General features: G+C 43.7%; 1 protein-coding gene across 1 annotated transcript; it reads left to right on the plus strand.

The window, feature by feature from the left end:
- Positions 1-17,680: 17,680 nt before the first annotated feature.
- On the plus strand, positions 17,681-79,936 carry LOC311241904 (chemokine-like protein TAFA-2; the record flags this gene model as incomplete). The annotated part of the gene is made up of 4 exons (XM_084330849.1): positions 17,681-17,783; positions 67,491-67,643; positions 73,693-73,817; positions 79,907-79,936. The coding sequence occupies 4 exons, from the start codon at positions 17,681-17,683 to the stop codon at positions 79,934-79,936; spliced, it is 411 nt and encodes a 136-aa protein (XP_084186975.1).
- Between the last annotated feature and the right edge of the window lie 64,243 nt (positions 79,937-144,179).

Here is a 144,179-nt window from a genome sequence, read left to right on the forward strand (position 1 = left end):
TCATTCCAAACTAATTTCAAACTCGCACACTGGTAGGTAATCTGACCAAGCCAAAGTCAAGGTTTAGCTACAGTAGCTGATCAAATCTTCTTTCGCTCACTGTGCGAAATACATACTGTACTAGTATACAAATTACTGTATTCCTGATACGGAAGTACACACTAATATACAGATGACCGTATTCCTGATACTGAAGTACACACTAGTATACAAATGACTGTTTTCCTGATACTGAAGTACACACTAGTATACAAATGACCGTATTCCTTATACTGAAGTACACACTAGTATACAAATGACCGTATTCCTGATACGGAAGTACACACTAATATACAAATTACCGTATTCCTGATACGAAAGTACACACTAGTATACAAATGACCGTATTCCTGATACGAAAGTACACACTAGTATACAAATGACCGTATTCCTGATACGAAAGTACACACTAGTATACAAATGACCGTATTCCTGATACGAAAGTACACACTAGTATACAAATGACCGTATTCCTGATACGAAAGTACACACTAGGATACAAATGACCGTATTCCTGATACGAAAGTACACACTAATATACAAATGACTGTATTCCTGATACTGAAGTACACACTAATATACAAATGACCGTTTTCCTGATACTGAAGTACACACTGAAGTACACACTAATATATAAATGACCGTTTTCCTGATACTGAAGTACACACTGAAGTACACACTAATTTACAAATGACCGTATTCCTGATACTGAAGTACACACTAATATACAAATGACCGTTTTCCTGATACTGAAGTACACACTGAAGTACACACTAATTTACAAATGACCGTATTCCTGATACTGAAGTACACACTAATATACAAATGACCGTTTTCCTGATACTGAAGTACACACTGAAGTACACACTAATATATAAATGACCGTTTTCCTGATACTGAAGTACACACTGAAGTACACACTAATATATAAATGACCGTTTTCCTGATACTGAAGTACACACTGAAGTACACACTAATATATAAATGACCGTTTTCCTGATACTGAAGTACACACTGAAGTACACACTAATATATAAATGACCGTTTTCCTGATACTGAAGTACACACTGAAGTACACACTAATATATAAATGACCGTATTCCTGATACTGAAGTACACACTGAAGTACACACTAATATACAAATTACCGTATTCCTGATACTGAAGTACACACTGAAGTACACACTAATATACAAATGACCGTATTCCTGATACTGAAGTACACACTGAAGTACACACTAATATACAAATGACCGTATTCCTGATACTGAAGTACACACTGAAGTACACACTAATTTACAAATGACCGTATTCCTGATACTGAACAAAATGTTATCGGGAGAATGGCCCCAAAGACGACATTCAACAAATTGGATATGCTTTACCACCAGTGACCCTTTCCATTATTACGTCCATCATTTGTACTTAAAGGGGCATTTCACAAAAAAACTATACTGATTTATTTTGCACATAATCTCACACTAGTCCAAAAACTCAAAACACACGTTAATTTAGTTTGACAGTTGTTTAGAGTGAATTACTTTGAATACATTTACATTACATTGTCATTTAGCTGACGCTTTTATCCAAAGCGACTTGTACACGTTTTGTACAACAAGTCAGCATGAAGGGTACAACTCTTTCAGCTGAGTAACATTGTTCATCAAACAGTGCTGAAACTTGGGTGCTGCAGTGTTGAGTGCATAGTAGTGAAGACATATTAGTAGTAATATAGGCAAGGACGATTATTTGGTGGAAAAGTGCACGATACAGCCACCAGTGATTTTTTTTTTACATTTAATTGTGTTGTGTTTAATTAAAGCACCATGAAATGATGTAGATGAAAAATAGCAATACCTGGTCTTATATAGGGACTGCTACCTTATCATTTCCTTGAGCTGTAATTAACACAACGCAAGGATTCAATGTCCCAGATGACATCGCCGGTGGCCATATTCAAACTCATTTACGCTCAATAACTATCAATTAATGTGTGCAAAACGGTTTAGAGTTTTTGGATATGTGTGCGATTATGTGCAATAAATCAGTATTATTGGTTAAGTGCCCCTTTAAGCATGCGTCAACTACCTATCTGTAAACAAGGGGCATCAAATCCATTGTCTGGCACCAGTGGCGGCTGGTGAAAAGGTGGGGCGCTGCCATATTCAATCAGTTTCAGTAACTACAGTATATAACCAGACCTGCAAACTGATAAGAGGTGAAAAGGTGACATGTTTACAAACCTGTAGGGTTTGGTCTCTAACTACACACCCTCAAGACCCCTCCGCTCTGCATCCTCTGGCTGCCTCAGACCTACTCCTATCCGAGCTCCGGGAGGGTCATCAAAGAGAAGTCGCCTATTCTCAGTCCTCATCCCACAATGGTGGAACGAACGTCCCACCCCAGTTAGGACAGCCGAAACCCGTCCAATCTTTCGCTGTCGACTAAAGACGCACTTCTTCAATCATTATCTGAAATGAAAGACTCTAACCCTAACTAACCCTACTGTCATGCACTTGTCCTAATAAACTAACCTACACTGTAACTGAGGGGTACAATTCCCTGACTGTATTGATAAGTATGGTATCATTAAACCACTACCGCTTGATGTACTTTAACTTCTGGCCATCCAGTACACGATATCTAAGTATGATGAACACTTTCCCACATATGAAACCAGGTCCACACAAATATAACAGTCGAAGGTTTAATATAGCAAAAGGTATATACAACATTCACTTAATTACATTTATGATTTGAATGCACTTGTAAGGCAAATGAGTATTCGTAGGCAAATCAACACTGAATGTCCAATCTCTGGTTACGCAGGAAGCAAGTATACAACCTGGTTCTTTAGGGAAACTATAGCGATGGTACATAAGGATTATAGCGGGATACTAAAGGGGTCCTGCTGGTTGTAAGTCAGTAAGGGGGGGGGGGGTTTGGAGAGCCGTCAGCTGCATCCCATCTGGCCAACGATTCCTGGGGAGAATTCAGGTACAGAAAACAGTGCCCGCAGGATCTTGATCCACAGATGAATACACTTGGGCCCTCTTGTAGACGGTAGCTGTAGGTCCACAACGAAGGAGAAGCGAGGCGGCCTCGGTCTGGGTTGAGCGCCGTCTCACCTGGGCTCCTCTCGGGGGTAATTCCAACACTCACTGGCGTTGGCTGTTATCCGCTCCACAAATCAAAGCACCCAAAGCAAATAGATATTCCATGCCGTATAGGCTCAGCAGTCGTCCGGGTAGGTAATCCAATGTGCAGGTCCACTCGTCCTCGCCCAGAACTCCTCGGATGAAAGCACCACGCGTGGTCTGCCCAGCCTGGTTAAGACTCTAGATAACGCGAGGAACGATGGGGGTGCTGCTCACTTTAGAACTTTAACCGAACGATGCACCATACATAATAGACTATTATTACTTAATAGAAATACGTCCCACTCGACGGTACAGTGCCAAACTATGACAATTCAGCTATGAATTTACACGAGGTCTCAATGCCTATTCTGGGGCCAAAAATAGGCCATACTGCACCACACGTGGGTCGTGGGTGAGGCTTCACGTCTGTTACTAGGTTGGAGGGTAAAGGACTAATGGACTAAAAGAAAGTTCTACTTTACTTGCGCCCTATTTATATGCACGGTGAACAAATAGTACCATTCGTATTTCGGTAGCCGTATTCCTACGCGGAACCGGGGCTAGTTGGGACATGTTCGTCGGCACTATTGAACTTGACTCAAGGGGCCTGTCTGCTGGCGCCAGGTTCTTGTCCAATGAGAGAATGAACTATTATGGGCTGTAGTAGACTAAAGGGATATTCAGTGTATATGTACAAAGAATATACAAGGGATATCAAACGATATACAAATACTATTAAATATATATCCATAAATAAATATATATATTCGGTTTAATCTGATCCTTCACAACAGCCGCCCCCTAATTAGTCCCACCTAATTAGCTAAGCAGAGACAGATTAACCGCACTGTCTACCACTCAAGGTCCGCTGTAAGGGTCAGTCAACTCACAAAGTCATGGGGTCATGGTCGTCATCGATAGTGTCTGGGAGTCTTGGCAGTTCTATTAGCCTCGCCACGGGTTGTGTGTAAGTTCGCCCTTGGACGAGCACTTCAGCTGCTCGGACCTTGCCATCGGCACCGGTGATCACTTTGCTTACGCGGCCAGCCGGCCACATAGCTCTGGGTAGTGACTGGTCGATAATCATGATGACTGTTCCTTCTGTCAAATTGTCTCTCTCTTTTACCCACTTCTGGCGGGTCTGTAGAGACGGTAGATAGTGGAGTAGGAAGCTATTCCAAAACTTGTCAGCCAGTACTTGACTGTACCTCCACATTCTTCGGCCGTTCGCTTCTTCAGGCCTGTACATTGTCTGGGGTAGCGCGGGGTCCAGCCGCCCCATCAAGAGTGTGTTGGGGGTGACTGGGTCGACATCTGCTACATCACTTGAGACGTAACCGAGGGGCTTGGAGTTCAATACTCCCTCGATCTCTGTGAGGACTGTCATTAGGACTTCTTCCGCCACAGTCTGGGCCCCAAGCACGGCGTACAGGGCTGTCTTTATAGAACGTACTTCTCGTTCCCAGGTTCCACCGAAGTGGGGTGCGTTCGGGGGATTAAACTGGAAGTCAATCTGGGATGGAGCGAGGTGGGTCTTAAGTTCTGGGCCCATAGCTTGGAAGCTCTCTCTCAGCTCTCTTTCTCCGCCTTTGAAGTTTGTCCCGTGATCAGACAACAATGTAGACGGTTTTCCTTTCCGCGATGTGAATCTTCGGAAGGCCATAAGGAATGAGTCTGTGCTCATGGTTGGAAGGAGTTCGATATGTATCGCTCTGGTGGTCATGCATTTGAATACAATACCCCACCGCTTCTCGGTTCCTCTTCCTTTCTTTATATACAACGGGCCAAAACAGTCCATGCCTGTGGAGTGAAAAGGCTTGTCGCCGAGTCGGAGGCGACAGGGAGGTAGGTCAGCCATCCGGGGTATGCTGGGCTGCGCGCGCCACTTTCGGCAGTCTAGACAGGTTCGCTGGAAGCGTCGCACTGCTTCTCTCCCTTGAAGTATCCAATAGCGACGTCTGATCTCCGCGAAGACTCTCTCTGCTCCTGCGTGGTGCACATCCTCGTCGTATTTCTTTATGATCAGCTCTGTGACCTTGTGTCGGCTGTTCAAGACTATCGGGTACTTAACGTCATCCGATAGGTCGGGGGCTCTCCGCAGACGACCACCCACTCTGATGAGATTATGGGCGTCACTCTCGGGTGCCAGGTGGAGCAGTCTGCTGTCTGATGGGACGGGCTTTCCTCCCTGTAGACAGTCTAGCTCATCGGGGAACGAGTCTCTCTGGGCTCGTTGTAGTAGAAGAAGTTCTGCTTCTTCGTAGTCAGCTGCTGAAATGTCAGTGGTGGGCTGAATCTCTGGGTGGTGCCACAGGAATGTCTTTAGCTGCGCACTCTGTAGGGTGAGGCAATCATCTATGTTGGGGTCTGTGGAGGCGACTGTGCTCAATCCACAGAACATAGGTTTCTTGTTTTCAGCCTCCTCTTTACTCGCTTCCCGTGGGGTGGGCGTAGGCCACTCTTCTTCCGGGAGCTTGAGGAACTCTGGTCCGTCACTGTAGATGTTGTGACGGGTGAGGTCATCTAGGGACATTCCCCGGGTGATGACGTCAGCTGGGTTGTGTTTGGTGTCCACATACCGCCAGCTTGCTGCTTCTGTTAACTCTTGAATCTCTGTGACTCTGACTCCCACGAAGACCTTGTATCTGCATGAATCAGACTTGATCCATGTGAGTACTGTCGTAGAGTCTGACCACAAGATTGTTCTTTGCACCGGGATGGTGAGTTCACGTTGGATTAACGTGGCTAGATGCGCTCCTGCTAGGGCTGCGCAGAGCTCTAGACGCGGGATAGATTGTTGCTTTCGTGGGGCTATTCTTGAGCGAGCTAGGATGAAAGCGGTGTGTATCTCTCCTCCCTTCTCTTGGGCACGCAAGTAGGCCACAGATCCATAGGCTACTTCGGAGGCGTCGCTGGAGAGGTGTAGATCCATCTTGCATGTCTCTGGCCTCACTGTGGGTGGGAAGTAGCTGCGGCGTATGTTGACGCCTGGGAGTGAGCGGAGTTCCGTCTCCCACTCCCTCCATGTGGAGGCAAGGTGTGCGGGTATTGGGTCGTCCCAGCCCTGGTCCTTGTCCCATAGTGCTCGTACAATCATCTTTGCCCTGGTGGTGTAAGGTAGAATACATCCCAACGGGTCATATTGTCTGGCGAGTGTTCTGTACACACTCCGTCTGGTGGTCGGTATCGCCGTCGACCTTCCCTGCTCCGTGGTCAGGGGTTTGTGTCTATAGTGGAGCGAGTCTGTTTTGAAGCGCCAGACTAGTCCTAGTGTCATTTCTTGGGCTTCTCCTGGGATGGTCGCCATCCAGGTCTCGCTACTGGCTGCCTTGTCCGCGGGGGAGAGGCTGCGCAATACTTGCGGGTCGCTGCTGGCCCACTGCCTGAGATCAAAGCCGCCTTTGATCAGGGAGGCGCGTAGCTTGAGTAGGAGAGCCTCGGCTTCTTCTTGGGTCAAAACGCTTTGTAAACAGTTGTCCACGTAGAAACTGTTCTTCACACTGTGTCGGACCTCTTCATCTGCTGCTGGGTCCTCTGCGACGTGTTTCTGCAGTGCAAATGTAGCACAGCACGGGCTGCATGTGGTTCCGAAGGGGAGGACTTCCCATTGGTAGATGGCTGGGTGCTCATCTCCGATCCTCTCTCTCCATAGGAACCGCAGTAGGGGCTTATCCTCCTCCACTAGTCTCACCTGCAGGAACATCCCTTTGATATCCCCGCTGATAGCCACCTTGTCCTGGCGGAAGCGTAGTAGCACGCCTAGTAGAGAGGGGCCGAGTGTGGGGCCGGGCAAGAGCTCTTTATTCAGATTCTGGGATCCGATCTGGTAGCTGCAGTTAAACACAATGCGATCCTTGCCGTTGTGGTGGACCTTGTGGTGCGGCACGTACCATGATTCGGTCGTCTGATCGGCCTCTTTAATGTCAATCTTCATTACGTGTCTCGCTGTGATTAGCTTCTCAATCTCAGCGCGGTACACACTCTCTTGAGCGGGGTCTTTGGCTAGGCGCCGCTCTGTGTTCAATAGATACCGCTCCGTAGCTTCTTTCGTGGCGTGAAAGGTGGGCATTCCCTCTCGCCTCAGGAGTGGAGTTGCGTATCTCATCACTCCGCCGACTGTGACTCTCTTTGTCCCTTGCTCGAGGAGGTTTATGGCGTAAATGTCTTCTTTAGAACGAATGTCTTTCTTTTCGTTCCTAAAGGGCATTGTCTCTAGTGTCCATAGCCTCTCGACATGCTGCAGGAGAGTGGTGTCTTCTTCTGTCACTCTGGAGTGGAGGCAGCTAGTGGCTGCTGTTCGGTTGAGAGATTTAGCGAGGGGGCCTTGTAGTGTCCATCCTAGGCGGGTCTCGACTGCTGCAGGACAGCCTCTGGGTCCTGTATGGACCCGGTCTATCGGGACTATGAGGTCTGCATGGTCGGAGCCTATCAGCAGGGTCGGGGTGGCGCCGTCTATGAGCGGGATAGGTAGTTGGCGCAGGTGCACATATTTATCCATCAGCTTGGCGATGGGGTAGGTGTACTGTGATAGTCCTATTTCTTGGCTGGTGAAAGCATTTGTAATCCTATACCGTCTCTCTGGCTGCCCGCTTGCTGCGATAGTGAAGGAGACATTCTCGCCTTTTATCGTCTTTAAATCTCTTCTTATTGTCCGAATCGTCATCTGGTTCTCGCTCCCCCGCAGTTCCAGCTGGGCCGCAGCGGATGCGAGGAGAAGGGTCTTCTCTGACCCGTCATCAAGGACGGCGTAAGTGTCCATGACTTTATCTTGGTGGCTCAATGTTACACGGACTACCTTTAAGAGCACCTGGGCGCCGCTGCTGCTGGCGGGGTCAATGTACATGACACTTGCCTTTGTGCTGCTCGATGGTGCAGGTGCAGGCTTTCTTCTGTTACTGTCGTGTAGGACATCTAGGTGGGCTCCGTCACACCGACTGCACCTCTTCTTTAGGCGGCACTCGGCTGCCATGTGACTGCGCGCACATCGGTAACAGCGCCTGTTGGACTTTATCCATTGACTCACTTCTTCTGCATTCATCTTCTTGAATAGGTCACATTGTGACAGCCAGTGTTCCTTCTCGCAGTACGGGCACACCATCTTCCACTTCTCTTTTCTCGAGGGGGTACTGTGGTTCTTACTGCTCGGTACTGATTCTGATTGGTGCATGACAGTCACTGATCTTCTTCCATTGTTTACTCTCCTAGGTCCCTCTCTGGAGCTTGGTGTGCTCCGCACGAATGTATCCAAGCGTAGGCTGCTGACTTCTCTCGTCAGGAAGTCGGCTAAATCGAGGAGGGATGGTTCGGGACCGTTAGGATCACGGTGGTCTCTTTGCCGCCTAAAGCGCTCTTGTCTGGCGGGCGGCAGCTTCTCTAAAATCCTCTCGACGTTAGAGTTGGCGTATAGCTCGTGCATACCCTTTTCTCGTTGCGCTCCCAGCATCCCTACCAGGGACTGCACTTTTATAGACAGGTCGTCTAGTGAGCGATTGTCTGTTGCTGGGGGTAGGCGGTCAATATGCCTTATCTCTTGGATTACGTAATCCCATATACGTCCATATCTCTGGTCCAGCGCTGCTAGAGCCGCGGTGTATGGGGTCGTAGAGGTGGCATAGGCTAGCGCTATATTGTGCGCTCGGGGTACTTTCAGGTGCTTCAGTAATATTGCATACTTGTGGCGTTCGTCAACGACATCCACCATCATTGTCTCTAAGCACATCCGGAGCTCCGTGTACTGTGCTCGATTCTCATGGGTGAAGTCTGGAAACGTCGGTGTGCCAATGTATGACGCCGTGGATGGCTGGCACATCGGTGAGCGTTGGGAGAGAGGCCTCCTAGGCGAGTCTCCTCTTGCGCCTCTCTGTGGGCTGGTACCGGCAGGGTACCATGGCCCGCTGGTCCAGGTGCTGTTCCTCGGGGCTGGTCGTGCGTCATGCTCACCCGTGAATAGAGTCGGGGGTCTGTAGCGCAGCGCCGCGGGGGTATAGCCTGGGCTGTACTGGACCTCCTGGTCCGGTGGAGTACTGTGCTGTCGTCGGGCTTGGTTCTCCTCCTCTCCCTCTTCTTCTTCTGTCAGGTCCTCTAGATCCTGTAGTCGTTTATTTAGCCTCTCCGCAGTGTATGCTGCTCCTTCCTTGTAGCTGGGTCTCGCTTGGACCGGTCGGGGAAGGGGGTCTGCGGGGGGTATAGGCTCTCTCTGGTGGTCAAGTTCAGGGTCGCTTGGTCGGTTAGGGGATGCTGCCCTTGACTGTTGTCTCGACGAGGCCCTTGAACCCCTGGCGGAGGGAGAGGGTGTTGCCCTGGTGATCAGCTGCTCCATTAGCTGCGCTTGTAGTCTGTTGCGCTCGGCTTGTAGTCTGTCGCGCTCGGCTTCGCGCTGGATGAGAGCGATGTCGCGCTCTGCTTCTCTTTGGGCACCGTCAGCGGCGCGCTGTCGGACCGGTCTCTTGCCATATTCTCTTCCGTCTGAAGGCGTCTCATCTCCAGGCGTATGTGCTCTTCTTCGCTCCGTTGCTGTGTTTGGAGTCGATCGCGTTCACCCTGAAGTCGATCGCGTTCACCCTGGAGTCGATCGCGTTCGGTAGAGGCTGTCAGGCTGACGAGGAACGCCTGTGACAGCATCCTCTCCGCCTCGCTGGGGGAAGACGCTTGTAGAGGTGAGCCGCTCCTGGCTGTCCTCGTTGGGGAGTCCTGGAGCTCTATCTCCTCGGCGCTCTCCTCATCTTGTTCCGTGCAGGGTTCCACCTCTGGAGGGTTGTCTTCCTCCCGGAGCTGGTCGGGGACTACTTCTTCGGTATTGGCGGGGGGTAAAGGCATGTCTGTTCCCTCCTGGTCCCCACCGTGAGCTTGGTCAGTTACATTAGAACCCACTAGGGCCTCTGTGGTCGGGGTAACCTGGTCGTTAAGGTCAGACATAATTTTACTTTCTACTTTTACCGCGTTTACCGTCTGTAGAAGGCTAGGTAGTTGACTGACAGCGTAATCCTCTAAGTACTGAGGTGTCTGTCGTCTGCGCCGCGGGCGTTCTACGTTAGGAGGACCGTTTCGTGGAGTGTTCATCATAGGCCATTTCAATATTAATAACACTATATTAATATTACACTAGTTACCCTCCGGCTCGAAGGACCAATTGTAACTGAGGGGTACAATTCCCTGACTGTATTGATAAGTATGGTATCATTAAACCACTACCGCTTGATGTACTTTAACTTCTGGCCATCCAGTACACGATATCTAAGTATGATGAACACTTTCCCACATATGAAACCAGGTCCACACAAATATAACAGTCGAAGGTTTAATATAGCAAAAGGTATATACAACATTCACTTAATTACATTTATGATTTGAATGCACTTGTAAGGCAAATGAGTATTCGTAGGCAAATCAACACTGAATGTCCAATCTCTGGTTACGCAGGAAGCAAGTATACAACCTGGTTCTTTAGGGAAACTATAGCGATGGTACTTAAGGATTATAGCGGGATACTAAAGGGGTCCTGCTGGTTGTAAGTCAGTAAGGGGGGGGGGGGTTTGGAGAGCCGTCAGCTGCTGCATCCCATCTGGCCAACGATTCCTGGGGAGAATTCAGGTACAGAAAACAGTGCCCGCAGGATCTTGATCCACAGATGAATACACTTGGGCCCTCTTGTAGACGGTAGCTGTAGGTCCACAACGAAGGAGAAGCGAGGCGGCCTCGGTCTGGGTTGAGCGCCGTCTCACCTGGGCTCCTCTCGGGGGTAATTCCAACACTCACTGGCGTTGGCTGTTATCCGCTCCACAAATCAAAGCACCCAAAGCAAATAGATATTCCATGCCGTATAGGCTCAGCAGTCGTCCGGGTAGGTAATCCAATGTGCAGGTCCACTCGTCCTCGCCCAGAACTCCTCGGATGAAAGCACCACGCGTGGTCTGCCCAGCCTGGTTAAGACTCTAGATAACGCGAGGAACGATGGGGGTGCTGCTCACTTTAGAACTTTAACCGAACGATGCACCATACATAATAGACTATTATTACTTAATAGAAATACGTCCCACTCGACGGTACAGTGCCAAACTATGACAATTCAGCTATGAATTTACACGAGGTCTCAATGCCTATTCTGGGGCCAAAAATAGGCCATACTGCACCACACGTGGGTCGTGGGTGAGGCTTCACGTCTGTTACTAGGTTGGAGGGTAAAGGACTAATGGACTAAAAGAAAGTTCTACTTTACTTGCGCCCTATTTATATGCACGGTGAACAAATAGTACCATTCGTATTTCGGTAGCCGTATTCCTACGCGGAACCGGGGCTAGTTGGGACATGTTCGTCGGCACTATTGAACTTGACTCAAGGGGCCTGTCTGCTGGCGCCAGGTTCTTGTCCAATGAGAGAATGAACTATTATGGGCTGTAGTAGACTAAAGGGATATTCAGTGTATATGTACAAAGAATATACAAGGGATATCAAACGATATACAAATACTATTAAATATATATCCATAAATAAATATATATATTCGGTTTAATCTGATCCTTCACAACATACACTGTAGCACTCAACACTTTGATGAACATTGTTACTCAGCTGATAGAGTTGTGCCCTTCCTGATGGCTTGTTGTACAAAACGTGTAAGTCGCTTTGGATAAAAGCGTCAGCTAAATGACAAAATGTAAATGTAAAATGTCCCCCAGAAGAAAATCGTTGTGATTTTAACATGTAAAACGAAGCACTCAGAGAAGAAAATAAATGGAAAAGACAACCCGTACCCGTACAATTACACAATTACATTTTCATATCATAATATCATAACCCAGAAGCTGAGACTCGCTTTTTTTGTGTGCTGCCGGTAGAACTGGAAGAGCCGTCGCGCGTCGCGCCGCTAACCCTTCGAGAAGCTTTGTGGTCCGGGCTGGAACTTTTTTTTTTTTTTAACTACTTTTTTCTCCATTTTCTATTTTTCTCCCATCCCAATTTCGTATTGTCCAATTCTACCCTCCCCTGTCTCGAACGCTGTTAGGCCATGCCTCCCACAAGCCGGCTGCAATGTGGACGAAGCCTTGCATCATGTGTCCCCTCCGGTACTCGAGGAGGCAGCCGTTGCATCTTTTCACCTGCACAGCGCGATCTCTCAGCGGCGGGGGTCTGCGTGGGAGGGACACGCCGCCCCCGTCGCTTCCTGATTCTGCTGCGCAGGCGCACCAACCGACCTGTAGGAGTCGCTGTCCACAACGTCCGATCCCCACCCATCAGCTTTCCCACCCCTAACACTGCCAATTGTGTTAGTATGAACGACCAGCCAAGCTGGTAGCAATGCGGAGAGCTGGGCTCGAACCCAGCGTCTCCTGCATTGGTGGCGAGCGCCTTGCCCACTACACCACCTAGCCGCCCACACAATTACATTTTCATATCATAATATCATAACCCAGAAGCTGAGACTCGCTTTTTTCCCGCTGCCGGTAGAACTGGAAGAGCCGTCACGCGTCGCGTTAACCCTTCGAGATGCTTTGTGGTCCGGGCTGGAACTTTCTATAAATGTGTCCATTTTGTTAGATCCAACACTGTTTGAATGTATCTTGTGATTATTATCAATTTCCGATGACAACAACTATTAGCGTTAGTTATATTTACTGGTTGACGTGATTGGGGACGTGATGTCTGCGCCGAGCTCTTTTATCTTTGTATTTTCTCTACCAAATTTCTCCTCTCAAATGGCTTTTGGAGAAGAGATATTATTGAATTTGGGGGGAAGCTGAAATCCTGCCTCTCAAGTCCCTGCGTTCATCATTGTCGTCATCACATCAACTAACACACCAATGACTCTGCTTGGGGCGCTAAATGAATCGCCCTTTAGGCATAATATTTGAAGACGCTGATTGGCAACATTTTGTTGCTAGGTGCATTTATGTTGCCCTGTGCATTTTTCAATTGGCTGCGTTGCGCACTGATGCCCAGTCCCAGGGTGATGTTTCTAGCGCCCCAGAAGAGAGGGGATGAACAGGAAGCACAAACAATGATTTATATTTTATATATTACACGTTATTGTGCATTTTAAACACAAACATACTTAAAATGAGTAATTATTATTTATAAATCTTTTTTTAAATGTATTATATTTTTTGCTGTTGAAATCTACTATATAGGCCATAAGGTGAAGTGTTGAAGTCAGAGGTTCTAGGTAGGATTGTTATTAACTGTCTAACTGCATATATAACTGTTTCCACTAAAGGGCGCTCTAGGCGGAGCCACTCAAGACACCACCAGGTGGCGAGTATAAATAGGAATGTCTCCTCCTACTCGATCTTTCCCCCCCAGCCTCTCAGTGAGAGGAGAACTCTAGAACTGCTGCTCATACCATGTGAATAAATAAACCACGCCAGTTAAAGGCTAAAGATAGAAACCATGCCTCTTGACCACATTATTGTCGCCCTATAGCCGGATTCTGTCAACATGAAGCCTGAAAAGTGTCTAGAAAATGATTTTCGTTCCCACGTCTGGGGATTACATTCTGAATGCATTTTTCCATAGACAATACCATCATGGACATTGGGTTAAAAGTTCTCTGCAAGATATCCTGTAACACACTATCAGGGGCCGGATTTGTAGTCATCCAGATCACTGTTAACTCCCCATCCTCGAAATGCCACCCATTGCCAATGGGTGATGGGGCACACATTACAGCTTTCAATGAATGCCTCATTATATAGCTGCTTGGTCATTTGCCATTTTGCAGTGTTGGTACAAGGTGTCACTTGTCAGGGGCATAGAGAGTTATATTCCCCTGAGGACAAGGGTGACCGCACTAACCAGCTAAGTGAAATGGTCAGACGCATTAGCAGGTGCTGGTTTACTGCGACAGACTCATCAGTCGTTTTATTTGTTTGCTGCAACTGCATAAGTGGGGGCAGTTCTTCTAAGGTCCCAGTATCTGCATGGTGTACTCTCTGTAACAGACTTCCAAGGCCACAGTATTTTTCTTGGATATGCAAAATAATGCTGGTGTCTTGCTTCATCTGGGCAGCTTTCAGCAACCGGCCTTTAAATAAAATTGGAAAATGACATGATGTGTGTGTTGTGACTGAGAATTTATTTGATTGTATTTGATCATTAACTCAACAAGCAGGCCTGTGGCCTCACTCACCCCCCACCATACACACACACACACACACACACACACACACACACACACACACACACACACACACACACACACACACACACACACACACACACACACTAGGACAATAGAGCTACAGCATGCACCGTAACAATAAAACTAGATGGCATACAGTATCTGAAGAAAACTAGAATGCTAGTTATGTAAACTATAAAAACACAGCTAAACTGTCTCTCAGCACAGCATCAAATAGTGTATTTTTCATATTAGTGTTGCTAGGCTTATTTTCCATACATGAAGACAAGTTTGCTGCCATGGTCCCTCTTGCGTTTGCCTTTCACAGTCACTTACTTGTCCATTTGCTTGCAAATTATGCACAGAAATGGAAGTACAGGGCCGGCAAAAGCTGGTAGGCCTGTTTTTTCAGAGGACTTTCACTTCTCGCCTGGCATGTTAAGCCACCGTTCGACGCAGTTTCTATATGTATCCCACGTGTCTGTGTAACATCTTGTACACTTGTACAGGGACGTGAGATGCATATTACATTGTTTAGAAACCTTTTTGTGAACTTTAGAAGGTGTCTTTTGTAGATTTTCGTCCTCTTCTGTACTCGTCGAGATGTAACGTTACTCCGTGGATGTCATGCTAGCCTGTGTTTACACAATTTGTTGTCATCCGACGTCCGTATCCTGGCAAAAGAAGGCTGCTATTGGTCGAGCGCAAGACACGTGACAGAACTCGCACCACTTACATGAAATATAACTACACGATGACCCAAGTATCCGTTCGTGAGGAAAGATCTAGTCCCGACTTTAAAATGATAATTGTGCAAAACCGGCAGGATTGTAAATGGAGAACTTTTTATTCCTAAATCTACACCAATAGATCTTTCACCCAGATTGAAAATTGCGTAGTCCCCTGAGGTGCGAACGGGATGAAACGATAACAGGCTTCACCTTATGGCCTAATAATAATGAAATCCAATCTGCTAGGGGGGGCACCCTAGTGCCCTCTATGGACCAGCCGCCACTTCCCTCTACGCTGGTCATGGCAAGAAGGTATCCATATTGTATAGAATGTGCACCTTAAAAGTTTATTTATTTATTTATTAACCATAACCTTAACTGGAGGTGTCACGCCCCACCTTAACCTAAACTAGAGAGAGTTGTATATTGTTTCTGTGATCCAAATGATCACGCATGTCAATAAAATAGGGACGCCTTCTCTAGCTCTGTTCCGAGCAGCTTGTCTCTCCATGATGGGCATCGACATGCTGGAGGACATCGTACTCATCAATAATACACGTTTCTCTGATATCTTCTTAATTAACTAACATATCTGTATAGTAAGTAAAGATGAGAATTTGCCACGTGTTTGTCAACTGCTAAGGAGCTGATTACTGTGTGGTGGTGGGTTTGTTTGAGGCTGACAACTGTGTTGTGCTTCGGGGGAGGCTGACCTTTGTGTTTGTGCTGTCACAGTCTGCAGTGTCATGGTGACAGACATTCCCTTGTACTGTACGGCTGGTTAGATTAAAGATGTTTTGAACACGTCTCCCTGATTTCAAGTGTTCTGCCGCCTCGCCGTGACGAGGTAAAGGTCAGGTGCGGCGGTTTTGACAAAAATAAACCTAACTAATACATGAATAATCTGAGAGCCCCCCGTGAGGTTTATCCAATATATATGTCAATGAGCCAAAGCGGAGATGCAGCTTGAGGTGGCGGCCGGAGAAAGGCGTAAACGAGGCCTGTAACAGAGTATGCTCGTGGCATATGATACCTCACCTCTTCCAGTAATTACCTCTTGTGTGTCTCATTCGAAATTTGATCATTTCCTGTCAAGGATAACAAGCCGTGCCAGATGGTTTATGTAGTGCGTTCGCCGCCCCAGCTTCACTGCACTTCATTAGGGAGAGATAGAGAGAGAGAGCAAGGCCACAGACGTGTTAAATCTGGATAGAAGAGCCACTCATGCACGCTCCCCCCTCTCTCCGCTGCGAAGGCCTGCGGGCCTGTCAGGACCTGTGCCCCCGTGAGGCGCACGCGTCTGGTCAGAGTGGCAGAGGACTCGCCTCCCGCTCGTGGAACTCCTGCAGTGAGGGGCCTCCACTCGGAGAGGGAGAAGGAGAAGAAAGACGTTGCATTTATAAAAATAGGAATAGGAGAATAATAGGAGAGCGAGAGGGAATATATTTTTTTAAAGTATCCTTCAAGTTCAAGTTTCAAGTTTCTTTAATAGTTGTCATACAGAAGTACAGAATACTTTTGTACAAAATGCTTCTTACTGTTGCGCTCCAGAGACTGTGCATGACAAGATAAGTATGAAATAAAAACATCGTAAAAATTAGAAGTAAAAAAAGAGGTCACAGTGTTCAGTTTAGACATATGTACAATGTTCGTAGACGTAGTTACCATACAATATACAATACTGTGCAGTGTACTAATATACAATACTATATAGTGCAAGGCATAAATGGACGAGGTGCAGTTTAGGTACATACTTGTGATACTTGCTGAATGTTAAAGTTAGAGGTTCTATGTAGGATTGCAAGTAACTGTCTAACTGCATATATAACTGTTTCCACTAGAGGGCGCTCTAGGCGGAGCCACTCATGATACCACCAGGTGGCGAGTATATAAAGAGATGTCTCCTCCCCCTCTTTTCCACCTGCCTCTCAGAGAGAGGAGAACTCATGTGCTGCTGTTTAACATGTGAATAATAATAAACCACGCCGTTTAAAGGCTAAAGATAGAAACCATGCCAGATTCTGTCAACACTGAATGTTGGAATAGTTGTTAAAGGTGCTATAGATAACAATTGTATGTAGAGTAATCGCCAGATGATCAAAAAAATAAAAATAAAAGATTTCCAAAAAATAAATATATATATATATATATATATATTTTTTTTTTATGCAGTCATGTCATCACAAACACTGACATTTAAAGGGTACAAATAAAAACAATCCTGCACCAGAATGCAGGAAATTAAGTCTTTGTAACACAAAATCTCCTGGTGGGGGACCCCCCGCTTAAAAAGTGGCCTGACTGGGGCTATATTTCGCACTACATTTCCTGGCCTGAATGATTTCCCCAGTCCGGCCCTGGTTAAAAGCCTCCAATGCTTATTAGTGTGTGTGCGTTTGAACGTTTGCATGTTTCAACCATACATTTCCATTTATAAAAAAATATCTATATATTATAATAAAAAAAAAAAAATGTATACCTCCTATAATAGTGGGGGTCGCGGCTCTCTGACACTGTTACTTTGGGAACCCCTGCTATAGCACCTTTAACGTTTAAATACTTAATTCGAATGAGGTACCGATGCCCCTGTAATGAAATAAAAGCACTGCAAAGTAACACAAGTTCTCTGTAACACTCTTCTTTCTTTGTGTGTCAGGATGAGCGAGCGATACACGCAGAACGGAAGCAAAGGGGCTCTACTTTTAATGGTCTGTATGATCACTCTGTGGGAGATATCGGTTCCAGCAGAAGGTGCCAGAGGTGAGTACAAACAAAACCCACATTTCTCTCAAGTTCCTTTCTCCATAACAGTCTGACCCCATCATTTGTTCCCGTCCCCCAATTTAGTCGTATGCCAATTCCCTTCCTGGTCGTTGCGCCACCCTACTGTCGGTCTGGGGAGGTTGTTGACGACCACATGCCTCCTCCGATACATTTGGAGTCACCAGCTGCTTCTTTTCACCCGACAGCTAGGAGTTGCACTGGGAGAGCATAGCATGCACAGAGGTTCATGCTATCTCCCTCAGATCCCCTCCCTGCTGAAAAAGCGCCCAGACCGACCAGTAGGAGTCGCTGTTGCAACAACCACGACTCATATACCCCCACTGGTTTCCCACCCGCGAACACTGCCAATTGTGTTCATAGGGATGACTGACCAAGCCGGAGGTACTGCTCCATGTAGGCAGAAGTCCCTCAGGACTCATACCCCCGCTGCCTTCCCACCCGCGAACACTGCCAATTGTGTTCGTAGAGACGAACTCGGTCTCGGGTCTGCGGTGGTAAGGCGGGTGCTTAGACCTCTACACTACTGGTTTTTTTTAAGATTAGTGTGCTGTTGCATTTCCTCTGTGCTCCTCCACTTTTTATATAGACATGTGAGGTGTGCGGTGGAATAACATAATGCTCCACCATAAGGGATCACAAAGAGGTTGCGTGATTGGTTTGAAATGGCTATTTTGAGGTGCAATTCAAACTCCTTTCCCCCTGTCTCATTAAGAGTGTTGTCAGGCCATCACTAGTCGACCCGGGGAGATCAATTATGGCAACTCAGCAACATTACAGGTGGGGGGGAGGGACGGGCAACCCACATGTTTTCGACACGGCGAGCCCCTGCTGACGATACACTGACTCAGGTAATTGGCGCTGCGGTTCCACGGACGTCCGGCCATTGGCGGACATGATAGAAAACACGGAGGTCTCCTCGTTCACGTCAGCCAATTAGAGGGGAAGTCGGGGCGCTTTGTGCCTGTGGCCTTTGATTGGCAGCGCTTCTCGCTCAAGGCGCTCATCATTTCACTGGGAATTGGATCAGAATAATCTCACGCACGTTCCCATTTCCATCTGATCGGCTGCGGCAGCGCTTGATTTCCCCCGGGTGTTATTTCTGTTGCTGTAAACCCATTATTGTTCGGGGGGGGGGGGGGGGGGGGGGGTGAAAATAAACCCAATGGACACGTCCAAGAACAGAGAGAATACAATTCTTACTAGAGAGAAGACATGAAAAGGTAAAATGATACCTTTTGAAGGAGTGGTGGTAAATCTGGCTAGTTTTCAGCATGGGAAAGAAATATATTTTCAGATTCACATTCTCTTTATTCATTCTCAGCTAAATCAGCATCATTTTCTGTACCATCACACATTCTTTTCTGCTTTTGACAGTCGTGATGTCTTTTTGAATTTGTTTGAGAATGAACTAGAGGAGGCATTTGGACTTTGCTCTCTTGTCAGTCAGCGGCTCAGCGAGCATATAGGCAGAAGTCCCTCTCCCATAGTACTGTCCTTCAGTGTAATTGGATGTTTACTCCAGAAAGTTTAGAAAGTGCAATTTCTTTGTGCTATCGTTTTCTTTATGGAGTTGCTGGAGAGGTTGAGAGGGACACACAGTAGTAGGGAGGAGACAGGAGAATTGGTTCTGGTAGGATCCTATAGGCCAGCAGGGGGTCCGGGCAGTCAACTAAAGGCCGAATTAGACTTCTGCGTGGGCCTGTCGCGGCTCCTCTCTCCGACCATCATACCTATACGCGTTGTCGCCGTTGCCCGACATGCAGTTACATCTAGCGCCATTGTGCTCTGCCAAGTATTGCTGTCAATTTGAAGCTTGTGTATTACTGTACATTTAGCTTAAGAGTAAGGTGGTGTGCAGGAAGTATACATTTTGATGACCTTTAACTCTTGTTGGTGTACAATAAAGACGTGGGTATAATCATGCCATTGGCCAACTATTTCGATCGCAATTATTGGTTTTGATTGGTTTAAAGAAATACAAACAAGCCAGAGAATCCCCCCCCCCTTATAGCAGAATGATAATAGGTTCAGCCAGTCTCTCTCCGGCGCTGGCCCAACACTAACATAGTGTTCCAAGAGAACACTCCAAAGGGTTAAAAAAAAAGAAGAAAAGATCATATTATTTCCGTGGACACTCTCTTCCTGTTACATAAACCTATGAGAAACTATATTAGATCTACAGATCCATTACGGATCTTTTAGTCTGAATTACAGTGTTTGCCATTTGGGAACTCAGTCTGCTATAGAATCAGACCACATGGATTACCGATAAAGGAAACATTGTTTACATCCTCTCCAGAACCATCAGGGACTCTCTGACCGCCCATCTTAAACAGTCAATACTCATAGGAATTTAGAACTAATTGCATAGTTTAAGGTCTAATTGGTGTGTTGTGGCTCTACTCTGCTCCGGCCACAGCCACCACTCAAATAAAGTAGGGATGTCCGATATTATCGGCCGTTATCGGCAGTAAAATGTGATATCGGAAAATATCGGTATCGGTTTAAAAACAAAAAAAAACAATATTTGTTATATATATATATCCAGTGAAATTATTAGTTACCTGAAATTATTCAGTTTTTTGGACGGGGAAACCCTGCATATATCGGTATCGGTTGATATCGGTTGATATCGGTATCGGAAATTAAGAGTTGGACAATATCGGAATATCGGTATCGGTAAAAAAGCCAATATCGAGCATCCCTAAAATAAAGAATTCATAATATCATACCACACAGTTAGTTCAGACCTTGCATTGTGATTGGCTGAGCGACGTTTCAAAAGCCAAAATAAAATATCTCCTAGTAATGATTAGATTAGATTAAAATGTATTGTCATTATACAGCACAAGTACTGTACAACGAAAAGAGGTTTGGCATCCAACCAGAGTGCAAATGTCACAGTAAGGTGAAATAGCAATATACAATGCACAGGTGTAAACTGGATATCAAATGTATAAATGAGTAATAGTGCTATCAGTTGTATGCACAGTGTTATAGTATTATTATGTACAGTGGTACAGCTATAAAGACTATGGTATAAGTCATAATGGCCAGCGTTATAACCAGTAAGAGCAGGTAAGGGATATGTACAGATATAGATATAGTATTATATACAGATATGTAAAAAGGATTATATGCAGGTAGGTATATACAGACAGAAAAAAAATGATATATAGTTATATGGGTTATATGCAGGTGGGTATATGGAAAGGAGTATATACAGGTATATTCAGTCTAAATATTAATATATATATATACAGTATATACAGCATTGTTGTACATGCTATCATACAGAGTTAGTAGTTATGATTATTTATACAGTTATACAGTGTAAGGCAGTTGTAGACAGTCAAACAAGAATGCACTTGTAACCTAGCAATGCCTTCTGTTCACTGCTACACTTCCATCCTACAATAGCAAAACAGTAAACATAAGATTGTTATTAATATAATTGTTGATAAAACAGTGGTATAATAGCAGTAATACACTCACGGTTGTGCTATACAGTGATTTTGCCACTGCTGTCAACACACCTGAGAGATTATTGTTTCCTTTAGAAATCATATGAACAGAAATGAGCCCCCTGGTTCAAAATGCCTTACATTTATTAGGTGTGTCTCAGGGAATACTGTTGACCTTACAGTCATTTCTTCATATAATATACCTTAAAACTGCTTCGGCCGAAACAGAGAACTGTCCTGTAATTTAAGGGTGAAATTATGAAAATACAAGTTTAAAGGTGCTATAGATAAAATGTGTATATATAAGGTTTATTATACTTTATACTTATAGCACATGCATGAGAAAATATTCTGATCTTTCTTCCACAACAAAGAAGAATCACTCTTGAGTGCTAATGAAATAGAGTTACAGAGGTTTGAACACCTTTTACAAAAGTTAAAGTTTTGTGTACTCACATTTCTGTTTACTTGTTACCAGAATTTTATTGGCTACAAAGGTGCTCAATAATTTTCGCCATCAGCGGTGACTGTTTTGTTCAGGACCCGGCCAAACCGGACGTGGTCACTTGTCCGAGCGGCTTGTCAAATGACGCTCGTCGGATGTTTCGTCTTGTAACTCGAGACTGAAAGCATGCAATAGGTTAAGTAGGATGACGATTGAAAGGCGGCAAATTAAACTTTCCAACAACGTATTGGTTGATCAGCAAAAACGCAGCCTGGAGCCGGCAGACGACGGCAAAGTTCTACGATGTGCGCACGTGCGCGTGGTGGCTCGCCGTCGGGCCATCCGATGCTTAACCCCATAAGCCATATAGGGTTAGGGCCGAGATTTATTTCACATCATAAATAGATCAATACAGTCTGTATTAATTAATATTGTGTTTTTTTTCTCCAAATGTAGCCAAGAGTAAAGAACCTAACCCTATTAAAACAGCAGTCAAAGTGTATATTTTCAGCACTACGTTTGTTTACCAATGAATTTAAGTGTTATTAGCTAAATATGAGTTCATAAATATCTCGGTGCATCCCGGCGGAAACGGGATGCATTAGACGCGAGAAAATAACGCATCATGAAAGCGCTGTAGTCCTAAGACAGGGCTTTCATAAAACTACACTACCCAGCTCACACCAGCCTCTGTGAAAGCTGTGAAAAATATTCTTTGCGAATAATTCAGACGTTATTTTTGTGATTATATCTCACAGGTCGAACAAACTTGAACGTCATTGTCATAAAATAGAACGTATTATTTATTTATTTTTACCGTTCTGTGAACGTCTAGAAAAGAAATGCGTCTCAATATGATGAAAAATGGCAGAGCTTATATTATGAAAAAGTAACTGTACTTGAAGTAGATTTCATTCACGGTCTTTGCTGCCCTGTTATGGGCGCCTGGTGGTACTAAATCCAGATTGAACTCTGCCATTGGAATGAGGCGATTTGTCCCGAAACATAGATGTACTGTATGACTTGGCCATAATAACGTCATTTATAGGCCTGATATTCTATATTCTATATTCATATTTCAAATTGCATGTGTCCGGCTGGCAAAATTCAGTACTGTATCTACAAAAAAAACTGTAAATCACCCTTTATTAATTTGCTTCGATTTCTTTGTACACTCAGTGGCTAAATGTTATTCACCGTCAAAGATGATTTTTGTTTTTGGTTCATTACATTTTACTCAAGCATAGTAACAGACACAATATTTCTGACACTGTGAATATATTCCCTGAGGTCCCTATATACCAAGAACATACAAATGGACCTTGTAGAAGTGGAGCAATCTTCCATTTACTTGGGTATGTACTTTTAGGCAAATTTTCTGAAAATTAAGAGGCCTAGGGCTCTAGGGCTTAAGAGGTTAAGTGGTTCAATCAATTTATCATTTAAAATAATTTTGTAAAACAGACCTACAATGAATTCCAATGTGGTTAACAGGCGGACGTTGAGGTACATTTGCCCTCGTCTGTCGCCGTCACGCTGTGTTATTCTTTATCAACTAACACATCGGTTGAAAGCAGCCGTTTTGATTGAGACCCTACTTGGCCTAGTATTACGTGCCTCCAATTTCGGGTTACAAATGACAAAACAGCCAACGAGCGTCAGTAGTTACCACCTCCGGTTTCGCCTCCCGGTGACCGGACCAGTCACCTCTGACGGTGAAAATGATTGACTGTTTTTGTAGCCAATGAAATTCTGGAAATTACCATATATGACGTGAGGGATATTTCCGCAGATATACGTTAACCTCGTTCCCAGCTTTATCTCGTGAGATAAAGCCTGGTAAAGCACTACGGCCGAAAGTGTGAATCGGGTAGAATGTCCCGCCCCTGGAAGCTGCCTCCGAACGGACCAATCACGACACGGTGTTCATGAAAATGCATTCCCCCCAGAAACAAGCTCGTCATCGCCGCCTCACGATACATCTCCTAAATGGGAGATTTAAGCGACTGTCCATTTAGACACTCGTTGAAAGTGAACGTTAATTAACTTGAATAATTATTTCATTTTCATTTATTAATCCTGTAAGACTCAGATTGTTAGAAGTCAATGTTATAAAAGTAAGTGTACTAGAAATTCTTTGCAATTTCTGGATTAATAAATACTTTCTGACAGACAGACTGACAGACTATTTGGTTTGACCCTAGTTTTGCTAACCCTCGGATTTGCTAATTGTGGCCAAGATAATGATGACTTATGAATAGTTTTAAATATTAATCATTTTTGGAGATTAACTGGTTGAAGGAACATATTTCCAATTGTATCTCCCAGCTTTTTTTCTTTAGGGGTAAACTAGAAAGTGCAAAATAGCTCTAGAAAATACTAAATAAAGGTCTAAATCAAACAGTGCTTTTAGAATGTTTGTAATGTTTTAGTTTAAATCAAGCATTCTATTAAAGCAATATGGAGATTGATGATTTAGGAATAGTTTACCCACTCCATCAACAGCAAATTCCTCCAAAACTTTGCACATCCTATTATTTTCTTTTCCCAAGCAAAACTACTACCGTAGTAAAGGTACATTCTGTCGTAACTATAGTTCAATGGCAAAACCCTTAACTGGCCACGTAACTATAGTCTCATGTGACCTGTTGTTTTTTTCGGAGTAATGGATGCAAGGATTCGCTAATGTGGCTGTGCCTCTCTGCCATGCCCCTAAAAAAATACAAATCCCAAAGAGCTAAGGTTTCACTCTAGTCATTTATTGGCTACAATGACCCAAATTAGTCTTTTATTAACTCAAAGGTACTCACAAACAGAATAGAACACATCCATGGTCTCCTCTCCACAAACTGAAAGAAAACAAAAAACCTACGGTATATACTTAAATAGTCCCGAGCCAATAGAGCAGTGATTCCCAAAGTGGGTGACCTGGTGTGCTGTGATAACTGTCCAGGGGTGCCGTCACAACCTGCTCATTTCACATTCTAATTCTACATAAAATATCTACTACACACAGCTTATATAAACTTGATTTAATTACATGTGAAAAATTTTCATAAGCTGATTAAACACATATAGCCTACTGTTCATATTTTAATATGGCATATCAAACCGGCATATTTAAATTTAATAAGCTATACTTGCTACTGCATGCAAGTATTTACATTGCAATGATATGTTTCTTAACTTTTGTCAAGCACAAACGGGGAATAGTGTTTCCCCCTCGATTCTCATTTGTTAACAAATATTTCTATGAATGAAGACTACAATTAGCTCCGGGATCCAGCTCTCACTTTCTATACAGCATCAGCTGCTATTTTTTTTAATTTTTTTTATTATCTTTTCCCCCCCCTCCTTTTTCCGATTTTTCTCCCATCCCACTGTTTAGTCGTTATGCCAATTCCCAACCCCCTTCCTGGTTGTTGCGCACTCCCCCCTACTGTTGGTCCGGGAGGCTGGAGACTGTCACATGTTTTCCTCCGACGCATGTGCAGCCAGCCGGCAGCCAGCCTGGCAGCGCAGATTCTCACCAGGAGAGTGTAACGTGTGGAGGTCACACTACCTCCCTTCAGATCCTACCCTTGCTGTGCAGGCACCCCGACCGAACTGTAGGGGTCGCTGTCCACAACGCCCAGGACCCACCCATCAGCTTTCCCACCCCTAACACTGCCAATTGTGTTAGTATGAACGACCAGCCAAGCTGATAGCAACGCCGAGAGCTGGATTCGAACCCAGCGTCTCCAGCGTTGATGGCGAGCGCCTTGCCCACTACACCACCTAGTCGCCCATCAGCTGCTAGTTAATCTTGACCAAGATTAACTCGTAGAATGATCTACCAACGGATCACACTAGTTTGGCCAGCGCACACATGATGAACTGAGCATGGACGTCTTCTGTAGACGAATGTCCCTCCCGCTGAAAGAGTGGCGTCTCTCTCTCTGCTCTCGGAAGCAGAAGTTATCATTTTTTGTGTTTTTGTGTTTTTAAATGATGAATATTCTTAATATTTTACCTACTGTATTCATTATTTTCATTGAAATGATTATTTGGAGGACCAGCAGTTATATCAATTAGTTGAATCGTATTTTATTCTGCAATTGGTGTGACTCATTAACAGTGTTAAACACACTACAAGCAGAATGTTGGAGTATTGTTAATATTAAGCTCTGACATGTTGCAAAACATGCATTTTTTATTATCTTAAAAAAATAAGTTGGGGTGCTGTGGGAGTGCCTTGGTCAAAAAATAATTATCCTCCAATAGAGTGACAGAGTGACCAAGTAGCCAACTGCCAGTTGACAAGACAAGTGGTTCTCAATTGGCTCTTCCACAGTCAGTATTGTCATGACTACCCCCCCCCCCCCCCCCAACCCCCTCCAATGTACAGTTTCTTCCCCTTTGGATGTATATCTTATTTTTTTATGATATCTTTTTCTTACACAGTACCGTATATTTGTATGTCTTGTATGTCATAAATGTCTTGATGAATTGAAAAGGGAGGACCCTTATGTAAACATCATCTTTCTTAGCAGTTGTTAGTATTGAGCTGTACTGTAGTGTACTCATTCTGCAATCTGTTAATAAAGTTTTCAATCAATCAATCAAACTAAGATATTTTCCAAAACAAATATTATTTACTATTATGTATTTATTATATATTTCTTCAACTCATCCCTGGCTGGTGTGCTGTGGAACATCTGGTACCTGGGGGATGTTTGGCTGGATCAAGCAAACTGGATAGCACACAATATAATTGTATTTATTCATAGTTGTAAGCAGCAAGAATAGATAGATCAACACCAAGAATATTTCAAGCTGATTACAGGGTGCAGTTCACCCCCAAAAAAGAAACCCATAAAACATATTTTCCCCTTTACCATGTTCTCTATCCATCCAGATCGTTTCAGGGTGATTTGCCTAGTTTTGGACATTAATTACTTTGGTGGGTGTACAGGTAGTTTGGTAGAAAATAGTTCCTACATGAAAATGCTCACAACAAGGTCTATGAGTAACCGGGTCATGATTTCTCGAAAGAGACATTGATTTTGCGTTTTTCAAATTAAAAATGTTTGTGCTTTGAGTGCCACAAACTGAGTGCCATTCAGTGAGGGCCAGGGGTGTAAAAAGTACCCAGAAATTATACTTAAGTGAAAGTATGGGTACCGTCTCAAAATCTGACTCAAGTAAAAGTCAAAGTATCAAAACACACTTGAGTAAAAGTCAAAAAGTCCTCCTTTTAAATGTACTTAAGTACTAAAAAGTTAAAGTAATTTTTTTTTAAAGGGATAGACCATGGGCCCTCATGCATCAACGTGTTCTACGCACACATCTGTGCGTAACCCGTGCGTACGATCATTTCTAAGCAAAGAGTGGGATTCATCAATTTCGATTTGAACTTGACTTCGTGCGTACATCTACGCACATTTCAGACCTGGCGTACCTAGCTCCCAGTGGTAGAATATATTATTACAACAAGGAAATGAGCTTCTGTGCATAATAACACTGGATGTTCTGTATGAACCGTAGTTCATTATAGTTCATTGTAAGATAGCAACAGTAGTGTAATTATGGTCAAAACCCTATAAATAGCATTTGGAATAATAGATCTTTCTCTCAGAATGAATGCAGCATGTCATATATGTTACGATGAATTGAAAATGGGGGACCCTGATGTAAACAAGACGAAAGTCTTTCTCTGGTCTGCATCCCCTTAACAATTGTATGTATTGAGCTGTACTGTACTGTACCCATTCTGCAATCTGTTAATAAAGTTTTCATTCATTCATTCATTCATGGTTTATATAGCGTTATCGGAATATACGGGGTGTAGGCTACTGACTGACTGCGCTCCGCGTAGCTTGATTGATTGATTGATTGATTGAAAAGTTTATTAACAGATTGCAGAATGGGTACAGTACAGTACAGCTCAGTACATACAATTGTTAATTGGGGATGCAGACCAACTTTCGTCTTGTTTACATCAGGGTCCCCCATTTTCAATTCATCGTAACATATATGACATCATAAAGCTCAACTCGTTATTATTTTGCGCACAGACCGCCGAAACACGGGAACGTTTTGATTATATTTAAAAGGCTTTACGTTAAACGAAACAAGTGGAATTTCGAAGCTGTAAGCAGAATAAGTCATATGAATATAGTGTTCTTCCCCCTTTTTACTGTACAAGAAAGAATAGAAAACGCATTGCAATGACACCATGCAGATAGTGGACAGACTATATGATGGGATTCAAGTTCATGTATTGAAAGGCAGGATACATCATACGTGCAGTGAGATTCATTGTTCTATGCTCTCGTATTATATTGTTTATATAGGCTACCCAATACTGACATCAAAATAGATTGTAGTATGCCTCTAGAAATCATATGCAGCAGGTAGAAAATTGACGGGAGATCCATCGCGATTTGGAATAGAATTGAGGAGAACTTTAATCCGTGGGTATTAATCAAACAACACGGGAAAAGGCAGTCATATTCCAGCGCGGTCTTTATTAGCCGACAACAAAATAGATGCCTCTAAAAATCATATAGCCAATCGAACACAACTAATAAAGGCATTCATACAGCACGGTTATAATGACACACAACCAGCGCCAAACAGTGGTCAACGAACGGTCTTTATTAGTATTTTGAGCTGTCCAGGCAGAATTGCAGCAATGGTTTTAGGGGGCCGTTGATATCTGACATCACCGTTTACAAGTCCGCCTTTTATTTATCCCATAAATCATAATACGCGATAGTGTCTTCTTGGTTCGACAGCAGTGAATTCTCCGTGGAGTTTCTCGGAGTCCCGCTCGGGTCGGTCCATTATTTCACATCCCATGGGGGGTGTTTCCTCATTTTCATGACCATATATGGATAATCATGCACGAGCATTGACGGTAGAACAAAGTGGTATTCATCAACACGGAGGACCATAGAGCCTGCGTACGCACGTGTGATGAATGCCGACTTCCCTGTGCGTACGCTAGTTCTACATTCCGTGCTTACGTGTGGAAGTAGGTCAAGTTCAAAGTCCACGTTGATGCATGAGGGCCCTCAGTATTGGGTAGCCTATATAAACAATATAATACGAGAGCATAGAACAATGAATCTCACTGCACGTATGATGTATCCTGCCTTTCAATACATGAACTTGAATCCCATCATATAGTCTGTCCACTATCTGCATGGTGTCATTGCAATGCGTTTTCTATTCTTTCTTGTACAGTAAAAAGGGGGAAGAACACTATATTCATATGACTTATTCTGCTTACAGCTTCGAAATTCCACTTGTTTCGTTTAACGTAAAGCCTTTTAAATATAATCAAAACGTTCCCGTGTTTCGGCGGTCTGTGCGCAAAATAATAACGAGTTGAGCTTTATGATTTATGATGAATTGAAAATGGGGGACCCTGATGTAAACAAGACGAAAGTTGGTCTGCATCCCCAATTAACAATTGTATGTACTGAGCTGTACTGTACTGTACCCATTCTGCAATCTGTTAATAAACTTTTCAATCAATCAATCAATCAAGCTACGCGGAGCGCAGTCAGTCAGTAGCCTACACCCCGTATATTCCGATAACGCTATATAAACCATGAATGAATGAATGAATGAAAACTTTATTAACAGATTGCAGAATGGGTACAGTACAGTACAGCTCAATACATACAATTGTTAAGGGGACCAGAGAAAGACTTTCGTCTTGTTTACATCAGGGTCCCCCATTTTCAATTCATCGTAACATATATGACATGCTGCATTCATTCTGAGAGAAAGATCTATTATTCCAAATGCTATTTATAGGGTTTTGACCATAATTACACTACTGTTGCTATCTTACAATGAACTATAATGAACTACGGTTCATACAGAACATCCAGTGTTATTATGCACAGAAGCTCATTTCCTTGTTGTAATAATATATTCTACCACTGGGAGCTAGGTACGCCAGGTCTGAAATGTGCGTAGATGTACGCACGAAGTCAAGTTCAAATCGAAATTGATGAATCCCACTCTTTGCTTAGAAATGATCGTACGCACGGGTTACGCACAGATGTGTGCGTAGAACACGTTGATGCATGAGGGCCCAGGGGTCTCAAACTCATTCCATCGTGGGGCAAGTTTTCATTTTAACTATACATTGCACCAGGTGAGTTACTGTAGTTGAAGAGGTGAGCCAATTAGTGAAATCATCAGCTGGTGTTTAGGCAAGGCTGGAATGAAACCAAGCATACACTCTGCCCACAATGGAATGTGTTCTGCGATAGACCATGCTGAAATGAAAGAACAGAGGACACTTTTTTTGCATTAAAATTATTTAATGCACTTCTCCATTGAAGGTAAACTAACATGGACGGCAGTCACATCACAGCATGAATAATATCACAATATTAAAAACAGAATGGTGTATCCTGAATAATATCACAATATTCTCTACGGCAGATATCTCCAAAACTAGACAAATCACACCAAAACGATCTGGATGGATAGATATTACTCTGTGAACTACCCCTTTAATGTTTTATATTGCAAAATACCATACAGTGTTCTTGGTGAATTATGGGAGCTTTTGAACCGAGGGGCAGGGACCAATGGAATGTTACTTTTGCTGCCTAATAGACCGTTTATTTGTCAATGTCATCGTGTACAAAACTCTGCCTCTGCTTCTGCGTACAACATGCACCCACATCTTTCTCGCGAAATAGGCAATTTAAGGTTGTCTCCGCGCCTCTCATTGTCTGTTGCAGTGAGCATTAGAGCTGGGTCGGGTTAACTGCTGTTTAAAGCCCTCGCATATGACTGTTATTGCAGTCATCTGTCTTTCTGGTGGGAAAAAAAACCTCCAGGGCCATTCTAGAAGCAAGCATTCGACGAGTCAAAAGTAATCGAACACATCAGGTCAGGCCATCGCACGTCACGCGCGTTCATCCAGACGGTCCCTGGAGACGTCATCGTTGTGTTTACAAACAGTAAAAGTCTATAGAGTAGTCTTTAATTTTTTTTGTACCTGAGCCACTAGTGTGTGGGGGTGTCCTCGGCACCTTTACTTCCTGTGGCTATGGTTTCATTGTTGGCATAGCGACGAAGAGAGCTACACAACGACGACAATTGATGTGGCCAACAGGAAGCGCAGAGAATCAAAATCGGCCCGGGAATTGAGCCGAGCGGCATGACACACGTAATGAAATGCGAGAGTGTGCGCGGCGTGTATTAGCTGTTTGCATCTTATTTCCACATATTACCTTTAAATACGAGATGACAACACTGTGACAAAAAGCAAGCTCAGTGAGTGGTCCTGCCTGGCTGAGAGACCTGATATGCATTGGCATCTGAAGGAGCATAATCATTAATGTTTCTATAGTATTCTATTAATAGGAAGGGAGAACAAGTCCAGGGCAGTCCCAGAAATGTCCCAATCCACTGCTTCAATCTATCATTAAAGGTGCCGCGATCAATGTGTCAAACACACCACACTTAAGTAGCACCCGTACCGAGCACTCGCTGGCATCGGCATTCATCATCAGGAGATCATTAGCACCCCTGGGAACTGAGCTACACACCAAAACCTGGCTGACATTTTCTCAAATGACTTGTTTCTTTCCACAAACCTCCGGTAGTTGCTTTGCTTCAACCTTCTCCAGACGTCGAAGGGCAACATAGAAATAAGCGCCTATAGTTACTAAGAGGACTGATGTCTTTTTCTTTTTTTCTTTTTGAGAAGCTGAACAGCTTAAAATAGTCAAGGACACACAACCAACGGACATAAAGCTTTTGACAATGGAAAGCCAGCAGTCTTATTTATTAATTATGAAGGGAAATGTACTCACCACTATTCACACCAGTTTGTCTGTTTCTACATGAGATAATGACATCCAGCCTGCTGTAAAGCAGCACGACTTATCTGTAAAGGACTGTTCTGAATGGATGACCATCCATAAATCTCTACTGAGTCTCTGAGACATAAAAAGTAAATGCCATTCAATTAACAATCATTTACATCCAGACTGTATGTGTCCAGAAAGCTTCTCAAACAGATACATTTCTAGGGCTACACATGGGAGACTCATGTCACTGTACAGCTTAAAGGTCCGATCCGTGATCCAAACATAAACAAACGGGTAGACCCGAAATCAAAAGTGAAAAACAGGAATTTCATTCTCAAATTGGCATGATCAGCTGAATAGTTGTAAGGCCTATATTGTGGCTGTAAAAAAGTTTGTTTACATTGGCAATGTTTGTGTACACCGGAGAACAACGGAACTGTATTCTGCTTTACAAGTGAAAGTTCCAACAAGCTTATCTTCCATCTAAAACTCACAGATAATGTATGTGAAGATACCTGGCTGCAATTCGACTTTTTTTTTCTCTTGAAGATGAATTTTCTTTCCTATCTCTGACATTCAGGATAGGATAGGACAGCCACTTAGGACAACCACTTGGGACAACCACTTAGCACAACCACTTAGGACAACCACTTAGGATATCCACTTTCACTAACCATGTTACGTCTTCAAGAGAAATTATAACACTCGAGGCACAGATTACTGGTCTTACAAAAGTCTTAAAGGAACACACCAACATTATGGAAAACACACTTACCATCTTCTCCAGAGTCAGACAAGAAGATAGATATCAATTTATTCTCTGTGCGTTCAGTAGGAAGCTATCCTCAAGTTTTAGCCTAGCAGCCAGGTAGCTTTCTACTGAACACACTGAGAGGAAATGTATCTTCTTGTCTGACTCTGGAGAAGACGGTAAGTGTGTTTCCCATAATGTTGGCGTGTTCCTTTAACCTCTTAATAGTCGGGCACATTTTGCATAATAAAACGGCTGTTGATTGCATACCCAAAGTAATTTGCGTATTATTATACTTTATACTAGGGATGCTCGATATTGTTTTTTTTTTTACCGATACCGATATACCGATATTGTCCAACTCTTAATTTCCGATACCGATATCAGGCGATTTCAACCGATACCGATATATGCAGGGTTTCCCCCCCAATTTTTTTTTATAATTTCAGGTAATTAACATTACATTATCTCTTGTTGTGGAATTAACACAACATTATGCATACTTTTGACAATAAATAAAATCAGAATTTGTTCTTACTTGCTTGCCTGGGTAAATAAAGGTTATAGAAATGTTAAAAAAAATATATATTAAAAATAATATATATTTTTTTGAAAACCGATACCGATATTTTCCGATATCACATTTTAATGCCGATATCGGCCAATAATATCGGTAGGCCGATAATATCGGACATCCCTACTTTATACTTATAGTTCAAGTTTCAAGTTTCAAGTTTGTTTATTAATTGTCACAATAAAATACACTTACTTTACAGTGAAATGCTTAAAAAAGTAGGTCAAAAAGTAAGTAAAGAGGAATATACATATACTATATAATATAATATATGTATAATAATATACAATACAATATACAATCTAAAGTACAACCTAGGTACAATCTTGTGCAGTGAGTAAATATTTTTAAACAGGTACAATGCAGAAAATGAGGTACATAACTTTAAGGTAAGGTGCAAATGCAAATGAGGTATGAATGTAGTGCAAATCTCTTTAATAATAGATAAAGTGTGTTAAAGTGTCTAAAGTGAGTGTTTGTTTAAAAGTGAGTGTGTGCATGTGGATGTGTGTGCAATGAGTGTAGATGATGGGTTGTTACATAGAGTAATTGAGCATCCTGATGGCCTGGGGATAGAAGCTCCTTCTGAGTCTTTCTGTACTGGCCATGAGACTCCGGTAGCGCTTGCCTGACCGCAGCAGTTTAAAGAGGCAGTTGTTTGGGTAACTACAGTCTTTGGTTATTCTCTTAGCCTTGGCCCTGCAACGCTTGTTATAAATGTCCTGGAGAGCAATAGCACATGCATGAGTCTGGTCTCTTTTGAAAGGTAACATTCTGAAGTTTCAAATAAATCACTTTGAGTGCTAAGGAACACGCCAACATTTTGGGAAATTCGCTCACTGTCTTCTCCAGAGAGAGCCAAGAAGATAGATACCAGTTTCCTCTCTGTGCGTTCAGTAGAAAGCTATCTGGCTGCACGTTAGCCTAGCTTAGCACAATGAATGGAAGCGGACAGTGCCGGTTAGCCTTCGGGACAGGTGTTAGTTGGACAATGCCTAGGCTAACCGGCACTGTCCGCTTCCATTCAACATGCAGCCAGATAGCTTTCTACTGAATGCACAGAGAGCAAACTGGTATCTATCTTCTTGTCTCTCTCTGGAGAAGACGGTGAACAAATTTCCCAAAATGTTGGCGTGTTCCTTTAACTCAATCAGCGCCAGACCCGAGGATAGTTGGGTTATCTTGCCAACCGTTCAGCGCCAGACCTGAGTATAGTCGGGTTTTCATCGTTATTTCTTTTATTCGATATTTTTATTCATTTCAGGCACACGGACCTCTGGGTTACCATAGGGAATCATCCTGAGATCGCCAAAGTGCAATACCGGCCGCATCCTGCTAGGTGGCAGTATCGAGCACCCTTTGAAACCTTATATCTTGCCCTGTGTTAGTTTAGTTAGTTAGTTTTAGTTAGTTAGTTTCTTTATTAGTTGTCATACAAAAATACAGAATACTTTTATATGAAATGCTTCTTTCTGTTTTGCTCCATGTCAAGTCCTCGGATATGTGGACTCCGAGGTACTTAAAACTGTTCACTCTCTCAACCGGTGCCCCGTCGATGCTGAGGGGGCTGTAGTCCCTGACCCCCAACCTCCTAAAGTCCACAATCATCTCTTTTGTTTTGCTGACGTTCAGGGAGAGTTAGTTCTCCTGACACCACCGCGACAGATTCTCTACCTCTTCCAGGTAGGCCCTCTCATCGTTTGCAGAGATCAGGCCCACCACTACTGTGTCATCAGTCAAATTTGATGATTGTGTTGTTGTTCCTCTGTGCCACACAGTCGTGTGTGTACAGTGAGTAGAGGAGGGGACTCAGAACACAGCCCTGGGGGGCCCCTATGTTGAGGGTGATGGATGAGGAGGTGCAGTTGCCTGCTCTCACCACCTGGGGTCTACCCGTCAGGAAGGTCCCTGAGCTTGGCTATGAGTTTAGCGGGGACTATGGTATTGAATGCTGAGCTGTAGTCGATGAACAGCATTCTCACATAGTTCCCCTGCCTCTTGTCCAGGTGTGATGCTGCTGTGTGCAGCACATGGGCTATGGTGTCCTCCGTGGACCTGTTGGGGCGATATGCAAATTGCAGGGGGTCCAGGTTGATGGGGAGGGAGGAACAGATATAGCCCTTCACAAGCTTCTCAAAGCACTTCATGGCTATGGAGGTGAGAGCTACGTTACCTGTTGCGCTTTAATCCCTCCGGGCGCAGTTTTTTGGGTCAGGCGAGTCTATCACATCGCCCGACCACATTGAAAAGCGTCCAATGCCCCCGATGCATGTGTTGTGGTGGATTATGCTGGCGACACGATGGACACCAATACTGGAGATCGGGATCAGACAATTAGAATATTCTTTTTGGGGTACCTCCTAGTGAAGGTAAGGACTATATGACGTCAATCCTGCTTTGATCCAACCATGATTTCAACACGATCGCAACGACCATGTGTAACATACTCCACAACGTATGCCGTTGGTGATGATCAAAGCATCAAAAAACGCCCCCCCCCCCCCCCCCCCCCCCCTTTCATGCATTCATGATGAAACATAATACCTATTATATACATTTGATTTGGAAATAGTAGCGTGTCCAGGCGAGCAAAGCCAATGCTTATAGTAGAATTCATGTAGCGCCCTATAACTCAGCCTTTCGGGAATTATCCCAGATCACTCTGAAATTATACTTATATTCACCATGGGATAGCGCGCGAACGTATGCATGAAAAAAATATCTCTTTTTTGCATCTTGGACGGAAGAAAGTCACTGTCAAATGACCATAGTATTGTCCCCATAGATATAATATAGAATATAGATATAGCTATCCAAACATAGTGACGTACAGTGAAAATATGTAATGGAAACCTGGCACGTTAGCTACAAGGCCAAGGCTAATACAGTAGCTGGCACTGAATGAGAAGACTTTTGTCCATAACATTGGCTTGTTCCTTTAAGACTTTTGTCCATAATGTTGGCGTGTTCCTTTAAGACTTTTGTACATACCGTTGGCGTGTTCCTTTAAGACTTTTGTCCATACATTTTGTCCATAACGTTGACGTGTTCCTTTAAGACTTTTGTCCATACATTTTGTCCATAACGTTGACGTGTTCCTTTAAGACTTTTGTCCATAACGTTGGCGTGTTCCTTTAAGACTTTTGTCCATAACGTTGGCGTGTTCCTTTAAGACTTTTGTCCATAACGTTGACGTGTTCCTTTAACTCATTCGGGGCCAACCACGTAATATTACGTGTTTACTCGCCAGCGGTTGAGTGCCAGGCCACGTAATATTAAGTCTACAGCGGGCCCCGTCTAATGGCTGGCACTGATTGAGTTAAGACTTTTGTCCATAACGTTGGTGTGTTCCTGGCATGTTAAGTGTTGAGGCTTAAATGCAGAGTATTGTTGGAAATGAATAATCAATTTAGATGTACTGATACAACATATTAATAGAAATGTACTATATCGGGTAACGATAACCTTATATTTGATCTACATGAAAAATAAGAAGGTCCATGAAATATGCTGTTCTGTGTGTAGAGAGTACCATGATGTTCTCCATAAGTGACATCCTGTTTGAAGCCTGTCAGCGTATTTTGCACTTCAATGATGTGTTCTCCCCCACCTACTGCTGTGGGTAAAAACATCTCCCTATATGGAAAGCAAGCGAGTATGTTAACCCCTAAAAACCACAAGCCACCATATCCATGACCGGTTCAGTTCAAGGGTGCAGGAAATATGCACACACACACACACGCACGCACACACACACACACACACACACACACACACACACACACACACACACACACACACACACACACACACACACACACACACACACACACACACACACACACACACACACACACACACACACACACACACACACACACACACACTATTCACACATAGACCCCTTTCCCACATGCCACTGGACTCCTGACCTTAAAGGCTGACCTTAGATCAAATTCAACCACCAGTCACACTAGTGCACCAGCACGCCATTTATCCAATCAGGTGCATTCTATGTGGGGAAATGGGAAGTAGGGAGGGGATACATACATGCAACATGTAAACAACAACATTCATTCACGAATGTACGTGAAATTCACGAATCGATACTTATTTTTGGGGAAAATAAATACTTTTATTCCATACCTTTCTAAAAGCTCTGTGGATGTATTTGTTTAAAAAATACTCTACATAATTTTTTTTTATCTATCGCACCTTTAACTGTACATTATTTGAAGGAGCTGTATGTGTGAATGCAAATGATTCTGCATGGAGTTTACCCTCCCAGCACCCGAGTCCTAATTCTGCGTGATCATAAACAGCCTGTATCGGAAGACAAGCAGGTCATCCTCGCGCGGAGTCACACAGCGAGCGCGACTGCAGCAAAGTCCTATATTTATGTGAAACGTGTGCTTCGCACAGTGTTATATTCTGTATGAAACGATTATTAATAAGTGGTCATAATTTGTTAAACGGGTCAGCGTTTTGCTCAATTATGCTTTGAAACAGGAGATTTTTTAAATGTCAAGTCAAGATGATATGCTGGCCAGTTTGTTTCGCTGTCTGACTGAGGATGAGATGTGAAACACTTGTTTGCTTGCCAACCAGAAATTTACATAAATGAACAGTTTATGAATAATCCAAATCTTTGGGATTTGCTGTAAACAATTTATACACAGTTTCACGGCATTAAAATCCTGTTTTCGCACTGTATGGAGCACTGTTGGTCCCTTATTTCACAAGCAAGTCTTTATCATAAAAAGTTCCAAAGATATTTAATGTTTGTGTTACGGGGGCTGCGGTAGCTGAACCCAATAGCAGAGACACAGCGAGGGAGAGAGAGAGTGGAGCGTTTTAGGATATTTATTCCAATAGGTACCATGCGGCAAAGTACAACAATGGAAGGCGCAGAATGTGGTATCAGGAGCGCTCGTCGTTCTCCTCAGGAACGTCCGGGCGGGCGGCGTCTCGGTAGACAGCGTAGGCCGGCAGCGGATTGTCCATGGGCACAGGGAGAACAAAGGTTAGCAATTGGCAATATTGGGAGAGAGCAGCAAGGTAGGATACGTCCTCGTACCATAGGTTGGCTATAGTTAACACTAGGACGATGAGCGACAGGATCCGTGGAGTGTATATCGGAACGGGTTGATGAGCGGATCACTCTCAGCTGCGTCAATTGCTGCCAGTTGACAGCGTGTGAACACACTGCGGCAGGAAGCTGCCCATGTGACAGGTAGGCCCGGGCTGTGATTGTGACAGTTTGTTGCAAAACATGTCTAGTGTTGCGTTGGCTTTAGACGGTTAATTAGAAAACGGTAAGACCCAGACATAGAAACACACCCACACACATTCCACAGGTCATTCAGCATCAGCACAAGACCATCACGTACACAGAAAAAAGATCCCTATGGTTTTTGACACTTCTGACAGGTATATATATCGAGGGATGGCAAGACCGTTTAGTTAGTTGCTTCCTTGGATCAGCTCAGTTTAATTAGCTTGTGCGGATATACAAGAAATCTATTTTTCATTTCATACCAGTCTACATAACCTTTTCTTTATGAACTCACACAAAAGTATTCGTTTTCATTAGTGGACCACAGCATTCACATACTGTACCAGTACATTATTTCTAAAAAGGCAGGCAAAAGCGGTTTCAGGTGCAATACAGTTTTAATGAAATAAGCACAGTACAAATGAATAACCAAACAGAGTGGGTATTACAGTTAAGTGGAATTCTGAGTTATTGAAGGTGCTACAGATAACATTCAGCCACTAGATGTCGAACTAGAGCACCAGCATGTGATTTTATCCAATCAGGTACATTTCACGTGGGGAAATGGGAAGTAGGGAGGGGATACATGCATGCAACATGTAAACAACAACATCGATTTTGGACCCGCCAAAATTATAAAAATGATCAATCATCTTTTTTGGGGAAAGTAATACTTTTATTCCGCACCCTGCATTATTTAAATGATTACTGTACATTAGGGGGGAATTTACGGTACGGCCGTCACAGTGCGGTACGCGCAGCCATACGACGAATACGCCCCACAGCGCACACACACAAGTCCCACATGCAGGCACTCACGAGGTCCGTGCGAGAACAGCGTGCGGCACACCGAGTCCCAGACTTCAGTTCAGAGTGGGCAAAAGTGCACGGAGAAAGGCACATTTACATTGGAACAGCTGCAGGGTCATTACATTTTTACAGTTTTCTTTCGTTTTCTTGTTCGCCCAATAACGTTAACCAAATGAAACCAATGGGAAACACACATGCGTCGCCGACACACACGCCAACAAACACATCAACATTCTCCCCCGCCGGACTCACAGGCACAATCAGCAGGCAGCAGTGACCAATTTGCTGCTCAAATGCTGCTCCAATTTAGTTTAATCACGATATATCACAACCTTAATTTCCTGCGCGATGTCCAGGATGGCCTTTGACCTCGATTGTTCATCTGAGTGGTAGGCAACGAGTCTCTCCAGAATGGCCTTTGAGCTCGATTGTTCGTCAGAGTGGTAGACCGCAATGCTCTCCAGCATGGGAACGTAGCTGGCTCTCCAAGTACCACCATATGACCGACGTTAAAATACAGTCTATTCAGCTATGCACAGTTCATGCAGGAGGCAAATGTATTCCTAATAGCATTATTTATTGTTAACTTTTGTCAGGCACAGCCACAATGTACAAAGGGGTAGCACTAGAACTAGCAAACTCTTCCACACAACTCATACAATGCAAGGGGCATTGAGAACATAATAACTAACATTCTCACATAGCAAGTGAGAAAATTAAGAACATGTACTTAATTCTCTCTCTCTCTCGCTCTCACACAGCAAGCAATTGTCCTTCATTCTCTCTCACACTCACACACACACACACACGCATGCACGCACGCACGCACGCACGCACGCACGCACACACACACACACACACACACACACACACACACACACACACACACACACACACGCACACACACACACACACACTATTCACACATAGACCCCTTTCCCACATGCCACTGGACTCCTGACCTTAAAGGCTGACCTTAGATCAAATTCAACCACCAGTCACACTAGTGCACCAGCACGCCATTTATCCAATCAGGTGCATTCTATGTGGGGAAATGGGAAGTAGGGAGGGGATACATACATGCAACATGTAAACAACAACATTCATTCACGAATGTACGTGAAATTCACGAATCGATACTTATTTTTGGGGAAAATAAATACTTTTATTCCATACCTTTCTAAAAGCTCTGTGGATGTATTTGTTTAAAAAATACTCTACATAATTTTTTTTTATCTATCGCACCTTTAACTGTACATTATTTGAAGGAGCTGTATGTGTGAATGCAAATGATTCTGCGTGGAGTTTACCCTCCCAGCACCCGAGTCCTAATTCTGCGTGATCATAAACAGCCTGTATCGGAAGACAAGCAGGTCATCCTCGCGCGGAGTCACACAGCGAGCGCGACTGCAGCAAAGTCCTATATTTATGTGAAACGTGTGCTTCGCACAGTGTTATATTCTGTATGAAACGATTATTAATAAGTGGTCATAATTTGTTAAACGGGTCAGCGTTTTGCTCAATTATGCTTTGAAACAGGAGATTTTTTAAATGTCAAGTCAAGATGATATGCTGGCCAGTTTGTTTCGCTGTCTGACTGAGGATGAGATGTGAAACACTTGTTTGCTTGCCAACCAGAAATTTACATAAATGAACAGTTTATGAATAATCCAAATCTTTGGGATTTGCTGTAAACAATTTATACACAGTTTCACGGCATTAAAATCCTGTTTTCGCACTGTATGGAGCACTGTTGGTCCCTTATTTCACAAGCAAGTCTTTATCATAAAAAGTTCCAAAGATATTTAATGTTTGTGTTACGGGGGCTGCGGTAGCTGAACCCAATAGCAGAGACACAGCGAGGGAGAGAGAGAGTGGAGCGTTTTAGGATATTTATTCCAATAGGTACCATGCGGCAAAGTACAACAATGGAAGGCGCAGAATGTGGTATCAGGAGCGCTCGTCGTTCTCCTCAGGAACGTCCGGGCGGGCGGCGTCTCGGTAGACAGCGTAGGCCGGCAGCGGATTGTCCATGGGCACAGGGAGAACAAAGGTTAGCAATTGGCAATATTGGGAGAGAGCAGCAAGGTAGGATACGTCCTCGTACCATAGGTTGGCTATAGTTAACACTAGGACGATGAGCGACAGGATCCGTGGAGTGTATATCGGAACGGGTTGATGAGCGGATCACTCTCAGCTGCGTCAATTGCTGCCAGTTGACAGCGTGTGAACACACTGCGGCAGGAAGCTGCCCATGTGACAGGTAGGCCCGGGCTGTGATTGTGACAGTTTGTTGCAAAACATGTCTAGTGTTGCGTTGGCTTTAGACGGTTAATTAGAAAACGGTAAGACCCAGACATAGAAACACACCCACACACATTCCACAGGTCATTCAGCATCAGCACAAGACCATCACGTACACAGAAAAAAGATCCCTATGGTTTTTGACACTTCTGACAGGTATATATATCGAGGGATGGCAAGACCGTTTAGTTAGTTGCTTCCTTGGATCAGCTCAGTTTAATTAGCTTGTGCGGATATACAAGAAATCTATTTTTCATTTCATACCAGTCTACATAACCTTTTCTTTATGAACTCACACAAAAGTATTCGTTTTCATTAGTGGACCACAGCATTCACATACTGTACCAGTACATTATTTCTAAAAAGGCAGGCAAAAGCGGTTTCAGGTGCAATACAGTTTTAATGAAATAAGCACAGTACAAATGAATAACCAAACAGAGTGGGTATTACAGTTAAGTGGAATTCTGAGTTATTGAAGGTGCTACAGATAACATTCAGCCACTAGATGTCGAACTAGAGCACCAGCATGTGATTTTATCCAATCAGGTACATTTCACGTGGGGAAATGGGAAGTAGGGAGGGGATACATGCATGCAACATGTAAACAACAACATCGATTTTGGACCCGCCAAAATTATAAAAATGATCAATCATCTTTTTTGGGGAAAGTAATACTTTTATTCCGCACCCTGCATTATTTAAATGATTACTGTACATTAGGGGGGAATTTACGGTACGGCCGTCACGGTGCGGTACGCGCAGCCATACGACGAATACGCCCCACAGCGCACACACACAAGTCCCACATGCAGGCACTCACGAGGTCCGTGCGAGAACAGCGTGCGGCACACCGAGTCCCAGACTTCAGTTCAGAGTGGGCAAAAGTGCACGGAGAAAGGCACATTTACATTGGAACAGCTGCAGGGTCATTACATTTTTACAGTTTTCTTTCGTTTTCTTGTTCGCCCAATAACGTTAACCAAATGAAACCAATGGGAAACACACATGCGTCGCCGACACACACGCCAACAAACACATCAACATTCTCCCCCGCCGGACTCACAGGCACAATCAGCAGGCAGCAGTGACCAATTTGCTGCTCAAATGCTGCTCCAATTTAGTTTAATCACGATATATCACAACCTTAATTTCCTGCGCGATGTCCAGGATGGCCTTTGACCTCGATTGTTCATCTGAGTGGTAGGCAACGAGTCTCTCCAGAATGGCCTTTGAGCTCGATTGTTCGTCAGAGTGGTAGACCGCAATGCTCTCCAGCATGGGAACGTAGCTGGCTCTCCAAGTACCACCATATGACCGACGTTAAAATACAGTCTATTCAGCTATGCACAGTTCATGCAGGAGGCAAATGTATTCCTAATAGCATTATTTATTGTTAACTTTTGTCAGGCACAGCCACAATGTACAAAGGGGTAGCACTAGAACTAGCAAACTCTTCCACACAACTCATACAATGCAAGGGGCATTGAGAACATAATAACTAACATTCTCACATAGCAAGTGAGAAAATTAAGAACATGTACTTAATTCTCTCTCTCTCTCGCTCTCACACAGCAAGCAATTGTCCTTCATTCTCTCTCACACTCACACACACACACACACGCATGCACGCACGCACACTCACACGCACGCACGCACGCACGCACGCACGCACGCACGCACGCACGCACGCACGCACGCACACACACACACACACACACACACACACACACACACACACACACACACACACACACACAGCATGTTGTTGTCCATTGACAACTCACATTAAGCAGGGCCGGACTGGGGAAATAATTCAGGCTGGGAAATATAGTGTGAAATATAGCCCCAGTCAGGCCACTTTCTAAGTGGGGGTCCCCCACCAGGAATTATTTTGTTACAAAAACTTAATTTCCTGCATTCTGGTGCAGGATTTTTTTTAAATGTACCCTTTAAATGCCAGTGTTTGTGATGGGCATCACAAATTATATATATATATATAAAAACACACATATTCAATACATCTTTTAATTGTAACCCTTTAAATGCCAGTTTGTGTGATGTCATTACAAATTATTGTTAAAAAAACACACAAAAAGTAAAATATTTTCAATATATCTTAATGCAAAGTAAATTTTTCTGGGGGGGGGGGTTATTACAGGCTAGGCATGTGTCAATGATTAGCAACAACACATATTTTGATGGATTTTTTTGTTTTCTGTAATGTCAGATTTAACAACAACTCTTTTCAGAATTTAATTTTTGTATCTGACATTACAAAAGAATCTAAAAATAAAAATGGTTATGATCAGGGCTGAAGTTGAATAAAAGATGTATGACTGTTTAGACTGCAATACTCTCTGTCACAGTGATCTCCTGGTTGTTCCCCACTTAGGTTATCTAACTATCGCGCCGCCGCAACTAGAAACACTGGCCTGGCCTGCTTCTAAGTTCAGTGGCCTGACTGCACAAAAAAAAATTCTTTTTAATTTTTATTTTTTTTATAAATCTTTTCAAGTACCACCAGCAGTACCACCAAGTACCACTAGTGGTACGCGTACCACAGGTTGAGAACCACTGATCTAGTCGATTCATAGTATCACTCACCCTCTGCGCTGTGCTGCCGTCAGTTCAACATAATGCGCATCCTTACATCTCCACGGCTTCAATATCAGCATCCAAATAATCCGCCAGAGTTATAGCTGTTCTATTTCACGGTCAGGTTCCAACAAACTGTCTTCTTTAACGCCCAGTACATCCAATAAAGTGCTCAAGTGATCAACATTCGGAGTTTCCATGTCCATGTATCTGATTCAAAACTTGCGTAGTAACACCTCCGATTGCGCCCCGCTTTCGTCTCATTCTTTCAATTTCAGTCCGACGTTCGTCTTCACCCATTCTAGAGCTATCCAAAACACTCATATCTCCCGGGTTTCGGCAGTCGATCTCATCATGATTTAAATTAATAGGCTTGTTTGAGATTGGCGAGGCCCGCTCAGGCGCACTGCCTCGCGCTGGGTTGTGAATGACAAGTTAACTCATTCCTGCCTGCTTGCCTGAACTTATATAGAGAGCACATCTCCGCGCAAATATAAACATGTATACTAATAATAATAATAATAATAATAATAATAATGGATTGGATTTATATAGCGCTCTTCATGACACCCCAGTGACCCCAGAGCGCTTACAGAGTCCATTATTCGTTCATACACAGTCATACTGAGGCAGACTCACTGACCTGGCTTGCTTCGGACTTCAGTGGCCTGACTGCGGGCACAAACAAATACAAATTTAAAAATAAAAAAAAGCATTTGCCAGTCTGCCAGGGCAGCCAGGCCATGCCAGTCTGCCAGGCCACGGGAAAACTCCCGCTGCTCCCTATGGCCAGTCCGCTAGTGTGTACTGTATAGCACCTTTAATTTGTACTTACTTCATTAAAACCGTATTGCATTAGACAACAATTGGCCCAATCACCAAGCTCCACCCTCTCTCTTAACTTGACTGAGGAAAGCAAAGCAACGGTTGTGATTGGAGGGTCAAGAAAAGAGGACGGAGCTTGGGATTGGCTAATTGACACTGGATTTGTTTCGTTTTTGTAAACTCCTTGACCCAGTCTGAACCTGCTTTTGCCTGCTTTCTTTTTTTTACTTTTTGAAAGAATGTATCTGAGTGAATACCCAGCATTTAAGAAAGAAAAAATATCTGAATAATATATTAGCATATTGGTTAGGGGTGGCCTAGAGGTAGAGAGGCAGACCATTGTTGGAATGGTCACAGGTTTGATTTCCCAGCACAGGAGCTTGTATTCACCCTTCACTCACCCTTCACTCACCCTTCACTCACCCTTCACTCACCCTTCACTCACCCTCCACTCACCATTCACTCACCCTTCACTCACCCTTCACTCACCCTTCACTCACCCTCCACTCACCATTCACTCACCCTTCACTCACCCTTCACTCACCCTTCACTCACCCTTCACTCACCCTTCACTCACCCTTCACTCACCCTGCACTCACCCTTCACTCACTCTTCACTCACCCTTCACTCACCCTTCACTCACCCTTCACTCACTCTTCACTCACCCTTCACTCACTCTTCACTCACCCTTCACTCACCCTTCACTCACCCTTCACTCACCCTTCACTCACCCTTCACTCACCCTTCACTCACCCTTCACTCACCCTTCACTCACTCTTCACTCACCCTTCACTCACCCTTCACTCACCCTTCACTCACCCTTCACTCACCCTTCACTCACCCTTCACTCACCCCCTTCACTCACCCTTCACTCACCCTTCACTCACCCTTCACTCACCCTTCACTCACCCTTCACTCACCCTTCACTCACCCTTCACTCACCCTTCACTCACTCTTCACTCACCCTTCACTCACCCTTCACTCACCCTTCACTCACCCTTCACTCACCCTTCACTCACCCTTCACTCTCCCTTCACTCACCCTTCACTCACCCTTCACTCACCCTGCACTCACCCTTCACTCACCCTTCACTCACCCTTCACTCACCCCCTTCACTCACCCTTCACTCACCCTTCACTCACCCTTCACTCACCCTTCACTCACCCTTCACTCACCCTTCACTCACCCTTCACTCACCCCCTTCACTCACCCTTCACTCACCCTTCACTCACCCTTCACTCACCCCTCACTCACCCCCTTCACTCACCCTTCACTCACCCTTCACTCACCCTTCACTCACCCTTCACTCACCCTTCACTTACCCTTCACTCACCCTTCACTCACCCTTCACTCACCCTTCACTCACCCTGCACTCACCCTTCACTCACCCTTCACTCACCCTTCACTCGTCCTTCACTCGTCCTTCACTCACCCTTCACTCACCCTTCACTCACCCTGCACTCACCCTTCACTCACCCTTCACTCACCCTTCACTCACCCTGCACTCACCCTTCACTCACCCTTCACTCACCCTTCACTCACCCTTCACTCACCCTTCACTCACCCTGCACTCACCCTGCACTCACCCTTCACTCACCCTTCACTCACCCTTCACTCACCCTTCACTCACCCTTCACTCACCCTTCACTCACCCCTCACTCACCCTTCACTCACCCTTCACTCACCCTTCACTCACCCTTCACTCACCCCTCACTCACCCTTCACTCACCCTGCACTCACCCTTCACTCACCCTCCACTCACCCTTCACTCACCCTGCACTCACCCTTCACTCACCCTTCACTCACCCTTCACTCACCCTGCACTCACCCTTCACTCACCCTTCACTCACCCTTCACTCACCCTTCACTCACCCTTCACTCACCCTTCACTCACCCTTCACTCACCCCTTCACTCACCCTTCACTCACCCTTCACTCACCCTCCACTCACCCTTCACTCACCCTTCACTCACCCTGCACTCACCCTTCACTCACCCTTCACTCACCCTTCACTCACCCTTCACTCACCCTTCACTCACCCTTCACTCACCCTTCACTCACCCCCTGCACTCACCCTTCACTCACCCTTCACTCACCCTCCACTCACCCTTCACTCACCCTTCACTCACCCTTCACTCACCCCCTGCACTCACCCTTCACTCACCCTTCACTCACCCTCCACTCACCCTTCACTCACCCTCCACTCACCCTTCACTCACCCTTCACTCACCCTTCACTCACCCTTCACTCACCCTTCACTCACCCTGCACTCACCCTTCACTCACCCTTCACTCACCCTTCACTCACCCCCTTCACTCACCCTTCACTCACCCTTCACTCACCCTTCACTCACCCTTCACTCACCCTTCACTCACCCCCTTCACTCACCCTTCACTCACCCTTCACTCACCCTTCACTCACCCTTCACTCACCCTCCACTCACCCTTCACTCACCCTTCACTCACCCTTCACTCACCCTTCACTCACCCTTCACTCACCCTTCACTCACCCTTCACTCACCCTTCACTCACCCTTCACTCACCCTTCACTCGTCCTTCACTCATCCTTCACTCACCCTTCACTCACCCTTCACTCGTCCTTCACTCACCCTTCACTCACCCTTCACTCACCCTTCACTCACCCCTCACTCACCCCTCACTCACCCTTCACTCACCCTCTTCACTCACCCTTCACTCACCCTTCACTCACCCTTCACTCACCCTTCACTCACCCTACACTCACCCTTCACTCACCCTTCACTCACCCTTCACTCACCCTGCACTCACCCTTCACTCACCCTTCACTCACCCTTCACTCACCCTTCACTCACCCTTCACTCACCCTTCACTCACCCTTCACTCACCCTGCACTCACCCTTCACTCACCCTTCACTCACCCTTCACTCACCCTTCACTCACCCTTCACTCACCCTTCACTCACCCTTCACTCACCCTGCACTCACCCTTCACTCACCCTTCACTCACCCTTCACTCACCCTTCACTCACCCTTCACTCACCCTTCACTCACCCTGCACTCACCCTTCACTCACCCTTCACTCACCCTTCACTCACCCTACACTCACCCTTCACTCACCCTTCACTCACCCTGCACTGCGCGTCTGGCACAGGTGCGCTGCATTGGCGCTGACACGCTCTGCTCTGCCGGGAGTCTTCTCGGATTCCCAAATATGGCCCAAATATGGGCATATGCCACAGTACCTTGGCCGATACATAGCGGCCTTCCATTACCACACCAGCTGGTCTGCCACAACAGGTACACAGAGCAATGAAATGCTTACTTGAAGATGAGGAACAACAATGAAACAATAAATAATAATAATAATAATAATAATACATTATACAATTAAATAAATTAACCGTGAAGTACATCAATTCAGCATTATGATCGATGGGGATAGAAGCTGAAGGGTATCGGAGTTGTGAAACTACAAAGTAATTAAACAGGATTAATTTTAATCATGCCTGCAGCCCAATGCCAATAAATAACTCAAGAAAGGAAGGAGAAGGAGCGCCAGGGATGAAATAATTTTACTCAAGCAATTATGCCTTCTAAGGAGAGGTGCATCTTTGTCAGCAGCCTGCTTCGACTGGCGGCACGGTGGTGTAGTGGTTAACACTGTCCCCTCACAGCTAGAAGGTCCTGGGTTCGATTCCCGCTTGGGGACCAGGTTGCCGTGTTGCCAGGTATACCCAGGTGGGGTATCTCCCGGGCCTTTCTGTGTGGAGTTTGCATGTTCTCCCCTCTGTGCTCGCAAGGATTTCCCCTCCCGATAAGATAAACCCAATGGAAAAACATGCACAACAGATTGCTAACGCTGTCGCGTCCCTGACGAAGACGGACAGGAGCACTTGGACTGGTCCCCGGGCGCGGCGCTCGCCGCAGCCCTTGTCTGCTCCCGGCTGCCCTTGGGGGGGAAGGACGACGGGATGGGAAGTGCAGAGAACATTTCATTCGGCGACTCAGTGCACATGTGTGTGTTCCTGTGGGTTGCCCATCGCAGGTGTGTGTGTTAAAATCTGCCTGACAAATAAAGACTTCTTCTTCTAAGATACAAAACCAGTGCATTTTTGTGAAGCGTTGGTGTTCAGGCTTTTAAGCTTGCCTGCTGTTGGGGTGACCTATTCATCTTAATTAAAGATATTTAAGTGGTGTGCTCCTGGTGCTGGGGTGCCGACTTCTCCATAAGTTATTGATTGCTTTAAGCAACTCATGTGGTTTGTTGTCTCCAACTATGTCATGCTATTGACCATTATGTAGACATTGAGGGCTCACTACTGCAAGACAAGTTACAAAGGAGAGAGAGAGAGAGAGAGAGAGAGAGAGAGAGAGAGAGAGAGAGAGAGAGAGAGAGAGAGAGAGAGAGAGAGAGAGAGACTGATGAAGAGGTAAAGTGCCAGACAGCACAGACGAAGCAAACCACCATTGATTGTTTCTTTTTGGTTGAGCACATACACTCCAAAATGTTTGTGCACATCCCTGTGCTCGGGCTGAACAATAGAAAAATGTGACATTGGTGACCTCTATGCACCAACAAGAGTCTATTTCATTCAAAATGTGTTAACCCTTTAAGCCTGATCGGTCCGGTACCGGTACGATATTAATCTCACGTCATAAATAGATCAATACAGTCCGTATTTCTCAAATGTAGCCATCAGGAATGTGAGTGAAGGGTGAGTGAAGGGTGAGTGAAGGGTGAGTGGAGGGTGAGTGAAGGGTGAGTGGATGGTGAGTGCAGGGTGAGTGCAGGGTGAGTGAAGGGTGAGTGGAGGGTGAGTGAAGGGTGAGTGGAGGGTGAGTGCAGGGTGAGTGCAGGGTGAACGAAAAAAACGAACGTAAAAAAATTTACGAACTAAAACAAAAAAGAAAATAAAAGAAAAAAACGCAAAAAAAAGAACGAACTAAAACGAAAACGAACAAAAAAACGAACGAAAAAAAAATTACGCAAAAAAATGAACTAACTAAAACGAAAACGCAAAAAAACGAACGCAAAAAAACGAACGAACTAAAACAAAAAGGCAAAAAAATGAACGAACTAAAACGAAAGAAAAAAAAAGAAAAAACCATTGAAACCATTGTAGTCCTAATAAAGGGCTTTCGATGGACATCGAAATGTCATAAAACTACACTACCCAGCTCATACAGTACCAGCCTCTGTCTAAGGTGGAGGGGCTGACGTGAACTTTTTTTTTAACGTTATTTTCATGATTATATCTCACGGGTTGAACAAACCTGAACGTTATTGCCATACAATACAATGTATATTGTTTCTTTACCTTTCTGTGAACGTCTAGAATTTTTTTTAACTGTACTACTTACAGTAGATTTCATTCACTGTCTTTGCTGCCCTGTAACAGATTTAACTCTGCCATTGGAAAGAGGAGATTTGTCCCAATCCATAGATGTATGAGTTGGCCTTTCATTCAGCACACACACACACACATTTATTTAATTAAATTGCAAATGGCAGCCTTTTTTGCGGTTATGTAATGGCACAGGTTAAAAAGCTCACAGCATGATGTCACACAAATGGCCCAACCACACCGGCGCAGCACCCTGCGAGGTGCCGCATTCCCTCATTAGAAGTGAACGAGCCCTTTACTCCCATCTCTGACGCACACACACAGACACGCAAAGATTCCTTGCTTTATAGTTAGATGCAACTATTACAGTTGAACCACCTTAAAGGCCCACTTGCATGTTGTATTTTTGTTCAATAAACAATGTGACTAGGCCAACGGTGACTTTCATGAATAGGGGAAAAGAAATTATCGAAATTGACCCAGTTTTAGCATTTTTATCAAACATTTTGTCGACCCAACCACAACCACCACGCACGTGGATATTTTAATCCATGGTTCATAACGTGCGTGTGTCATCTTAATGATGACGTCACAGCAGGTGCAGGGCAGCAGGGGCTCTGAGAGTCACAGGCAGGTAGTGGCAGAAGCAGAGCCTTCTTGTTACTACTACGCTAGCCGAGGAGCTAGTATCTGTTTCACCTAACACTATTTGTAAAAGCCACAACCACGTTACCATATTTGTAATAATGTAAATCATTGTGTCGTTGTACATATTGTGTATATAACGTTAGTAGCTAAGTTAGCTTGCTAGCTAGCCAGCATTCTCGAAACTCCTAACATGCCCCGATTTAAAATGGTTCTCTCCTCTTTGTATACCTTTGTCCTCACAAACAAAGTATTCTGCCAGGGAACTTATGGATACGACAGCAGTTATAAGGTGTTTGGGCTTGTAACGTTAACGTTAGTTAGCTATTGTGGTAGCCTGTTTCGTGACCGAGTGCATCAGTCATGAAAGGGGCTACTATCGTATCAACATGCCGTGATGTGTAGCTTGCTAGCCGGCATGATGCGTGTGCAGTGCTTTGCCTCACAGGTCTGAGACGAGGACCTGCACATTTTACTCGTTTCCGAAACTCTTTTACATGCCCCGATTTAAAATGGTTCACGACAGTAGACATAATGCTAACGTTAGCGGGGTAACGTTAACGTTAGCCAGAGCCATATAGCTATCTTGGTACTATGACCCGGGACAGCCCACAGACCAGTAGCGCTGCTGTACTGAACAACAGTACATGTAGTTCTTTTTTTACGACATTAAAAACCTTATAACTACTACTATAAAGTTTTGGAGCAACAGAATTAGGATTAATCTGAGTAAAGCTAAACGGAGATTTTTTTTTACATTTAATACCCCTTAACACTTTCTGCGCCAGCCGTTTTATCCATCTCTGCCGCTAGATGGCCAGCTTAAGATAGTCGTTTCCGCGGTGTTTCACTATGTTTGCGAAGCTGTGTGTGTGTTCTGTATTATAGCTGTGGAGACAATGGTGTGGCTTATTTGACAGACACTACTTGTAGTGCAACATGGATATTTTTCTTTGTTTCTACACACTGTAGTTTGTAGTTTATTACACGCTAAACATCGCGCATTTCCAAGATAATCCAGTCTTTTTTCATAGATCACGAGATAAAACGCGTTATGTGCAATAAGCCCGAATCGTTCTGATTGATTCCCTGAACCCCCAAATACTCCCAAATCAAAGGTATATAACATGTACATATGTACCTTCACAAAATCATCAAGGGGGGGGCGGGGGGGGGGGGTCGTTTTAACTCAAAACTGTGATCGTGTTTGCCGAGCATGTTTTACGTCCGGTGAAACACATAACTGTGATCGTTAGAAAAACACGTTTCAGGTTTGGTAAAATAGACATAGAATATACCTTACCTTAGCCAGAAGGTATTCCAAAAACAATAATTCCAAGTGATCGCATCACTATGTCTATACACGTTTCGATGGTAAAATACGCTTAGGCAACGGAATTGCGAGGCGATCAATGTGTTCAAGCAGGAGGAGGAGCCCCTACCAAAAACAATGCAATTCCAGTTCAGACACAGACGATACTGCCACCTGGTGATATTCGATCGGCATTGCAATTCCAATTTATACAAACGACCCAGGGACGGCTAGAATGACCGGGGATCAGAGGAAAAATATCAAAGGATCTAGAAATGTAATATTACGTGTTTGGCGCTCAACCGCTGGCGAGCAAACACATAATATTACGTGATTGGTGCAGAAAGTGTTAAGCCTGAGCGGTCTGGTACCATCAATACAGAACGTATTAATTAATGTAGCCATTAATGTATTTTTTCTAAAATGTAGCCAAGAATAAAGACCCTAACCCTGTCAAAACAGCAGTCAATGTGTATATTTTCAGCACTGTTTGTTTATCAATGATTTTTTTTTTTTTTTTTTTAATCTTTTTCCCTCCTCCTTTTTTTCGATTTTTTCTCCCATCCCACTGTTAGTCGTTATGCCAATTCCCAACCCCCTTCCTGGTTGTTGCGCACCCCCCCTACGGAGACTATCACATGCTTTCCTCCGACACATGTGCAGCCAGCCGGCAGCCAGCCTGGCAGCGCAGACTCTCACTGGGAGAGTGTAACGTGTGGAAGGTCACACTACCTCCCTCCAGATCCTTCCCTCGCTGTGCAGGCGCCCCGACCGAACTGTAGGAGTCGCTGTTTACAACGACCAGGACCCACCCACCAGCTTTCCCACCCCTAACACTGCCAATTGTGTTAGTATGAGCGACCAGCCAAGCTGGTAGCAACGCCGAGAGCTTGGCTCGAACCCAGCGTCTCCTGCGTTGGTGGCGAGTGCCTTGCCCACTACACCACCTAGCCGCCCATGATTTGAAGTGTTAATAGCGAAATATGAGTTTAGAAATATCTCAGCGCATCCCGACGGAAACCGGATGATTTAGATGGAAATAAAGGAAGCTGTCATAAGTGTGTGTAGTCGTATGAACGAGGAGACCCAGGGCTTTCGATGGAAGCTATTTACATTACAAAAAAGGAACTGTACTTACAGTAGATTTCATTCACGGTTTTTGCTGCCCTGTCAGAGTTAATCCTTGTTGTTCAGTTTGCATCTGAAATAACATAACAGTGACTTAGAAGAAAGAGGAAGTCTTCTCTACTGTCTATGATCATTAGATTGTGAATTATCAATATTTCTTCAAGATAAGCACTGTATGCTTTGTGCAGCTGTTGTTGTGTTTGAAGATTACCGTGGATTGTCTTTCTCCACAAAACAAGAATTAGCATTATTGTAGGCTATCGGAAAGGTGCAAGTGATACCAATATAGAAAATATATAAACGTGAAAAACGTCCATATCTGTGCCCAAAATAACAACTGTGTTGGAAATATGGTGTGGATAATCCTAAACATGAAATCCTATTGTGGAGGAAATTAGCCAGAGCAAGGATATACTTAGTTATCATTTTACATTTACATTTTGTCATTTAGCTGACACTTTTATCCAAAGCGACTTACAAGTTTTGTACAACAAGGCAGCAGGATTTATTAACTCAAACCAGAGTATCAAAATTCAAGTTAGTCAAGAGTTATGCTGGATGACTCCACGAAGATACAGGCCTCGTATCCCCAATAGATCTCCTGATAACCAGTGTTGAACACATTTTATACACATGGTAGAAGGGGCGGGGTCCGGTGCTGTAGGTATACACTGTGAGGTGTGAGACATCTGGCTTCATGAGGGGGAAAGGTTGGGGTCTAGGTGTTCACATGGGGGCCGGAAGGGGGGATAGACATTGGGGAAGCCAGACGGCCTTCTATCTAATCAGGAAGCTGTTGAAATTTGAAAACAGATCACTTTCAAGTCTCTGTAATCAGTATACATTATCCAGTAAGTGATTGTTTTCCATAAACGGTATTGATTACATCTTATGCCTAACACTGATATTGGTTCACTAATTAATGCCTGAAGACAACTGTGGCAGCTTTTTATTATTATTATTATTATTATTATTATTATTATTATTATTATTATTATTATTATTATTATTATTATTATTATTATTATTATTATTATTATTATTATTATTATTATTATTATTATTATTATTATTATTATTATTATTATTATTATTATTATTATTATTATTATTATTATTATTATTATTATTATTATTATTATTATTATTATTATTATTATTATTATTATTATTATTATTATTATTATTATTATTATTATTATTATTATTTATTTTTAATAACTCCCTCTTCCTTCCTATTGAGCTGTGCTATTGAGCCGATACATGAAATATGAAAACTGCACAACCTTATTTATTTCTAGACATTTAAAATGTTCTTTATTGACACAGTTTGAGAACCACTGCACTAGTATATCATCCGCGCAATATCCTTAGTGAATGGCTTGCAAAGACGGAGCAAATACTGGGTGCCGCAGTTAACTCATTCACGGCCAACCACGACTATAGTCGGGTTATCTCGCCAACCGTTGAGCGCCAAAACCCGAGTATAGTCGGGTTTTCCATCGTTTTCATTGCTTTTTCTTTTATTCGATTTTTTTATTCTATACAGTCTCACGGACCTCGGTGTTACCATTGGAACTCATTCTGAGATCCCAAGAGTGCAATACCGGCCAAACCTGCTAGGTGGCAGTACCCTCGCCTACCCTTTGAAACCTTATTTCACACTGTGTGTTACATTGTATATGATCCGGGCGGAGAATTTAGACCAAGCCAAGTGAATCGCTTCATCCGAGCACTTTGAAACGTGTTTAGCGCACTTGAGGCATATCTTGTGCCACTTCATGTCAGGGACCCGATGGACATCAATACTGGAAATCGCGATCAGACAATTGGAATATTCTTTTTGGGATACCTTCTAGTAAAGGTAAGGACTATATGACATCAATCCTACTTTGATCCAACAATGATTTCACATCGATTGCAACGATCATGTCACATACTCCAAAACGTATGCTGTTGCTGACGATCAGATCATCAAAAAATGACCCCCCCCCCCTTTGATGCATTCATGATGAAACATAATACCTATTATATACCTTTGATTTGGAAATAGTAACGTGTCCAGGTGAGCAACGCGAACGCCTTTAGCTAAATTCACATATCGCTCCATAACGCAGCTTCCAGGAATTAGCCAGGATCACTCTTAAACTATACAATATTAACCACGGGATAACACGCGAACGTATACATGAAAACATTGTTGGAAGCAATGTTGGACAAGAGATAGTAACTGTCAAATGAGCCATAGTATTGTCTCCATAGCTATAATATAGAATATAGATATAGCCCTGCAAACATCGTGATGCACAGTGAAAATCCCTATCTTTTAAAGCGTGGCCCAATGACTACAAGGATGGATAAAATGGCTGGCGCTGAAAGTGTTACGGGTGCTATTAGCGCTGCACAATCCATTCTTTGTGAATTCTAGTGTATGAGAAGGTTCAGGCAGGATTCGATCCTAGGCCAGCATGGATACATGTGGTTCTAGAGGCGAGTGTCATACTGCAAATCATGTCACTGTTTGTATGGGTCTTTGTTTGTATGGGTACAATTTTGACACATGCTGCCAATCAGTTTATTGCCTCGATATCTTGTGACATCTTGATTTTATCCAGCTAGTGTATTGCCTAGGGTTATGATTAGCATACTCTCTTTCTCTCACTGTGTGTGTGCGTGTGTGCGTGCACATGCATGCATGTGTATTAGCTTGTTTGCCTGTTATTTCCGCATAATTATTACCTGAACAAGAGATGACAAAAGACAAGCTGAGTGAGAAAACAAGCACTCTGCTCTCAGATCTATCACCGGTGATAGTTAAGGTGCTCATCACAGTATCTATCACCGGTGGTAGTTTATTCCGCCCGTACGGTCTATCGGCGGACCGCAAACACATCATGTCATAAATCAATCTCTCCAGACTTGTTGACAAAAGTAACGTTTTTTTCCCCAAACGTATTCAAGTATAAACATCATAACCATGTCACAACAGAATTTATAATGTATATTATCATCAATACGTTAGTTTAGGAATAGGTTAAAGTGTTATTAGATAGATTTTACTTTTCGATTGGGTCAAGTCTATTTTGCGAGAGGCGACCATTTTGGATATTTTGAACCATGGGAATTGTAGTTTCTTTGCTGCCATTTTGTAGAGGCCAGCGCTAGCTGTGGATCAGCGTTGACATTTTTCAGAACTACACTTCTTGAAAGCCTCTATGGGGTTTCAAGCTTCATAATTCTGTATGCATTTTTTAATAACTCTTATTATTCGGGATAATAAACCACAAAATGTAATGTTATTGACAAATATTGAAGCACAGTTAGTTTCTATTCCCAATGTTTAGCATGCAGCAACAATTAGATTTGAAATTAGTTTCAAAACGTTTGCACCCTGATCAAAATAAAAAAGTACATTCGATTACAGTAGATTTCATTATCTGTTCTCATGCACGCCTGGTGATACTAAATCCAAATTGAACTCGGCCATTTGAAAGATAATATATGTATATATATAAATGTGCGAATTGGCTATAATAAGGTAATTTATAAGCCTGCTATTCTATATTCTATAATAATATTTAAAATTGCATTGGTCCGGATTGGGAGAATTCAGTACTGTATCTACAGAACCTTCTGTTTAGTCATCTTCCCTTTATTCATTTCCTTAGATTTCTTGTACACATGATCTCAAGAGGGTACTGAACGAGATCAGTGGCAGTTCTTCATGTCTGGTCATTATTAGCATGGTGTTATTCACTGTCAAAGATGCAAAGAAAAATCATAAGTCATATTCTCCTTTGTTTCATCACAATTTAAGCAAGCCTAGTAATAGACACAATATTTCTGACACTGGGAATACATTCACTGAGGTCCATAGATGTCCCTAGATACCAAGAATATGCAAATTACTGTGTAGAAGTGGAGCAATATTCCATTTACTTAGGTATGTATTTTATTTAAGGTGCTCATCACAGTATCTATCACAGGTGGTAGTTAAGGTGCTCATCACAGCATCTATCACAGGTGGTAGTTAAGGTGCTCATCACAGCATCTATCACAGGTGGTAGTTAAGGTGCTCATCACAGTATCTATCACAGGTGGTAGTTAAGGTGCTCATCACAGCATCTATCACAGGTGGTAGTTAAGGTGCTCATCACAGCATCTATCACAGGTGGTAGTTAAGGTGCTCATCACAGTATCTATCACAGGTGATAGCACAGGAGGACGCGTATGAGTTGTGTCACATCGTCTGAGGTGATCGAGATTTTAATTTCCTGTGAGACAAAGCACAGGTTTTCTTGTAAAAAAAACATTGCCGCCATGTCTTGTAATGACTAGCCTACTGCGAGCACATGGGGCTGCAGAGGGAAAATGATGGCGTCTGTGACTGAGATAATGTACTTTATTTACAATCATGTAAATCAACATTATCATCATCATCATAATGCACCTGAATTTGCATCATAGAAGTAACCTTGCACCTCCTCGCTGGCATTGCCCCTGCCGATCTCAGACAGGAAGTTGCCAGCCGAGTCGAGAAAAAACGAAAACTACTAGTGATGAAAGCCACCTCTTCCATCACCCCCCGGCCCAATGACTGAAGTCAGGAAGAAGCTTCCCCAGCCGTGCCCAGCCCCTAACGAAGTCCAGAGAATAAACCAGACTCCAGCTCTGGATGGAAAAGCTCCAGAAGGACCCTCCTCCAACTCTCATGGGAATCCCCCCCCCCCCCCCCCCCCCCTACCGAACACCTTCCCCCCGGGCCAGAAGCACCAGTGGAAAACACCTCAACCGCCTGAGAACGAGAACGGGACGATCAAAATGTGCCCTGGTCCGATGGGGCTACAAGACTGGCCCAACCATCTGTGAATGTGGAGAAGCAGACCGTACTCTGGAGCGCTGCCTCGTCTGCCCTCTGCTACCCCTGCAGCTCAAAAGGACTGTGTAAAGAAATTGTCACAAATTGCTTCAAAGAAACAAAAAGAACATCATAATAAAAAACACATATATCTCAAACTTTACTTCCATGGCACATTTCCCCCTTCAGCTGCAGCAGCAGGAGTTCAAAGAGAGGACGACCTGCGGCACTTATAGCTTTAGAAGCTTTAACCATGTGCTTTAACCGTGTAGAAGAAGAAAGAAGAAACTCTTTATTCGCCTAGTACAGTACATAATACTGGGCCCTCATTTATCAAAATTCTTAGAAAAGTGTTCTATTTTCCTTCTTAAGCACGGCATTTAGAATGTGTGTACGTAGGGCGGTCAGGTGGCATAGCGGAGATTGCGTTCGTCACCAACGCCGAAGACGCTGGATTCGCCTGTTCGAATCCAGCTCCCGGCGTTGTCACCAGCTTGGCTGGCCGTTCACACTAATACAATTGGCAGTATTAGAGGGTGGGAAAGCTGGAGGGGTGGGTCCGGGTCGTTGTAAACAGCATCTCCTACAGTTCGGTCGGGGCGCCTGCTCAGCGCGGATAGGATCTAAGGGGGGTAGTGTGATCCTTCCACACGTTACACCCTCTCAGTGAGAGTCCGTGCTGCCAGGTGAAAAGAAGCGGTTGATTGGCTAGACGTGTGTCGGAGGAAGCACGTGATAGCCTCCACTCTCCCAGACCGACTGTGGGGGGTAAGTGCGCAGCGACCAGGAAGGGGATTGGGAATTGGCATAACGACTAACATTGGGATGGGAGAAAAATCGGAGGAAAAAGGAGGGGGAAAAAGATCAATAAAAAATTAAAGAATGTGTGTACGTACAGAAAAATCGGGATTTATCACACGTGCGTACACAGGTTCTATGCACACTCCGTGTTGATAAATACCATTTGTTCTACGCTCCGCGCTCGTGCACGATTTTAGGTATTTGCATATAGAACCGCCCGTAATTAACCATATATGGTAATGGGACACCCCCATGAAATGTGGAAAAGTGGACTAAGCCGAGCGAAGCGTGTTATGGGAGAAATACGCGACAGGCTGACACGTACGGTGATGATATCTATTAACTTCCTAAAGACCATTGCTGCCTGGGCAGCGCAAACACTAATAAATACCGTTAACCACTGTTTGCCATTGGTGTCATTAATAACCATGCTGGAATATGCCTTTTCTTCGTTTTGTTTGATTAATACCCAGGGATTAAAGTTCTCCGTCAATTTTCCACCTGCATATGATTTGTAGAGGCATACAATCTATTTTTATGTCGGTATTAGGTAGCCTATATAAACAATAATACGAGAGCCAGGGTGCGATCCAGGAGGGGAGCTCGGTGAGCTATAGCTCCCCTAGATCAGACATCAGCTCCCTTGGGGGTCTCTAAAGCTCCCCTCGGGGTCTCTAAATTACTGAAAATAAATGCTACTTTTGCCATGCATTTCTCATTTTTCTGTAATTTTCTGTATCATCATCGTGTATAATAATAAACGTATGCTATTTTGGATGTATGATTAATGATTTGCGCACTAATTCACACGTAATATGGCAACATGCATGCTATTCTTGCAATTACCATTCGGAGCGCGGAGGCGCTGCAGCCTGCTGCGACTATTATTAGTATTACAACGCCCGGTGACCGTGCCGGCGCTTGCGGTCGGACTCGTATCAGAACACAGGATAGGATTAGATACTGTAGACAGTGTTGGATGATGATCTATCATCTAATTAAATGGATACTTTTTTTTTTATCATGGAATGTGCTGTGGAAGCCCAGACCGTCCAGACGGCCGGACCTCAACAAGTGAGTTGTCTAGTATTATGTGTTCTGTAGTTACTGAAACTGATTGAATATGTGACAGGATTCAAGAGGTTTATTTGTCACATACATACATAGGCTACATTAACGTCCGCGATCACAGTATCCTCCAACAGTCTGACTCCTCCCTGAGAGGCGCACCGCGCGTCGCGCGCGCACCCCCCCCCCCCCCCCCCCCCCGCGGCGCAAAAAATATTATTTGGCTGGCTCACCCAAAGACCATGCTATGGATCGCACACTGACGAGAGCATATAAGAACAATGAATCTCACTGCCATGTAGCCTACGCCATGTGTAGCCTGCCTATATGTGATCAATACAAACTTGAACTTGAATTCCATCATGTCTGTGCGGGAGCTCACAAGGCTGTTGTCACAATGTAAATAAAAACGTGCACTGAAAAGTTACAGTATGTAGTTGGTTGATTATTTGTATGACAGTCAGTAAACCCTTGCAAAAAGTATCCGTTTTATTTAATGAATTGAAAACATGCAGCATTGCCTTCCTCTCGGCATGCAGCAACGACATGTATCAGGCAAATGCGCATCACTGAGTGGAATCCCTTTCTATTCACATAACTGCATTTGTGATGGAGCTTTGACAGCTACATGGGTGGTACAGTAACAGTCTATTGCTCGATCCATCTCCAATATCACGATGGACCGTGCCGGTGGCCAAAGACCCAAGGGTGGAGAGGACTTGAATTAATGTGCATGGGGATGGCATTTGTGCGTTTTGTTCCACGCTCCAATTTCGGTCTCAAATTGCGGTACAAATGAAGGAGGTGTCTCGGGTATAGCGGACTCTAGTTAATATTAGGTTCTCTCTGCAATTAGACTGCCCCTCATTCATTCATTCATTCCTATCTGCTATCTCTGAAAACAGTTCCCCGCGAGCGCAGTCAGTGCACCCCAGTATTCCGATAACCCTATATATAAACCATGCTGCATTCATTCGGAAAGAAAGACCTATTCCAAATGCTATATTTATAGGGTTTGACAATAATTACACTACTGTCGCTATTTTACAATGAACTATAATGAATTACGAGGGATCATACAGAACACGTCAGTGTTAAAACTAATGCATGGAAGCTTATTTCCGCGTTGCAATATTCATATTCTACCACCGGGCGGCAGGTACGCACGGTCGGAGCTGTGCGTAAATATACTCACAAAGTCAAGCACACGTCCCACACTTTGCTTAGAAATTATCGTACGCACGGGTTACGCACATATCTGTGCGTACGCACCATTGATAAATGAGAGCCCAGTGTATATTCTGTATTTAGCCCAGCACGCATGTCTTTTATTGTGTGGGAGGAACCCAGAGTACCCAGAGGAAACTCATGCAGGCGGCTAGGTGGTGTAGTAGGCAAGGCGCTCGCCACCAATGCAGGAGATGCTAGGTTCTAGCCCAGCTCTCCGCATTGCTATCAGCTTGGCTGGTCGTTCATACTAACACAATTGGCAGTGTTAGGGGTGGGAAAGCTGATGGGTGGGGATCGGACGTTGTGGACAGCGACTCCTACAGGTCGGTTGGTGCGCCTGCGCAGCAGAATCAGGAAGCGACGGGGGCGGCGTGTCCCTCCCACGCAGACCCCCGCCGCTGAGAGATCGCGCTGTGCAGGTGAAAAGATGCAATGGCTGCTTCCTCGAGTACCGGAGGGGACACGTGATGTAAGACTTCGTCCACATTGCAGCCGGCTTGTGGGAGGCATGGCCTAACAGCGTTCGAGACAGGGGAGGGTAGAATTGGACGATACGAAATTGGGATGGGAGAAAAATAGAAAATTGGAGAAAAAAGTAGATACAAAAAAAGGAAACTCATGCAAACACAGGGAGAACATTGCCCCCCCCCCCCCCCAGAAGGGTTAGAACCCATGACCTGAACCGCTGCTCCACCGTGCTGCCATGAACTTCTTGACTCTATGAGAGCTGCACTGGCTTTCTGTTGCTGCACAAATCCACTTCAAGGTCCTTGACCTGGCAACTGGCATACTGTGCAAGCAGGGGGAACAGCTCCCTCCTACCTCCAGTCTAATGGTCTCTAACTACACGCCCTCAAGACCCCTACGCTCTGCATCTTCTGGCCTCCTGAGACCCACTCCTATTTGGGCTCCTTGGGGGGGGGGGGGGTTATTGAAACGAAGCAGGCTATTCTCTGTCCTGGCTCCAGGTGGTTGAACGAACTTCCCACCACAGTCAGGACAGCTGAAACCACCACAGTCAGGACCCACCCAATGATCCACCGCCAACTAAAAACACTTCTTCAATCAATATCTGATAAAAAAAAGTGTCTTAGTGTCTTTTACTAATAATAAACATAATAATAATAAACTTTATTTTTTTCATACAGAAATTGCAGTTGAAAGTGCTTCACAGCAGTAAAAAAAAAAAAGAAAAAATACAGGCATAAGCGAGCATAAAAAAGATAGAGAGGTAGCAAGGTAAGGTAAATCACAGTGTTTCACATTAGGATCTAGCACCTCAATAGGCATCTCTGTTTACTAATACAGTATGTACTTTGCTACTATGTATATACTACTATCTATCTACTATGTACTAGTATGCCCATACTACACTAACTACTATGCTAATTATGTCTATACTACTATGCAATGAAGTTCAATACTGTCATATGAATGAATGAATGAATGAATGAATGAATGAATGAATGAATGAATGAATGAATGAATGAAAAAGTTTTTTTTTGGACATGTTATTCTCCATATTTCTCCAAACAACTCACGATATCTTGTTCCGTCGAACCAAACAATCATAGCAACAAATAAAAAAAACATTAAAAGAAAAACATGAAAAAAAGAAAAAAAGAAAGAATTATAAACAAAAGGTCAAGAGCAATGTGTTTGGTTAGCAGACATGTCCAAAAAAGGAGTAGAGGGAAGCTAAGCTTATTGATCCCTACCCCCTTACATTTATATTTGTTCTTCCATACATTTTACTAGATATAACATAATTTAGTGTATTACAATATAGAATATACTTTTACTTATATTAAAAGATTACAAGAAAAGAAAAAAACTTGATTCACTTGACAGCAGTGAATATAGTACAGCACTACATACACAATATAACATAACTTTGTTTATCCTCAATACTCATTTCTGTATTTTTCCAATGTGTATTTTTTTAGCTGCTTTTTTAATTGTGCCACATGTTTACTCTGTTTGATGTATTCGGGTAAATTATTCCACAACTTCACTCCACACACCGATATGCACATGCTTTTCAGCGTGTTTGTTTACCATTGGTTGTTTAAGATTCCCTCTCCCTCTTTTTTTATTTTTTTTTATTGATCTTTTTCCCCCTCCTTTTTCCTCCGATTTTCTCCCAGTCGTTATGCCAATTCCCAATCCCCTTCCTGGTCGCTGCGCACTTACCGCGTCTATACTTTCCGTAGCCGCATTTCTGCAGACCCCTCTCTGATTGGTTGAGCCCATTTCTGCAGACCCCTCTCTGATTGGTTGAGCGAAGCCCCTCTCTGATTGGTTTAACTCGTCACGCGGCAAAAGGCAAGCGTAATGTTTTATCATATCAAGAAGATAAAAAGAAATGTACTACCAGATTAGCGTATAACGTTATTTCGCGTGACAACACAGCCAGCTGTCAGAAACTGTACATTGTAACGTTATATAACATAACGTTATGTTATTTCGCGTTCATCTCATGCACCTTGTTGTGTATCCTGTTTCTTTTTCCTCATTATTATATTCAGAGTTAATTATATTGTTTACACTGTCTTTCTTCTATTATAACCCTGCCCATTTGATGTTCCCAAACATTTTGGGAACATCATATTCAGAAAGTATCACAGAGACTTCTATTGACCAAGGAATTAGTTATTATTAGTAAGACACAACATTTCAATCAAACATATAATAACATGTGTTTCATCATACCAACTGATCCTGGTGTGACAATACCTAACATTTAGATTAACCAAGTTAATGCCTTAACTAGACAGTTTATATCTGGCTTTGTATACAATGAGGGCAGTTTTGTAATCCACTAGGTCCATAAATTGCAATGCTTGTAGCTTTATAAATAAGTTATTGGTGTGTTCATAATATCCTACATTGTTGATTATTCTTATTGCTTTTTTTTTTGCATGGTGCATATTGGCTGTAGAGTGCTTTTGTAGGTATTACCCCACACCTCCGCACAGTAGCTCATATATGGTAGGAAGAGTGTACAGTACAGTGTATACAGTGTTTTTTGGTTTAGAATGTGTTTTATCTTGCATAGAACACCAACACTCCGTGCCAATTTAGTCCTGACATATTTGATATGAGGTTTCCAGTTGAGTTTGTGGTCTATTATCACACCCAGAAATGTATTCTCAAATACCCTCTCCAGTTTAATACTATCAATCATTAGTTCCACCGGTATGAACAATACCTCTTACCCTTAGCTGCCAGCGGTGAACCCCTCCTGCTGCCCTGTTGTACACAATTTGGATAAAAGCTAAATGACTAAATGTAAATGTACGACTGGCATAGGCTACATACAGTCTGATTTGGAGAATGCAAAATGCCATGGCTGGGAAGATGGTGATTATGTAAATCCAGGACAACAATAATACAAGCAGGACTGAGCAGATGAGTAAAAAAATTCACAATAGTTACATCTACACATCCACCATAGGACTAAGGCTACTTTCCATTCAGGAATTCGGCAGGCTTAAAGGGATATTTCACTTTCGTGGAACGTTTCTAGTTCCAGCAGTTCTACCTCTATGTAATAGCGACCACTGCTGTCCCCGTTGTCCGCTGTCAACACCACCATTCCACCTCCGGTGTCAGGCTCCTCGTTCACTTTTGGGGACCATGTCTAAAAATTACTTCTGAAGTTTAAACAACTCACTGCGAATTTCAAAAACACAATACTGAGTCAAAGGTGCGTGTTTGTTTTGGCATTTGATGTGTGAATTGATGTGAAAAAAAAACGTTAGGTAAATATGCTTTTTTTGTGTGCCCTATCTCAAGCCCTGCCCTCTTTTCTCTATCCTCCCATCACAACTGTTGCTTCCCTTCAACAAAGAGATGAAATTATTAATCAAGTGAAATAGCCTGAAAAGGGGGAAACAATAATGATTATTTGATGTCACAACTGAACCATTCTGTCTCTGCTCGACCATGTCGGGACTCGCAGAAAGCCATTCCTCTGTTTTGGTGTCACACATTGATGTGGAATAACTTGATCAGATTATTCAGGTAGAGATGGACAACAGAGTCTTTGATTAAGGACAGATTTTACTGATGGAATGACATGTTACAACCAGCCTAGATCTCTAAACAATGGCGAGCTAACAAAGCATTTATACAGGAGAGAAGACTAAACTAAGTGGAGCACGTACATCATATGAATTATAGATATGATGTACAGAGATAACTGGGATAATGATGTATACTTATGAGAAGGCTATGTGTGTGTGCATATATGTGTACAAGTTAAAGGTAATGTGTAGAGAGAGAGAGAGAGTGAGTGAGAGAGGGGTAGTGTGTTTGTGCATGTGTGTCTGTGTGTTAGAAAGAGAGAGAAAGAGAGATGTGTGTTTCCCTGCCACACATCAAAAAGGTTCAGAACTGGTCTGGGGGGAACCAATACTGGACTCATTCCAAAGTCAAATACATTCCTGTGTATGTTAGTGGGGGCAGCATAGAACCACCCTACCACTAAGAACTCCGCTAGAGAGTGTGTGTGTGTGTGTGTGTGTGTGTGTGTGTGTGTGTGTGTGTGTGTGTGTGTGTGTGTGTGTGTGTGTGTGTGTGTGTGTGTGTGATCTGAGCGGCACGGTCGGGCAGAAATGCATTTGTCTTTCATTTTTCTTTCTTGTTTTTTTGGGGCAGAGTATGAGTCAGCCTCCCCGCAACCTTCTGGCGAATACCTCTTGTTATTGTGATGTAGGAGTGCAGATGCGAGGGATTGGTACACCCTTTTCAAGTGTGACGTCACGTCATCTCCTATATCTGTCATGCCCACACATATTGTAGCCTATGACAGCTGTTATCAGTTGCATACAGTATGTAAATTTATCTGGCAACACATTCTGATATAACAGTGACTGTACTGTGCACGCTTCTTCACTCAAAAGCATCACATTGTGTACATACTAAAGGTACAGTGAAAAGGTAACTAACTAAAATATCATTATTGTTATCTTCCTTTATCCAGTGTACAGTAGATCAATATGCAGTGTACAGTAGATCAATGTTCAAACAAGGACGCAAGTGTGAAATCTAGGGATGCTTGATATTGGCTATATTGTCCAACTCTTAATTTCCGATACCGATATCAACCGATATCAACGATACCGATATATGGAGGGTTCCCTCCCCCCCAAAAAACTGAATAATTTCAGGTAATTAACCATACATATCTCTTGTTGTGGAATTAACACAACATTATGCATACTTTTGACAATAAATTAAATCAGAATTTGTTCTTACTTGCTTGCCTGGGTAAATAAAGGTTATAGAAATGTAAAAAAAAAGAAAAAAGTGAAAACCGATACCGATATTTTCCGATATCACATTTTAATGGCGATATCGGCCGATAATATCGGTAGGCCAATAATATCGGACATCCCTAAGTGTAATCCCTTATATCACAATCCTCAAACATTGAACATCTCTATAAAACTATGAATCCAATTCTACGTCTGTGAAATAGGGCTGTTTCCATCCCTGTTTCCCTCTGTGGTGGTTTGGTACAGTAGTGGCTGGTAACATGGATTCAGCTCTTTCCATCTACCTGAACACACTGCTTTGATTTAATCAAGTACAAACACTTCTTTTAAATAACAACTGTGAATTCTGCCACGATAATACATGCAAATACAGCACAACAAAGTAATTAACTCATCTTACTTGTTATTCTACAATAAACACAGTTGGACGTTAGTCGAACACACACACACGCACGCACGCACGCACGCACGCACGCACGCACGCACGCACGCACGCACGCACGCACGCACGCACGCACGCACGCACACACACACACACACACACACACACACACACACACACACACACACACACACACACGCCACACTTGTTGTCTGCCACACAAGCAATAACTGGCTATGCGGAAGCACACCTCATGAAAATGTCACATGCAATTAAAAGAGCACAGAGCAGCAAAGAGCCCTAAATAATTCAGACAATGAAGCGTGACGTGGAAATTAGCCCCAAATGCTGCATACAGTAGCAGCAGCACCTCAAAGGAACGTAGAAACCTCTTATTGTAGGAAGTCTGAAACTTGGGCTAAACGCCAAGCATATTTTCCATATTTTCCACCTGTTCTTTTGTTTGCATTTCTACTAGTTTCCTAATAAAAAAATAAAAGTATAAATCTGTTTATTTGCACTTAATTTTTTTTTACAAACTTCACATATACATAAACACCCACAAGACCCCCCCACACACTGCCCCAACACAACCCCCCCCCCCCCCCCCCCCCAAGATCCCCCAACCTCAGGACGCCCCCCGCACACACACATCTCCAACATATGGAAAAAGAAAACAACACCGAAGGGTCCCTTTTTTCTAATACAATGTATTATTAAAATGTATTATTGAGCTTGAATGAATTTGGCTAATTATTATTCCCTTTGCTTATTTTCTAACAGCGCACCATGTCAGAACGGGTACCTGCGAGGTCGTGGCGTTACATCGGTGCTGCAACAAGAACAAAATTGAGGAACGCTCACAAACTGTGAAATGTTCCTGCTTTCCTGGGCAAGTGGCCGGCACAACCAGAGCGGCTCCTTCCTGTGTAGATGGTAAGGTTCCGACTGAATCTTTTAAACGTTTTTGCTGATGGTCTCTTCCACATTTTCAGGGGGTTGTTTTTGCTGAGATAATCAGCAAGTCCTTAGTCCAAGTGCACTACCTTTTAGGATGTTATGAGTGGAGTTGGATGTTAGGCAGAGGTGGGACCAAGTTGTTGTTTTGCAAGTCCCAAGTAAGTCCCAAGTCTTTACACTCAAGTCCAGAGTCATGTGCCGAGTCAAGACGGGCAATTCCTTTTTTTTATCCACTTTTTCTCCTTATTTTCTATTTTTCTCCCATCCCAATTTTGCCTCGCCAATTCTCCCTTCAATTCTCCCCTCCCCTGTCTCGAACGTTGCTACCTCCCACTGGTCGGCTGCAGTGAGGACCAAGCCTTGCATCACGTGTCCCCTCCGGTACACGAGGAGGCAGCTGTCGCATCTTTTCACCTGAACAGCGCGATCTCTCAGTGGCGAGGAGTAACGCGTGGGAGGCTCACGCTGCCCCCGATGCTTCCTGATTCTGCTGTACAGGCGCACCAACCGACCTGTAGGAGTCACTGTCCACAACGTCCAATCCCCAACCCACCAGCTTTCCCACCCCTAACACTGCCAATTGTGTTAGTATGAACGACCAGCCAAGCTGGTAGCAACGCCGAGAGCTGGGCTCGAACCCAGCATCTCCTGCGTTAGTGGCGAGCGCCTTGCCCACTGCGCCACTTAGCCGCCCTAAGACGGGCAATTCCCAAGTCAAGTCCCAAGTCAAGACTGGTAAGTCTCAAGCAAGTCACAAGTCTGAAACTTTGGGTTTTTTCGAGTCCTGATCATGTCCTAATGCGTTCTTTACAAATGTAAAGCCATTTCAAAATGTGTCATTGGGGTTAAGTCGAGTTGCAAGTCATCAAATCGAGTCCAAGTCATGTGACTCAAGTCTACACCTCTACTACAAAGTGCTTAGCTAGAACCACAGCTGTCGAGTGGCTGGTGATTAATGTGTTATTTGTAACAATATTGTTCAGACTTCTTTTTCAACTCCTCTTATGTTTTTGTTTTTGATGACCATGGGGGACCCAATTCATAAGCCCTTTCCTTTGGGCTTTCTGGGTATGCACCTCCAACGCCTTTTGTTTATACTGACTGTTTGTTTTCGGCATGCTAAATAGCCTGCCTGTAAAATGTATTTGTAAAATGATTGAATCCTGCTTGTAAAATGATTTAATCAATCAATCAACTCTACAGAATGTTTTATTTATTACTTTATTTGAAAGGTAGCTGTAATCTGTTATGGTTACCGAAAAAGCACTGTAATCTGATTACAGATCGGGTACTATATCAAATTGTATGGAAGAATTTTGATTGTGAGATCATGAACAAAAACACATTTTAAAAGTAATGATTGGTTGAACATAATGATAACACCACACTATTATAATTTTGTTTTACATGGATTTTGGATGCAAAGTAAGCCAAATGGAACTGAAAGTAATCAGATTATGTAATCTAGTGGATTACCTTACTGATTACAATTTTAAGTAGGATCTGTAAACTTCCTAAACATTTTACTTTCTTCTTCTTCATACTTGATAAATACCTGGGATGACCAGGTATAGATGAGTTAATACGCCGGGTCCATTTCTCAGGGTTCATGCTGGCGTAATGTGTCCTCTGGAAATAGATTCACTCTTGAAGCCCTTCTTCTTTCATATTAGTGTCAGTGAAACTGAAGGCTCCAATCAGCGCTGAAATCCTAAGAAACGTTGATCATTAAAAGGACTGCCAGATCAGACGTATACATGAGGACTTCCTGTTTTTCATCAAATAGTATATTTCTAGGCAGGCGGTGAAGGTGCTACTACAACACGAGTGTGAAACTACACTGTAAAAAAGAAGACTGTAAAAAACGGTAAACGTCTGGCAGCAACGGTTGCCAAATACTTACTGTCAAATTACAGTAAAATCAAATACATTCACAGATTACAACCTTTATTTAATGATTCATATTTTGATAAAATGTCATTTACTGTATTTTTATGGCATTTATTCATTCATTTATTTATTTATTTTAGAAAAACAAAAGTAATGTTTAAAATAATACAGTGAATTTCCTGTGAATAAACTTTTTTTTTTACAGTGTAGGCGCACGTTGATTTCCTTACGCTGAGAACCTTGAACCCGAGGTACGCGTCCCAGCTGTCAGGAACACACAGCTCTCATATAGAACACTTCTCTTATTCGTTTATTGGGGGGTGTATGTCCAGCAGTACGTCAGGTTTTATCGCTGCACTGCTGCTTTTGAGACCATATTGAAGCTTTTGAAATATATTACCAGCACAAAATACCTTTTATTATGTGCATGCAATGTACCAGCTTTCAAAAACCATGCTTTTTCCTAAGAGGCTCTTTAATGTTTTTTTAGCATGTATGTGCTGCAGGGGTGTAAAAAGTACCCAGAAATTATACTTAAGTGAAAGTATGGGTACCGTCTCAAAATCGTACTCAAGTAAAAGTCAGAGTATCTGGCTAAAAACACACTTGAGTCAAAGTAAAACAAGTTTCAACTTTTAAATGTACTTAAGTACTAAAAAGTTAAAGTAAAAACCTTTTTTTATTGCAAGGGGTAGACCAGGGGTCTCAAACTCATTCCATCGTGGGCCAAGTTTGAATTTTAACTTCACATTACACCAGGTGAGTTAGTTGAAGAGGTGAGCCAATTAGTGAAATCATCAGCTGGTGTTTAGGCAAGGCTGTAATGAAACCAAGCATACACTCACACAAGGACCAATCAGCATGGGTATGGGCGGGTTAATTTTCCATTGATGGGGATTTGATTGGCTGTTTTTAAATAAAGTGCGGCCGCAGGATTAGTAATGTTAGTTCGGCAAGAGAAACAAATAATACGAATTAATTAAAATGGTTGGACCTGCGAGATTTGTACTTTGTACTTTAATAATAATAATAATAACTTCGTTTTATATAGCGCCTTTCAGAGGACCCAAGGTCGCTTTACATAGGGGGGGGGGGGGGGGGGGAGATGACAAATTAACAACATAGTGGACAGACACAACATATACATATATAGAGTGAGAAAGTTAGGGGTTGAAGGCCAAGTTGAAGAGGTGGGTTTTGAGCAGTTTTTTAAATGAGTCCAGAGTTGGGGCGGTGCGGAGTTCTGCGGGGAGGGAGTTTCAGAGGGTGGGAGCTGCCACGCTGAAAGCTCTGTCCCCGAACGTCCGTAGTCTGGTTCGGGGGATGGAGAGCTGACCAGTGTCCGTGGATCGCAGGGACCGTGACTGAGTGTAGGGGTGGAGGAGGTCAGTGCGGTACTGAGGTGCCAGGGCGTGAAGGGATTTGTAGGTGAGCAGGAGGGTTTTGTAGGTGATGTGGGATTTGATAGGGAGCCAGTGGAGGTGGATGAGGATGGGGGTGATGTGCTGCCAGGGTTTGGTGCGGGTTAGAACCCTGGCAGCTGAATTTTGAACATACTGGAGCCTGTCCAGGGTTTTGCTTGGGACCCCGGACAGGACCCCGTTGCAGTAGTCCAGGCGAGAGGTGACGAAGGCGTGGATGAGGGTCTCAGCTGTGGTGTCGGAAAGTGATGGTCGGAGTCTGGAAATGTTTCTGAGGTGAAAGAAGGCGGATTTGGTGAGGGAATTGACATGGGATTGATAGGAAAGGGTGGAGTCCAGGATAACGCCCAGGTTGCGGACCTTAGGGGATGGGGAGATGGAGCAGCCGTCAATGTTGAGGGTGAGATCCCCAACCTTCCGGAGCAGAGCCTTGGGTGCCACAACCATGAGCTCGGTTTTATTGTTGTTGAGTTTGAGGAGATTAGATGACATCCAGGTTTTTATTTCGTGAAGGCAGTTGATAAGGGAGTGTGGGGGAGATGGGTGGATGGTTTGGTGGAGAGGTAGAGTTGAGTGTCGTCGGCATAGGAGTGGAAGCTGAGGCCATGGCGGCGGATGATCTGACCGAGGGGGAGCATGTAAATGGTGAATAGGATTGGGCCAAGTACGGAGCCTTGGGGGACGCCTTGGTTGACTGGGGCCGGGGTGGAACTGGAGTCGCCGATGGTGATAAACTGTGTCTGGGTGGTGAGGTAGGATTGAAACCAGGAGAGTGCTGAGCCAGTGATGCCGAGGTTGTTGGATAGGCGGTTGAGGAGGATGGAGTGGGAGACTGTGTCGAATGCTGCAGAAAGGTCCAGGAGGATGAGGATGCTAATGTGGCCAGAGTCAGCTGCAAGGAGGAGGTCGTTGGTGATTTTGATGAGGGCGGTCTCTGTGCTGTGTTGAGTTCTGAAGCCGGATTGAAAGTACTTTGTACTTTGTAGGTCTGCATTTTAAATGTAAGGAGTCAAAATTATGTTTTTTTTCTCTCTGAAATGTAATTGAGTAAAAGTACAAGTATACAAACCTAATAATACTTGAGTAAAGTACAAATCCCCCAAAACAGTACTTAAGTATTGTAACGAAGAACAATTACTCAAGTACTTTACACCCCTGATGCAATGTACCAGCTTTCAAAAACCATGCTTTTTCCAAAGAGGATCTTGAATGTTTTTTAGCATGTATGTGCTGTAAGAGTGTTGTAGCCACAGCAAGCTCCAAAGTCAATGACCCAGAACATCACTTAACATGCTAATGTCCCAGAGACCACCGACTCGGCAGAAAATAACCGCTTCAATTTTGTCTCACAAACGCAGGAGTCCTCAACCTAAAATCTGGACCCACAATCACAGTTGACCTATTCCCTGACATTTTAGTATTGACATTCGTCGGGCAAATTAGAGCCAGGTGCCAATGGCCCGGGTTTTAAAGCAGTGGCAGCGGCGGTGTGATCTCAGAAGAAATGACCAGCACTTAACCTTTTAATTATTCTTTCTTTTTACAACCGAGGGGGGGACTGCATTTGGCTCTAATCTCTACGTGAGACAATCTCCTTTTCAAAGTGTCGTTAACTGCTATTCAAGTGAAATATAGCCCATACACTTTTTCTTTTGTTTGGTAATCAATATCCCGCCTTTTATTTGATGAGAGAAGCCCTTGTGGCTTTTTAATAGCCATTGTTACACAACCACCCTCTCATTCCCATTGGCTCAAAACCCTTTATTTCTTTTTTTATATATCTTTTTTTGTATTTCTTTTTTTACATTGCTACACTAACCATGCCTGTGTGTGATACAAATTAATTCCCTCATGCGGAGATTCACCCGCCTGCTGCTCTATTCTGCTGAAGTGCTCTGTTCAAGATGACCCCTTCCCTCATTACCGGTAACACCGGGCCACTCCACAGAGGAGGATGCCAATGTGAAATAGTAGATAATGTGCTCTATAGGAAATGTCATATTTTAACAATGTTTTCAAAAGAAATTGGGAAATACTCTATCCTCTGTCTCTTTTACCAATACACAGGTTGTGGCGTACTGTCTGTATATGTCGCCCTGTGTGCTATTAAATTGACCTATCTCAGACCTCCCCTCTTTTCTTGATCCTCCAATCGCAACTATTGCAGAAAGAAACAGTTGTGATTGGAGGATCAACAGAAGAGGGCAGGGTTTGAGATAGGTCCATTGGAGTGTGCAACCATGTAGATATAGGTTCTATCTACATGGTTAGATAGAGGTTCTATCTACATGGGCGCACACTCCAATGCACCCATCTCTTGCCTCTCAACTATGAGACATTTCTTATGGATTTTAGCTATCGTCTCTCAGCTATGAGACATTTCTCATGGATTTTTGCTATTGTCTCTCAGCTACACAGTACATTTTGCAGAGTAAATTTGACTCAAACTGAGTAAATTTTACTCAAACTGACTCTGTATGAGACATTTCTCATGGATTTTAGCTATCATCTCTCAACTATGAGACATTTCTCATGGATTTTAGCTATCATCTCTCAACTATGAGACATTTCTCATGGATTTTAGCTATCGTCTCTCAGCCATGAAATGTTTCTTGCACTATGGGCTGTTTCTCATAAATGATAGCCACCGTCTCTCATGCTATATGAGATGTTTCTCGTGAGTTTGCTCTGATGCTCATGTGTTCCCTTGCCAGCCTCTATAGTGGAACAGAAGTGGTGGTGCCAGATGCACCCGTGCCTGGACGGGGAGGAGTGTAAAGTTCTCCCTGATCTGAAGGGATGGAGCTGCGCCACAGGGAACAAGATCAAAACCACCAAGGTAGGTTGACAGGAAAGAATGCTGTAAAAAAAAAAAAAAAGTTTAATATTATGCCTCATCTCATTGTGTGTTAGCCTGGTATCTTATATACATAATCACTAGGGATGTCCGATATTATCGGCCTACCGATATTATCGGCCGATATCGGCATTAAAATGTGATATCGGAAAATATCGGTATCGGTTTTCAAAACAATTTTTTTTTTTTACATTTCTATAACCTTTATTTACCCAGGCAAGCAAGTAAGAACAAATTCTGATTTAATTTATTGTCAAAAGTATGCATAATGTTGTGTTAATTCCACAACAAGAGATATATGTAATGTTAATTACCTGAAATTATAAAAAAAATTGGGGGGGGAAACCCTGCATATATCGGTATCGGTTGATATCGGTTGATATCGGTATCGGAAATTAAGAGTTGGACAATATCGGTATATCGGTATCGGTAAAAAAGCCAATATCGAGCATCCCTAATAATCACCATTTGAGCAGGTGTATTTGTCTGTTTTTAGTAAGTCCCAATTGACAGCGATACACACAGCGTACAGCATGGCCCAGGACAGGAAGGCCCTACAGAGAGTAGTGGTGCGCTCAGCAGAGAGTACTATGGGTATTGCACTACCCATGCTACTTATATAACAGGAGGTGCAAATCCAGAGCCTGCAGAATAATGAAAGACCCTCACCACCCCAACAACAGCATGTTCAAGCTGCTGCGGTCAGGCAAGCGCCTCTGCATACATGCAGCAAGAACAGAGAGACTAAAGGCGCTCCCATAGTCCAGCAGACTGTACACAGAGCAGACTCCGCGGATGTCCGCGCGGCTCTTTGAGCTTTCATAGTCGAGCAGATCTCAGCGGACGTCCGCGGTCTATTTCCTACATTTCTCGCACCAGTTTTACTACATTTCCCACAATTCTGTCTGTTCTACTGTACTGGCAGATCAGAGGGAACATTATCAGCGGGAGAGCGAGAGAGAGAGCGAGAGCGAGAGAGAGAGCGAGAGAGAGAGCGAGAGAGAGAGAGCGAGAGAGAGAGAGAGCGAGAGAGAGAGAGAGAGAGAGAGAGAGAGAGAGAGAGAGAGAGAGAGCGCTTCACGGGCTCATCTCTCTCCTCGCGCCACCAATCGCTCGCGCGGCGTCACATTTAATGCAGTTCGATGTCAACCAAAACGCCGAGCAGCGTTTTGTGTGACACCAAGTCAGCGGCGCGGATGTCCGCGCCTCAGAAAATAGGAGCGTCGCACCTGTGGGTCTGCTGTCCGCTGAGATCAAAGCTCAAGAGTCCGCGCGGACGTCCGCGGAGTCTGCTCTGTGTACAGTCTGCTGGACTATGGGAGCGCCTTAAGGCTCAGCTTCTTCCCCCCCAGGCCATCAGAACAATGAACACTGATCTCTCCGCACACTAGCACACATGAGCACACACACACACATACACACACACACAACACACATTCTGCACTCGCTCACACACAAACGCACCACAGGTCACTTTAAACACATAAGAAGGACACTTTAAAGGAAGGGGAACAAAAAGAAGGTAACTTCAAGGAAATAACTTCTTGTGATTATTGTATAGTATAGTTAGTACTAGCAAGTAGCATAGGGACATAGAGGAACACTGTATATTGTATAGTAGTAGTGTACATAAGATTTATTACATGTCTATTTTATCATGTCTATTTTATGTCTACCTTATCATCTTCTACTTATTTTTTTATTTACTATTGTATTCTTTCACAATCGAAGCAGGCATGGCCAACCGCAATGCACTGTATGCCCTGGTATGTATGTGATGAATAAACCTCTTGAATCTTGACTCTTGAATCTACACTTCAGAAGTCAAGAGTCGTCAAGAGAATTGAGTTTGAATAACTGCATCGTGGCTTTAGCTTGATCGTGCAATGTTGTGGTGATGTACTTCCCCCATTTAAGACCACGTGGATTATAGAGAGGCTAGGCAATAAATAATTCTAGCTACAACAACTAGCTTATACCTAATATGATATAATAATATATAATACTCACTTTGTAAAGCAGCTTTGTACTATTACTAATGGTAATGCATTATCCATGTTTTATTGTTTCTATGTAAGTGTGTGTGTGTGTGTGTGTGTGTGTGTGTGTGTGTGTGTGTGCGTGCGTGCGTGCGTGCGTGCGTGCGTGCGTGCGTGCGTGCGTGTGTGTGTGTGTGTGACATTTGGGGTTTTGCTCTCCTTAGGGTGCAAAACCCCTAGCATTATCTGATGGTAATTAACCTGTCTATCTGCCCTGATTGCATTCATTGGTACCTGGTGTGTCTAGTTAGGTTGGCTTTATATGCTCTTCCTGGTTACTGTTTAGATTGTCAGTCGATCACTGAACCTACCCGTGAGAACACCGTTGTGAGTAAACGCTTATCGCTCCTGCCATGGAGGATAAGTTAGTTCGTCGTTGATTGTATTTACCGTGCCTTGCATTATCGTTTGTATACCTTTTCATGAGACAGTGTTTTCTCCCCTTTGCTTTCCCCATTTTGCCATACAGTTCAGTTTATTTCTTTGTGTGATAAGGTGTTTTGGAGACAGTGTTTTCTTCCCTTTACTTTCCCCATTTTGCCATACAGTTCAGTTTATTTCTTTGTGTGATAACGTGTTTTGGAGACAGTGTTTTCTTCCCTTTACTTTCCCTGTTTTGGAGACAAGAGTATTCTCCCATTTTGTTTGTGCGTCGTTGTCGGCGTGTATGCCTTTTGATATTTCAAACAATAAATAAGTAACCTTTTGTTTGAGAATCAACACATTTACATTTACATTTAGTCATTTAGCTGACGCTTTTATCCAAAGCGACTTACAAGTTCTGTACGACAGGTCATCAGGAAGGGTACAACTCTATCAGCTGAGTAACAATATTCATCAAAGTGTTGCGTGCTACAGTGTAGGCAGGGGTGTAAAAAGTACCCAGAAATTATACTTAAATGAAAGTATGGGTACAGTCTCAAAATCGTACTCAAGTAAAAGTCAGAGTATCTGGCTAAAAACACACTTGAGTAAAAGTAAAAAAGTTTCTACTTTTAAATGTACTTAAGTACTAAAAAGTAAAAGTAAAAACTTTTTTTTAATCAAAGATCCCCGCTTTCTAGTCTTGCACAAGTACCAATCAGCATGGGTATGGGCGGGTTAATTTTCCATTGATGGGGATTTGATTGGCTGTTTTTAAATAAAGGGCGGCCGCAGGATTAATAATGTTAATGTTAGTTCGGCCAGATAAACAAATATACTAATTAAAATGGTTGGACCTGCGAGATTTGTACTTTGTACTTTGTAGTTCTGTATTTTAAATGTAAGGAGTAAAAAGTATGTTTTTTCTCTCTGAAATGTAATTGAGTAAAAGTACAAGTATACAAACCTAATAATACTCGAGTAAAGTACAAATCCCCAAAAACAGTACTTAAGTATTGTAACGAAGTACAATTACTCAAGTACTTTACACCCCTGAGTGTAGGTTAGTTTATTAGGACAAGTGCATGACAGTAAGGTTAGTTAGGGTTCGATTTTTTTATTTTTTTTTATTATTATTTCAGATAATGGTTGAAGAAGTGAGTCTTTAGTCGACAGCGAAAGATTGGACGGGATTCGGCTGTCATAACTGGGGTGGGTAGTTCATTCCACCATTGTGGGGCAAGGACTGAGAATAGGCGGCTTCTCTTTGATGACCCTCCCGGAGCTTGGATAGGAGTAGGTCTGATGCGGCCAGAAGATGCAGAGCGTAGGGGTCTTGAGGGTGTGTAGTTAGAGACCATTGACCGGAGGTAGGCGGGAGCGGTTCCCTTTGCCGCACGGTATGCTAGGTCGAGGGCCTTGAAGCGGATACGTGCAGCAATGGGGAGCCAGTGCAGGTCCCTAAGAAGTGGGGTGACATGGGCCGACTTCGGTAGGTTTGAGATCAGGCGGGCCGCTGCGTTTTGAATGAGTTGAAGAGGCTTGGTGGCAGTGGCCGGGAGGCCAGCTAGCAGTGCGTTGCAGTAGTCGAGGCGGGAGATGACTGTTGATTGGACGAGGAGTTGGGTGGCTTCTTTTGTCAGGAAGGGGCGGATCCTTCTGACGTTGCTCAGGAGGAATCTGCAGGTTCTGGTTGTCGCTGCGATGTGAGCAGAGAAGTTCAACTGGTCGTCGAGGACAACACCAAGTTCTTGGCGGTCAGGGACGCGGTCACAGCTGCATTCTCGACTGTGATGGAGAGGTCAGTCAGGGGGGAGGATTTGGCCGGCAGGTGGAGCAATTCTGTTTTGCTTAGGTTCAGTTTGAGGTGGTTGGTCGTCATCCAGGCGGAGATGTCGGACAGACAGGCCGAGATCCGCTCAGAGACGTGGATATCTGAGGGAGGAAAGGAGAGGAAGAGTTGAGTATCATCGGCATAACAATGATATGAGAAGCCATGAGACGTGATACACCTGCCTCTCGTCTATCCGTTCTGCACTGCACCTGGGTCCAACACACCTACCCAACTGTAATGTGTGTGTGTGTGTGTGTGTGTGTGTGTGTGTGTGTGTGTGTGTGTGTGTGTGTGTGTGTGTGTGTGTGTGTGTGTGTGTGTGTGTGTGTGTGTGTGTGTGTGTGTGTGTGTGTGTGTGTGTGTGTGTGTGTGTGTGTGTGTGTGTGTGTGTGTGTGTGTGTGTGTGTGTGTGTGATGTTAGTACATTTTGTAAGTTTTTGTAATACTCTATCTAAACTATTTTATACAGCACCCATTTGTTAAAGGAAAAATGCAAATAAACAGATGAAAGAAAAAATTAAAGTCTTTCAGAAAATCAAGTCATTGTTAACTACTGGAGATGGATAGAAAATCCAGTAACGGTGGTATTTTCCTTTAATGGCGACATATTATGTATTTTATACGACTTCTTGAATCTGTGGAACATTGTGGACCCCAGTAATAGTAGCCTATGCCTGTGGCAATGGCTAATGGGGATCCGAATAACCCAAATATATGTTTGTTAAGTATTTTGTAAAAAATTTATAAAATAAAAAGTAAATAGTCATAGTCAATCTAATTTTACTTGTTTATTTCCGAGCACCTGTTTCTTCTTCCCTCGTGTTGACCCACTGTCGGTGGGCGTAGCACACACATCACATTCAATTGATTATTTCCTTCCCTGCCTGGCGACACTCGAGGGTAATAAAACAATTAGAAACTGGGCAGTACATTAAGCAGTGTTCCTGGCTTCAAAGAGCACAGCTAATTGATGAATCAAAGCTACTGTAATTCATTCCATTGTGACATCATCAAGGGATCACCTGAACAGCTTAGGTTTGTAAGACCTGAAGACTTCAAACCCTGGCCAAATGACAGGTAGTGGCCTACAATTTTCCGAGCATCTAAACAACATTTCAGACGTCAAAATTTTCCTCAATACAGGACTTCCCTTTAACAGAAGTCCTTCACCTATCGCAAACAATTGCGACCGGCTGGTTCGAACCTGTTGAACGCGATCGATTTTAACCCTATACTACGCAACTACGCAACTCCCCTGTCATTCAAGGTCAACGTGTCACGCCTTCCATTACCAGTTGTCCCTACCATGCCGGTGCTTTAAACGTCTAATGTTTGCCGTCACCGTTACGTCCTCAGAGGGCCTATATGCACCGAGCTGGCGTGTCTCCTTGGCACTCTCAGGCCATTTTCGAGGACCCAAACTGGCAAATTACTTGCTCCAATTACTTGCTTTTAACGGGGTAACCTGACGCCAGCTTCCTTCCCTGGGTTATGATGACGACCCCTGCACTTTGAGTTCTGTCTCTCTCTCTCTCTCTGTCTCTCTCCATGTACTTAATTATTTAAACTGCCCACACCACACCTGCCTGGAGCCTGAGGCTATCGATTCAGGGAGTTGCCACCAGGACCTCATATAATGGAATAGTGTTTTTTGTTGTTTTTCTTTTTTTTTTGTCATCATTTCTACCACCGTATTGATGGGTTTGATCAACCATAATAACCTCATGCAGGTGTTAATTTCCCGTCGTATGAAATCTAAAACTGATGTCTTTCTCTCTCTCTCTCTCTCTCTCTCTCTCTTTTTCATCTTTGTTACCGCGGGAACCAACGGATAGATTTCTGCGGACAGAGATCAGCTTTGGTAACCCTCGGTACCACACAGAGCGGGATCAAGGTAGTGTATGTTCGTTTACATGTCCTCGACATTGTGTCTCTCAGTTATTTTTTTGTTCTCTTATGTACAAACATTTTATCATCATCATCATCATCATCATCATCAATCATCATCATCATCATCATCATCATCATTATTGCTGTTATTATTATTATTATTATTATTATTATTATTATTATTATTATTATTATTATTATTATTATTATTATTATTATTATTATTATTATTATTATTATTATTATTATTATTATTATTATTACTATTGTTGTTATTGTACATTTTCTGCCATTATGGATATAATGAGAATAACAGAATGTAAATATATTCCCATGGTTGTAGAAGAAAAAAAACAGTACTTGAGAATTAACTCTCTCCATGTGTTATCAAGATTACACTAATGGGACAAGTTTAGTTGCTGTGAAGTAGTAATAATTATAATAATAATAATTCTTATATTATAGAGCTTTATTTTAGAGTTTAAATAGGTGCATTCATCAGAACAGCTGGGGAGATTTTATTTACCCTCTAAAGTATTTCAATATATTTTGAAGATGGAATTTGCTTCCCATTATACAATTATGTAAACACACTCATCCAGTCATGAATATTAAGGAGAATACCAAGACTTGGTTCCTATACTGGTCCTTCCTGAACACACAATTCCTCTCTAGTAGCCTCCATGTTAGGCAAGGTTTACACTATTATGCACTATTACACATGATTACACTATGACACTATTACACACTATTAAACACTATCACACTAGTACACACTATTACGCTATCACACTATCCACCCGTGGAATATTTTTGTCTAAAATATATACCTAGGTAAATGGAATATTGCTCCACTTCTACAAGGCTCATTTGCATATTCTTGATATCTAGGGACATCTATGGACCTCAGGGAATGTATTCACAGTGTCAGAAATATTGTGTCTATTACTAGGCTTGCTTAAATTGTGATGAAACAAAGGAGAATATGACTTATGATTTTTCTTTGCATCTTTGACAGTGAATAACAACATGCTAATAATGACCAAACATTAAAAACTGCCACTGATCTCGTTCAGTACCCTCTTGAGATCATGTGTAAAAAAAATTAATAAAGGGAAGATGATTAAACCGACGGTTCTGTAAATACAGTACTGAATTCTCCCATCCGGACCAATGCAATTTGAAATATTATTATAGAATATGATGCTTATAAATTACCTCATTATAGCCAATTCGCACATTTATATATATATATATATATATATATATATATATATATATATATATATATATATATATATATACATATATTATCTTTCAAATGCCCGAGTTCAATTTGGATTTAGTATCACCAGACATGCATTATAACAGATAATGAAATCTACTGTAATCTACTGTACTTTTTAATTTTCCCCACAGTGCAACCGTTTTGAAACTAATTTCAGATCTAATTGTTCCTACATGTTAACAATAGGGAAGAGAAACTAACTGCGTTTAAAAATGTGTCAAAAACATTACCTTTTGTGGCTTATTATCCCGAATAATAACAGTTATTGAAATAAGTCATACAGAGCTCTGAACCTTGAACCCCATATAATCTTCCAGGATGAAAAATTCCACCGCTGTTCGACAGCTATGCATGACATCTACAAAATGGCTGCAAAAGACTACAATTCCCACAGTTCAAAATTTTCAAAATGGTCGCCCTCGCGACTATAGACTTCACCAAATCGAAAAGTTAAATCTATCTAATGGCACTTTTAACCTATTGCTAAACTAACGTATTGATGATAATATACATTCTACATGCTTTTGTGAAGTGTTAGTGATGTTAATACTTTTTACTTTTATGCAACAATGACCAGATGCCATTTCGGGTTTTAAGCATGGGGGTGTAGTTAAGACTAATGGAAGTGGTAGTCTGTACTGAGTTCATTGACACCTCCCATAAGTCTCTACGACAATGGAAAATAATTTATAAATGTTTTAATGCGCAGGTATATCAATGACAATACTGTAGGTTCACTATGGCTTGTTTTAAACAGGTGCCAGAGAGCTGATTACCAGCAAACATGTGTAGTATCACCCTCTGTCAAAAGGTGTAACTTCATATTGAATATGTATTTATTTCAATGGACAATGATGGAAATTAATTCAAATAAAATACTTGATTGTTGACTGATTTGGAAAATATTCCTGAATTCATGTCCTTCACCTGCTGTCAACCTATATCCAAATTGGCCCTGTAGTTCGTGAGATTTGCTGTGGACAGCGGCACACAGACAGACAGACAGACAGACAGACACATGCGCGCACCGGACCGATTACATGATACAATTCCAAAATTGGCTAACTGTCAATCTATCTGCCAAGGTTGATCCCAAGCGGACTAGTTATTGTGGTTACTGATGGACAGACAGTCAGAGACACACCGCTTTGCATGGATGTATTGATGAGTGAGGACTTTGCAATTTGTGACAAACTTCAGAGCAGGGTGATGAACGGTATCTGAGATACAAAGATGCTGATACGACGCATTGAAAAGAACCCATGCATCTGCTCTGCTGTATGTTTCAAGTAGCCTTAATGCAAATTGGGAGAATATGGGAAATAAAAAACCCTTCGTCAGTCAAAGTTTTTACTGGTCAGTGGTCAGCCATCAATTAAAGGGGACCTTAGGTGTGAAAATGTCCTTTTCCTGTGTTTTGCATTGTTTCTATAGAATGAGGTGTGGTGATGCTGAGAAAATGTAAAATATGTGAATTGTGCCTTTTCTTGCAGTTCAGTTGTGACAAGAACCCTCCCTCTTGAAACGAGCCAGTCAGAAATGAGGCCACAATCGCTGTAGTTAATAATGTGAAGATATCTTGCTAAAATGTGTGTGTGTACAAAAAGTGCGGCTTGCTCCCTAAATCTGTGTCTATAACAACATTCCTAACGACAAGATTGCTATGTTATTGCTGGATCTTGAGTCATATTTGATCCGCAGTGATCTGAAAGTGAGTGGTTTTTTGTTCGACAGTACAGGCCCGCGCACCACCACTGCTGGATGTACGATAATTAGCGTATTTTTAACGATAAAAGCAGCCCGCTCGTTACAGGCACAGAGACATCCCATTGAGAACAGGACTGAAAAAGAGAGGTATATAGAGGCTGCTAGAATGCATAATCTGAGACATGGAAAACTTCAAAGAAATGTTTAGGGGACCTCCAAGACCTATTATTAACTTGTTGAAAAGGACTAAATTATGTCCCCTTTAAATATGTGACATTTCCCCTTTCCCACCCAGTATTTCTAGCGTTTTGAGACTCTAAATATCACCCCCAGAGGAACTTCATAGGAATGCCCGGGTACATCCGTCTCAGAAGGCACGCTCTCTGCTGATAAAAGACTCAGATTTTTTAATGAAATTAATCATAACTCAGAATGCTCGGAACAGAATTTTTTATTAAAGTAATTTATTGCAGTCTGCGCGATGACAAGGCATTCTCTCTCTCTCTCTCTCTCTCTCTCTCTCTCTCTCTCTCTCTCTCTCACCTAAAAACATTATGCAAAGTCGTGTTTCACTGACCTAAATCTACGGAAACTACTCCCGTATTTCATGTTGGAAATTCTAATATATACAGTAAGTCGACACTGTGGGTGTTGGACCGTTTTGTTTCGTCTACATAATTGGAGATGATGCATTATTATAACACTGTGTGCAGCACTGTGTGGCATGATATCGGGGCTCTGCTCTGGCCCGTCCTGCCCCGCGTCAAATGTGAATGAGTCTCATCAGCCTGTCAGGGCTGTCTGTTCTCCCTCAAAACCTCTCCCAGAAGAACCTTACAAGTCTGGCTATATAGTGGCAGCTTTCCTCTGTCCGTCATAAATCAGCACGGCGGTAGACAGACCGCTAGGATCGATAGCGGACGTCGTTATGAAGGTGTTATGTGTGTGTGTGTGTGTCTCTCACCAGCCACACGCTTGAGCCCTTTTCCAGAATGTACTTTTGGCGGAGCGGAGAAGCTGTCAGTCAGCAGAGGGGGAACCTCGTGAAGGGCAATTTAATCTCAAGGAGGGTCTCTGCGCCTGAGTGTATCTGACGGCATCAAACTAGGAGAAAACATGGAGGATGAGGAGGGTCTCTGGGCCTGAGTGTATCTGACGGCATCAAACTAGGAGAAAACATGGAGGATGAGGCGGGTCTCTGGGCCTGAGTGTATCTGACAGCATCAAACTAGGAGAAAACATGGAGGATGAGGAGGGTCTCTGGGCCTGAGTGTATCTGACTGACAGCATCAAACTAGGAGAAAACATGGAGGATGAGGAGGGTCTCTGGGCCTGAGTGTATCTGACTGACAGCATCAAACTAGGAGAAAACATGGAGGATGAGGAGGGTCTCTGGGCCTGAGTGTATCTGACTGACAGCATCAAACTAGGAGAAAACATGGAGGATGAGGAGGCGGGTCTCTGGGCCTGAGTGTATCTGACAGCATCAAACTAGGAGAAAACATGGAGGATAAGGAGGAGGGTCTCTGGGCCTGAGTGTATCTGACGGCATCAAACTAGGAGAAAACATGGAGGATGAGGAGGAGGGTCTCTGGGCCTGAGTGTATCTGACGGCATCAAACTAGGAGAAAACATGGAGGATGAGGAGGGTCTCTGGGCCTGAGTGTATCTGACAGCATCAAACTAGGAGAAAATATGGAGGATAAGGAGGGTCTCTGGGCCTGAGTGTATCTGACAGCATCAAACTAGGAGAAAACATGGAGGATAAGACCCAACTCCATCTACAGCCGTTTTTTTGGGGTGACATGCTTTCTTTAATCTGTGAAAAGAGGCTCTATATACTTCCGATAGGGAACGGAAGCAGTTCCCAAAACAGCCGAGCCGGGAGGCAACCTCCCGGGTTTCAATTAACCTCTCGAGGAATTCCTTGCCCCTAGGTGAAGCCAAGCATTCATCATTACACATAGTTTCTCTCCTATTAAGAAGAAACAAACTTTATTCTGATCGAAAATATGTCTTGTGAAATCCCCTCATACTCTCCAAAATTTGATTTATTATTACCATTATAGTTTTCATTTTTAGAGTGGAAAACATTCATTCATTGATTCACTCTTTAATTTAATCTCGAAGGATCACAGAGCGAGGTTTAATTTGCAATGATGTTGAGAAATACAGCACGTAATAAATACAGAAAACAGAGTAGGAACAGAATAGTCAATCAATTAAAACATTGAAAAAATTTAAAACAACTGCAGACTTGTGGTGAAATGGTTGGCTATTAAATATTTAAACTGACCCAATGGATACTAATGAACTGAGTCTTGAAGTGCATTGCAAAACGTTCCATGTGTCTGTGGGGCACAGAAGCTAAAAGTAGATTTTCCTAATTCAGTGCAAACCCTTAAGTGTATAAACCCATCACCAGCGTGAGTGTGATGATGTCCAGAGTTCCAATCCAGCAGTGAAGTGGTGAAGAGAACAGATGGTTTGATGTGTGCAGCTGGCGTGGAGGAGATGCTTGTGAACGGTGTGTGAACTCTGCAGGGATTATTCTGCTTGTTGATCACGGCGAACGGCGACAGTTCAACACATCTCCATATTATATAACCAAATGCCACTGATGGTTGGAATTGAATTTTGCTCAAGCCTATATGCCTGACCACGCCTGCTTGATTTTAATAGAAACCTCTCTGTTGTGTTTCAGGGGGATCGACAGCCTTTTACTTGTGGAATATCCTCCAAGCACAAACGTGGGACTGCTGCAAAGGACCTTTCTGTAAATAAAGACTTCCTTTATTCTGGACAACAACAACAACAACAACAAGGAATCCTCTGAAAAACTCTGAATGCATCTACTTTAAAACGCACAGGGTAACTACGGACATCTGGATGACTTATACAAGTAGATTCTACTTATAATGCCGTTAAATCAGTAGTTGGGGACTTTTATTTTGAAAGCCCTGCATACTGTATGATATGACTGTCTACCACCTCAATGGACGAAAAGGATGTCTTTTTATTCGCTTGCATTGTACTGCTTGTAGTGGAATACAATGATGACCTTTGCCTACATTATTTGTAAAGTAAATAGTCCTCCTTAGGGATTCATTTTCTCCAATGTGTTACACATGAGAAGGTGACCGGGGTGAACAGCAAATCAGTATGGATGGTGTAAAAAAAAAAGAAAAAAAAAAAAAGATTTATAATATATATAGCACAAATATCCTACCAGAAATTGCTTTTCAACACTCAAATGTGATTTTGAGCGTCTGGGTCGTGTAGCACTCGCCTACCACGGCAGAGATCCGGGTTCAATCCCCGGTATCGGTTATTCCAGTTTGGTCAGACGTTCCACCAAACACAAGAGAAGCCGGTGAGGGTTGTGGTCGTTGCATTAGTGACTCCTGCTGGTCAGTCGGGGGGGGGGGGGTAGGGGGGGGGGGGGGTGCCTGTTCAGCGGGGAGGGGATCTGGGGGAGATAGCACAAACCTCTGCACGTGTTACGCTCTCGCAACTCCTAGCTGTCAGGTGAAAAGAAATGGCTGGCAAATTCGTGTCGGAGGAGACATGTCTACACCCTCCCCAGACCGACAGTAGGGCAGCGCAACGACCAGGACTGTGACACATGTGGGGATTTGGCATGACGACTAAATTGGTGACAAAATGGAGAAAAACGGAAAGAAAATGAAAACTATAGACTAAGATTGGCCAAATATAGATGAGTAAGTGGTCAGTCAGTAATTGATCTATATCACGGCCGCGCTCTTTTCCTTGATCCTCCAGGTTTGTCAGAGGGAAACAACAGTTGTGATTGGAGGATCAAGAGAAGAGGGTGGGGTTTGAGATAGGTCAATCACGCAGGGTGATTTTCAAAGAGATACACGGCTACATCATGGCATTGTGAATATCGTCCTGATTTTCTTTTGTAAGGCTATACATACTGGGCCATATTGTCTGGAATAACATGCAAAGGAGATTCTAGTGGGTATAATCTCATCATAATAATATAATAATAATACATCTAATACAGTGATGAAACTACCTTAAAATCCCCCATGAAATGATGTTTTGATGACCAATATCCTCTTTAGAACATGTACATGTATTACAAACACATCTATCTTTCTCATTATTTACCATAATATGAATGTCCAACTTTTATTTATTTAATACATTTTTTTATTAAGTAATTCAATTATTTAATTCATTTAATTTATTATATTATTTAAATTTATTAAATGTATTATATGTATTTCCCACACTCAGAACAGGTTTGAGAAAAAGAGCGATCACTTTAGACGTGGATATAATTATGTAAAGAAGTAATAACAGTGATTTGATTTTTCAATGCACTTTTCAGTCAACGGGCAGAATTCAAATGATGCCGCGAAATTTTATGCCAGTGACATCACCGGGATGCATACACATTCGGCACCTGCGGTAACCAACACGAGACACAGGGGGCGCACTTTTTCTTACCCCACAGCTTTACAGTGACAATGTGTCTCATGGATGAACTGTGTATGAAACTTGCAATTTTGTGAACATCCATTACAACCTAATTACTTTTAGTATAAGAACATTTGTCCTGTTTTTATTTAGATTTTTCTTTTCTTTTTAAACATTTTACACTGTTTTATTTGAGAGTGTGAAGCGCCTCAATCTGCCCATGTATTATTTTTCATCCAGGGACGGCCCTGTTTGCACGGCCGCTGGCCAGTGGTTCACTTCATTCTTTAAGAAGCGTCTACAACCTAGAAAGGAGACCGACAGGAAAAGGGAGTCTGAGGAAATGGAGCTTCTCTCTCTCTCTCTCTCTCTCTCTCTCTCTCTCTCTCTCTCTCTCTCTCTCTCTCTCTCTCCCTCTCTCTCTCCCCCGCCTGTCTCAGTTCTCCGGCTTGTAGAATGTATGAAAGGCATCTCTTTGATATTGAGAGCCTCCAAAACCACTGTCAGCGTCTGATTAGTCCACATACACCACGGTTGTACAGTTTTATGTTCTGTACAAGAGATGCGCCGATACCACATTTCAGCCTGATCTCACTTAAAATATGTAAATAATTGACCACAGGATAAAGATACGTATTGTACGTTATGTTATAGCCATGAATAATATATTGACATGTTTAGGAAAATGTACAATAAGTACATATATTACATATTCAAATTTCTTTTACTTTTAACATTTTCACTCCCTGCTGGGGAGCAAACCCAGGGCAATCGCATGGGAGGGAAGTAACTTTACCTCAAGACTACCGAGGTATGCTTTCCCAATAGCCTCGCCTGCGACCACAATCATCATTAGGTTCAGATTCCTGGTCGCAGTGTTTGTTTTGGACTTCTGCCGATATGAAACGTAAATATATTACTTATACAATACATAAATATTTTACTTATGGCTATAACACAACGTACCTTTTTTCCTGTGGTTAGTACTTTATTGACGTTTTCTGATGAGACCAGTGTTGACACCACTGTTGTAGTTGTGTGTTCTGTACGAGAGATCCATCTTTTCACTGCCAAGGCCTAAGTGTATAAATATAGTTCTATATCAAGCAACCGATTCGACACGTTGCTTTTCCTGAACGGTACAACATTTTTAGACCATTTGTTTTGGGTCGCTAGACTGAGATATAATCTATTTTCCCTTTTGAGAGACATCTTAAAAGGGAAATCAAGTGGCTACTATTGCTTTGATTTATCACATGGTTACACATGGTTCTTGGTATCTGGTTTTTAGTATTGGGGAAATTCTCCTCGATACTAGTGACGGTATCGGTGCATACTTATTCTCCTTCATACGGAAAACGGGAGAACGTGAGAGTCATGGTTCACACTCCGCTTTACATTCTCTGCTGCTTCATCTGAAAATTCCTCAATTCTAGCTGATTCTTTCAGATGTAAACCATGTCACACAACAATGCTGGGGGTTTCAGATGTGAATGTTTATATATCAAGTTGATGTAAATGAACCTGAGGTGGAATTGCAACCGTTCTACAGCTCTGGCTCCTCCTTTTGGGTGATCTTTTCAAAGATTTGATTTTGATGATTTGAAGTTTGAATAGGTATCGCTGACACTTCTGTCGTCTGTACAAGTGATAACATCTTCAAATAATAAATAAAGTATGGTAGTGTAACTAAATGCCTGTGACTTTAAACATCTATACAGATTGTTCAGATAATTATAATTATAATTTTTTTTTTTTTTTTTTTTTTAATACGATGATCCACACAGACAGTTTGGAATAAGAAGTAGATGTATTATTAATTTGTTGACGGAGTACCATGGACATACTTTGACAAATGAGTTTATGGTCCAGAAAGCACAAAGCAAAATACATTCCAGAATGATGTATCATGACCTACGACTTTATCAATGTTGCTATTACTCAATTCAACTTTATTTACATGTATCACTTTAAAAAAAAAACGCACAGTTGGTTCCAAAGTGCTTTAAACACAAGAACTAGAAACAAAGGACATGTACAGCCATAAAAGAAACAAAACAGAAATAGAATAAAACATACAATTAAAAGCTAAGCCAAGAGCCACTGGTCAAAGGACCTGACAGACCTAATGGGGATGTATGGGTGAAGACGTTCAGAGATATACAGCTGGGCAAGATCATGTACAGTCTTATATATGGAAGCGTATTGCTGCTGTAGTATATTCTTGATTGGTTATTAAACATTATTATAAGCATAATCATAATGGCCAATTGAGAGCAGACAATAATGTGGATTTAGCCATCTGTCCCAACGGCTGGAACCAACGCTCACTCAAAAATACAGGTTCCCCAGAGAGAGAGAGAGCCCCCACTTGGAGGTCAAAACCAGTTGATTAGGGTGTGACTGAATGACCTTTTGTTACTAGACTGAGGAAAACACACACAGAGACACACACACTAGTTTCACGTGACAGACAGACACTCACTCACACACACACACACACACACACACACACACACACACACACACACACACACACACACACACACACACACACACACACACACACACACACACACACACACACACACACACACACACACACACACACACACACACACACACACACACACACACACACACACACACACACACACACACACACACACACACACACACACACACACACACACACACACATTGCCCCAGACTGATTTGATCACACACGCACACACAGACACACAGAGAGACAGAGAGGCATCAGATACCACTCACACAGAGACACAACAAACCAGTTTATCAAGTATTGAGGCCAATCATCAGTGACGATTGTATTTAAACCACTTGTATTGAACAGTAACACACACAGTCTAGCCGAGGCTGTTGTCATGGATGGACCTATCTTCTGCTGTGCTATGAACCTGCTGTTTGCCGCTATGCTGAAATAAATCAACAACCAGGAGACATTTACTCAGACCTGTTGTCCAAGCCTACTTTTCTTCCCATGGACCAGAACCAACTATTTCTTTTAATGAAATCTACAACACTGCCACACCAGAAACAGAAGAAAATATCAGTATCACGTTATAACGTGATAACTTATTGTTTTAAATAAAACGTTTCACGTTATAACGTGATAACTTATTGTTAACTTTTAACATAAAACGTTTCACGTTATAACGTGATCACTTATTGTTTTAACATAAAACGGTTCACGTTATTATAACGTGATACCAACGTATCACGCTATAACGTGATAACTTATTGTTTTAACATAAAATGTTTCACGTTATAACGTGATAACTTATTGTTTTAACATAAAACGTTTCACGTTATAATGTTATAAGTTGGTATCACGTTATAACGTGAAACGTTTTATGTTAAAACAATAAGTTATCACGTTATAACGTGAAACGTTTTATTTAAAACAACAAGTTATCACGTTATAACGTGATACTGATATTTTTTTCTGTTTCTGGTGTGGCAGCAATACGCTTCCATAGTTATAAAAGAATTAAAAAAATAAAGGATTCCAGACCTCAGAAACTTGACAGCATTCAATTAAATCCAAAAACCTTATTTATTTGACAAAGGAACTATCCTTCACGTTTGTTTTTTTTCTTGACGTTTTCACGGAATGTAGGGCTTTTATCAGCGTTCCTGCGGAACTTCTTGTTATACACAGCTTACGTGCAGAGCTTCCGACTGTCAAACATAGTTACACTGAATGACTTTGCTTCCCAAGTCTGCTATCTTTCTCGGGGCAGCGGGAAAACATGTGAAATATGTTGAACCCGAGGACTTTAGAGGGGCAGGTGCTCAAAGGCTAAAAAGGGCACTATAGGACTCTGTGCGTGCGAAGCGAGCACGTGTAGCGTGAGCAAGCCTGATTTTTGGGGGCCCTTTTTGAGTGGGGGGGGCCCCCTTTTTACGCCTTTTGGGGGGTTTTGGTGATTGGATATTGAAGACACTTTTATCACTGACTTAAAAGGCCCATACATCTCCATAAATGTTCAGGGGGGAGGGAATAAGTACTTACCCTACAGACCCCAAGAAGTGCTGTATATTCTATATTGTTTAATATAAATGCATTTTTTATTTCAATCCCGATTTGTATTTGAGATTCCCAAATCCCACCGGACTTGACTTCTTCGTGTCCCTCAGTGAGTGTAATACCAGCATTCAACTATGCACCCACGCTATGCATAAAATATATAGGTCCGCGGAGAGGCACGCTGAGGAGGCCTCTCCGCAATGGAATACGGGGCATCTCTCTCTCTTTACCTAATATTTGTATTCTATCCTGACATCTTTCAGTTGGAAGGGCAGTCTATATGCGCAACGGTAAAAAATAATTCTTTTTTATTAGTTATTATAATTTTTTTAAAGGGGCACTTTTTATGAGGCACAAAAGGGCAGGTGCTCGAGCACCCCTTGGGCTCTATGTGTGCACGTGCCTGCCGCTCGGAACGGAATACGGGCGCTGCCCCCGAGCACTCTCTCTCTCTGGTTGTCATGTTTTATAGTCCTCTCTCACAGATGACCGAGAGAGATGTTTCCTGCAACATCAAGCTTCACCCTCCATGACCGTGGTGGACGTCGTCCTGACGAGACATTACACAACATGCGTTCTTCACTTTCCAAAGGCCATGACACTATAGGGAGGTGTAGTCTGACGTCACTTTAGTTTCCCGCGCGGTCCACCCGTATAGGGATTTATCATTGGGAAAATGTATTATCGGCTATTGTAATAATTCTGCCTTATGATGAACATTGGCAAGCTTTCCATTTTTGCACAAAGTATGTGTTTGGAGTTTGCTCAGTATTTAAAAAAGTGCAGCGCACAAAGTCTACTTCCGACCCAAGCTTTGGCTCTTCTGCTTCTTGAGTTTAAACGAGGTAAAGGCAGGCAATTATAATCCCCCCCACTGCAGCCACTAGAAGGACACATCAAAGAAATCTCTTCCTCTCGCCATACGCTCTGTAGTTTCTAATCTAATGTGGGTTTTTGTAATTAAACGGTCCGCCAGGGGAGTGTAGTTCATCGATTCTCTGGGAAAAGTAAATGTCATTATGGGGGGGACTGTAAACCGCTGTTGATACTATCGCAAGCTTTGTACATCCGTGCCGGTTGGGAGTTTTGCATAACAAAAGCACAGATATGGAATGTAAATCATTCTAATCGTTATTCGACAATTGGCCTGTGTGTTGTTGATACGAGGCCAGTTAAAACTTTCCTGGGTGGGGGGGTTGGAGATGTGCAGGGGCGGGAAGAATGTGACTTGCATGAGTAATAATAACAGGTGTTCAGGTGTATTTTATGAAAATGACAACAGGATCCATGGTGAGGATTTCTAACCAACTGCTATTTATATAACCGTCAAATACCGGTCTTTTCTATATAAGTGCCAGGGTTTAGAACATTTGTGTGGCGCAGGCTTCCTGGTTATGTCCTGTTTTGCCCCAAGCACAGCACAGTGGGAACTGTAAAAGTTGAAGCCATTTCAATATGGACAGTTTAATCTCAATGCACTGCAATTGAAACACGTTCTTCCGTGTTGTTCTATGCCTGATCATTTCACAAAGGTATTTATGTACTTTCTTGCAAACTATGTGCATAAAGTGTACATAGCCCATTGATTGCACCTACATATTGTCAACAGCATTCATTGAATCCAAATTGCACAGTGCGCAAGCAGAGACACACACACACACAATCACCATCAAATTACCCATTTCTCTATGATGTGTAATCATTTGACCAGATATTATTCATGGAAGCGGCTTGATTAAGGAAAGAGTTTACTGACAGAATGACATGTTGCAACACGGAGAGACCTATAGCTCACAGCAATGGCCCTATAGTCTAGAAGATCTATAAAGCGAGATATATAGCAAGAAAGTATTTATACAGTAGTAAGTGGAGCATTGACATACATAATATGAATTGTAGATATGATGTACAGAGATATCTGGATAATGATGTACTCATGAAACAGCTGTGTCTGCATGTATGTGTGTACAAGTGTAGAGAGAGAGAGAGAGAGAGAGCGAGAGGGGGGTAGTGTGTGTAGATAGATGTGTCTGACTGGGAGTGAAGGCTCTGTGTATGTGATTGTGATTGTGCATGTCTGTGTGATAGTAGGGAGGGTTGGAGGGGGATATAGAGTGTTTGTGCATGTGTTAGAAAGAGAGAGTGAGTGCGTTGGTAAATTTCCCTATCACTCTATTCCTCTCTTTTAAGATAAATAAATGTCAGATGCAAAGCATGCCAGGCTTTAAGGGGGAGCTGTGGGCGCAGTGTTGTTTTATCTCCGGGTGCCCTTTGTGCAGAGGTTTGACAACACAACAAACACACACGACATGCATACGTGATGAGAGAGTAAAGCTTAAAATGATACTCCTGCGGAAACAGCGAGCGCAGAGTCGTACGTAGAGAAGGCTCTCAGATGTGCTGCACGACTACACCTCCTGGAAAATGTCACACAAATGCCGCAGAGGGGAAGATTGGGTTTGAGAACAATAAGCGGGATTTCCTGTTAAATCACACAACCTGGGAGATGTTCTATCAAAGACAAAATCTGTTTCAGCGGTGGCTGGCAACGTAACTGTGTACCACCACTTGTGTTAACCACTCTTGAAGGATTATAAGAGGAGGAACGTCATTGTTAATTGTTAAAAAGATCATGCGCCTATATGCTCGAAACTGTTTAGCTAAATCATTATCCTTGTGGAAATTGAACAAGGGGCTTGGCGTTTTACATTTAAAATGTACAGACTTTGAAGGCCACATTTTTTATCGGTATTGATTGATTGATTGATTGATTGATTGATTGATTGATTGAAAACTTTATTAACAGATTGCAGAATGGGTACAGCACAGTACAGCTCAATATTTTGTATCGGTAAGCTAGCAGCTTCCTTGTTGACTAGAAACAAGGCGATTGTGAGCCCCTGGTGCACTACCATGAATGACTTGGGCGCACAAGGTGGTGCACAGAGCGGACACGCAACATGTGCTAGACCAGGGGTGTTGCAATAAAAAATACAGCCTCATACATAATAATACCTACTGTAGAAATGGTGCATTTTCTCGAGGAGGTCTGTTAGGATGTGGCCAAATGGTGGAGTCTGAGGCAGGTTGTCATCCTCACCCAGTGTTTTGTTTTTAATTTCTCTTTTCTTTTGTTCACCAGTGGAAAACAGGCTGCAGCACAACTGATTACAAAAACACAGCATTTACATATAAAGAAAATGCCATTTGAAAATAAGAACAAAATACAAAACTATTCCACTTTTCCGACAAACAAAATATCCCCCAACAACTAGGCCCTTGGCTATGGGAGCTAGTTCCAGCAAGGCTGTGTCTCTCTTCCCAGGCTCCCAGCCTGCTTCTACTTCTCCTCTTTCTGAAAGGAGCTTCTGCACCAGGCTTTATCCTGGAAGCTCCTCCTACCGAGACAAACCAAAAATCAACAAACAATTAAGCAATGCAGACATTATTTTACACCATAACATAACATACAGCACTTCATAACAACCTACCATCACAAAACACAAAACAGTGTTTAGGGCACTTTACAAGTCTATTCCCTTCTCATTATGAACCCCCCCTCTGTACTCTACCACACTTGATACCTTCCAACTCTCCCCTCTACAAAAAGGTTTTGGCCTCTCCCAGTTCTGGTTGGGCAGCCAGAGATTCTACAATAGACCACTGCACTTACGCATTACATTGAGCTCACGGAGGAGAGAGCGGGGGGAGAAAATGAATGAATGTGGATGAGAGCCTTGCCATTAAGTGGTTGTAGCTACGGGCATGGGGGTGCTAGATCCAATAGACTTGTATACGTGTGAGTCTCCTGAACACGGAGCGACCAATCCCAAATCGATTGGCACTTTCTCGGCCGAGCTATAGTAACTTTTTTGCACCTACTCCCGAACTACGCATGCGCAGATTGATTAACCTAGACTCCATGGGCAATCTGCGCATGCGTAGTTCGGGGGTAGGTGCGGGAAAGTGACTATAGCTCGGCCGCGAAAGTGCAGATCGACTTGGGATTGGTCGCTCTCCGTATTCAGGAGACTCAGGCGTATAAAAGTCTATTGGATCATGTCTCCAGCACCCCCACAGCTGTAGCTACAACCACTTTAATGGCAAGGCTCTCATCCACATTCATTCATTTTCTCCCCCCGATCTCTCTACCAATGATTTCAGAATACCGGAAGTGTTGCGGTGCACGGTCTATAGACCATTCGCATCACATTGAGCTCATGGCAGAGAGCGGGGGGAGAAAATGTATGAAGATGGATGAGAGCCTTGACATTAAGTGGTTGCAGCTACGGCTGTGGGGGTGCTGGAGACATGATCCAATAGACTTTTATACGCCTGAGTCTCCTGAACACGGAGAGACCAATCACAAGTCAATCGAAACTTTCACGGCTGAGCTATAGTAACTTTTTCAGCACCTACTGTACTCCCTGTGCGCATGCGCAGATTGCCAAAGGTGTCTGAAGGCTGGGGAGCCGCGTTGGAATGTTCCATCAGAGGGGGGGAAGCTTGTGGTGGGAATGTGAGCGGCAGGTTACGATACTTAAAAAATGGCTAGCTATATCAGTACCTTTGGCGGCTGGTGACAAGGGATGGTATTTGCAAAAAAAAATGCCTGTTTCGGTGGCCAGTGTCCTTTCAGCCGAACAGAAAATTATCCCACTCAAGACTCAACTCCAGTCTTATGGCGACATCTACAATTACCTCATTGAGGTAGACTAAGGTTGATTTCAGTCATCTATGACTTTTTTGCCTAGATATACGTCTTAGTCCTGTCCACTTTATATTGAAGTAATAATAACCCTACACGAAACATATGACATAATTAATGTTATGGTTTGTAACCGACCCCAATCGCACAACACAAGACAGGTATGAGAGTGAGCCAAAACAGGGCAAATATTTATTATAGAACAAAAAGCGGCACAGTCCCTTTAAGGGAAAACACAAAAACACTAGAGTCAAGGAATTATGGAAAATGCGGCACTGTGCCTTTAAGAGGCGAACAGGCTAAGGGACTAAGGCTAAGGGACAGGGCCAGGGCTAAATGTCAAGGACCAGGACCAGGGGCACTGGAGAGGGGGACAGGGACAGAGGCCCGGAGAGGCGGGCTGGAGACAGGGACAGAGAACAGGGTTAAGGCCTTGGACAGGGCGAGGGCCAGAGCTGCTTACAGGGATGAGGACAGGGTTCCGACGGCGGAGGCCTGGCACGGGGACAGGGGCCCGACAGCGGGGGCCTGGCACGGGAACAGGGGCCCGACGGCGGAGGCCTGGCACGGGGACAGGGGCCCGACGGCGGGGGCCTGGCACGGGAACAGGGGCCCGACAGCGGGGCCTGGCACGGAGATCCTCCTCCTCCTCTTCGGATGCTGCAGACGGGCAGAACAAAGGGGGTCCCAGGGGACCGGGATGGGAACACGCCGTCCTCCCGTGGAATACTAGGGAGTGACGACGAGCCTGGGTCCAAGGGGAACGGGATGGGCACACGCCGTCCTCCCGTGGAATACTAGGGAGCGACGACGAGCCTCACCCCAGGAACGAGGATCACGAAGAGACGCCTTCCTCCCGTGAAATCGGGAGCGATGACGAGCCGGCTTGACGTCTGGAGTGGGAACACTGGAAAACCTCCCGTAGAGAATTAGAGAGCGAAGACGGTGTCCCACTCCAGGCAAACGGCGACAGGTGGTGATGGCTGGCACGTCGTCTCACGCCGGAGACGCGGCAGATGATGGTAACGTACAGGATGGTAACGTACAGAACTCCATGAACACAGAGTGTACACAGATACAGATACAGAACGAACACAGAGTCCAGAACACAGAACGACCCGACCAGGACTGGAGGGGAGTCTGCAACCTAAGTACTCTCCAGCAGATTGCAAACTCCCAACAGGTGCGTGAGGGTAGAGGAACAGAATGTCCAAGGGTGGGGGCTGGTGAAGAGTAGGAGGCAGGCAAAAGTTCTCACAAGGGTGGGGGCTGGTGAAGAGAGTAGACAGGGAAAAGCTCAGGGAACAGGCGAATCCTCACAATTAAACCTCTTACACCAGCACCTGCTAGACTAGAATAGGCTGTCACACTTCCCGCCCTCTGATGGAATGAGAGTTCAATCAGGTTCATTTTATGGACTCGGGTTAGTCTGAGTCACTCACTGAAGTGATCCGGTTCACTTGAATCACTGAGTCCCCCCCCCCCCCCCCCCCCCCATTGCAGACGGTCACAGCCACAGTACACGCAGTGATACAGTTTTTGTCTGTTGTCTAACAATCATAATAATAATATAACTATAGTTTTGTTGTTGTTTAGCTTACTGTACAATAAAATATGCATTATTTTACTAGTCTATACCACTACTACTGATAATAATAATCATAACCATCATCATCACCATCATCATCATCATCATCATCATAGCATGTGCATAAAATATATTAGCCACATAACGAACACCAGTGTGTTTAACCACTTGTTTATTGCAATATTTAACTTATTACTGACTGGAGTGAAGTTAGTGAACGGAATTCATTCAACCTTTATTATGAAAGGCACAGAGGTTTCCCTCATTTTCAGCGATGACGAGATTACATATACATAATTATCATCTGAGTCCGTGGTGTTTCCGGTGAGACCGCTAACCGGAGTCCGCTAGCCCAAATCAGAATCTGAGTCTGCGGTGCTTCCAGTGAGTCCACTAACCGAGTCATTGAATGCATCATCTGAGTCCGCTGTCTTTCTTTTTCATGTGTACTACTTAGCAGGCAGCACTGCAACAGCCAGCCAGTCAGACAGAGAGGACTCCTAGGATCTGGGTTAATGGAAACTCGGACTCGTGATTCCTGATTCAGTACAAAGAACCCGGATAAAACAGGAACCGCCCAGTTCTATTCTACAAGGAACCAAGTGTGAGCACAGAGACAAAACAGGGTATTTGCTCAACAATTTCAATAAACATAACATGTTTAGCTGTGTGCTACATGTCCGAAAAGGCAACTCCGGGTAAAGCATGCACCCGATTCTCATTGTCGCGAGTGCATAATATCTGAAAGGGTTAAGTAGAACACATACAGTCATGCACAAGTGTAGCACTCGTGTCACTAACAGTAACAGCTGTTCGCCACGGACCAGTTCTAGGTTCGAATAAGGAGAGGAGTAATATACACAGTTAAAGGAGTAGTAGACCAGAGACAAGGTTATAACAGTGACCGGTAGTTTATTCACAACAAGCGCGCTAGCTAGACAATTACAATACATGCAGTGAGGTAAAGTGAAGTATCCCTTTTAGGATCTTTCATTAACCACTTCTTCTTTCAGGAAGGTTAATTCGATGTCAGGTTCTAGGTTGATTGGATCAACACATTTGGTTTGGTTCAGACGTCTCTGAGGTTGTCACTAGCTAAAAGCTAGGTTTAAAGTTGGACATTAGATGTATCCCTTTTTCGTGAGTAACTCATTATCTTTCTTCTGCAATTGCAGATCAGTAAACTATAACAGTTTATCATTCAGTAAACTCTATATCAGTTTATCATTTCAATAGGTAAGTGTTTAAACATATTAATTTAAACCTTTAAGTGTGCAGTACCTTATAATAAGTACCTTATTAGGTGAAATGACCCTTTAAACTCTTCCTTTGCAGGTGTAATACGAACAAAGTACCAGTAGAAATATTCAAGGTTATAGGAATGCAAATACCTTATCAGGTGAAATTACCCTTTAAACCATCTTTCTTTACAGGAGAACCATCAGTGATTCAACTATAATCAATATGTTATCAGTGAGATTCAAGTATCTTACTGGGTGCATTGACCCTTTAACTCGTCCTCTTTACAGGAGAACATCAGTGGTTCAGGTATCTTATTGGGTGAATTTACCCTTTAACTCTCCCTCTTACAGGAGAAATATCAGTAGTTCAAGTATCTTACTGGGTGCATTTACCCTTTAACTCTCCCTTCTTACAGGAGAAATATCAGTGGTTCAAGTATCTCATTTACCCTTTAACTCTCCTTTCTTACAGGAGAAATATCAGTACCCTGCATATATACAATGTGCATCAATCAAATACAAAATACAATATCAAAATACAAAAGGTGAAACGGGGTCAAAAGCCCTTGGAAGTCCTTGTGCTCTCGTTCAATCAGTTCGTATCATAGAAAAGGATATGATGGTCCTTGGAAGTTCTTGTGACTCAAGTTCAATTAGTTCGTTAATTCCTGATCCACTTCCTCACTGGGAATGAGGAAGGTAATTTCACAATCCTACCAGGCTGTTGAGGCAACAGGGTGTTGAGGCAACAGGGGTAATCAGATCAGGCCGGGGTATAGCCTTGATCTAGATCTGAGGTTCAGTGGGTTGGCTCGCCATCTTGTGTTGGTCCGGCACACTGCCTCGTCCCGCGTGGGCACACGTGATGAGTGGTGGTCGGTCGGGACTCCTGGGAACTCCTCACGGGGGTGGAACGGGGTGCTAGAAAAACCTGGCCTGCGTTATACAGGCATTCAGAAAATAAAAGCTATTTACCATCTTTGATTGCTTCATCATCTTTTCATTGCTTTTAGAATGAATAATCAATCAGGCTACTTTTAGCTATGCTAAACTAAAGTAGGCTACCTTATCACAGCACGTGGGAATATCCATCTGTCTTATGCTAAGTTAGGCTAAAGTGCACTAGCATATGCGAACATTCCTCACATTCCATATTAAACTCTCAAAAGCAGTCAAAATGTATATAGACCATGTTCTTATCATACAGCATATCAATACAATTATAAGTACTTCTGAAATGGTTTCTTTCTAGTTTTCATTTAACCAAATTGAGCTTGGAGCTTCACTAGCATGACTCAGGATTAAGCTACATTATTAGCTGATTAGCATTGAGCTAGCGATTTTGTACATTCGACAATGAACAGCACAATATTGATGAAACTCACCAAAACCGCTTCCGGAAGTGGTATGCTCTTTAACTGCAACAACTTCTTCGGTTTTGTAACTGGGGGAATCTTTTATGACTGTTTGATAACTATTTCGTGGCGCTAGTTCATTTCAGTATCCAGCAGCATTCAGCTGCGTCAGTCTCCGTCAATCTATAATCTCATCTGCCGTATGGCAAGGCTCACCTGCCGTAAGGCAAGGCGTGGCTGTTGTGACACCTATCTTCTTCTTCTTCTTCGTGTAAATTTCCGGCGGACTACGCATCTAGGCGTATTGCCGCCCTCCACATGACAGTGAGAGCACTGTAGAAACAAACTAATGGCGGGTCGCGACCACAAAAGCTGCACACCGCCACCTACTGCACAATCCATTCTATAATATCCTTCTTCTTCAATGGGTATAATGGCAGATCGCGACCACAAAAGGCGCATACCGCCACCTACTGTACAATCCATTCAACCCCATAACACACAAAACAACAAACCCATCCCTAACATCATCACCCTATCCAAACCTAATCTACAGTATGAGTCACTCATTTCCTCCTGAGGGCTGACTCTGGCCTTCTTGAACACTCACCACCCCCTTCCCTAACTCTCTTACTTGATCACTCACAACAACCCCCTTCCCTAACTCCCTTACTACTTACTACTTATGTCAACCCCTTCATACCCATGTGTTGCACTGCTGCTTTAACTATTAACTTTAACCTATCTGTCCTACTGCTAACCATCGTTGTTGTATTCACTACTCCTGCCACAAAGGCCACTATATCCAACTTCTCCCCCCACACCCTCTCTTTCTCCTCCTGAACTTCCTCTACTGACAGATGCCCTTTTCTAAAACCCTGTTCCCTATCTTGCTTTCCCTGATCCTCCTGCACTACCCTTACTGCCAAATGCCCTTCTCTAAACCCCTGTCCCTTATCTTGCTTTCCCTATCCTACCTTCCTAGCTGCCTCTGCATAAGAAATCCTACCTTCCCTTCTCACCTGCTGGACCACTACCTCTCGTTTCATCGCCTCACAACCCCAATACGCTACACTATGCTTCCCACCACAACTACAACACCTCGGCTCCACTCCCTGGTCACAATCCCCATACTCATGCTCCCCACTACATCTAGCACATCTCTGCCCCTTCCTACATGACTTAGCTATATGTCCAAACTCCTGACAGCTGTAACACCTCAACGGTTTCGGCACAAACTCCCTAACCCTATATGCCATATACCCTAAAAATACCTCTTTCGGCCTAACCTTACCCTCAAACTGAATAACTATCGTCCCTGTCTCCTCCTTCTCTGCGCCTCTCTTCATCTCCTAACAGCTGCTCTATACTAACCTTAATTGGAATTCCACTAATCACCCCCTTGCAACCACCATCCCTTTTCTCCCCTACTATCACTACTCTACAGACATTCACTTTGCCAATGCTCTTCATTTCCCTTGCCCTCTCTACCTGCACTACACTTACACACCCTATAAACAAGTTCCCATCCCCCAACACCTTTCCGTACCTTACCTCTCCTAACTGCGCTTTAATGAGTTTTGACAGCTATCTCGGCTCTATATTCCTAACTCCGTCTTCTCCCTCAAATCGCACCACTACATTCAACCCTACAAAATCCTTCCCTCTAGCCTCATCCTCTGACCCACTCAAGCTATCTCCCCTCTCTTTCTTCCTTTTACTCCCCTTCCCCTCACTATCCCTACTCTTCTTCCCCACCTTTTTCCACCCTTCTCCCCCACTACACTCCATACTGTCCCCACCCGTCCCCTTCCCTTTGTCATGGCCATTCGCATCCCTATCGCTGTCTACCTCACCCATCTCACACCATTTACTTCCATCACGATCCTCCCAATACCCTGGACAGCCGCTCACAGGCCGGGGCCACCAATCGCGAGGTTTCCGCTGTTCCCGATCTCTCACAACTACACTGTCCGCCTTCCACCACCGACTACTACTCCCACACCTGTCTTCGCTGCACAGTTCCGACGGAGGCAGACGCCGCCACATGGCGCACCTCTCCAAATCCATCCTCCCACATGAACATGCCATACTTTCCAAACATTCAACCACTGCCTGCCCAGATTGTTGACAGGGTGCTGGCTGCTAGTAGCAGCGTGAACCTAGCCACTCCAGAACGACGAGACCCCCTCCAACAATGATCTTCCTCCCAAAGGCCACACAGAGAGTTCTGAGCGTCTGACCGTTAAGTGTTCAACCTTTCTGTGACACCTATCTCGCGTCATGAGGTAATTTAAAGGGGCAGTGAGGCAATTCAAAGGATTTGTTCAAAACATTGCTAATCTCATATGAATATACATATGACCCAATAACATTAACTATTTATGTTCTTACACAATAGCATTAACTATTTATGTTCTTATTCAATGGCATTAACTATTTATGTTCTTATTCAATGGCATTAACTATTTATGTTCCTATAACTAAATAGTTATGAATCTGAAACCTGGGTTACACAAGCAACATACAGAAGAAACCTCTTTCTACCATAGCTTTCATTCATCTTGCACAAAACCAATAATTTCCACAAATAAAGTTTCTTAAGTATGATGAATTAGCAATAAAAATGCTTGCCATATTTGGCCCACAGGCCTTGAATTTGACACTATGGGGTGAATTCACAAAGGGATTGCGTGGCTTTTTCTATGCCTGTGCAAATATTCCCAAAACAAACCTGGCTATTTCTAAAGCACTCGCAAAGGGTGAAATACCGTGCTAACTGCGTTGCCATCATCATTGCGTCTCTGTGCGTCCGTGCTATTTGCGGGTATTTAAATTAGGCTAATATCGGCGGAAAATGGGCCACATTCTATGCAAATGAGCATCTTTACAAAAACACTCCAATTCACAATAATCTGCACTAATTGCCACACGCAGTTAAAGTGACGTTATTTATGTCTTCAGAGAGTTGCTGGTAACTAACGCTAGGTTATGACTATAACCAAGTTCTGTTAGTTAGAGGTGACGCTTGGCATCACACTGCACTCGCTCGCGCACGTGCACGCGCACGTGCACGCGCACTGAATAAATTCCACAATGTACCTTTAATACCAGTATTAGTCTGACCACACCCCTCATCAGCTTACCTTCATAAGCAGGTGTGTGGTCACCTGCTCTCCTCCTTCCCAAGCTTTCACCACAAGGTGAGGTCAAGGGCTGCAGCGGCCGTCTGATGCCAAGCGTCACCTCTAACTAACAGAACTTGGTTATAGTCATAACCTAGCGTTCTGTTCCGTTAGAGGCTCTGCTTGGCATCACACTGCACAATGGGAGGCCAAGCGGAGCCGCTGGCTGACAAATACACCCCGCTGACAGCCCCCCAAAACCATCAGAACAGGGAGGGCCGAGCCCCCCCGACCCCCCCCTAATGGAGGGTATCCCCCCTATTAGGGGCTTCACGGGAAGGCGACGGACCCGACCGTGCGAAGAGGCACTCAAGCAACTCAACGCACAGGGTGAGCAGACCGTGGCTTGACCCCACGACTACACACACGCACAACCCGCATGCCACCCGGGAACGAACGGAGGAACAACCTTGTTACTGCCCCCAGAATCACGGGGTCAAGGGCAAACCCAACCCCGTGGCAAGGCCGTAGCAGCGGAGAGCGAAGGAAGACCCAGACCCACCAAAAGGACTGGACTCCCTGGAATGGGGGCCCGGAGAAGTCCATGATGCCAGCATCAAGACCCCACCAGGTGGGCACGTAGTGCCCCGCCCCCCACATCGCCAGCGTATTCGGACAAAGGCCCCCCAGTTACTGCACCTGGTAATCCCAGGCGGTATCCCAACCAAGTACTAACCAGGCCAGAACCTGCTTAGCTTCCGAGATCGGACGAGATCGGGCGTGTTCAGGTCGGTATGGCCGTAAGCCGAGCGGGCCCCGTCCCCCCAATAGTACACCGCCTGGCACACTGACCCTGCAGAACAGACAGTCAGCATGGCCGTAAGCACACAAAAAAGGTTTAACCAACGGAAGCAGGCAGCGCACCGGGGAAAAACCAGGCAACAGGCTGTTAACCCTAGCCTGGAGACTGCGGACGAGACAGGCGCCAGAGGGGACAGCTGAACACAGCTGCCCCGGCGGAAGGGGCGTATGCTGGCGTTGTTGCATGACCAAGCCTCCATTTAAAAACCCCCACCCAGAGGGGTCGAGGCAGAGAAGGCTGACACGATTGGCAGACGTCATGAACGTGCAGGGGCACCCTCAACCGGTGAACCCGGGAGTTGACACTGCACCAACACACCAGGGAATCAACCACCTCGGTGTTACCCAATGCGGTGGTTGTTCCTATAACCCCTCAAGAAAAAACTCCAAAACACACCTGCGGGTATACACCGGCTATACCGCAGTACAAGTGTTTCAGTTTTCAAAAAGGGTTAACCCAGGCCTACGGGTCGCAAACATCACTTCGGACCGGGCCTGGCGGTACGGGAAGCACAGGGTCACCAGAGGAGGTCAAAAAACCACCCCCACAGGCCCCTCTTCGCCATGCGTGAGAGAGGAGCGAAAAATAATGGAGAACCAGCCCCTAAGCACACCGTACTTGGTATTCCCAGGCGGTCTCCCAACCAAGTACTAACCAGGACCAACCTGTGTAGCGGCCGAGATCCGACGAGATCGAGCGTGTACAGAATGGCATGGCTGTAAGCCATTACGACAGTGCTGAGTAAAAACATACCCAACCAGGGTCTCCATAGCGCTTAACCCTGTGACACCCAGACCGACCTGGCATTTTTCCCCCTGAAAAAAGCCCAAGTCCCTCAGGGTACCAGAACAGCAGATCTGCATCCCCGGCGGACAACGGGTTCAACTGATCTGGACCAGCGTGACCAGAACCAGTCCCGTGCCCTAACCACGCCGACATGCCTACTCCAGGAGAAGGGCAGATATGCGTGTCGATCTTAACATGAAAAGAAGGCGCCACCCAGACGTTCGGGCGAACCGCGCCTGGTGGCCCACCCCAAGGGCGTGAGACCCCTCCACATATGTTCAGATCCATTCCGTCATCATCCCCCAGACATGAACGAGAATCCGTCGAAAAACCAACCCAGGTCGTGGGATTTGGTCGTCGGAAGAGGAAAAAACCCCATCTCAGTTGCTTTATAAAAACGCTGTTTCAACCACAAGCAACCAAGGCGTGCCAGTCAATCGCCTGTTTACAGCGAGCTAGCACTATACGTGCGTCGGGACACACCCCCATCAATGAACAGGCTATTTAGACCTGTCATTGAATCCCCAAGGCGCCCAGGGGAACGACAAGAGGGGTGTGACACTCCCTAACTCCAACACTTCTGGAATAGAAAAGAAGGAAGCATCAACAGTATGTATCCCAGTCTACACAGCCGGGGTAAAAATTTTTCACATTTTTACATCCCACCATCCTCCCATAGGAAGGAGACGGGGATCCCCAGAGAGACTTCCCACGCGAGCTGTACAGATTGAAAAGAATATATTGCACCTTGAGCCATGTAAAAAACTGGTTTTAGGGCTCTCCGGGGAAGAGGCACTGAACCCATACACACTCAATAAACGAATTGAATCGAATACACATACAATAGAAAAAGGACCCTTCTAGAGGGTCCACTCACTTTGACAATCTGAGGAGGAAGGCTCTGTACTCTGATGGAGGCTCCCTCACATGGAAGAAGGAGTCCGAACTCACAGAAGGCCCGAATAGGCGCTTGGTGAGGAGGAGCCCTGACCACCCCCCCTGAAAACAGATCCATCACATGGACCTGAACAGCACACGGAAGTCCTACCAACAGAGACGCGCACGGTGACGTACTCTATGGCGGGGGAATTCCTGCGGTGCACACGCCCAATATACCAGGCCGTGGGACCAGGAACTCCATCCACCCCCCCCCCCCCCCCGTAACGTGCCGAACCGCCACGTGACGGGAACCTTGAAGGACAGGGGGTGTACCCCTGACCGACAGAAACAATGGGGAGAGGAAAGGTTACCAGTTCACCCCTTTACGACCCCACACCCATGATACGATGTAATGACAAAAAGAGAATATGACACAGTCATAGTCAACTCTATGAAGCGTTTTACAGCTCCACACAGCGCATGAGCTAACCTGCTATCTGATTTTTACTAAGGAAAAACACAGAATAGAGAGGGCTCTAAGAGCCCCGGTCCAACATACACATGTGCTTCTGTGGCCAGTCCAACCCAGTTGTAGGTCACATGACACACACAACCCATCATCACCTACAAAAAATGGCAAAAACACTCAACAGAGGAACGCCGTTTTTTTCACAATGAGAGAATACATCATTCTCGATTAGTATCGGCCACAGGCCTTGCTAAGCACACATGACAGCAACCAAACCATTTTCTTTTTTAGGAAAATAAGTCTCTCCAGCAGATTTAGCACAACCTCAGCAATCAAGCTAAGAGTTACATCGCATCCCTACCACACAAAAGACACAAATAGTGCACAAACATGTCTGATAGGAGGATGAAAAAGTCCCCAGGGAACCGGGGGGGAAAACACAATCCTCCTATTTTACCCTCAATACGGCCAGTTAAAACAGGAAAACCTGTTAATATGTGAACACACTGTTCATTGTCATCACAGTCTGAGAAAGAACATTCTTTTACTCACCTGTCACCAAGCATAGCTTCATAGGTTAGTTACCTTAGTTGTGAGTACACGGTACATATAAACACCATGATGTTTCTCACACAACAACCAGATCATTACATCCCGATTTGCACGGAGAAGCTAACTGCCAGTGACAAAAACAGCTCACACATAACCCGCAACGTATCCTAAATGCATTGCAGCAACACACGTTTTGGGAAAAACACCGTTATTCACAATACATTTAGCAAAGTAAAACCAGAAGACGTGTTATGAGGTCTGGTCAACCCCGTTCCTACCCGGAACGCAGATCAGCGAAGTGCAGTCACAGACACCGTAGGAACACAGCCGCTCCTGTGTTGTCCGAACTGGGCAGCGTCACCGCCCCAACCCGCACTACAGTCCCCTGTTGATGCAACCTTGCCGTCCTGGCTCAGGGCAGGGTCGACGAAACATCCCCTGTCAAGGATGACGTCGTGGTCAAGAGTGTAAAACATGTTAAAATCAAAGCACGTTCAACAGAATAGCATCAAGCTAACGGCCGCTCCAACCGTTCGGGTGCTACTGCTTCTGCTCGCGAGACGCCGAGCTAACGACGCACGCGATCAGAAGCGAGCTCACGGCGGCGCGCGAGAAGCTAAGCTACCCCGCGCCAGGCCATGGCCTATAGCAGCAAGCTAACGTTACCTAGCGACCACGACATGCTAGCCCCGCAGCTAACAGCTGACTGGCTAATAGTAGGCCCAACCTAAGCAGGCCATGCAGCGATCCAGCAGGCTAACGCAGCAGTTAACAGCTGACTGGCTAACCGCAAGCTATGAACATGTAAACAATGACATAACACTCACCCAGACAGGCCGCCGTTCTGAACCTCTCCTCACTTTTTAAGAGAAAAGAGAAAACAAGATGTCAACACCGCTTCACAACGGTGATTTTACCACACCCGACGGAATCAGCACAATACCAACTGGCCTGTGTAGCTGACTTTGAACATGAATCTGCCGCTATCGCACATTCATGCACATATCCCCTCGTGAAGGAATACTCTCATTTGGATATGAAAGATGGGGCCTTAACACAGTGACAGAGAGAATCCACTCGTCCAAAACACACAGGGATCACCAGTGCCAATGGTCGCGGCCCACTAGTTAAAACTATAATGGTCTTCAGACCAAGGTCTTCTGTCGCCTAGGTGGCTGAACAAAGGACCCTAGCCTGGGGCCGGTTTCCATAAACATTGTCAAGTAGCCCCCATAGCACTAACAGACAAGTGGAGCCTGCCAGCAAACACTACTCACCCAACCTGGAACGCACCGCTCCTCACAACAGCGGCATGTCCGACAGTTCAGCTGTGGCCTGACAGGTTTCACCCCAACAAACACAGCAAGGAACTGCAGTTGAGAAGCATGCAGCGGCGTGCTCCCAATACGAAAACCGGTGGAGGGTTTTTAGAATGATCATCATCTTCTAGACACTCCAGTACGAAGACAATATCGCCGTATTTTCTCGAAAATAGTGAGAGAGAAAATAAAGATATGATGTCAACGTATCACTCCTTGAAAACTAACTAACTTTCCCCTAACAACACGTCAAGTGGGGTACTACCGAGGCACACTCTTGTGGTGAAAGCGAGAAGGAGGAGAGCAGGTGACCACACACCTGCTTATGAAGGTAAGCTGATGAGGGGTGTGGTCAGACTAATACTGGTATTAAAGGTACATTGTGGAATTTATTCAATGCGCGTGCACGTGCGCGAGCGAGTGCAGTGTGATGCCAAGCAGAGCCTCTAACGGAACAGAACTGCATTTATAAGTCATGGCCAACGTCTCCGGTCCTGAGGAGCATGGACATGTAGCCACCTGCCTCATATGCAGATGAGGGCAGACATGTCAGGCAAAACATAGTCACACATTATTTTACATGATTTCTTTGCTGTCTCTGCAACTAAATAAAGTTGTCAAATTCCACCTTTGTGACCAAAAATACAAATAGGCCTACAACCAAATATTAAATGAAAAGTAAGAAAAATAACCTATGCACATCACTCCTTGGGGTGCTGGGTTAGGTAATAATCACAATAAAGAGAATAGAACGCTCACACTCATATGTTCCAGAATAAACTTTAAATGTATAGTGTTTCGTCAGGTCCATGAGGAGTAGACGCTGGCAACATTGTCAATGAAACGTTTATTCTGGAGTATATGAGAATGTGGGTTCTATTCTCTTAACTAAATCACTCAAAAGATATTCCTAAATCTGAAAATATTTTAGCCGAAAACTTCAGCTAGAGTTAAAGATTCAGCACCATGGACAGGTCTGCTCAAACTAACAAATGCAATGACAAAACATAGTGAAAAAACTAAGGATGCAATTGTATCATGAAAATACAAATTAAGAAAGCTCTATACATTACGAAATAAATCAAATACAAATGGTGAAAAATACTGTTATGTCTATCTGTTATAGAAACGAAGAGCTATTGATTCCCTCCCTCATTTTGGGTTTATTACGGGTCGTCAGGACTTCCATTTTGTGATCAGAGAATCAAAGCTTTCGTTTTATGTCTGCCATTGTCCTAGGACATGCATACTGTTGCATGGGCAGTATTTATACTATTTTACCATATCAGGAGCAAATTGCACTGAGCTGCTCCGCAAGCCAACTGCACTGCCAGATATCAGGAGCAAATTGCACTCTCAGTTGCAACACTGTATGGGCGTGTATGCACTAGTATCATTACTAGTATCATTCCCGCAATATCTTTAGTGAATTTGCCCCTATGTGTGCTAGATTTAGCTTTTTAAATTTAGCTTAACATCGCGTTTCAACTGTGATATTAGCCGAATAGGAAAAACACAGTGAGGGAGAGGCTGAGCCCCCTCTATATCTCTCTCTCTCTCTCCCTCTCGGTCTCCCTCTCTCTTGCTCTCGGATCAACAAATAGGCAATAGCAAACTGATATACAGTACTTAGCTATCCTATAAACACGGCACAGAATGTCAGTCAAATGTAATAGCGTTGTACCGAATGTAAGGATTTTCGACCAGGAGCTTTGTTGAAGGCAGAGGTTCTGTGTAGGATTGTTAGTAACTGTCTAACTGCATGTATAACTGTTTACACTAGTAACTGTCTGACTGCATATATAACTGTTTCCACTAGAGGGCGCTCTAGGCGGAGACACTCAGGAACACCACCAGGTGGCGAGTATAAATAGGGGTGTCTTCTCCCACTTCTTTCTCTTTCCCCCAGTCTCTCAGTGAGAGAAGACCTGTAGTGTTCTGCCATGTGAATAATAAACCACGCCAGTTAAGGCTCAAGATAGAAACCATGCCTCTTGACCACATTATTGTCGCCCTATAGCCGAATTCTGTTAACAAGCTTTTGTGGTTTTTGAGAGATAATTTTGTGTGGGTGACCTGTGTCGGTGTGGTCTGCAAGTGTTGCACACAGTGATTGGTGTTGCCGAGATGTCAAGTATAGATTGAACTGGTCTTACACAAAGTGCCATGCTGTTGAGCCACCACTAGGGGCAGAGTGGCCAAGTGTGAATGAATGAATGACTGAACGAATGAGAGAGTAGTGACATTGCCGGTCATAGAGGTGCTTCACATCTAAAAACGAATCAAAGATCATTGAGGCTGATGAAGGGATTTTAAGTCTTGTATTAGTGCATTGTGCTTATTTCAAGATATGTTATGATCTTGTTCAGACAAATTTGCTTGCTGCACTGTTTCAAGAATTAGTTTCAGGATATTGTAATATCCAAGCAAACAAAGAATATATATATATTTTTTATCCACTTTTTCTCCTTATTTTTCTATTTTTCTCCCATCCCAATTTCGCCTCGCCAATTCTCCCTTAAATTCTCCCCTCCCCTGTCTCGAACGTTGCTAGACTATGCCTCCCACTGGTCGGCTGCAGTGAGGACCAAGCCTTGCATCACATGTCCCCTCCGGTACACGAGGAGGCAGCTGTCGCATCTTTTCACCTGAACAGCGCGATCTCTCGGTGGCGAGGAGTAACGCGTGGGAGGCTCACGCTGCCCCCGATTCTGCTGTACAGGCGCACCAACCGACCTGTAGGAGTCGCTGTCCACAACGTCCAATCCCCACCCACCGGCTTTCCCACCCCTAACACTGTCAATTGTGTTAGTACGAACGACCAGCCAAGCCGGTAGCAACGCCGAGAGCTGGGTTCGAACCCAGCATATCCTGCGTTAGTGACGAGTGCCTTGCCCACTGCGCCACTTAGCCGCCCCAACAAAGAATATCTTGAAACAAGATCCTAGCCTACGATTCTTGAAACAAACTAAATCATCTCGGACGATCTTGAATGACTTGGAGGAAACGGGACCTATCTCTGTGTAGATGATGACTTGCCAAAGGCAGTTTGTGGCGGTGACACTGACCAATCACAAGAGGCGATGGCTCCCATCAGGTCCTTTCATTTCTGACATACAGGGTTCTCCAGACCTCCGGTTGGAAGCTAGAGGACTCACGAGACTCACCGTCTGGGCTATGCGAGACTCCAAATGCAATTACATGGCAGCCGTCATGCGGCTGTAGCACAGCAGTGACTGAACCAGGTTATTGTAACCAAACCAAATTTACCAACATGACCAATAAGCCCAAATGTACAGGGTGAAATGTCTCAGGGGTAGACAGGCAATGCTATTAAAATGCCAGATCTGTTAGCTGCAGTGTGCAATACAAATAGATTCAACATGTTGCCCCAGGTGAGCAAAGAAGGAGAACGCTAGGTGACTAAAATCGTCCACACACTGGGATGTTGTTATTAACATCTTACATTGTCTTATTTGTAAGACGGCATGGTGGTGTAGTGGTCGCCTCACAGCTAGAAGGTTGTGGGTTCGATTCACGCTTGGGGATCAGGTTGCAGTGTTGCCAGTTACCCAGGTGGGGTATCTCCTGGGCCTTTCTGTGTGGAGTTTGCATGTTCTCCCCCCGTGCTCGCAAGGGTTTCCCCTCCCGATAAGATGAAATGGAAAAACATGCACAACAGATCGCTAACGCTGTCGCGTCCCTGACGAAGACGGACAGGAGCACTTGGATTGGTCCCCGGGGCGCGGCGCTTGCCGCAGCCCTTGTCTGCTCCCGGCTGCCCTTGGGGGGAAGGACGATGGGATGGGAGGTGCAGAGAACATTTAGTCAGCGACTCAGTGCATAATGTGTGTGTTCCTGTGGGTCGCCCGTCACATGTGTGTGTGTTAATCTGATGACAAAATAAACACTTATACTTATTTGTAATAAATATGGTAAACAATGCATTGAGTAAACAAGATGAGACTTTGAACATTTGACATAGAATGGGAATTGTGATATTTTCGCAAATATGATACTGTATGATACTGATAATCATTTAACAAAATCAAGTGGCACAGAATATCCTTGCACTCTCTCAATAAGGATGTTGAAGAGGCATTTAGACCGTTTTCAACCTTAATCCTATTGTTCTGTTGTGAGGAGGGCATATGATAATTGGACACAAAACAAACCAATGTCTTCTGTGTCTCGAGAGCTCAGCCGCATGTACGCCCTGAGAAACACTACCGGCTGATGCCATCCAGGCAGAGAGCAGACCTGTAATGAAGCGCAGACACTATGTTTTAATGTGATGCGTCTGTACTCCGTGCTCGATATTGTTCTTGTGTTTGGTGGTATTCGGTTCTTCCAGCACAAATTGCAATGTGGCTTGATATGTTTTTCTTTTGGTAACACGACTGTCGTGGTTGCTTTTCGATTCAAACGGTATAATAATAATAACTTTATTTATATAGCACCTTTTATACATGGATTTCAGCTCAAAGTGCTTCACAGCAAATATCATAAAATGAGCATAGGCATACAATTTTCATACAGCTGACAGAATAAAAGCAATGCATAAAGTGCAGACATAATAGGTATAAAAAGACAATAAAAGTAGTCCAATGTAGAAAGTACAGACATACGAATAAGTATGACTTGCATATAAAACAATAATTTGTCCCATGATGATGCTGCTGCTTCTGCGTGGAACAATCTTTGGAATCAGTTCAAATGTACATGTATGGATTTCTGATTTGTATATATACCGTTGATGAGGGCGCTGTGTGCCTGGGGTGACAGGTCATCTGGTAATCGGTAGGTTCCTTCGATTCCCGCTCCTTCCGACAGCGTGTCGAAGTGTCCTTGAGCAAGACACTTAACCCCTAACTGCCCCCGATGAGCCGGTTGATTCGTCGGTGTGTGAATGTGTGAGTGAAGGGGTGAATGTAGAGCACTTTGGATAAAAGAGCTACATACATGCAGTCCATTTACCATTTGTGTGTGTTTACGAACATGTTTTGGTTTGGAAGCAGCTACTGTATGAGCATGTTGCAACTACTGTGTTTATGGTTATTATGACTCTTGAATCTGTATCATACCCTCCCTGAAGCTATAACATGAATAGAAAAAAAGGTTGATCAAAAAGAAATAGATAAATGTGAAGCGTCTTCACTTCCAACCCTGCAGTGGTAAAAGGAGACAAGATCACTGTGTTCTAGAATGGGTGCCTGAGGAAAATCTGCTGCATCTTCTGACCCAACAAACTATCAAAGAAGGAGCTGGTTATCCTGGGGTGTCCGGGGGTCCTGGGGTGGGGGAGGAAATGTATTTTTGTGGTGTCTGTAGTAATATAATAAAAAAACTGATTTAGATTTTTGTTATTCTATTGTCATTGTTATTGTTAGTATTATTATTGTCCTGTGAAGTCATGTCTATTATTATTATTGTATTGTGTGTTGTCATGTTTTGTTTTATATTTCATGTAAAAGAAAAAAATAGAACATTTTATAAAAAAACGCTGGCGGATCAAACAGCTGTAGGCCACACACTCAGAATGGAGCAGGACAGGATGCGTGAATATTTTCCCTGACAGGGTTGCACTTCCGCGTTCGGTTTGCGCAATCTGATTGGCCACTGACGTTTCTGGTCATGTGACATGTGCGCCAATCGTGTGACGCCTGTTTCACCGGTTAAGCTTAGGCACTCTTTCGAAGTTGGTTAAGGTTAGAGTTTGTCTTAGAGCAGGGCGATAGAACACCAGCCCTGATTCCAAACTCTAACCATAACCAACTTCGAAAGAGTCGCCTAAGCTTAACCAGTGATGAACTAGGCGTTAGGTAGTTTGCAGGCTGTTCGAGGCGGAAATAGTGATAGAAACAGGCGTCACGTGATTGGCGCACATGTCACATGACCAGAAACGTCAGTGGCCAATCAGATTGCGCAAACCGAACGCGGAAGTGCAACCCCGTTAGGGAAAATATTCACGCGGACAGGATACCAGAGGTAGCATTAACTCATTCCCCGCCAACGACGAGTATACTCGTTATTGGCCGCCAATCGAATAACGCCAACAACGAGTATACTCGTTATTTGATCGTAATTTCTTTTATTCGCTATTTCCATTCATAATCCATCCAGGAAGGCTGTGTAACCATAGGCAATGTGTCTGAGATCGCAAAGGTCCAATACCGCCACCTGGTGGTATGCGGCCGATGTTGCACTTCCTTTGAGACTCTGTGTATCTCTCTGTGCGTCATTGAAATTCCTCCGGGCTGAGTTTTTGAGTAACGTGGATCAAGAGCTTCACCCGATCGCATTGAATAGTTTTCGGGACGCCCGATTCATTATGCTGTGGGGGGTTATGTCGTGGCCCAAATGGACATACGATCTAGCAGATGGCAATAAATTAATTGGAATATTCTTTTTGGAATCTCATCGGCCACAGGTAAGAGCAATTTAACGTCAATTTCAGCTTGGTTGTGCATTGTTTTCATAGCCATCGCCCTGATCAGCGTATGCTGTTGTACTAACGAATGCTGTTATTGACAATCAATTAATCAGAAACGACCCCCCCCCCCCTTTCATGCATTCACGATGGAACATAATACCGATCATATGCATTTGAATTTTTCATTGTAGCGTGTATAGGGACGAAATGCCAATGGATTAAGTATACTGTATCACTTGTTACTCAGCTGATAGAGTTGTGCTCTTCCTGATGGCTTGTCGTACAGAACTTGTAAGTCGCTTTGGATAAAAGCGTCAGCTAAATGACTAAATGTAAATGTATAATATGCGTCGTGGCCTATTACTAGCCTCGCAGGAATTACCCTAAACCGCTCTAAAACCATACTTATATTCACCACGGTATAAAATGGGAATGTATGGATGGAAAAAAGATTCCTTTTTCACATCTTGAACGATAGATACTCGATGTCAAATGGGCCATAGTATTGCATCCATAGCAATAATATTTAAATAGTTATAGCCCTGCAAACAAGGTGAGCGACTCCCATCGTTCACAGCGGTGGCGGTAGCTACTACAGGATGAGGCTAATCCCTGGCGGTCAATGAGTTAAGGTGGACACCACCTGGAAAGAGAAAAGCCTGGACGGCCAAAGAACATTTGAAGGAGAGCTGAGAGAAATCTTACATGGAGCAAGAAGACACAGGGAGTAGCTAAAGACCGGGCTGAATGGCGTTGAATCGTCAAAGCCTTATTTCCCAATCGGGAAGAAGGACTAAGTAAGTAAGTCCACCAAGTGGCACCATGCTCTCCATTTCATCAGAACATCCTCTAATTAAATGCGTCGAGGATAGCTTTGAAGGTACAATAGCATCCCACATGCACAGATACAACTGACCTGATATAACCATAGGGTAGGGTTACTTTTTGAGAAAGTGGTCTTTAAAGTGTTTTTTTCCGATCACTTTTGATTGACTGTCACTACAGTGAATTCATAATGTCACATGATGGTGTACCTGCGTTTCAGGATGGTTCAGAACAGGACCAGTTTAGCTCTTTCTCTGGGTCCGGGTTTTGTCCACCTCGCTGTCGAGAACTGCTTTCAAAGTTGTATCCACAGAGAACAAGCGAGTGGCTTTGCATAATTCTCCAACGAGCAAGAGTAATAGAATTAAAGAGGTATGGATACAAATGAATACCATCCAATCTGGTTGTGGAATGACATCTAAAAATACAATTTCATCAAAGCCACTTCTTCATTGTGCGATTGTGTGTGTCTTTTATTGCCCTGTTAAAAATAGGTTAATTTCCCGCAGAGTGGCGAGAGTGAATTCGTTCTCGGCATTACATCCGACGGCGCTACATGACAAGCTGCGGACGATTTGATTGAGCCATCGGTGTCGTCGGGGCGTAGAGGCCTACTACTACTCCTGTCCACAGCCTCCGCCGATGGAAGGCCTGGAGATAACGCTGGTGTCTGCCATTGTGATTCGTTCTGCTATTGTGTCCCCTCATCATTGTATTGTGAATGTATTATCTGGGAGCGGCCCGCGGTGTTCCCCCCGCTGCGGTGTCCCCCCAACAATGCCGGAGAGGTGATTGGCAATAAACGAATAATGAATGAGTGACAAAAACAGGGTTTTCATGAAAGCGAGTAATTTCGATAACTGTCCCTTTTCACCTGGAGGCACACGAGAAAGAGCTGGATGTGTCTTTATACGCGGCGTCTTCTTTGTTCCACGTCTGTCTGTCAGAGGAAAACATGGCATCCACAGCATGCCTTTCTACTCACAGTGGATTGGATGAGTTATTCCCCCATTGAGACTATAACTGCTATATCTGTGAGGCTGTAAAATAATAATAATATGCAGTATATAATATATATATGTGGGGAAACTCTTATTTCACAACTGAACTAGACCCGACATTGTCGGGAGACATAGTTGCGTGCCCTAGCAATGCTAAGAGTGTACGCCTCATTGGAGGCCAAAAGCTCACGCCAACATTTTGTGGCCTCGATGAAGTCAAAGTCTAGTGCTGATGTGCCACTTTTCTAAATCGGTCAAAACTGGTACAATGTTAAATGTTCGTTTTGACACCTTACACCCACTCCTCTGGGAGGAGCAGTGGGACAAAAAAAGGGAAAATAGCTGGAAGAATAGTAATAATATGATTGATTCTAAGAGCGTTTGTGCCTGGCTTTGCCACACTAATGAGGAGACAGAGCACTGTGGCAGTTTTGAATTGATATTATAGGCCATTTTAGGGAAATTCATGAAAGAAATTAAACCTGTGTGAGATCTTTGAGATACCACATTTTACCTCTTGGCTACAGCTGTGACTTGGAAATTAGGAAGACATTTTCCTATATTTAAAACTGAAATACACTTGACTCACCATGATGTACAATTAGAAGGCATTCACAAAACTACACCCGAGACAGTCTATACAATGAGGAGACAGAACACTGTGTTAGGTTTGAATGGCCAAATCCAGAACACAAAAATGGCGGCATATTCAGAGACAATTAGGCTACTTTTGAATGAGTTGTACTGTATTGTGCAATGACAATAACGCTTTCTACTTCTACTTCTACTTAAGAAAAATCATAAAAAGAAATGGACCCTTCTTGGATTTGAAAGCATCCTTTTTGGATTGTGAATTCACTTTGAGAGACTGTTATTTTATATAACACATTATCCAGAATAGATTATGTCTTTGCATCACAGAGACTATTTGATAATTATGAAGTGGAAATGATACCCAACGCACTACCCATCAGATCACTGTTATTTACTCCTTAAAGGAACATTTGGTATACTATCCTCCCGAGCCCCAAGATGGCGATTTAACTCGATGCTGCTTAATAACAAGGAATTCATTACACAACTCAAAGAAGCTCTTATAGTATTCCAACGGGAGAATGCAAACTCGGTGCAAGACCCCAGAATATTATGGATGTCGGTAAAAGGAATGATCAAAGATTTCACTGATAGCTTTTCCTCCAAAATGCGCAAGAATCAATGCACAAAACTGGCTGAGCTGGAAACGCTTTACTCAACGTTATTTAATTCTCTAAAATACAACAACTCAACTCGACTAGAGAATCAAGTTAACGTACTAAAAACAATCGGAAATACAAATACGCAGCACAAGACAACAGCAGTACTCCCAAGGTTCTAAACCTAGTCACCTATTAGCCATGCGATTGAGAATTAATGCAAAATTTGCAGATATAACTACCATTAGAGCACAACAAGTACTTGAAACAGACCCTGTAAAAATAAATGATACATTCAAAGAATTCTACTCCGACTTATATAAATCAGAAACGACCTTCGATCAAAACAAAATGGACACATATCTTAATCAAATTATTCTCCCTAAACTTTCAGAGGATGACGCTAAACAGTTAGAAACACCGATCACACTAGAGGAACTCAAGAAGGCCATAACCGCAATGCAAAGTGGTAAGGCTCCTGGAAGAGACGGTATCCCATCAGAAATGTACCTTTCTTGTTGGGACATAATTGGAGCCTTATTACTAAATATGATCTTATACTCAGTCAAGGAGGGGAACTTCCATAAGAATGACAATATTGCACTCATAACAGTCCTCCTTAAAAAAGACAAAGACCCCAACGAGTGCGGTAGTTATAGACCTTTAAGCCTCCTCGGAACCGATATCAAACTGTACTCTAAGGTATTAGCCATCAGATTACAAAAGCATATGACGTCTTTAGTTCACCCGGACCAAACTGGCTTCATAAGAGGCCGCCTGATCACTGATAACATAAGACGAATACTGCACGTACTAGATGCCGACAAGGATGACACCATACCTAAGGCGATGCTGTCCCTGGATGCTATGAAAGCCTTTGACAGGCTGGAATGGTCGTATCTATGGGCAGTATTAGAAAGGATGGGGTTAGGAAAAGGATTCATTGATATGATTAAAGTATTATACAAAGACCCATCGGCCATGATTACAACAGGCACAATCATCTCCAAAATCTTTCCGGTATCACGCTCTGCCAGACAGGGTTGCCCTCTTAGTCCCGGACTATTAAATCTATCATTAGAGCCTTTAGCACAATATATAAGACAATCCCAATCCATAGAACCAATCGTAATCAAGGGCACACAACAAAAAATTTGTTTATATGCGGACGACTTAATATTGTTCATGCAAAACCCCAACACCACATTGCCTCATCTGCTCAAGTTGATTGAGAACTTTGGTGATTTATCGGGATTTAAGATAAATTGGCCGAAGTCGGCTTTCCTTCCACTTAACACCCCTGCAAAAAAAGATATAACCCTCCCAGGAGAGATACCGATGGTAAAACATTTTAGATGCTTGGGAGTGGAAATATTCCCCACTATAAGACAAACGGTGAAGCACAATTACACAAAAATCCAAAACAAAATCAAAGACGACCTTGATGGATGGGCAAAACTTAAAAACACAGTACAAGCACGGATATCAATAGTTAAGATGGATGTACTACCTAGAATCAACTTCTTCAGTTCAATGCTACCGTTACCCCCTCCAGAGGGTTACTGGAAAAGATTACACTCCTCCACATACACATTTATTTGGAATAACAAACCACCACGTATAAAAAGATCCACCGCACAGAGAAATAAAGCAGATGGTGGCATGGCATTTCCAGATTTTTTCCAATATTTTAAGGCGTACACATTAAGACCATTGACAACATGGTTTGACCCCCAAGCATTAGTATCCTGGAGAAAATTAGAAGAAAACATAGTAGCCCCACATAGACTGAAGGACATAGCATACACTAAACTACCAATCAAGCACTGTGAACGGAAATTTGGCCCCATAATTACTGATGCGATCCGGATATGGCGTGAATCACAAAAAAAAATTCCGAACCCACATAAATGGCACAATCATACTCCCTTATTCAATAACAATGCTCTCTTAATTGAAAAACGACCTATATGGGAAGAGCAAGGCATACACTCATTAGGGGATGTTTTTAACAAACAGGGTTTTTGTAGTGATAAAGAAATACGCAAAAAATGTAATCTCACCAAGTCCACATGGCTTTTTTACATACAGTTACAGCTATGTTTGAAGTCTCACGGTGTTCCATTACACATACCAATTGAACACCACAGATACCACAAATTCTTCTATGAAAGAGAGACATCGAGAGGTTTTGTTTCAGATTTTTATCATCAATTACTAACGTCCTCGTATGAAACCCTCCAACTAGACTCTGTCTGGAGGAGGGATATACAAGACCTGGAAAATGACTTTGATTGGCAAGGAGCCTGGGCAAATGTCCGACTTACATCAAGGAACCCGGATCATCAACAAATCAATCTTAACTATATTCACAGGACATACTTGACTCCTATAAGACTGTGCAGAATGGGTCTTAAACAAGACTCCAAATGCTCCCAATGTACAAATGGGGACGAAGGGACATTTATGCACATGTATTGGGACTGCCCACCAGTTAAGGCATTCTGGAAAGATGTGACCCAACAATTATCAAAACTCGTATCTTGGAATATACCTGTACACCCCTCGGTATTACTATTGAATGATGTTTTTGAGTTTGCAGTAAATCCACAGCTAAAGAGATTGGTTTTATCGGGTATCACAGTAGCTAAAAAGCTGATTGCATCATGCTGGTTTCAACCGGAAAAAATTTGCCGGAAAGTTTGGTTTCTTACATATCTCGATGTGATTTATCAAGAAATATCTACAGCAAGAATTCTGGGTCTCAATGAATTCAAAATGTCAATGTGGTTAGAAGTGGTGGAGAGAATAAAAGCTAGCTTATAATGGTAGTGTCTGGTTAGGTGCGAGGGATAATGGAGGTACTTCCCAAGGTGGGGTCCGGGAGGGGGGGGTTCGAGCTGGAGCATATGTGTGTAGGTTTTTAGATAACAGGTATTAGGGGTATATCTTATATAAGACAATTAACTAAAATGTGATTTCATTGGATGTGCTCTGACAATTAATGCTTGTATATCTTATCGTGTGTTGTCATGTTTGTTTATGTGTTTGTTTAAAAAATAATAAAAAAATAAAATACAGAGAGTTATTTTACCACTTGGCTATAGCTGAGCTTTACAAATTAGGAAGACGCTTTCCTACTGTATATTTAAAACTGAAATGCATGTGTCTCACCCTGATGTACATTAGAAGGCATTCACAAAACTACACCAGAGACTATAGGTCTATATAATGACCTAGGTCACCCACACGGCCACACTAGATATTTGCTGAGAAAAGTAATGGGCTTCGTGCATAGATCACTAGATCAGCTTTTATGTAGTCCAGGAAGGCAGAATCGGCCACACAGCCTCTGCAAACCAAACCCACACAAAACACCTTGCGGTTAAATGGCATTTGTGACACCGCTTTATGGTACCATTAAATAACAGTGTCATTGTCCTTACCAACTAGGCCAACTAGGCCAAATCGTGTTTGTCTAGTTGCATAATTTGTGACTAAAACATTTGTAAACTGAGTTTACGTGGGTTTACACTCCACTAAACCAATCTATCTTGTAACGTTCGGGGTTCTGTCTTAATAGGAACCCAACTGTCATTCTGGAGTTATTTCCCCTGGTGGTTGGTATCTGCACTCACTGTTGGTCACGCCCCATTCCTGATGTGTCACTCCTTGTTCTGTCACCACTGGTCGCTGTCACTTTGCTGTCAATTATCACTAATTGACGCATTGGAATGTTGGTGTTTGACTATATATTCACTTGTTGTCCTCTCTATCCCTGTCGAGGCTTCAGACCGTGTTTCGTGTGGAAGGAGCTGGAGATACTGCTGACCTTCTCGCTCTTGATTATTTCTCATGTATCTACCTCGCTCTCAAGTTGACGCCCGGCGTCTTTCTCTGGATTCCCTGTGCTCTGTGTTCTTACATTAAAAAGGCACCACTAAGGAAGAGCAATCATTCTCCGACTCGTATTATTTCCTCCTCTACTGGACTCACAATTGCTTACCTGCACTGCAACCGTAACACTATCTGTCTAATGCACTTCAGTTAAAGAAGGATTATTAAATTAAGCCTTGAGGAAAAAACATTAGGCTTGTTTGAGATGAGCTAGGCCTTGACTACCGCCTTGCCAAGCGCGTTGCATGACGGTTAGAATGTCGTCCGACTTGCTCTGGAAATCTGACTGCGTGATCCGCGGAAATCTCACGGGAGCAAGGCGCTCGCAGTCTTCAGGGCTAGGCGACGCAGTTGCTCTCCAACGACTGCTCAATCTCATGCATGATGGGAAACGACTTGCTCTGGTTTGCGCAAAGCGACCATTGGCTCAGAAAAACTGTCACCGGGGAGCTCCAGTAGCTCACCACGTACCGCGAGTGCTATTTCAGCGCCGTGGACAACCGTGCTTGTCACGGATCTGGGGCTGAGCGAGTTCGAATCCCGGACTGCAGCCGTGCCTTTCCCAGAGTGTCTTCCCCCCCATCTGAACCCTTTCAGCCTGCTTCTGTCGGTCGAACTTGACCAAGTATAAATGCGATAAACGTATAAAAGAGCCAGGGAAATGGCCAAAGTTAAAAAAAAAAAAAAAAAAAAGAAAAGCTGTCACCACCCACAAGGAAGTTACGAGACGTCTATCAGATAGACGTCTCATTTATTATTATTATTATTGGATAAAGGAGTTTGTGTACCAAGAGCTTCTTCAAATAACTTACTCTATCTTATCCATCATTATTCCAAGATAAACTTCATGAACTGTCAGACAGACACCAAATAATTTTTTTCATCAGAGTACTGACATTCACAATTGAACGCTTTACACATTCCTCATAAATGCTGTCTTAATAACCATCTCTGCAATGGAGTCTATATAGAAATAACAGTATCAACCCCCCTGAACAAAATATAATGAGAAAGTTATTTGAAGACGCTCTTGGTACACAAACTCCTGTATCCAATAATAATAATAATAATAATAATAATAAATGAAGACTTGATTCACATCAATTTGTGTGAATGAGTGAGTGTTATAGTATTTCTACCTGTTCTCATTATACCCCCCACATAAAATCCAAATTATAATTAGTTGGCCAAACATTATCAGTGCTCTCGAAATTATAATTAGCCGAAATGATAATATATAGGCCTATATCTCGTGGCACACATCTTAGATGATAAAGCGTCTGCTGAATAATTCTGTTTTGCCTCAATATATATAATATATATATATATATATATATATATATATATATATATATATATATATATATATATATATATATATATATATATATATATATATGTGTGTGTGTGTGTGTGTGTGTGTGTGTGTGTGTGTGTGTATGTCGTGTGTGTGTGTGTGTGTGTGTGTGTGTGTGTGTCCCTTATGGTGGACTTTAGTCTCACTCAGTAACAACAACAGAACACATCTCTTCTCCCCACATACAATCCCGCTTTCATTCCTTTTGCAATTCAACGTTGTGCCGTGAGTCTTCCATTCACGAGACTGAAACCAGGTAACGGCAGAGCGTGGTCACGACGGCATCCCAGGTCACGACCTGTTGTGTGGAAACTTCACACTGAGGTAAGAAGTTTCCGCAGAACCCGCCTCCCCCCCCCAGACAGACAGCACCAGAAGGCCCCGGTCCCCCATTCCCTTCCTTATCGTTAGGCTGTGAAGGCCCCCCCCCACCCCTGTTTCATCTTACGGCCGCCTTTAATGAGATAAACCCTCCACTGACAGTGACCCGAGATGAAAGCGGGAGGCGCAAAGCCGATGAGAGTTCAGGGAAAGTTCCCCGAGTGGCCCCACCCACTCAACCCCCCCCCCCCCCCCCCCCCCCCCCACCTAAACCTCTCCCCACCCCCCCCAGCGCCAGCAGCTGCTGCAAGATTGAATTGAGAGTTGACGAAGCAGGGCGGGTGGTTGGGGGGGGGGGGGGGGGGGGTAGAAAAGTTCCCGTGCTTTCATTACAACTTTCGAGATGATCCCAGAAGGAGGCCCCGGTAGGCCGCGGAAGACCTCGGGATTGACGGCCCTAATCTCCCAGACTCTCTCTGTCTCGCAATAACTCGGCCCTCTCCTTTTGTTCTTTAAGCCCCGGCTTCTCTTGTTTCTACATCTCTGTTTGGACTCAACACTTGGGGTTCTGTGGGGTTGGGGTGAGGCGGGGAAAGGAGGATGAAGGAGGAGGAGGGCGGGGTCGAGGAAGAACTGCGGAAAACGTAACAGCGATCTGTTGTCGTGGCGGAGATGTGTCCTCTAAAAGGAACCCAAGCGACGTGTGGCGACTGCAGACAACGACCGTTAACTCTTTCAGGTGTATGAGCTCACTAGTGACTAGAATGTTGAGAGCTGAACATTCTGATGATAATGTCACAATGGCTACTGGCCATTGAGAGCTGAAGAGTTTTAGAATAGAAGAAAAAAATATATAATAAGAATAATAATAATAATAATAATAATAATAATAATAATAATAATAATAATAATAATAATAATAATAATAATAATAATAATAATAATAATAATAATAATAATAATAATAAATAATACATTTTATTTATAAAGCGCTTTTCAGGAACCCAAAGACGCTGACAATGAGCAAAACAAATGAACAAAGAACAACAGGCAATAAGCAACAGTATGAAAATGCCTGACATACAACCACGGGTAACACGTAACAGATACAGAGTCCATACAGAGTCCCAGGTTCTCCAGATATAATACTGTATATCTGAAGAAAATGTATTCTGAAAGAATTCAGACTCCATGACTTTGGCGAGTTGTTTTTCAGATAAGTATTAAAGAGGAAAAAAAGGAAAAAGCTTCAGCAAACTACTTTTTTTTACGCCTCAGTAAACTAACGGGCCACTTTCCCCTTGTGTTCATCACTTCTCGCCTGAGAAGTGTTCCAAGGACGCACAACGCAGTCAATCTACATTAGGCTCCCAGGACATTTTGTACAAAGAAAAGAACAGTAATACCTGGCTGCTAAACTGTTCCGTCGGGGTCTATATGTGCTCCCATGTAGCCAAAATTCAATGAAGATCATCGCTTTTTTCACATGTGATAGATGTTATTTCGATAAAGGCTTCGGTTTATAGACCCTCTCGACATCAACATCCTAAATGTATTGGCTACAAAGGTGGTCAATCAGTTTCGCCATCAGCAGTGACCGGTCCGTTCAGGACCCGGCCAAAGCGGACGTGGTCACGGATGTTTAGTCTTGTAACTCGAGACTGGAAGCACGCAATAGGTTGAGGTTCAGATTTCCAACAATGTATTGGTTGATCGGCAAAAACGCAGCCCGGAGCCGGCAGAGAAGGGCAAAGTGCCGCGACGGCCGCGTGAGCGTGCGTGACGGCCCATATACTGGCCGCCGAATGTTAACAGGTTAAGATGATGTATTAGACATTTAGAATAGGCTACAACCAAACGATCAAATCAAAACCAACATGGATCCACCAGCACAAGAACAACCAACAGTGCATTCAAAGTTTTCACTACCACTATAGGACTATAGTGGCTGGCTATACTTCAGAGGCCACTGCTTCAGTTATACAGTACAATAAGACAATGACTCATTAATAACAGTATTTGAAGAGGTACGTGGCTGGTAATGAATACACCTCATGCTGCTCGAATTACCATAATATGGGGGGGGTGGGGGGGGTACGGCAGCGTGTCTAGACCCCCATATTTACAATCGCTTTATTTCACTCTCTGTTCAACAGTGGATCCAGCCGTCTTGATTTATTATAAGCACAGCTCTCGATTACAGATCTCCTCATTATGGCCGGCCCCCCGGTTATACTGTGCAGACACACATGCATCCCTCCCTGTGAGCGACGGAACTGAAGTGGGCACCGGGACACCATTGTGAATACATTAAGCCCCCTGGTTTCCGCGGCACACCGTCTGCCCCTCGCTGATCCAGACGACCACGGCGGCCGTTCTCGTTCAGATTGCCTGAAAGCGGTAAGTACCTGAAAGCAATCAGCCAAATGGGCAGGCTCTGTCCTGCTGCCGCACAGCAGAGACCACCACAACACACACACAGACGGCTACGAACCAAGCTCTCTGTTGGAACTGTTATACCCTCGTCTGCCGTGCAAACATTTAATACCACCTGATGGTGAACGTTGCAGTGATCCCTCGTTCAATTTGTCGCTCTTCTATTGCATCACTTGTGTTAGTAATAGACCTTTTTGGGGGGAATAATACTGTAAGGTATGGGCAAATTGTACAACATGGACACCATTGTCAGTGGAGCTCTGTTCACAAGTCCCTGCAGCTGTGTACAGTATCGTAATCCATTGCACATCTACTGTACCTGGATGTAGCTATTAAAGCTCCTAACAACTGTTATTTTTAATGCTATTCTAGGACCCATGTCTTGGACGATGGGTAATGCCAAGCTGTCAAATCACATCTAGCTGCTCTGTATACTGTCCTCATCACCCTGACCACACTGGCCATTTTGACACCTCTTCTCAACAGCACTCAACTCTGCCCTGTGCGGCTCCAGTACAGATATGAATCGGCGTGTGACTTTTGGCAAAGAGGCAGATGAACCGTCCCACAGAGGTAAAAAAGGATGGGTTGCTTTATTGGTTCACAGGATGGAGTTACGGCGTTGCTATCGGGTGAAGCAGATGCCATGCTGAATTGAGAGTCTCATTTCAGAATCTCTGCAGTACACTCTGAGAAAGAAAAAAGGAAAAGAAAAAGTACTCCAGCTCCCCTTCTCAGTACTTAAGGGGGGAGTGTGGAGAGCGAGAGAGAGAGAGAGAGAGAGAGAGAGAGAGAGAGAGAGAGAGAGAGAGAGAGAGAGAGAGAGAGAGAGAGAGAGAGAGAGAGAGAGAGAGAGAGAGAGAGAGAGAGAGAGAGAGAGAGGAAGAGGGGAGCAGGCAGCTCTTGGCTTTGGGCACAGAGAGCTACATTCTCCACTGAGGGATGCGAGTCGGATCTCGACTGGAAGTGTTTGCCGCAGCAGTGCTGCGTGTGATCTCGGCGATCGCGCCAAGCACAGGAACTATCGGGCCAAAGTCACAGATGGTGTTCGGAGCCATTGGCACTTTGCAGTCTCAGAACCTCTTAATAGCTTTCAGCTCCGACGTTGCTCGTAGAGTCATTTAAAACATAGGAAAAGAGACACTAGGATGGTTTGACTTACAATATTGTGCAATGGCGGACGTTCGTAGAGCTGGTGACGTTGTTCTGGTTTGTCGAGTCCTCCTCGTTTATAATACGATGGAAACAAACTTCCTGATCATTTCCAATGTTCTGATCGCCCGAGCCAGCTGCCAAAACCCCTCCGCTGGAAACCTTTTCATCGCTAAAAGCTGCAGCTATCTTTAACGTTACTTGGATGAACTGCGAAGCGAAACACTGTGCTGGCTAAAGTAGATATACTGTACATCAAGCTGTCAAATGTTACCTAGCTACAACAACGTCAAGCAATTGTAACCCAGGTTTCAGATTCATAACTATTTAGTTATAGGAACATAAATAGTTAATGCCATTGAATAAGAACATAAATAGTTAATGCTATTGTGTAAGAACATAAATAGTTAACACTTTGAATGCCGGCCAGAAATCCGGAAATGACTGTGCATTGCCAGGATTCCTGGGCGATTTTAGCATATCTCATGATCTTAGCGGAGCTATTTCTATATTTTATATTATAACTATGGGGAAATGGTTTGGCTCATTTGACGACGACGAGTTGATGTACACAATGAAAAAAAACGTTTGTTTCTGCATGTCTTCGTTCGTTCACAATTACAAGTTAAAAAAGGTCAACACAGGTAAAAATCCAGGTAGATTCTTTAGAAAAGGAGTTACAGGCACTTTTATGAAAGGTGCGCCGCCCGGGTGATAATAGGTACTGAACGTGTTATAAAGCAATTTAGACTGGGATGGATAGATGGATGGTTTGTTTGATAGATTGTTTGATAGATTGTTTTATTGGTTTGTTTGATAGATTGTTTTATTGTTTGATTGATAGATTGTTTTATTGTTTGATTGATAGATTGTTTTGTTGGTTTGTTTGATAGATTGTTTTGTTGGTTTGTTTGATAAATTGTTTTATTGGTTTGATTGATAGATTGTTTTATTTGTTTGTTTGATAGATTGTTTTATTGTTTATTTGATAGATTGTTTGATTGTTTGATTGATAGATTGTTTTGTTGGTTTGTTTGATAGATTGTTTTATTGGTTTGTTTGATAGATTGTTTTATTGGTTTGTTTGATAGATTGTTTTATTGTTTGTTTGATAGATTGTTTTATTGTTTGATTGACAGATTGTTTTATTGTTTGATTGATAGATTGTTTTGTTGGTTTGTTTGATAGATTGTTTTATTGGTTTGTTTGATAGATTGTTTTATTGTTTGTTTGATAGATTGTTTTATTGTTTGATTGATAGATTGTTTTATTGTTTGATTGATAGATTGTTTTATTGGTTTGTTTGATAGATTGTTTTATTGGTTTGTTTGATAGATTGTTTTATTGGTTTGTTTGATAGATTGTTTTGTTGGTTTGATTGATAGATTGTTTTGTTGGTTTGATTGATATATTGTTTTATTGGTTTTTTGATAGATTGTTTTGTTGGTTTGTTTGATAGATTGTTTTGTTGGTTTGTTTGATAGATTGTTTTATAGATTGTTTTATTGGTTTGTTTGATAGATTGTTTTATTGGTTTGTTTGATATATTGTTTTATTGTTTGATTGATAGATTGTTTTATTGTTTGATTGATTGAATGTTTGATGGTTTGTTTGATAGATTGTTTTATTGTTTGATTGATTTATTGTTTGATTGTTTGATTGACAGTCCGACTGACTGACTGACAAACTTGAAATGCAGTAATACTATTATATCGATCAGGTGGGAATATATTGTATTGATCAGGTTAGTAGATATTGTACCGATCAGGTATTATAGATCATGTGCATGCAATAAACTAAAAAAAAAAAACATTTTGACTGTTTCTCATTCATATACTGTGCATAATCTGCTCCCGTGTTGTAGACACTGTGTTGCTCTGTACCTACCTGTTTTCCAATTTATTCGTCCATACATGATAAACACATTCATAAAGTAATAATAGCTTGTATTGATAATATATCAATTAGTTTCACTTGGAAATACTACTACCTTATCAACCACCATGCCTGGCGCTAACGAACAAGTAAGTTATAACTACTGGTGTAGGTCCAGAAAACATTATTATAAAATACAGAATACTTTACAATGCAGAAAACTTGAAACTTTGATGAAATGAAATTTTTTATTTCAAAATATGTTCAATAAACTGGGTGACAAGTCATCAGTACCAACCATTGTTGCTGTGCATTAGACACATATGCTGGTAACATTCACAGTATAAAATTATGGTAATTTACCAAGACAATACCTTATAAAAAGTTAACACTGGCTGATGATAACCAACCATTGTTTCAGTGCATTTAGGAGTTTGCTGGTAAGATTCACAGTATAGGATTATGGTAATTTACCAAGACAATACCTTATAAAAAGTGAACACTGGAGGATAATCAACCATTGTTTCAGTGCATTTAGAAGTTTGCTGGTAACATTCACAGTATAGGATTATGGTAATTTACCAAGACAATACCTTATAAAAAGTGAACACTGGAGGATAATCAACCATTGTTTCAGTGCATTTAGAAGTTTGCTGGTAACATTCACAGTATAGGATTATGGTCATTTACAAAGACAATACCTTATAAAAAGTGAACACTGGCTGATGATAACCAACCATTGTTTCAGTGCATTTAGGAGTTTGCTGGTAACATTCACAGTATAGGATTATGGTAATTTACCAAGACAATACCTTATAAAAAGTGAACACTGGCTGATGATAACCAACCATTGTTTCAGTGCATTTAGGAGTTTGCTGGTAACATTCACAGTATAGGATTATGGTAATTTACCAAGACAATACCTTATAAAAAGTGAACACTGGAGGATAATCAACCATTGTTTCAGTGCATTTAGAAGTTTGCTGGTAACATTCACAGTATAGGATTATGGTAATTTACCAAGACAATACCTTATTGTTGTGAAGGATCAGATTAAACCGAATATATATATTTATTTATGGATATATATTTAATAGTATTTGTATATCGTTTGATATCCCCTGTATATTCCTTGTACAATATACACTGAATATCCCTTTAGTCTACTAACAGCCCATAATAGTTTCATTCTACCATTGGACGAGAACCTGGCGCCAGCAGCCAAGCCCCTTGGTTCAAGTTCAATCGTGCCGACGAACATGTCGTTACAAGCCCGGTTCCGCGTAGGAATACGTCTGGTGAAATACGAATGGTACTATTTGTTCACAGCGCATATATATATATGGCGCAAGTAAAGTAGAACTTTCTTTTAGTCCATTAGTCCTTTACCCTCCAACCTAGTAACAGACGTGAAGCCTCACCCACGACGCACGTGTGGTGCAGTATGGCCTACTTGGCCTCAGAATAGGCATTGAGACATCGTGTGGATTAACAGTTGAATTGTCATAGTTTGGCACTATACCGTCGAGTGGGACGTATTTCTATTAAGTTAATAATAGTCTATTATGTATGGTGCATCGTTCGGTTAGAGTTATAAAGTGAGCAGTACCCCCATCGTTCCTGGCGTTATCTAGAGTCTTAACCAGGCTGGGCAGACCACGTGTGGTGCTTGCATCCGAGGAGCTCTGGGCCAGGACGAGTGGACCTGTACATTGGATTACTTTACCCGGACGACGGCGAGCCTTCCACGGCTTGGATTATCTACGTGCTTTGGGTGCTTTGATTATGCCATGGATAACGGCCAACACTGCTGAGTGTTGGAACTACCCCCCCGAGAGGAGTCCAGGTGAGACGGCGCTCTACCCCGAGTGAGGTCGCCTCACGTCTCTTCGTTGTGGACCGGCAACTACCGTCTACAAGAGGGCCCAGCTGTATTCATCTGCGGACCGAGGTTCTGTGGGCACCGTGTTCAGCACTCTGAATTCTCCCAAGAAATCGTCGGCCAGATGGGATATCGCCAGCGGCTCTCCTAACCCCCCCCCCCTACTGACTTACAACCAGCGGGACCCCCCTTTAGTGTATCCAGCTATAATCATTTAAGTACCATCGCTATAGTTCCCTAAAGAACCAGGTTGTATACTTGCTCCCTGCGTAACCAGAGATTGGACATTCAATGTTGATTTACCTACGAATACTCATTTGCCTTACAAGTGCATTTCAAATCATAAATGTCATTAAGTGAACGTTGTATATACCCTTTGCTATATAAAATATTCGATTTATACATTTGTGTGGACTTCGTTTCATCAGGTGGGAAAGTGTTCATCATATCTATATCATGTACTGGATGGCCAGAAGTTAAAGTACAAGCGGTAGTGGTTTAATGATACCATACTTATCAATACAGTCAGGGAATTGTACCCCTCAGTTACAATTGGTCCTTCGAGCCGGAGGGGAACTAGTGTAATATTAATATAGTGTTATTAATATTGAAATGGCCTATGATGAACACTCCACGAAACGGTCCTCCTAACGTAGAACGCCCGCAGCGCAGACGACAGCCACCTCAGTACTTAGAGGATTACGCTGTCAGTCAACTACCTAGCCTTCGACAAACGGTAAACGCGGTAAAAGTAGAAAGTAAAATTATGTCTGACCTTAACGAACAGGTTACCCCGACCACAGAGGCCCTAGTGGGTTCTAATGTAACTGACCAAGCTCACGGTGGGGACCAGGAGGGAGCTGACATGCCTTTACCCCCCGCCAATACCGAAGAAGTAGTCCCCGACCAGCCCCGGGAGGAAGACAACCCTACAGAGAGAGAACTCTGCACGGAAGAAGAGGAGGAGAGCGCCGAGGAAATAGAGCTCCAGGACTCCCCAACGAGTACAGCCAGGAGCGGCTCACCTCTACAACCGTCTTCCCCCAGCGAAGCGGAGAGGATGCTATCACAGGCGTTCCTCGTCAGCCTGACAGCCGCTACTGAACGTGATCGACTTCAGGGTGAACGCGATCGACTCCAAGCACAGATGCTTATCGAGCGCGAACAACTCCAAGCGCAGCAACGGAGCGAAGAAGAGCGCATACGCCTGGAGATGAGACGCCTTCAGACGGAAGAGAATATGGCAAGAGACCGGGCCGACGCACAGCGCGCCGCTGCCGGTGCCCAAAGAGAAGCAGATCTCACCAAGCGCGAAGCCGAGCGCGACAAGTTACAAGCGCAGCTAATGGAGCAGCTGATCCTCAAGGCAACACCCTCTCCCTCCGCCAGGGGTTCAAGGAACTCGTCGAGACAACAGTCAAGGGCAGCGTCTCCTAACCGAGCAAGCGACCCTGAACTTGACCAACAGACCAAGCCTATACCCCCCGCAGACCCCCTTCCCAGACCGGTCCAAGCGAGACCCAGCTACAAGGAAGGAGCGGCATACACTGCGGAGAAGCTAAATAAACGACTACAGGATCTAGAGGACCTGATAGAAGAAGAAGAGGGAGAGGAGGAGAACCAAGCCCGACGACAGCACAGTACTCCACCGGACCAGGAGGTCCAGTACAGCCCAGGCTATACCCCCGCGGCGCTGCGCTACAGACCCCCGACTCTATTCACGGGTGAGCACGACGCACGACCAGCCCCGAGGAATAGCACCTGGACCAGCGGGCCATGGTACCCTGCCGGTACCAGCCCACAGAGAGGCGCAAGAGGAGACTCGCCTAGGAGGTCTCTCCCCCAACGCTCGCCGATGTATCAGCCATCCACGGCGTCATACATTGCCACGCCGACGTTTCCAGACTTCACCTATGAGAATCGAGCACAGTACACGGAGCTCCGGATGTGCTTAGAGACAATGATGGTGGATGTCGCTGATGAACGCCACAAGTATGCAATATTACTGAAGCACCTGAAAGTACCGCGAGCGCACAATATATGAATATATGACGACCCCATACACCGCGGCTCTAGCAGCGCTGGACCAGAGATATGGACGTATATGGGATTACGTAATCCAAGAGATAAGGCATATTGATCGCCTACCCCCAGCAACAGACAATCGCTCATTAGACGACCTGTCGATAAAAGTGCAGTCCCTGGTAGGGATGCTGGGAGCGCAACGAGAAAAGGGTATGCACGAGCTATACGCCAACTCTAACGTCGAGAGGATTTTAGAGAAGCTGCCACCCGCAAGACAAGAGCGTTTTAGGCGGCAGAGAGACCACCGTGATCCTAACGGTCCCGAACCATCCCTCCTCGATCTAGCTGACTTCCTGGCGAGAGAAGTCAGCAGCTTACGACTGGATACGTTCGTGCGGAGCACGCCAAGCTCCAGAGAGGGACCCAGGAGAATAAACGATGGAAGAAGATCGGTGACTGTCATGCACCAATCAGAGTCAGTACCGAGCAGTAAGAGCCACAGTACCCCCTCGAGAAAAGAGAAGTGGAAGATGGTGTGCCCCTACTGCGAGAAGGAACACTGGCTGTCACAATGTGACCTGTTCACAAAGATGAATGCAGAAGAAGTGAGTCAATGGATAAAGTCCAACAGGCGCTGTTACCGATGTGCGCGCAGTCACATGGCAGCCGAATGCCGCCTAAAGAAAAGGTGCAGTCGGTGTGACGGAGCCCATCTAGATGTACTACACGACAGTAACAGAAGAAGGCCTGCACCTGCACCATCGAGCAGCACCAAAGCAAGTGTCATGTACATTGACCCCGCCAGCAGCAGCGGCGCCCAAGTGCTCTTAAAGGTAGTCCGTGTGACATTGAGCTACCAAGATAAAGTCATGGACACTTACGCCGTCCTTGATGACGGGTCAGAGAAGACCCTTCTGCTCGCGTCCGCTGCGGCCCAGCTGGGACTGCGGGGGAGCGAGAACCAAATGACGATTCGGACAATAAGAAGAGATTTAAAGACGATAAAGGGCGAGAATGTCTCCTTCACTATCGCAGCAAGCGGGCAGCCAGAGCGACGGTATAGGATTACAAATGCTTTCACCAGCCAAGAAATAGGACTATCGCAGTACACCTACCCCATCGCCAAGCTGATGGATAAATATGTGCACCTGCGTCAACTGCCTATCCCGCTCATAGACGGCGCCACCCTGACCCTGCTGATAGGCTCCGACCATGCAGACCTCATCGTCCCGATTGACCGGGTCCATACAGGACCCCGAGGCTGTCCTGCAGCAGTCGAGACCCGCCTAGGGTGGACACTACAAGGCCCCCTCGCTAAATCTCTCAACCGAACAGCAGCCACTAGCTGCCTCCACTCCAGAGCGACAGAAGAAGACACCACTCTCCTGCAGCATGTCGAGAGGCTATGGACACTAGAGACAATGCCCTTTAAGAACGAAAAGAAAGACATTCGTTCTAAAGAAGACATTTACGCCATCAACCTACTCGAGCAAGGGACAAAGAGAGTCACAGTCGGCGGAGTGATGAGATACGCAACTCCACTCCTGAGGCGAGAGGGAATGCCCACCTTTCACGCAAAGAAAGACGCCACGGAGCGGTATCTATTGAACACAGAGCGGCGCCTAGCCAAAGACCCCGCTCAAGAGAGTGTGTACCGCGCTGAGATTGAGAAGCTAATCACAGCGGGACACGTGACAAAGATTGACATTAAAGAGGCCGATCAGACGACCGAATCATGGTACGTGCCGCACCACAAGGTCCACCACAACGGCAAGGATCGCATTGTGTTTAACTGCAGCTACCAGATCGGATCCCAAAATCTGAATAAAGAGCTCTTGCCCGGCCCCACACTCGGCCCCTCCCTACTAGGCGTGCTACTGCGCTTCCGCCAGGACAAGGTGGCTATCAGCGGGGATATCAAAGGGATGTTCCTGCAGGTGAGACTAGTGGAGGAGGACAAGCCCCTGCTGCGGTTCCTATGGAGAGAGAGGATCGGAGATGAGAACCCAGCCATCTACCAGTGGGAAGTACTCCCCTTCGGAACCACATGCAGCCCGTGCTGTGCTACATTTGCACTACAGAAACACGTCGCAGAGGACCCAGCAGCAGATGAAGAGGTCCGACACAGTGTGAAGAACAGTTTCTACGTGGACAACTGTTTACAAAGCGTTTCGACTCAAGAGGAAGCCGAGGCTCTCCTAATCAAGCTACGCGCCTCCCTGATCAAAGGCGGCTTTGATCTCAGGCAGTGGGCCAGCAGTGACCCGCACGTATTGCGCAGCCTCTCCCCCGCGGACAAGGCTGCCAGCAGCGAGACCTGGATGGCGACCATCCCAGGAGAAGCCCAAGAAATGACACTAGGACTAGTCTGGCGCTTCAAAACAGACTCGCTCCACTATAGACACAAACCCCTGACTCCAGAGCAGGGAAGGTCGACGGCGACACCGACCACCAGACGGAGTGTGTACAGAACACTCGCCAGACAATATGACCCGTTGGGATGTATTCTACCTTACACCACCAGGGCAAAGATGATTGTACAAGCACTATGGGACAAGGACCAGGGCTGGGACGACCCCATACCCGCACACCTTGCCTCAACATGGAGAGAGTGGGAGACGGAACTCCGCTCACTCCCAGGCGTCAATATACGCCGCAGCTACTTCCCATCCACAGTGAGGCCAGAGACATGCAAGATTGATCTACACGTCTTCAGCGACGCCTCCGAAGTAGCCTATGGATCGGTGGCCTACTTGCGTGCCCAAGAGAAGGGAGGAAAGATACACACTGCTTTCATCCTGGCTCGCTCAAGAATAGCCCCACGAAAGCAACAATCTATCCCGCGTCTAGAGCTCTGCGCAGCCCTAGCAAGAGCGCATCTAGCCACGTTAATCCAACGTGAACTCACCATTCCGGTGCACAGAACAATCTTGTGGTCAGATTCCACGACAGTACTCACATGGATCAAGTCTGATTCATGCAGATACAAAGTCTTCGTGGGAGTCAGAGTCACCGAGATTCAAGAGTTAACAGAAGCAGCGAGCTGGCGGTATGTGGACACCAAACACAACCCAGCTGACGTCATCACCCGGGGAATGTCTCTGGATGACCTCACCCGTCGCAACATCTACAGTGACGGACCAGAATTCCTCAAGCTCCCGGAAGAAGAGTGGCCTACGCCCACCCCACGGGAAGCAAGTAACGAGGAGGCTGAGAACAAGAAACCTATGTTCTGTGGACTGAGCACAGTCGCCTCCACAGACCCCAACATAGATGACTGCATTACCCTAGAGAGTGCGCAGCAAAAGACATTCCTGTGGCACCACCCAGAGATTCAGTCCACCACTGACATTTCAGCAGCTGACTACGAAGAAGCAGAACTTCTTCTACTACAACGAGCCCAGAGAGACTCGTTCCCCGATGAGCTAGACTGTCTACAGGGAGGAAAGCCCGTCCCATCAGACAGCAGACTGCTCCACCTGGCACCCGAGAGTGACGCCCATAATCTCATCAGAGTGGGTGGTCGCCTGCGGAGAGCCCCCGATCTACCGGATGACATTAAGTACCCGATAGTCTTGAACAGCCGACACAAGGTCACAGAGCTGATCATAAAGAAATACGACGAGGATGTACACCACGCAGGAGCAGAGAGAGTCTTCGCGGAGATCAGACGTCGCTATTGGATACTTCAAGGAAGAGAAGCGGTGCGACGCTTCCAGCGAACCTGTCTAGACTGCCGAAAGTGGCGCGCGCAGCCCAGCATACCACGGATGGCTGACTTACCCCCCTGTCGCCTCCGACTCGGCGACAAGCCATTCCACTCCACAGGCATGGACTGTTTTGGCCCGTTGTATATAAAGAGAGGAAGAGGAACCGAGAAGCGGTGGGGTATTGTATTCAAATGCATGACCACCAGAGCGATACATATCGAGCTCCTTCCGACCATGAGCACAGACTCATTCCTTATGGCCTTCCGAAGATTCACATCACGGAAAGGAAAACCGTCTACATTGTTGTCTGATCACGGGACAAACTTCAAAGGCGGAGAAAGAGAGCTGAGAGAGAGCTTCCAAGCTATGGGCCCAGAACTTAAGACCCACCTAGCTCCATCCCAGATTGACTTCCAGTTTAATCCCCCGAACGCACCCCACTTCGGTGGAACCTGGGAACGAGAAGTACGTTCTATAAAGACAGCCCTGTACGCCGTGCTTGGGGCCCAGACTGTGGCGGAGGAAGTCCTAATGACAGTCCTCACGGAGATCGAGGGAGTATTGAACTCAAAACCCCTCGGTTACGTCTCCAGTGATGTAGCAGATGTCGACCCAGTCACCCCCAACACACTCTTAATGGGGCGGCTGGACCCCGCGCTACCCCAGACAATGTACAGGCCTGAAGAAGCGAACGGCCGAAGAATGTGGAGGTACAGTCAAGTACTAACTGACAAGTTTTGGAGCAGCTTCCTACTCCACTACCTACCGTCTCTACAGACCCGCCAGAAGTGGGTAAAAGAGAGAGACAATTTGACAGAAGGAACAGTCGTCATGATTATCGACCAGTCACTACCCAGAGCTATGTGGCCGGCTGGCCGCGTAAGCAAAGTGATCACCGGTGCCGATGGCAAGGTCCGAGCAGCTGAAGTACTCGTCCAAGGGCGAACTTACACACGACCCGTGGCGAGGCTAATAGAACTGCCCCGACTCCCAGATACTATCGATGATGACCATGACCCCATGACTTTGTGAGTTGACTGACCCTTACAGCGGACCTTGAGTGGTAGACAGTGCGGTTAATCTGTCTCTGCTTAGCTAATTAGGTGGGACTAATTAGGGGGCGGCTGTTGTGAAGGATCAGATTAAACCGAATATATATATTTATTTATGGATATATATTTAATAGTATTTGTATATCGTTTGATATCCCCTGTATATTCCTTGTACAATATGCACTGAATATCCCTTTAGTCTACTAAACAGCCCATAATAGTTTCATTCTACCATTGGACGAGAACCTGGCGCCAGCAGCCATACCCCTAGGTTCAAGTTCAATCGTGCCGACCAACATGTCGTGGCAAGCCCGGTTCCGCGTAGGAATACGTCTGGCGAAATACGAATGGTACTATTTGTTCACAGCGCATATATATATGGCGCAAGTAAAGTAGAACTTTCTTTTAGTCCATTAGTTCTTTACCCTCCAACCGAGTAACAGACGCGAAGCCTCACCCACGACGCACGTGTGGTGCAGTAAGGCCTACTTGGCCTCAGAATAGGCATTGAGATATCGTGTGGATTAATAGTTGAATTGTCATAGTTTGGCACTATACCGTCGAGTTGGACGTATTTCTATTAAGCTAATAATAGTCTATTATGTATGGTGCATCGTTCGGTTAGAGTTATAAAGTGAGCAGCACCCGCATCGTTCCTGACGTTATCTGGAGTCTTAACCAGGCTGGGCAGACCACTTGTGGTGCTTGCATCCGAGGAGCTCCGGGCCAGTACGAGTGGACCTGTACATTGGATTACTTTACCCGGACGACGGCGAGCCTTCCACGGCTTGGATTATCTACATGCTTTGGGTGCTTTGATTATTCTATGGATAACGGCCAACACTGCTGAGTGTTGGAACTACCCCCCGGAGAGGAGTGCAGGTGAGACGGCGCTCTACACCAGTGAGGTCGCCTCACGTCTCTCCGTTGTGGACCGGCAGCTACCGTCCACCAGAGGGTCCAGCTGTATTCATCTGTGGACCGAGGTTCTGTGGGCATCGTGTTCAGGACTCTGAATTCTCCCAAGAAATCGTCGGCCAGATGGGATACCGCCAGCGGCTCTTCTAACCCCCCCTCCTACTGTCTTACAACCAGCGGGACCCCCCCCCCCCTTAGTGTATCCAGCTATAATCATTTAAGTACCATCGCTATAGTTCCCTAAAGAACCAGGTTGTATATTTGCTCCCTGCGTAACCAGAGATTGGACATTCAATGTTGATTTACCTACGAATACTCATTTGCCATACAAGTGCATTTCAAATCATAAATGTCATCAAGTGAACGTTGTATATACCCTTTGCTATATAAAATATTCGATTTGTACATTTGTGTGGACTTCGTTTCATCAGGTGGGAAAGTGTTCATCATATCTATATCATGTACTGGATGGCCAGAAGTTAAAGTACAAGAGGTAGTGGTTTAATAATACCATACTTATCAATACAGTCAGGGAATTGTACCCCTCAGTTACAAGTACACTGCATAGTATTGTATATTATATGGTAACTCAGAACATTGTACATATGTCTATACCGAACACTGTGACCTCATTTTCTTCTTCTAAATTACATGCTATACTATGTTATTTGATACTATCTTGTCTAGCACAGTCTCTGGAGCGTAACAGTAAGAAGCATTTTGTATGAAAGTATTCTGTACTTCTGTATGACAACTATTAAAGAAACTTGAAACTTGAAACTCAAGGGCACTTCAGCGGTTGGTGTTAAGGGTATGGGAGAGAGTTATATGGGAGAGAGTTATAGAAACATTAGGGGTGTAACGGTACACAAAATCCACGGTTTGGTACGTACCTCGGTTTTGAAGACACGGTTCGGTATTATTTTCGGTACGGGGGGGGTCCACAAAAAATTGCTTTTCGTTTATCTATTTATTTAACTGTATTAAACAATATAAAACGAATTGGCCATAATTGACTGAGCAAACTAATGCTTACTGCTGTAACCTACTAATAACACTTACGTAAATCTGAAGATTATTATATAGCAGATGCCTTGGAGGATAAGTCGTGGACAACTGTAGATCATCTAAGCTCCACTGTGTTTAAATTCAAATCCTATGCCATTGTTATTTAACCCTTGTGTCTGAAAACTAAAGTATTATACTCTTATTAGGGGACTAAATTGAAAAACTCCATAAAAAGATTATGTTGAAATAATTTCCCACTTTCTTTTCCATAAATATTTTATTCAACTTCAGCCCTGATCATAACCATTTTTTATATTATTTTTGTAATGAAATACTCCCACTTTTCTGAAAAGAGTTGTTAAATATGACAAAAAAAATAATATGTGGTGGTTATGATCGGGCTGAAGTGGAATAAACAATTTATGAAGAGTAAAAAAAAAAATACAAGATAATTAAAAGATTATGCCACATATTATGTTGGCTACAAACATAATCACTGCAAAGTTATCAAACAAATATGAATCTGATCAGACACAAGGGTTAAGTTGTTGTTCCCTTTCTAATTTCCTCAAACATCTAGTCTAGTTAATGTGATCAATATTATTTGACAATTGATGCTTTTTGTTGGACATTTCAGTCAGTAGTGAGCTCATACTTTGAGCTCATAAATTTATAGTTAAAATGATTGAGACAACGCAATCTTGTCTTTGTTGTGCATGAATGCGTGTGCTCACCACACACAATATGTGTGTCACTATTCTGGCAGTGGCTATATATGTATTGTTAATGAAAGCCTGTTATAAGGTCTGTTATTTTTTTTGTGTGTAAAAGGTATGGTCACTGGAAGTATGATACCCTAGAAAAAAATAAATTTTCATATTAAAGCCATGTTGTCATTTTTGTTCACACATTTTTGGAAATATGGTCATATAAGAATTTTATTATTATTTATTTAACAATAGTGTGTTTAACAGCAGGAAAAAAACATGTAATGTTATGATGTATACATAACATCAATATACAATATACATCAGCAGCAATATTTTAATGTAAAATGTACATTAATCAGTATTGATTCCTTAACTTTACAAGTTACAAGTAGATGTACAAGTTACAAATGTACAAGTAGAGTACCATTTAGATTATGGTTGAATAAACATTGATGTCTAACATTGATTCAATATAAAATCAACTAAAATGTGCATGTAGATTACCATTTAGATTATGGTTGAATAAACATTGATGTCTAACATTGATTCAATATAAAATCAACTAAAATGTGCATGTAGATTACCATTTAGATGATGGTTGAATCAACATTGATATAGTATCAGTTATGGTTGACACCTAACGTTGATTCAACGTGTAAGTCATAGACAACGATCTGTATAATTTCAATGTCAGGCTTCAACATAGATTCAATATTTCTGCCGAACCCTATTTCAATGTTGATTCACTAATTTTTTGCTATCTGGGAAGTTACAGGTTGAAAAAACCCTCAGCTCGGAACTAGGCAAAATCTGCATATGGCTCGCCGACAACAAACTATCATTACACATGGGCAAAACAGAGTCCATTCTCTTCGGTTCAAATAACAAACTCAGCAAAACAGACGGCTTCTCAGTTACAGTGGGTGACAATATTGTCACAAGGAAAGATGAAATTACCTACCTGGGTTCCATCCTAGAGGCTAATCTTTCCTGTGACAAAATGGCATCCAATGTAATAAAAAAAGTAAATCAACGAACTCGATTCCTGTACCGGATCTCCTCCCTGGTAAACAAGAATACCCTGAAGACTCTGGCAGGAGCACTCATTCAAGGGTACTACGACTATGCTTGCACCTCATGGTACCAAAGCACCTCAAAGGCACTAAAAACCAAATTACAAACATCTCAAAACAAACTAGTCAGACTACTGCTTGACCTGACTCCTAGAACCCACCTCACCCCTGCACACTTTGCCAACCTAGGATGGCTTAGAGTAGACGACAGAGTACAGCAACTTGCAATGGGCCTGGTCTACAAGATACACTACACGACCAAGGTACCCATGTACATGTCAAAATACTTCCCAAAGGTCAGTGAATACCACGATCACAACACCAGAGGGAGCTCCACAAATCATGTAAAACCCAGATTCGGCTCAAACAAGGGACTAAACACGTTTCGCAATTATGCCACAACAATGTGGAACGCCCTACCCAAAGCTGTAAAGGAATGTGAATCACTACCCACCTTCAAAAACACTCTCAAAGAACCCCTACGGGAGACTGCAATTCAAAACTGGCCCCTACAAATGTCCTAACCCAGTTGTACAATAAAGACCAAGCATGGCTTTGTCAGTGTTCCAATGTACAGCCCCACCCCACCTACCCAACCTCCTCCAATGTACAGTCTCTATGTCAAATGCATGTCAGTATTCCAATGTACAGTGTCCCCCCCCCCCTACCCAACCCCCCCCCCCCCCCCCCCACCTCCAATGTACAGCCCCACCCCACCTACCCAACCTCCCCCAATGCACAGTTTCTATGTCAAATGTATATACACTCTTCTTCTGGATTTTTTTAGTATCACAAACAGTACTGTATTTGAAAATCTGGTATGTCATAAATGTATAGATGTAGCAGTACTGTCTATCTGTATGTCAGGTGTGTCATATGATGAATTGAAAATGGGGGACCCTGATGGAAACAAGACGAAAGTCTTTCTCAGGTCTGCATCCTCTTAACAATTGTATGTATTGAGCTGTACTGTACTGTACCCATTCTACAATCTGTTAATAAACTTTTCAATCAATCAATCAATCAAAGCTCCAAGCTCAATTTGGTTAAATGAAAACTAGAAAGAAACCATTTCAGAAGTACTTATTATAATTGTATTGATATGCTGTACGATAAGAACATGGTCTATATACATTTTGACTGCTTTTGAGAGTTTAATATGGAATGTGAGGAATGTTCCCATATGCTAGCGCACTTTAGCCTAATTTAGCATAAGACAGATGGATATTCCCACGTGCTGTGATAAGGTAGCCTACTTTAGCTTAGCATAGCTAAAAGTAGCCTGATTGATTATTCATTCTAAAAGCAATGAAAAGATGATGAAGCGATAAAAGATGGTAAATAGCTTTTATTTTCTGAATGCCTGTATAACGCAGGCCAGGTTTTTCTAGCACCCCGTTCCACCCCCGGGAAGAAGTTCCCAGGAGTCCCGGCCGACCACCATTCAGCACGTGTGCCCACACGGGACGAGGCAGTGTGCCGGACCGACACAAGATGGCGAGCCAACCCACTGAACCTCAGATCTAGATCAAGGCTATACCCTGGCCTGATCTGATTACCCCTGTTGCCTCAACAACTGTTGCCTCAACAGCCTGGTAGGATTGTGAAATTGCCTTCTTCATTCCCAGTGAGGAGGTGGATCAGGAATTAACGAACTAATTGAACTTGAGTCACAAGAACTTCCAAGTACCATCATATCCTTTTCTATGACACAAACTGATTGAACGAGAACACAAGGACTTCCAAGGGCTTTGACCCCGTTCACCTTTTGTATTTTGATATTGTATTTTGTATTTGATTGATGCACATACTGATATTTCTCCTATAAGAAGGGAGAGTTAAAGGGTAAATGCACCCAGTAAGATACTTGAACCACTGATATTTCTCCTATAAGAAGGGAGAGTTAAAGGGTAAATGCACCCAGTAAGATACTTGAACCACTGATATTTCTCCTATAAGAGGGAGAGTTAAAGGGTGAATGCACCCAATAAGATACCTGAACTACTGATGTTCTCCTGTAAAGAGGACGAGTTAAAGGGTCAATGTACCCAGTAAGATACTTGAATCTCACTGATAACATATTGATTATAGTTGAATCACTGCTGGTTCTCTTGTAAAGAAAGATGGTTTAAAGGGTCATTCCACCTGATAAGGTATTTGCATTCCTATAACCTTGAATATTTCTATTGGTACTTTGTTCGTATTACACCTGCAAAGGAAGAGTTTAAAGGGTAATTTCACCTAATAAGGTACTTGCATTCCCTGCACACTTAAAGGTTTAAATTAATATGTTTAAACACTTACCTATTGAAATGATAAACTGATATAGAGTTTACTGAACGATAAACTATTATAGAGTTTACTGATCTGCAATTGCAGAAGAAAGATAATGAGTTACTCACGAAAAAGGGATACATCTAATGTCCAACTTTAAACCTAGCTTTTAGCTAGTGACAACCTCAGAGACGTCTGAACCAAACCAAATGTGTTGATCCAATCAACCTAGAACCTGACATCGAATTAACCTTCCTGAAAGAGGGAGTAGTTAAGAAAAGAACCAAAAAGGGATACTTCACTTTACTGTATGTATTGTAATTGTCTAGCTAGCGCTGTTGTGAATAAACTACCGGTCACTGTTATAACCTTGTCTTTGGTCTACTACTCCTTTAACTGTGTATATTACTCCTCTCCTCATTCGAACCTAGAACTGGTCCGTGGCGAACAGCTGTTACTGTTAGTGACACAAGTGCTACACAATGCCAAGCAATAGAGCGTGTTGGGAAATTCCAGGAAGTGGACCCAGGAGGAACAATCTGAATGGGTTTTTGCCAAATCCGTATTTTTAACGACACAGAATATAAAATTGCAATTAATAATAGCTTTAATACATTTAAATGACAGCCTGCTAGATGAATACAACCACCATGGGATTTAAATGCTTTGCGTCTCAAACTAACCAACCTCTTAA

This window comes from Notolepis coatsorum (assembly GCF_963971535.1).
Source record: "Notolepis coatsorum genome assembly, chromosome: 15".
Taxonomy (NCBI): Eukaryota; Metazoa; Chordata; class Actinopteri; order Aulopiformes; family Paralepididae; genus Notolepis; species Notolepis coatsorum.